The 133,753-nt window shown below is 56.3% G+C and overlaps 1 protein-coding gene and 1 long non-coding RNA gene across 3 annotated transcripts; both read left to right on the plus strand.

Annotated features, from left to right (window-relative positions):
- Positions 1-23,707: 23,707 nt before the first annotated feature.
- On the plus strand, positions 23,708-112,266 carry KIRREL1 (kirre like nephrin family adhesion molecule 1). Of its 2 annotated transcripts, XM_077840987.1 has the most exons (15): positions 23,708-23,799; positions 89,542-89,691; positions 91,486-91,635; positions 96,226-96,383; positions 97,788-97,938; positions 99,750-99,855; positions 100,192-100,340; positions 103,927-104,054; positions 104,154-104,280; positions 104,924-105,024; positions 108,801-108,999; positions 109,650-109,757; positions 110,382-110,521; positions 111,364-111,441; positions 111,788-112,266. In XM_077840987.1, exons 1-15 carry the CDS (start codon positions 23,739-23,741, stop codon positions 112,256-112,258), a joined length of 2,277 nt encoding a protein of 758 aa, XP_077697113.1. In that variant the 5' UTR covers positions 23,708-23,738; the 3' UTR covers positions 112,259-112,266. The 2 variants fall into 2 exon arrangements, with proteins under 2 accessions (XP_077697113.1, XP_077697114.1); XM_077840988.1 differs by lacking the exon at positions 91,486-91,635.
- Positions 112,267-129,046: 16,780 nt separating this feature from the next.
- LOC144279510 (uncharacterized) lies at positions 129,047-130,417 on the plus strand. Its single transcript, XR_013348678.1, has 2 exons — positions 129,047-129,851; positions 129,989-130,417. It is a non-coding gene; the product is annotated as an uncharacterized LOC144279510 (long non-coding RNA).
- Positions 130,418-133,753: the final 3,336 nt, after the last annotated feature.

The following is a 133,753-nucleotide window of genomic DNA, read 5'->3' on the forward strand; positions in this document are numbered from 1 at the left end:
GCTCTAATTTAGAGCAGGGACAAGATGAGGCCCAGAATACAGGAGTTGCAAAGGTGGCTTAATGCCCCCTGCATCAATGCCCCCCATGCACTCAGAATGAACAGGCCACGGGGGCCAATTTGTGCCACAGAACCCCTTGCACATACAGCTGTTCCAAGCAGAGCGGCATGCTGCTCGCCCCTTTTCAATGAATCTCTGTCTCCCTCTCTGTCCCTGGAGCAGAGCTGATTAAAATAATACATTCACCATGCCTCCAACGCGTGTAGCAGTATCATGCTGAAAAAGCACGTCCCTGCAATGAGACATGGACGGCGACAGAGGCAATTAAATCACTCCTGGAGGAGGGCAGGCTGGGAAAAGATCTAAACGAGACGATGGCTGCAGGTTTAACGGGAGGAGATCAGGGCGGCTTCGCCAACGTTAAAACAGAGACATCCTCGGCTCAGCTGGCGTGAGAAATGGCCAGGAGGGGTCCGAGCCGCTTGGCCACCCTGGGCAAAAAACGGATTCGGTGCCCACACGGCCGCCAACCAGCGCCGAGCTAACGTAGCTGGCCAATCAGAGCGGAGCCCCGAAAGGTCCCACCCACACAGTGGCGTGGCAGCACCTCCTGGATGCTGGTGCCCCAACCGGGCACCCTGCTCGCCTGCCCCTGGTACCGGCCCTGCTCCTGGCAGACACAGAAAGGCCTTTGCACCTGTGCTGGAGGGGATATCAGGCGGGCCGCCTTCCTGGGACCCCCTGGCTTGCAGCTACGCCTCTGTCACTTTTCACTCTCGAGCGTCCCTCGGGCGGGGACCCAGGGCTGCGGGCAGGGGCTGCGATCATCTGCCGAAAAATAACTGGCATTGTTGCCATCAGCTCTAGGGATAGGCTAGCATCAAATCAGTGCCCTTGAGAGCGGAACTGGGCCCTTCGGAGGTTTGCAGGCCATCGCTCAAGGTCTTTGTGCAGCCTGGCTATTGTGTTTCCCCTTGGGGCCCACAGCCGAGGTGCCGGAGGGAAGAGGTCGCGGGGTTCGATCTGTGACAGCTGCTGGGTTTAATCTCGTGTGCCCATGATACATGGGCCAGAATCAAGTTTTCTCTGCAGCACTGCCTGCTGGGTTGAAACAAAATGGGAACCCGAATCTCACGCAGCTGCTTTTCTCCAGCCTGGAAGACGGCAGCACATCCAGTTCCGGACAACAGCCACAGGCAGCAGATCTCCACCACCTGACTCCCTAACATCACTTCTTACAGCACCTCGGGGTGTGGCTGCAGGCCTCCCTGCCTCGCTCTGTGACGTCTGACGAGAGAACAACCCATGGTGGGAAAGCCTGGTGGACCTGCCCCACACGTTCCCTGGGAGAGACTCAGAATTAACAGATGTGGGGAGGGAGTTTCTTGCCGGATGAAGGACTTGACTTTCCCTGCTGCCTTGTCTTGGGGATGCTGCTCAGGCTGTTCTGTGAGGTGTGTCTGACTGGCCTGCAGACAGAAAGCTAACCGGCATGCTTAAAACACTTACTCGGGTCCTAAATGAAAATGATCTTTCCATCTCTTTCTCATTATCCTGTCATTGCTATTCAGTCTCTCCTAATCCAAGAACAAAGGGACTTCCAATTAATTGGAAAGGCAGCATATTTAAAACCAGTCCAAAGTAAAACTCCCCCGTCACCCGCAATGCATGGTTTAACCTGTGGAACTCATTGTCACATGATATCCCCAAGGGCGAGAGCTTAGCAGGGTTTATAAGAAAGGGACTGGACGTTGTGATGGGGGCCGTGCCCCTTTGTTAGTTATGTCCTAGGCAGCTCAAGTAGCAAACCTTCCTTGTCTAATGAGTCTCCTGCTGCATGCAAAGCAAAGGGCAGCAGGGTGGGGTGGATAATGACCCCTGGCAAACAGTTCCTGCTGCAGAAGAAGAAACTGCCTTCCCAGGTGGAGGACGAACCCCACAAGGCTGATGAACGTGGCCTCTAACAAACCACGGTCCAGCCACTCAGACACTAGCCCTAGGATCCTTTGGGACATTGCCTTTGATGGCTTAGCCCAGAACTCCTGGGAGGGACTGTTTTGGGGTGCGTGGCTGATTAGCTAGCAGGATCTCTCCAGAGACAATGACTTAATAGCTTCTCAGCTGGGGTAACCAGAGGTTTGTGCTACCTAATGGAGACCCAGACCCAAGCTCTTTTACCAGCTCGATCACATAAGAACTTAACACGTGGCCCATCGTTTCTGTAGCTAAAGAGGCAATGACCTGTCCCGGTTTACTGGTAGTACCGTGCAAAATCTAGACGAGATAGGAAAAGAACGAATTTTTAACATCTTTACCTCCCCCCAATTTCTGATTTCAAAGAAAACGTATTTTACGAAGAGATCTACTGCCTGGAAACTTTCTCCTCGCTCTCTCTTCTCTTAGGAGAAAAGCTGCAGGTCAAGTTGCACGCAGGGCGCTGCCAGGTAAAGAGGCCTGGGAACCTACCCTTGTCACTGTCTCATGGGCAGGAGGCAAGGGTCAGCTCCCCTAGACTGAAAGTTGTAGAACACGAACACAGGTAACTCACTAGGGGAGTTGTAGAGAGACAAAGGAGGGGTGAGAGGTATAGGTGATCCAGAGTTCAGACATTTTTGTCAATAACAGAATAGTAAGGGTTAAAAATAAACAGGTTCAGAAGCAAACACGGGTCACAAAAAGCCAAACCCCCTGGCTGGCAGCCTCAGCAAAGAGGCCAAAGACTGCATGGGTTACAAGAACAGAACATACCATTGTTTGGCGTCTCTCACATTGGCTTAGCTGTGTGTTGGGAGGTTTTCCTTGCTGCTGCTCACCTCCAAGAGGCAAGTAAACATTGCAGTGAACTGGCTTGTGAGAGTGAGTCACTACTGCCCTCTGTGGGATGGAATCACAACAGCCTAATTCTGTGTCATAGACCCTATACTGCCAGCAGGTAGTGGGGATTCTCCTTTAGCTCTGGGGATTGGGGCCTGTGCTGACAGAGCTCTGAATTCTACCCCTGCTACTGCCCAGAGGTTCTAAATAGCCACAGTGCAGCAGGGCGATACCCATGAAATTCCCAGCTCATCACATCTTCGATGCATGCAAAAAAAAACACGTAACAGTGTTTCCTGATTCCAAGAGGAAGTGCCAGAATGCAGCAAGCCCCGTTCACCCAAATCTTCCAGCTCAGCGATCCAGGCTAGAGAGGTGTTGGTGACATGGAGGTCCTGAACAAAGAGGAGACTTTGAACCCAAGGCCATGACCTCAGGATCCCCAAGGGCTGAGAGAAAGTCATGTAGCCGCTGGGAAAAAGAAACCCAGAAGTCCTCCTGCAGCTTCATCGCTGGAACAAGAGGATTAGACCAGTGTTTTGTTTAATAATTGAATGCAAGTTTGGGGACAATTATTTATTTAAAGAAAACAGCGTGTTAACATGAACACTATCTAATCCCACATGATGGCCCGTCTGCTATATTAGCACCTCTGTCCGAGATCTGAGCCCGCCAGGCAAACAAACAAACAAACACGCCAAATAAAAGCAGTGTTAGAAGATGAAAGCGCCTTCCAGAAGTTCGAGCATGAAAGCCAATAGCAGATCGTGCCTGAGCAAATGGCAGTAGCCCACGGGGCTGCAAGCATTTGTCATAGAATTGGAGTTCACTAGCAAAGCTGGGCATCACCCAAACACCCCTTCCTCTGCTCTACACAGAGGATAACAGCCTACTACTGCTGCCGATTAATAGAGCTACTCCTTCAACTCAAGTAGTAGAGGCCTGTATTTTAGTGTTGATATTTCCAAGTTCAAATCTCCCTGGCAGGGAGGGAGGTCAATCGATAAACTCAGTTCTTCCACCTCAGGGCAGACCTCTAAGTTTGCAAGCTAAGTAGGTTGAACCTGGTAACTACTAAGGAAGGGAGACCTCTCAGGGTATGGGACGGGGGGTGGTTCTGTAATTCCATAGGTGGCACTTTTCCCCCCGAACGCATCCTGCAGCAATGCCCTGGCACAACGCTGGAGGTGCCAGCTTCTGAGTAAAATATCCTGCCATTAGTGTCTGGACTCGTACCTCCATGCCAATCCGGCCTGGCTGTCTCTAGGGGCTAGATAATGAGTCTCTTCCTGCCTCGAAGCTCACAGAGCTGGTCTTGTAGCTGAGCTGGTAGGGGGTCAGGGTTTTTAGGCCCCAGAGCCAATCCCTGCTAAACAAACAGGTCTATTCCTGAAGACCCCCCAGATCTGTGGTATTTGTCTAGCCCCTCACCGTGGTATCAGGGTGCCACACAACTGTTAATGCATCTATCCTGACAACACCCCTGGAGGTAGAGCATTGCTATCATCCCCACTGTAGAGATAGGGAACTGAGGCACGCAGGATGTGTCTACACTGCACTGTAAACCTGGGCCTGTGGGCCCCTGGCTTGTGGATTTGGTGTTTCCAAGCCGGCGCTTAAGCATCCTCACTGCATGGTAAACCTGGGTTTCCAGCTGCTGGGCCCGAGTCTCACAGGTGGGCTAAGGTGTCCAAGTCCTGTCGTTTTGCAGGGTGGACGCAGCTCAAGCCACAAACCCGAGTCAGAATTTGGCGCAGGGCAGTGTGGATCTGTTAGCCCAGCCGTGAGACCTGGCTCCAGCAGTTGTAAACTCAGGTTTACATCGAGCCCACAAGCCCATGTCCCACAGACCTGGGCTTAGCGTGGAGACGTACCCATAGGGGGTAGGGGTTGCATTGCCTTTCATGATCTGGGCCTGCCCCAAGTCAGGCAGGGCACCTGCAGTTGATCCAGGAGTTGAACCCAGGTCTCCCAAACCTGAGCTTAGTGCCTGATCCATGAGATCACCCTCCCCCCTGCTCCGACGTGGCAGGCCACCCTACGGCTTTGGATCCCCCTAGACTCCGTCCTCACCCAAGAGGCTAAGAGCCAACTGAGCCCCTCCTCCGGAGGGGACCCAATGCTCCTTCACAGCAGGTTAGCCATTCTTCCTGCCGCTTTCCCGAATCCCAGAGCTCAATCCCCAGGTGCTGTCAATCTCCTTGGCCTTCCCTGGCGCTAATTAGGAGAAAATCAGGTAATGAGGGAAGAAGAAAAGTTCCCCCACTCGGAGGGAGCACCCGTCACCGGGGGATCTTCACTCCCCTCTCAAAGTGCAGCCCGACGGGCTCCGATCCAGCGCACCAGCCTCCCCACATGGTCACAGATCCCCGCTGCGGGAGGAGGGGATTACCCTCGGGCAGGTTGTTATGGAAATGGATTGGATTTTAGTTTATTTATTTATTAATTTATTTGCCATGCAAATGAGGAGCCAGCGCTTCTGAGGGGAGGCAGACGCCTTGACAGGAACACAGAGTGCCCGGGGCCTTTCCTTTCATGGTGGAACAATTCCGTGACAAGCCCTTTTGTGGGGGAAACTTTCATAATCCCCGTCACGGTGACGGATCGATCGGCTGACGACAGGCCCCGTTTCCCTGCACTGCTGAGTGTGGGGAGGAGGGACTGGGGGATTCAGGAGACTTCAGAGACCCATTAAAGGGACAGGCTTCGCAAGCAACACGGGATCGGCCATGAGAACAAGACACGGGCCCCCGACCATCCCCTTGCCAGGATAATTCAGGGACGACCCCCGTAGTGTAATGAGAGGAAGCCTGGCCCAGTGGTTAGAGCACTAGCCGGGACTCTAGAGATTGGGGTTCAGATCCTCACCCCATTGATTTCTAGGAGAGTTAGGAGCCTAAATACCTTTGAGGATACAGACCTTTGGCTCTCTCTGCCTGTACATGGAGGATCCTCGCCCCACCCGCCCTACTTCCCAGCAGTCTTGTGAGGATAAATGGGAGATTGTCAGGTGCCCAGAGACTCCGGTAATGAGGTCAGGTGCATACGATAGCGGGGTCAGTGGTACAGTAGCAGCTAGACTCCCCAGCGGAGATCCAAGCCCCATGGCGCTAGGTGCTGTACGAATACACCAGAGGACACAGTCCCTGCCCCCCAAGAGTTTACAAGACACAGGGGAAAAGTTTGGGCCCAATCCTACTCCCAGCAAAGCCCAGGGAAGTTTTGGTCACCTACCTCCAGGGGCCAAGGATCAGCCCCTTAGACAAAGGCGTAGTCCATATTACGGACATAGGGCCAGATCCTTAGGGGGTTTTAGGTGTGGGGTAGAGACTCTTGCCTCCTGGTGCCCCCTCGGCTCTGCTCACAGGGTGCCTGTTCCTGGCGCCCCTATGGGGCTCTCCCTGGTTGGCCCCCCACAGTCGCCTTTCTCAGCTGGGGTCTTCCCCCCAGGTCCCCCTCCGGAAAGTCTAAACCTGCCCCAGGGCAACACAAGCAAGTGCCTGGGAAAGTCCAAACAAGGCCTCCAAACTACGACTAGCCCTTCTACCCTTCCCAGCTCCCCCAGAGGTCCCCGCCTCGGGCTTCCCAGGCAGGACCCTAACCTACTCCTGGCAAGTTCTTCCTCAGTTGCTCCCTGCCTGAGTTTCTCTGCACCAAAGACCAACTCCCCTGCAACCTTCCAGCCAGCTGAGTTCCCACAGAGGAATGACACCACCTAGCTCCGCCTCCTCTGACCAGGGGCAATTAATTAATCAGCCCCAGGTGCAGAGCATGACTAACCGGGGTTCTTAACTTCTTCCCCTGGCCTTTGGGAGGATGGGGGTGGGTAGCTCCTATCACAAGGCACCAAACTGCCATTGAAATCAACTGGAGTTAGGTGCTTACATACTGGGTGGATAGGCAGTCAGGCCTGCTTCACATTTACACTGAAGCCCCTTTGCACCATTCTGGCAGCATCCGGGCTTCGGGTTCCAGGAGGGAGTTTGGGTGCAGGAGGGAACTCGGGGCAGGGGGTTGGGGTGTGTGGTTCCCGGGCAATGGGAGCTGCGGAGCCGGCAATAGGGGCGGGGCAGCGCATGGAGCCTCCCTGGCCGCCCATGCACCGAGGGGCCACAAGGACTTGGTGGCTGCTTCCAGGAGCCGTGCAGAGCTAGGGCAGGCAGGGAGCCTGCCTTAGCCTCGGGTCCCCACTGCGCCGCCGACCGGACTTTTAATGGCCCATTCGGCAGTGCCCCCAGGGTCCCTTTTCGACTGGGCGTTCCAGTCGAAAACCAGACCCCTGGCCACCCTAATCCAGGGATCTGCCAGTTGCTGAGTGCCCACCCGGTGCAGCCAGAGTGAGGTAAAGGGGCCTTGGCGTAACAGAGAATCTGGCTGTGAGGTTCCTTCCAGATCTTCCTTCTGTATCCAAAGGCATGCAGAGTTTGGGAGGGTTTGGCTCTGCTGTTCCAGGGCAGGACGAGTTTTGCCCCCTGTGCTTTAGCTACCCAAATGCCTGCTGGTCAATAGGCAAAAGGCCAGCGTGGAGGGTAGCCACAGAAGCTGGGGGATAAGGTCCTCGTGCTCCGAACAACGGCTCCCTCGAGGAAAGACAGGGCTGTTATTTTCCGACTCAGGAGAGGGACCGCGAGGCAGCAGGTAACAGGGACTGACACGCTGAGAAACACGCTTCAGGGGGCAGCCGCGATGCTAATGCGTCTCAGAGCGGGGCTCAGAGCCCAGCGTCACGTCCCTCTCGGACGCATTCATAGCTCGCCCCAGAGAACAGCCGTGGGCCTGGGGTCGCTCCCTCAGCGCAATCAACCGAGTCCTGGCCCCCGGGGCTGGAGCAGTGCAGGGGCAATCAGGCCCTTTTAGTGTCCTACGCGAATCTGACTATGGACGGGTCCGGGGAATCCATCCACAGCACTGAAATTCGGCCACCTCTGGGGGGGGAACGCAGCAGCCGCTTGCATGCCGCAAACCAGTTTAGGAGAGGAAGGGGTGGCGGATGCTGTGACTCCTTTCATTGAGGGACGTAGAATTGGGTCAGGGCCTCAGACTCCAGGACTGCCTCACTAGACGTGCCACGGGGTGCGGCCTGGCACGGGAACACTCTGAGCACTGACCCCATCTAACCCCACCGGAGATCCTCTGGGGGGTCAGCGCAGCCCTTGGCAGTCAGTGCTCTCAGGTGAACACCAGCCCCCTCCCCTGTGTCGCTCAAAGCCCCCCATGCTGAGCTGCGCGAGTGCACCCCCTGCTGGCTCCCCCACACCTCTCCCTGCAGCACACCCCAAGCTGGGGTCACTCCTGATTCTAGCAGAGCTCCCCCGGCTGAATCCCCCAGGCTCCATGCTGACTCACAGGGAGGGTGTCACTTTACTGAGTGACCCCCACTGCTTTCAGCAGCACTCAGAGGGTCTCCCACCCACACCCTGACCCAGCCCAGCTTAGGAGATCTGACACCCGCACTGGCCAAGGGAGGAGGGTTGCGAGTCACACAGGCTCTCCTTTCTCTCCTCCTGGAGAGCCCGCCAGCACTGGGCCGCAAGAACATCTCCCTTGGCTGCCTCTTTCCATCAGATGCACCCCAGGAGCTTCGGCTCTTGGAGAAATAAACCAAGCGGCTGGGCAGGGGTTCACCAGGCTCACAAAGACGCCAAAGCCCCCGCGGTGGGAGCTCCTGCCAGCTCCCGTCTGCAATGGCCACGGGCAATTGGCTAACGTCGCCCCCCTGCACTCAGTGGAGGCCTGTTCCCCTGCGCCCCAGGACGGGGAGGGTGGGAGGTTACAGGGTGGGAGGTTATCTTTCTGTGCATGCCCGTGGCTTCCAGGGCCCCACCCCTACCCCTTTCTGTTGCCTGGGATCCCCATGCAGGTTAGCCCCCAGGGGCCTGATTCTCCTGCCTGTAGCTTGGCATGGATCCCAAGCCCATGACATCAGTCCTGGCGGAAGAAAGGGGAAATTCCCTGGGCTGGGTTTGCCTCTGAGGACTGTCATGGTTGAGTCACGGCTGGGTGCGGTGCCGCTTGGCTCATGGGCCCCAGTGGCGTCTCACCGCTCCCCCATCTGTTTGGCTTCCATTTAGAAAACGCCTGCTTGAGCACCAGCTGGGTGCCAGGACTCAACGCTTTGCGAGCACTGGACCCTGCGGGTCTGGCCCAGCCTCAGCCCTGCTGCAAGGGAGCTGCTGAGTGTGTACAGCGCCAAGCACCGGGGAATCCTAGGCATGACTGCGATACAAGTCAATCATTGCTACTGTGTCTAGAAGACTGGATATTCGGGGAGTGGGGAATCAGGACTCCTGGGTTCTATTCCTGGCTCTGGGAAGAGGGAAGTCAGGATGCCTGGGTCCTCTTCCCAACTCAGCCACTGTGTGACCTTTGGTGAGTCAATTCCCCCTCTGCGCCTCAGTTTCCCCATGGGGGATAATGACCCTGACCACTCTTTGAGATCATCAGGTAAAATCCAGAGCAGCAAACGTTATAACTGCCGCTGCTAATAAATCCATTCCCCTCTGCCTGGCCTCAAATCGCTCATTGGTGGGCCCTCAATTAGTTCCCTTTGTCCATGGGTCTGAATCCATGGCCCAAAAAATTTCAGTGACTTGCAATTCTTAGCAAACTGCCCTCCGCAAAGCAGGCAGGGTCTGGGCCAGCAGTGCAGAGCGCCTCTCCTCCTGGCTCGCAGTTAATTACCAGAGACTAGAGGTCACTCTGGCAGGAGCGCAGGAATGGAGCGAAGAGGCTTCCCAGTAATTGCTTACCAAGAAATGTTAATAATCCAGAGCCCTGCTGTGGATCTGAAGTGCTGGGGTGGACCCCTCCAGCCCGCCCCTTTATTAATCAGGGAAGGAGGGCCCTGGCCAGGTATTTTTCATAAACTTTCAAGTTATTTTTCTGCTCCCTGGTGTTCCTTCACAGCAAGTGGAAAGTGAATTCCGTTCCCCTTTCCCCTGATCGCTTCCCACCAGCCGACTTGCTACAGCAGGGCTGCGTGAGTGGGGGGAACACATGCTGGGTGGTTATCAGAGGGCTCCCCGGGAACGGAAGGAGGCTAGGGCATGAGGTGAGTGTTTAAGAGACCTGCGTGCAAGCCTCCACTCTGCTACGAATCTGCAGTGGGCACCTGGGCGCGTCTACACTACCAGGGCAAACCTGGGGGTTGAGTCTCAGAGCTCTGATCAACGGAGTGGGGCTCAGGCTGTGGGGCTCACAGTAACTGTGTAGACGTTCGGGCTGGGACCCGGAGTCTCAAAACCCAGCAAGGGGGGGCGCGGGGCTTGGAGCCCAGGTGCGTCTATACGGCTAGTTTTAGCCCCACGAGCCCCAGTCAGTTGCCCGGGGCTCTGAGACTCAGCACCAGGGGTGGTCCTTGCAGTGTAGACGTGCTATCAGTCTCTGTGTAGCCCCCCCACATCTGTCTCAGGTACTTCTTCGCCCCAGGCACTGTTGTGTGACCAATGCCCGAGACAAACACCTTGCTGGTCTAGCGGTCCCAGCAGAACCCCCTAGTGCAGACAGCGTCTGTGACAGGAGGAGCTTTTCTGTCCCTTCCCCTCATGACACAGCTGCGGCCACGCCAGGGGCAGTGGGGGGGGGCGGGTTCTGGCAGAGCTACCTCACTGGGGGGTGGGTTTTTCACACCCCCGCCAACACAGCTAGGCTGTCAGAGCATTGGCACTCAGGGATTTGCCACGTCAACAGACTCTGAGCCCTCTCCCTCCCTAAGACAGAGACTCACTGGCCCGGGGGTTCCGAGATGAGAAACAAGCTCTGGTTTAGCGGAAGGGTGGGGGGGGATTTGCATTTGCAACCAGCTAAGTTCTGCTCAACTCACCGATTTTGTCCCGGCTTAGCTCTGCCGGTTAGGGCTGTGATTTTTCACCTGTAGACTTACACTGTACAGCCCCTAGCGCCGACGCAGTTTCACTAGGATAAAGATGCCTTCGAGCAGTATCACTTATTCCCAAACCCCTATCTCGGGGCTCCTCTCCACGCAACGGACCCATGCCGTGAAAAAGCCACACCCCTGCGTGACATAATTAAGCCGACCTAGCCCCTGGTGCAGACGGAGACATGGAGTAACTACGGCCCGGGCAGAACCCCTCCCGTCAGGACGGTCAGTACTGACGCTCTGCTGCCGTGTCGCTGGAGTGTTTGCAGTGTAGACGCCTTCACGCTAGACTTACGCCTCTTGAACGCGACCGGAAGAACTCAAGCGAAGCCGCTTTCTAGAACAGGCAAATCGCTTAGGCCCAGGTCCGAGCTAGACCCAAATGAGAGTCCACATCGGGGGGCCCATCGGTGCAAAGAACCTCATTTAAAGACACTTCCCCCGGAGCTCCGGTGCAGCCGTCGGGGCGCAGAGCAGGAGGATGTGAGCCCGGCCACGGCTGTGGTGCAGTTCCAAGAGACGACACAGGGCTGCAGGTTCGTTATGCGATTAATCAATTGCAATTTACGATACAATAACATGCCCCTTAAACGTATTTGGGCTCCACACGGCAATGATTGCTGCTGGATGAGTTATCGACCAGTGGGAATAACAAAATGTCTTATATCTATAGAGTGACTTGCAGCCCAAAGGGCTTTATAAACTTTACATGGTTTGGAATGGGTCCCCCTCTCCCCTGCATGGGAATCCCTTCTGGGCTTCCCCTGCCGCTGAAATGCGGCTTCCTCTGGGGTGTGGTGGAGCAACTGCTTAACAGCCACACAACCCAGTGGGCAGAGGTCCCACCACACTAACGCGCAGCTGTTTCTGTGGTGGAGCAGGGAGCTGCCCCAGAGTTTAGGGCAGGAAGTGAGGAAGAATCCAGTACTGAAGTAGACTTTAGGGGCGGAGAGGAGAGAACCCCTGGTGGAGCCTGCTCGAAGCACTGTGGCTCACTTCCTCACCGTGACCAAAAGAGTGGTGGGGATCTTCAGGAACCGACAGCCGGCGGGTTTGTACATCCCCTGGCCCCTCCGGCAGCACAGACACCTCTAGGCCACCCCACGGGAGGCAGCACAGAGGCAGAGGGGAGAACGCCCCCTCCTGAGCCACCCGCCCAGCTCCCTCCTAGATGGACCATCGGTCTGACCCAGTGGGGCCGTTCCTATGTTCACGGGCGCTCCTGGCTCTGTGCACACGTGCACCCACCCTGGGGCAGCGCACGGCTTATTCCACAGGGGAGACCACCTCGGCCCGAAGTGGCAGGACCCGCACGGCAGCCGGCTAACGAGCGGGTTCGTTAGCGGGTCCATGTCAGCAGCTGCGCGCCCGACGCTGCCTCTACATGGCTTCTGGGGGGCGCTCGCCAGCGTCGGGCTCTGTAGAAATATCATTGCGTTGGTTATTATTACTATCGGCACAGATGGGCTTTCCCAGAATGCCGTGCGCCGCAGGAGTCCCTCTTTCACCGGCGGTACTCGGGGAGTGGGAGAAAATGAACCGCTGACGCCAGCCCGGATTCAGCTCCGGAAAGGAGATGGGGCGAGGGTGGGGGGGAGGATTTGGTGGTTGCTTATTTTCCTCTTTCTTGCCAACACCTTCCCCTCTGATCCACAGCTTGCTGGGCTGGACAAGTCAGATACCACGGTGATGGGCAGCGGGGTGAGCTGCAGGGGGGCTGTCGTGCTTAAGACACTGCCTTGGGGACATAAAGGCTTGTGCTTTGAGGCATAACCACTGAAGGAGGGAGGTGGTGGATTCTCCGTCCCTTGACGGCTTCAGATCCTGGCTGCCTTTCTGCAGGCTAACCACAGCGACTGGGCACAAGGCAGGAGTAACTGGGTGACACAGGTGTACCCGAGGTCAGGCTGAATGATACAATAGTCTCTTCTGGCCTGAAAAACAGCTGTGAATCCCATGGCTGTGTCTCTTTGTACAGCACCTACCACCAGAGGGTCCTGCTCCATGGCTGGGGCACGTAGGCCCTAGTGAAAAATAATAATGATTAGGAACGCAGCCCAAAGGGCAGGTTTGTTCCCTGACTGTCCCGTGCAGCAGCAGCTGGTGCCGGCCTGGAGGCAGGATACCCGGTTAGATGGGTCCCTGGTCTGTTGCAGTCAGGGAATTCCCCATGCCCCTCTGTTATTGTAGGGTTGAAGCTCTGTCCCGTGTGCCTTGGTTTGTTATTGTGGGGCTGCTGATGGGCATGGGCATTTTGCGGGTCTGGTTGCAGTAGCTTTAGGCTGTTGTCATTTGTGGGTGTTGGGCTGTCCCGCTGCTGTGTTATCGTAGGAGCTCTCAGGGGCGAAGTGGCCCTGTGACTGGATGGCTTCTCGGAAGCATCCTGGATGCTCATGCTGCGTGGTTACTGCAGGGTCCCTCACCAGCGCCAGCCATCACAGCTGCCTGGGTTGTTCGTTTCACTGTGCCCCAGGCGGGCCGGAACTGCGATCTCCATCACTATTTCCCTTCCTCCCCCCATCAGGGCCTGCTCCCCTCACTCCTGTCTGGCCAGGCCAAGAACCGCCAGTGAATTCCTCTCCAGCACCTCCTCCCCGACCTCCTGCTCCCGTCCTTTGTGCTTGAAAAACACCTTCGTATTCATCTCTGCTCCCTCTGTAATCTCTGAGGGGATCCAGAGACAGCGGCTGGACTGACACCCCAGCAAGACCAAGAGATTTCCACAGATTCCCCAGATTGGGTGCAGCAAGTGCGTGGCTTCCCACCCACACACTGCCCTACAAGGGGGCATCCGGGAGGACCCCTCTCCACGGCAGGAAGGAGACGCAGTGTGGCCCAGTGGGCAGGGCACCAGCCTAGCAATCAGGAGACCTGGCATCTAGTCCCAACTCTGCTGCATGCCCATAGGCAAATCACTTCCCTTGTCTTTCTAGATTGTAGGTTTGTGCAGCGCCTAGCACACTGGGGTGCTGATCTCATTTGGGGCCTGGCCGCGCCCCGCAGATCAAGCGCCACCCGGCATGATCTCTAGACAGATCCTCAAGATGGTCTGGCTGCATGTTCAATCTCCATCCCTCAGTGGCGATCTGACTGCCGCACCAAAGCTCCTGGCGCCTGAGTGAGCACCAGCTGCGTTTGAGTGGGTTACACGGGTGTGTCTGTCACGGCCAGCCCCACATTGCTAATGGAGACTCACCACTGCACAGCACCGCCTCGGAAATTCCCAGCACCAGCGGGGCTGGACCTCAGAGCCAAACACCCAGGTCCCTCTCCCCTGTATTAAGGGAGCAGCCCCCTCTCTCCCAACAGCAATGGTAGGGCTGTTACCTGCAGGTAGCCACTCGAGGGTCTCTCCCACGCGCTGCCCTTGTGCTGTTATGTTACACAACCAGGACTGATCCACCCCCCGAGGAGAGACAACGTGATTGCTTTTAATAAAACAGACTTGATTTTCAGCTCTTTTTATTGCTATCGTTAGTCTTCTCTGCAGCGTATCCCAGTGCTTCCGTGACAGAGGCCCCCGCTGCTCCAACAGGCCTGTTTGCAGTCAAAGTCCCGGGTGGCTCATTTGGCGCTGAGCCAGGAGAGGACAACCTAGAACCGGCTCATGCTCCTGTAGACTGGACCAGAACTCAGGTTCCCAGGAGCCCCTGCAGTGGACTTAGCTACAGCCCTGTTACAACCGTGTCTGAGCAGCCCGTATGGGTCTCTAAGGACGCGGCTGTCTATGGAGATAGGCAGGTGCTGTGCGCGGAGTTCTGTGCAGACTGTTAGAAGAGATGCACCCTTTGCGCTCTCTTCGAGGCTTTACCTTCGCGCCTCTTCTCGCTCCAAGTTATTACTTGTATTGCCATGGCCTCTAGCAGCCTCAGTCGTGGACCAGGACCGCCGGTGCTTGGCGCTGTACAAACCCACCCCGGACAGACAGTCCCTGCCCCAAAGATCTAAAGCAAAGGGCCCTTCACACTGGGGATGCTGGTGCGCTATTGTGGATGGTGAGCACATGCTAAATGGTGTTGATGATGCTTCCCCAGGTCTGGCGATTTCACCCTGCAAGGGATCACCCCTCCCGCGGACAGCGGCTCTTCTAGGGAATTTCAGCCCCACCCAGGCCAGAAAGGGGAGGGGGAAAAGATTTGCTCCCCCGAGAACCTCCAGTAAGAAAAATGCTTTGGCTCGTGACTCTGGAGGCTGCCTCCTCCAACCCCCGTCCCTTCTCTGCTTCCCTCACACTACTCCTCCCATGAACTCCAGGGGCCTGACCAGCTCCCCACACCCCAGCTGGAGGATACAACCAGCCCTGCAGATTTCAGTGGCAATGACGCGGGATCCTGCATTGGAGTGGGAAACGGGTCCCAGGACTCCTCCGCCGCAATCAGAAACCGGTTTCCCCTCGAGCTTTCCACTGCCCCCAGCAGGCCATTTAGTGCAGCAGCCTCTCCACAAACCCGGCTGGAAAGTAGGCTGGTTACACCCTCCATACAGTGCCTTGCCTCCCCGTTCCTCCCCCTCCCACTCCATTCCCCCTATTCCCCGCCCCCGCCCCCCGCTGTGTCTTTCCCCAGCTGGGGTCAGCCGTACCCTGCCTTTCTAAGGCCAGGGCTTTATGGCCATTAGGGGCAGGGTCTCCTAGATGGTCCGTCATCCCTTGTGGCCTGAACATCTACCCTGACCTGGTGCAGGGCCCCTGGCCCAAAGAGACCCTCCCACCCAGGCTCTCACCAGCTGGGGGCGCTATGCCTCCGAGTTCCGCTTCTCACCTGGCACTGAGTCAAAGCCTTTGAGTGTCTCCTAATGCCTCCCTTGGAATGGCTGAGCAGATCACAGGACACCTGGGTCCTATCCCCAGCTCTGCCACCAGCTCACTGTGTGGCCCTTGTGCAAATTCCTTCCCCTCTCCAAAAAGGGGGATAATGCGGCTGAGCCAGCGTGGGGAATTTCCAGGTGGAAATCCAAAGCAAGGGGAGGTGCTCACAGTTGCTGCTTTCATGTTAGACAACAGAAGGAGCTGTTTGAGTACAGGGCTGGGAGCCAGGACTCCTGGCTTCGTTTCCTGTCTCTGCCACTCACTGATCCAGGTCGAGCGAACAAGATGCCACAGTTTCCCCATCCGTAGAATGGAGATAAGAAAGTTAGCCTCTCTTAGGGGTGTGGGGGGTGGTTGGGAGACATAGTTACTGTCTGTAAAGAGCATTGTAACAACACCTGCCCAAATGAATCATGATCTGGGTTTGAACCCAGAATCTGCCCGACAGGCATCTAGTACATGAGCTACAGTAGCAGTTCCATTAGCCGGCAGCAGTAACAGGCTGTTATCCTCTAGGGTGGATCAGTCACTAGAAGAAGCTGCAGCACACACTTCACAAGTGTGTTAGATTTGAACCTAGGGGGTTGTGAAGATAGATACTTTAAAGACTGTGCGGCACCCCGGCACTGTGGTGACGGGGGCCATTACAAAGCACCTTAGACAGAAGTCCATTATAACCCTCTCTGTGGGCTGGATCCATGCATCTCTTGGGAGTGCCTGGCGCGATTCTTTGACACCCGCAGATGGGGCCTAGCGAATTGCAGCATTAAAAGGCAGAAGGGAGAGGAGGAGAAGCCAAGAATCTGTCGGGGGCGGAGGGAGGTAGCCGGGAGGCGAAGGGACAGCTTGAGCGGCTGCATCCGTGTGGGGATGCAGGGATGTGATGTGGCACCAGCATTATGGAGCTGCTGCTCCAGGAGGGGAAAAAAATAAGACAAGCAAATGGGTTTGTTATTCGTCTTCTTTGGAAGAGCCAGCACCACCTGTCCCCTCCATCTGCCGCTCACGTGAGCAGCCAGGGCCTCTGTGGAGAGAGGGGATGGCCCCACCGCCACTGAGGTCTGTCGCACTGACATCTTTGCTTTGTAATCTACAGATCAGAGCATTCCCCCCGCAGCTGAGACCCATCCACCTCTGGATGGTGGCAACTAACAGCACATGACAATACCACCCGGGCAGCTCACTCAGCACTGGAGGGCAACTGCCTCTGGGACACAAGGTGGCAGCTGTTTACCTGGGTGTGCCAAGATTGGAATGCAGCCATTTCTGGGGTGGCACACAGCAGCTGTTTAACAGCCACCCTGCACAACAGTCGGGGCCAGGAAGCCAAGGAGACTCTCGTAACTTATTGGCACAGCAGGGTGGCATGCCGGAGGCAGACTGGAGTTACCCAGGTTAGAATTTGCACCCAACCCCAGTACTGACACCTCAGCATAGGCAAAAGGTGCAACGTGGCTTTTAATACCACAGCACCCCCTAACGCCCTGGTGTGCCAAAAAGGATTTCTCAAACATCTCTCCCCACACATCCCAGCAGCCCTACCTGCACCATGCAAAAAACCCACTGCTAGCAAGCTAGTAGGAGAGACCAATTGTTCTGTTTCTGTGGGCGGGGCTGGGCATTCTGGGCGGAGCTATATCTCATCACATTCTCCTATAAAAGGGAGACTCGAGGCCATGTCTACACGGCACACCAAGCCCGGGTTCTGACTCAGGTCTGAACCCCCAGCCCCCTTTCTGACCACACACAAATCAGTCTGACTCACATCAGCAAGCACTCAGGACCTGGGTCCTAGAACCCTGGCAGGGTAGGGGGGTGGCTCAGAGCCTGAGGGCCAAGCCCTGCGGTGTGGGCTCAGCTCAAGTCATAGACCTGGTCTGCGCCACGCAGTATGGACGTGTTAGCACAGTTGTGGGACCCGGGTTTCCAAGGCAGTGTGGATGCTCCAACACCGAGTGCACAAGCCTAGCTCCCATGCAGACCCAGGTTTGCAATGCAGCACAGGGCTAGGCCCAGACCTCCTAATAGGGGTTACCCAGCGTTCCCAAGCCCAGCAAATGGTAACAGCAGCTGTTCAAGCCGATGGACACAGTCCCCTGACACGTAGGAGGGAATACACCCTTCAGTGGCCTAATGGATCAGGCACTAGAGTGGACTCTGGAGAGCGAGGTTGTAAGTCTCGCTCTGTCACTGATCTGGTGTGTGAATCATTGAGCCTCTGTTTCCTCTCCCTCTTTGGACTGTAAGCTCTTTGGAACAGGGACTGTCTCTCTGTGCCCAACTGTGCCCTGATCTCAGCTGGGACATTGCTACAATGCAAACGATTGTAAGCCACCAGGTGCATACTGAGCTCCAGGAGACAAAGCATCCTCACAGATCACTGCAAGGGGGTGAGGTTTCACTGCAGTGCAAGGATACAATAGAAATAATCATACAAAGGTTGCATCACGCTTTCTCTTGCCATAATGCTCTGAGGACCCTGCTGTACCAACTGCAGGATGAACACAAGACTCCTGTCCTAGAGAGCTTTCTCCCACGTTGCAGTGGGAGTTCATGCACACAGAGTATAAATGCAGTGGGGGGTAGGTGGGGGTGTCTGTGGCCTTGCACTGAACGAGAGCTGTGTGGGGAAGAGTTTTCCTGTCCTCCAAGAATTTGAAATTTTCTCCATCCTGAATCAGATGGAAAAGTTGACATCGCAAAGTTTCAGGAGCTAAAAATGCAACTAGGTCAATCAAAATGTTTGGAGAGGGACGATGGGGAGCCAGCAGAGACCCCCCTGCCCCCACCAGCTCCCCACCCCTTAGCCCTTGAAGCAAAAAGTCATTTTGCCCTACAAAAATGCAACTTTTTTCAGTTCAAAACTATGTGAAATGGGACACTGACCATTTGGAAAGGTTCCCCTCCCCAAAAAATCCAAGTTTATGAAATGAGAAATTCATCAAAACTGACCCTTTCCTTCCAAACACTTTTGGCTTTGACGAATCGGTGTTTTCCTACAGAAAACCATTTCACCGAAGGATTCCTGCCCAGCTCTGTGCTGAGCCCTGCGCGGCTTCTCACGGCACAGTGCCACGTTTCTGACAGTGGAGGGCAGCAAGAAGCCACCCAAAATCCACACGCCAAGAGCTCCAGCTGGCTATAGTGAAATTGCGGCCATGCACTGGGGCTCAGGGCAGGCTGGATAGGATCCTGGAGATAGCTGCTCTGGGCCCCTTGCTCCGCCCCAGCCCCCAACGCTGGCTGTTGTAGAGGTTGTTTATTATGGGCATCAGACCCATCCCGCAAGCAATGTTTGGAGCAAGGAGCTCGTCCCAGTTCGGGTCTTTCCAAAGTGGGAGAGAGGCCGACACCCCCCCTTCCGCCCTGCTGCATAGCAATGGGCGGCAGGATTCAGAGGGGCGGGAGAGCAGGCTCCCCCCAAAACCAGAGGCAGTCACAGCCAGATGCACGGTGCGTACCACGCCATCAGCACTGAGCCCCCTCCAGCAGAAGTGACCTGGTGCATGGGGGCTGCCGAGCCACTCAGGTTTGGCCCCAAAACCCTGCCCTCCAAGTCCGCATGGTGCTGCAACCGCCCATGCGCCGGCTCACGAGGCCACTCAGGTTTGGCCCTGGACCCCCCTCTAGTCATGACAGCGGGGCCACGAGGCCAAACCTCCTGGCCTCTGCCATGGGGCCAACTCCTGCATCGGGGCTGCCCCCCTCCACTTCCAGCAGCCCTTGTCCCCTCTGCTCTGCCCACAGGCCTGGCTTAGCCACAGCCTCATGAGCTGCATGGGGGAGCTGGCCAGGACAGGGGCGGCGGGGAGCCCAGGGCAGCACCCTGTGAAAAATCTCTGGGGTCCTCCCTGGACCAAAGAGCCACAAACTTTGAGCCGTGCACCCCGATCAGACCTTTGGAGCTAGGCCTGAGGGGAGAGCGCCAGTCCCCAAAGCCCACAGCATTGGGATGGATCCAGACATTGCAGCCTGAGCCCATCTTAGCGGCTTCTCACCTCCTCCGGAGCTTCCCAGGCCTACTCCCCTCCTTCGCCCCCATGCCCATCCCCAGCTTTAGGCCAGGTTCTTGGGGGATCTGCTCAAGCCTGCCCCTAAAAGCTCCCTCCCGCTTCTATCGCGCACACACCCACCACTCAGCACTGGGACCCCCAAGTCCCATTGAGGCTCCAAACTCGCCATGTCCTGCCACTCTCCCTGATGGGCCCAGAGTTCTTGTGAGTTGGCAGCATGAAGGCAGTTGGAGATCGGTGAGGGTGGTGCACGCTGGAGGCTCCCAGGGAAGGGGACGGAGAGCGGAGCCCGTGAGGAGAAGGGTGAGAGGTGCAGAAAGGTGCTGCTAACCGCTGATGAGTCAGCCAGGTCCCAGAAAGCTTCTGAACCCAGAGGCCTCATCTGCCCTTCTGCAGCTGCTCCTGGGGTCAGCTCTTGATCACGTGGCCAGCTGCAGAGCATAGTTCATCTCTGCAGGAGATGCCGCAGCCTCAGCTCCCTCCCTGTCTAGGCACAGAGGTAGCTTGTGTTAGTCTGTCTAGAGACTGCTACTAGGGGGGACTTAGCTTCTCCTCCCTCCCTGCCTCTGCCTTGTATATTTAGCTTGCGAGTTCTTCAGAGAGCCGCTGTGCATACACGTAGTAAGAGACAGTCCCTGCCCCAAAGCCCTTACAATCTAAATAGCCAGAGAGAGGAAGGGGAAGCAAAGGCCCAGAAAAGGGGTGTGGGAATAGAACCCAGGCACCTGAGTCCCTATCCATTAGGCAACACTGCCTCCCAGAGTGCTGGTTTGATGGCTGAAAAGGGAATGATCCCAGTGTCACCGAGAAGGCTGCTGGGAAAAACGTTACTCAAACTTTGTTGTTTTAAGCCTTCTATTTTATTAGGCAAGTGAAAGACGATCCCCAGCAACATTCCCAATCATCTAAACCCACACCCGTCGCAGCATAAAAGAGAGAGGAACACAATCCAGCTTGTAGGTCACTGACAGCTTCAAAGCACCAGCAGGTGAGCACTGAGCTGGCCCACCTGAGTGGAATCACACAGGCTCCCAGTCTAAACAAATGGAAACCGCTGAGCAGCAGGCCTCTGTCGAACCCAAATGAGAGAAGGGCCCTGACGTGTCAGTTTCACGGCTCTATTACTGCAGCTTTAGGCCCCAGGTTAGCTCAGGAACCCCTTATGCCAGATACTCTACGCACATAATGAGAGTTTCCTCAGGCCTTGAAGAGCCCAGTCCATCTAAGTAGCCAAGACCAACCAAGGGAGTAACAGGATTCCCATTTTATAGATGGAGAAACTGAGGCACAGAAAGATACGACTTCCCCAAGGCCACCAGGAAAACCACAGCAGAGCCAAGAAAGGAGTCGAGAGCTGCATTCCAGTAACCACAAAAAGTCACTCCCCTTCTCTTGTAGACTCCCCACCCGCATGGCCCCTGGAGGGGCTTTGTGACATAGCAAAATGTCCTCATCTGGCACCCCACTGCTGGTAGATGCTCAGGCCCTGTGGGGCTTCACTTCTACTCAGCCCTCCGGCCAGGTCACTTACAGTCCCCCCTGCAACTCCCGGAGGTAACAGAGAGTCTGACAAACCAGAGTCCAGTGTCCTTACATCAGGTCTCCAGCCCTGGGTCGGGCCCTGTGGTTCTTACATCCTGTGGTCCTAGGGCTTTCAAGAGTCCTTAGATCCTTATGCTAGGGGGCTTTGCACCCCCTTTCCTGAGAGCTGGGAGGAGAAGCCAGACCCCTCCACTCCTCTGGGTTCCAGCCCAGGGAAATGGCAGCAAGCAGGCAAGGTGCAACCCAGTTCACTAACTGAGATCTCCAGCCTCCCCTCCCCCTCTCACACCCATCACACTCTCATAACAGCTGTGAAACTCACCAGAGTCTGGTCAATTTCCCTTGCCACAGGGGTGGGAAGCTGCCTGCCTTCAGACTCAGGCAGAGGGCACTCCACTGGCTCACATCTGGAAAGTTTTCTTTACAAACATAAGGGCTAGACGTGTAATTTTTTTTTAAAAAAAGATGAGATTCTGCCTAACTAGATGGGCCTCTCTGATCCCAATGGAAAACTTCCCACTCCCTGGGAGCTTACAGGCAAAAAGATTTTTCAAGCCCCTGATATTCAGAGCCTTTAGTTTGGGCTTCTATAGTTTCGGGGGGGAGGAGAGAAGAGGGTAAAAAAAATGCAAGAAGGAAAAGTGAACAGAACTGTCTGGATAATGAGAGAAGGCTGGGCTTGAGTTTGGGAAGGCCTGGGGGAGCTTTGAGTTTGATCAGGCTGGACGGCTCAGCAACAGGGGAAGAGCGTGTTTGTCCCCAGGCCGGATGGGAATGGCGGGTCCCATTAATGATATAGCCCCCAGCTGTGGGGGGCTTTTGCGGAAGTACCCAAGGACAGACAGGTTTCAGAGTAACAGCCGTGTTAGTCTGTATTCGCAAAAAGAAAAGGAGTACTTGTGGCACCTTAGAGACTAACGAATTTATTTGAGCATGAGCTTTCGTGAGCTACAGCTCACTTCATCAGATGCAGACACAGACTTTACTCCTGTCTCCATGTGTCTCTGCAGAGGTGTTAATGGGCCACTCTACCCTTATGCTAAACACCTTGCTGGGGGAGGGCACCTTTCCCAGCCCCGAAGAAGAGCTCTGTGTGGCTGCAAAGCTTCTCTCTCCCCCCACCAGAGGTTGGTCCAATAAAAGACAGTAGCTCCCTGCTCTCCTTGTCTGTGTGTGTCCTGGGCACTCACAGCCAAAATGAAATGAGGGCAAAGGGGCATCCTGTCCCTTTAAAAACACAGAGCAGGGGAGGGGCTGGCTGAGCTAAGATGAAAGTCTGACATCGCCCCCCCCATCTCCTCTTCTTCCCACCCCTCAGTGCAGAATTCCCTAACCCCCATGTCCAGGATTCCCCCCCCCCACACACACACACTTCCCCTCTGTTAAGAATCCCCCCAACACACATCCACGATCCCCTCCCCTACCCCATCAAAGACCCCCCCATCAAGGATCCCCCTTGCTGATTCAAAGATTCCCCCCATCCGTCCAGGATCCCCCACTTGCAGGATTAACCCCTCTTCTCAAAGATCCCACCTCTGCATCAGGGATCCCACTCCCTGCCCAAGTTCTGCCCACCCCATCCCATTTGCAGGATTCCCCCTCCCTTTAGGATCCCCCCCAATCCAGGATCTTCCCTCCCGCTGCAACATCTTCTGTCTCTGTCCAGACTCTGCCCCTTGTTCAAACAACTCCCCCCCCATGTCAAGAATTCCCTCCCCTGACCAGCATTCCCCCCAAAAAAACGTCAGTTATCCTCTGTCATCTGCCCCCCATGTCAAAAAATACCCCCCCCACACACACACACACTTCTGTGATCCCCTACCCCATGTCAAGAATTTCCTGCCCATATCCTGGATTCTCCCCCAAGTCAATCACCCTCTGACTCTGCCCAGAATCTCCCCCCAATGTCAAAAATAACCCCCACCTCTATGATCTCCTCCCCCATGTCAAAAACTCCCTCCCCATGTCCAGGACCCCCTCAAGTCAATCACCCTCTGCCTCTGCCCAGAATCTGCCCCCCATGGAAAAAATACCCCCACACCTATGATCCCCTCCCCCATGTCCAGGATCCCCCCACCCCAGTCCATTACCCTCTGTGCCTCTGCCCAGAATCTGCCCCCATGTAAAAAATACCCCCACACCTATGATCCCCTCCCCATGTCAAAAACTCCCTCCCCATGTCCAGGACCCCCCCCCCCAAGTCAATCACCCTCTTCCTCTGCCCCCCATGTCAAAAAATACCCCCACACTTCTATGATCCCCTCCCCCATGTCCAGGACCCCCCCACCCCAGTCCATCACCCTCTGCCTCCGTCCACAATCCCACCCCCAACTTGGCCCAAGTTGCTGGGTGGGTTGTTCTGAGAGCCCCCCACCCCCCGCCCCCCAGGCCCGGCCAGCTCCTCGGCCCCCTCCCCCGCTCGCTCCCAGTGGCTCCTTCCCCGTCTCGCTCCATCCCCTCGCTGCAGCCAGCCCCGCCGCTCCGGAGCGCCAGCCAGCGCGGGTGCGAGCGAGCCCGGAGCGAGCCAGCCGGAGGGGCCCCTTGCGCCGGAGCCGTGGAAATGGTTTGGCGGCGGCGCTGAAGCCGGGCAGGGCGCGGAGAAGGCGAGAGACCCCCCCACCCCGCCCGCCGGACCCCCCGATTCCCCCCCCTGCCCCCCAGCGCCCGGGCCAAAGGCAGGAGCATGCGGAATCTGCGGCTCTTTCTGCTCTGGGTTGTGATTCTGGCTGACACTCAGTGCCAAGGTAAGGGGGGGGCTCCGCGCCCCCCACCTCTTTTGTGTCCGCGCGGGGGGTTGGGGGGGGAGCGAGTTTGCAAGTTGTTCGTGGGAGGATGGGCGAGGGCAGAAGGAGCGGGGGCAGGGGGCGATAGGGAAAGATTCCCCCCAACCCCACTAACCCCCCCCACCCCACTAAACCCCCCCCCAATTCCTTCTGCAAACGCAGCTAGCGGGGCCTGATCCTGGTGTAACTTGAGTGGCTTCGCTGGAATGGCTCCTGATTGTTTCCCCCCCACACTCCCGGGGGGGGAGGTCGGTAGCTCCCCCCCCCCCCCGCCCCGCTTCTTTCATGGGAAATCGAGGGGGAATTGCATCTTGGATCCAAAGCTGGGGGGAAGGGGGAGCCGCTTCCAGTCCTGCCCCCCCCCGGTATAACCCTGGTGGGTAGCCTTGTTTTGCTGCTGCCCTATATTTATGTATTTGTGTTGCCCAGAGAAAAGTTTGTGGCAAAAAGAACGGGGGGGGGGGGGGCGCCCGGAAGGCTGAAGGGGGGAAAGTGAAGGAAGAAAGGGAGGAATGGCAGAAAGGAGAAGTCGCGCGGATGCCAAGGAAGGGGGAGGAGAGAGCGGGACAGGGGAATGTGGGGGGAAGGGCAGGGGAGAGGCTGCGATTTCAAGTTATAAAGGGGGTGGCGCGGGGGGGGGGGGTCCGAACCCTGTTTGTGCAAGTTCTGTGGGGTGCAGGGAGGGCGCTGCTTCCCCGGGAATCCCCCCCGCACACGCTGGGGAGCGGCGACCAGGCCGAACCGCTGGCTGGGGAACAGCTGGGGCTCTCCTGCTGGAAGGAGCATTCCAGGGAAGGGAGAGCTCGTGTCTGGGGAGTTGGCGTTAAATCCTGCTCTTTGCCCACTTGGGGGGAGCCAGCGGTGGTTTGCGGGGGGGTGGGGGGGGACTAGCTGGATTGGAGTCCCGCGTGCCCCCCTCCCCGATCCGGATGGGGACCCTTCCTGGGCTGCCTTGTGCTGATGTCGCAGCAAAGGGGAAAAGGGGGGAGTTGGTGTCTTGTCTGTGACTCCAAGCGAGATGCCAGCGGGATCTCTCCCCAGGAGCAGGGTTGTGTGTGGGGCAGAGGAGCTGGGGGGCGGGGGGGGGGGGTTGAGGTAGTGGCGGAAAGGGAAAGATTCCCTAGGCTAAAGAAGCAACTCCGCCTCCTTCTGCAGATGTCTCAGCTCCCCCAGGAATGCCTGAGCCTGGAGATTTCTGGCTGATAAGGCTGCTGGGGGTTGTTTATCTAGCTGGTCGCAGGGACCTGTAGAGCTAGAAGATTCAGGCCTGGTCCTTCCTTGCAGACAGTGGAGGGGCCCCGGGCTCCCACTGGAAAATAAGAAATCCAAGCCCTGCCAGGGTGGGTGGGGGGCGGCGGGCCCTGGACCATGTCCCCTGTTCTGATCTTGCCCAGGAGGCATTATTGCTGTTTGTCGAGTGCTCCCACCCAGCGGGCCGGTTGTGCCAGGCGCTGCTCAGAGCCAGGAGAGACGGTCCCTGCCCGAAGCGCTCACAGTCCGAATAGAGCAAGACCCTTAGGCCCATTTACAGAGGGAGCAAACTGAGGCCTAGAGAGACTTGCCCAAGGGCCAGAAGGCAGGCAGTGACTGGGCTCTGCTTTCCCCAAGTTCCAGGCGAGTCGCTTAAAGGCAAAGCTGGCCAGGCTGCCTCCTTCCCTGCTGCTGGCTGCTTGGCGGGCCCATGGGGCAAATGAGTTGGCTGGTTCTGGGGGTCTGTGTTGCGGGTACACCACCTCTTCTTGGGGTGAAATAGCCTTCACCGAAGGGGGCATGGGAGCCTGAACTCCAGTGCGGGGCTGGAGGAGTTCCCCCCACCAGGGGACGGAGTGCCTGGAGGGGCCAGTTTGCAAAGGACCCTTGCCCTGCCAGCATCCCTGTGCTCTGGATACTGAGGCCTCCAATGCTTGCAGGTCCCTACTGCTACAGCTTTCATTTAAAGGGGGGGGGTTTGTGGGGGAGCGTTGCTAAGACGCTGGGAAGAAAATGAGACAAACAGGGGTTTAAAGGGGGAAAAAAGCCTCTTACACTGAAAGATCGAGGGGGGGGGGAGGGGAGGGCAGGATAAATACATCTCATCCTCCACCCCTCCTTGCAAGACTCCGAGAACCGCCATGGGTCTTTACTTAAATTGAAGGAACAAAAGCTACAGTTCCCCCGCCCCCCAAACTGTGACATGTGGATTTAATTGGAGGGAAGGTGGTGTTGGGGTGGGGGCAGGTGTTTGCAGGAGAGAGAGAGAGTGAGCAGAAATATTTCCCTTTCTATAAATCTAACTCTTGGAAACCAGCGTGAGGGGGGCAAATGGGCTGAATCTGATTTACTCCTGCAGAGGATTTGATCCAGAGGGTGGCTTAAATCCCTGCTTGGGGAAGAATCCCCCTCCGGGAGGTGAACAGCTAAGCAGGGCTGGTGATTTAGGAAGCAGGATTCTGGGAAAGAGGAGGCTTGGGGATCTGTTTTGATTCCCTTTCGAATAAACACTCCTCTGCCCCCCCATTACCATTTTTCCCTTTGTTCCCCACTGCTCTGCATGACACCAGGGGAGCACCTGTGTTATTTTTCCAGGGTTTGTGGGGTGTGCATGGGGATTCTTGTAAGTTTCTTTCTCTTGCCCACTCCCTCCTCCTTCGGAAGCTGTTTGGATGGGTTGGTCTGGGGCAGGAGGGGTTTTCCTTCAGGGTTGTTATCAGGGAGAAACGGAGCAGGGATTGGGGGTTGAAGAGTGGTTGGGAAAACTGTGATCCCCCTCCCCGAAGGAGATATATATAAATGAGCTTGATAGATGGAGAAAGGGGGTGGGGGGAAACATGCTGGAGTATTGGGGCGGGAAGGAGGGGGGGATCTGTGCCATTCATGTGGTTTGAGCTCACACACACACACACAGACACACAAAGATGTTGAATGGGTTTCATCATTCTTCATTTCTCACTAAATAATTTTCTGTATCTTATCTAAATGAAACCCATTATTCTTCCCCCCATTTCAATCACTCGCTGTGATTGTGCCTCAAATTGAAATATTTATTCATTTTCCGGGTGATTCTTTATCCCTTTCTCTCTGTGTGGGATTTTTCCCCCCCTCTTTCCCTTCCTTTCAGGGAAGAGCAGCAAAATTGCAACAGCAAAAACTACAGCTAATCAAGAGAAGTGTGTGCTTCGGGAGGTGGGGGGTGTCAACCCGTGGGGGGTGGGAAGTGGCTAGGGTACTGTTTTGTAAGGAGCGGGTTTATGGGGAGGTAGAGGGTGGGAGTGTTCTTCATACTGCCTGGAAATATCGGGAGGGGGGGGGAATGTGCTTCCCAAATCCCTCCCCCTAACAGAAACACACACATAAAATGCTTTGATCCTGCACCTCAGAAGGCAGCTAGACAGAAGGAAGAGGGAGTCCTGACACCGGATGGCTCGCTCCATGCAACAGGGTGAGCTATAGTAAACTGGTCACAGATCCCTTGTCATGTGTCGCCACTCAGGCACTTCACATCTTGCAACCCAGTGTGCGGGGGGGGGAGTCAGGACGCCTGGGTTCTATCCCCAGCTCTGGGAAGGGAGTGGTCTAGTGGGTAGTGCAGGGTGGTCTAGGTGTCAGGACTCCTGGGTCCCTTTTCTGCTTTGCTATGTGTCTGTCTGGCCTGCTTTCCTTGCATTTGTCGGGCGGCCTCCCCCTGTTTCTGGGCCATCTGTGAAACGGTGATAAACCCACCTCGGTGATAAACCCACCTCAGAGCGGCTGTGAGGTCTTAGTCAAGGTTTGTGATCCCCTGCCAGAGACACCTGAGAAGGGAAAGGTTACAAAGAGGTCACACTCCCATTCAGCGTAGCGTTTGCCTTCTCCTCCAGCCCCAATGAACAGACATGTTCCTGTGCCTTTAATCCCCATCCCATCCTTCATGACCCCAGACCTGGCTTCCCATAGCGAGGACCAGGGAGCCATCACTGGCCTCAATTAGGACAGAATCGCTAGGACTGGAACATACCAGGATAGATCCTTGGCCACCGATAGTGAGTGAGTGAGTGAGTGAGAGAGAGAGAGAGAGAGAGAGAAAGAAAGAAAGAAAGAAAGAAAGAAAGAAAGAAAGAAAGAAAGAAAGAAAGAAAGAAAGAAAGAAAGAAAGGTGAATAAATTCTATTTATCTCGTTATTTATTCAGCTAACTCTTTTAATCAGCTAGTGAGTATATTACAGGTGAATAATATTTTCAATATTCAGTCCGTATAGATAGATAGATAGACAGACGGGGTGTATGGAGATAGAGGGGTGTATAGAGGAATAGATAGATAGGTAGATAGATAGATAGATAGATTAGATACACATGTGTGGGGGTGGATGGCTGGATGGTTAGAAGTGGGGTATCTATGGGGTAGGGTGTATTGCGATGGATGGAGGGGGATGGTTGACTGGCTGGCTGGATAAATGGAGGGGTGTTCCTAGGAATGGATAGTTAAAGGGGTATATATGGGGGTGGATCAGATATTACAGTGCTGAGGGCAATATAAGAATCTATATATGTTGGTAGATAGAGGGGCATTTATGGGGATGGATGGACAGAGGGCTGGGGGTGAGGATGGATGGATGGATGGATGGATGGATGGATGGATGGATGGATGGATGGATGGATGGATGGACAGGGGGTGGGGGTGCAGATGGATGGATGGATGGATGGACAGAGGGGTGTGGGTGCGTATGGAGGATGGATGGACATAGAGTGGGGGTGAGGCTGGACGGACAGACAGTGGGGCAGATGTGCGGATAGATCATCTCCCCCCGGGGAATCAGCTAAGGAGCTGGCAGGACTTGCTTTCCAGACCTGTGCAGACTCCATGCCTGCAGAGAGCTCGGGCAGGTCTCGGTCTCAGCCCCCCGTGTGCATGGCTGCTGCATTGCCGGCTCCCTTCCCCCCATGCCGGACGCCCCCGGCGAGCGGCAGGTAAATATTGTGAGCGATGCGCGGGCAGTAATAGTGGTTTGACTGCAGATTGATGAATGCTGTGTAAAAACTCGGCACCCAGCAGCCCCCCTCACTCACCCACGCATGCCGGCTGCTGCCTGCTCTGTGCCACTTCTCTGCCAGCCTCCCTGGCCCCCAGGGGCCTCACAAAGCCCGGCCTGCCGGCCCGACGGGGCAGCTGGGGGGAGCAGCCAGCATCGCAGCTCGGCCAAGGCATCGGGAGGTCAGGGGGGTTTATAGGGCAAACTCTGTGCTGGGGCAAGTGGCTTCCCTTATCCAGGGTGGGAGCCAGCACAGGGTTGAGGGGGGAGAGCCCCACCCCACCCCGACGGTCGAAGTCTTTAGGGACTGGAGGAATACAATGCGGCGGCGGGGTCGGGGGGGAATAGGTGGCTAACCATTGCTGTCACCTCACTAGGTCGCTGACTCCGTGCGTGTCTGTCTGTCTGCTCTCTCTCTCCATAGTCCCGTCGTCCCAGCCTGCTCTCAGCCTGCTGGCCGTGTGAGGGTTAAAGGGGCATCGTGTCATGCTCAGTGTGGATTTCCTGGTGCTGCGGGAAGAGCGATGCCCCACAGCCCAGCCCCTCTCCCTGGGGTGGCCCACTTATGGGGCACACGGGCTGCAAACGTTCCCATCTCTCCATCTCCTGGCGGCATGGCAGGGGCTGGCTGGGCTGTTCCCCGGCCCCCCTGCCACCAGGACATCGCTATTCAGCTCCACAACCCCGCATCACTCTGCCCAACGCAGCAGAAGAAGAGGGCGAAGGGTTTGATCCCCTTGTCTTGTCCTCTGTGCGGCAACAGGGCTGGTTTATAGCTTCCTGCTGTCCTGTCCAGCCCCAATAACCTGAACTGATCCACGGCAGGGGACTCCAGCTCTGTTCTGCTGGCTGGTCTGGAATTTAACCCCCGTGTCTCTGATTTCCACCCCGCAGCAGCCTCTTCTCCTCCCCCTCTGCGGCTGACCCTGTCTCCCCCCGCCCCGGTGCAAATGTGACATGCCACCCTGCTGGAACCACGGGCCCGTCTGCCTTTCCAGATCAATTCCATCAGCTGCAGGCATGCGGCTAGGCAGTCCTAGCCTCTGAGAGCAGCAGGAGGGAAACGGGGGGACTGCAGGAGGGCTGGGTTCCCTGGGGAGGATCTGCCGGCCCCGATTCACCAGGGTCTGTCTCCACAAGACGAGAGCCCTGTATTTACTGCGGCTATTCCCATGCAGCGCGGGCAGGCTGGTCCGATTTATACAGCTGCAGCACCCCCGCAAGTGAAACCGGGGTCGGGGGGGGGAGGGAGGGCTGTGTTACCAGCCCCTACCTGCCTTGAAGCACTTACAGCCCAGGGAGGGGAGGTGACTTGCCCCGGGTCACCCAGCAGATCAGTGGCATAGCTGGGAATAGACCCAGGTTTTCTGGGACCCAGATGAGCACCTGTCCACTAGGCTATGCTGCCTTGTGCAGAGGTGGCAAAGCCCAGATCCCCAGACCCTTGTGAGGGGGACGGTAGGGGCAGTCGGGGCGTGCGCGTTGGGGGGTCACATGGAAGTGGCTGGGAAAGGGGAAGTCCCTCCAGAAACCAGGCGCAAGCCGGACTCCAGGCAGGCCCCAGACAGGCCGGGCAGTGGCAGAGCAAAGCCGGGTTAGTGGAGCCTGGGGGAGATGAAAGGCAGGGCTGGCCAGACAAGCACTTCTGTGAGGATCCCTCTGCTTGGGGAAGTGAGCGATGGGACCTAGCTTCATCCGCCCTGCTCCGTTTCAGCAGCTCAGGCCCGTGTCTCACTACAAATACAAACTGTCCCTGGGTTCAATGGGCATTGGGCCCATCCATGATAATATCAGTGGGCAGTAGGAAAAGAGAGACCCTGCAATCTGGGTCCAAACCCTAGAGCTCTCTAGGCAAGTCTTAACGGGGTTCCCCCTTCTTGGATTCAGCTCCAAACTTCCCCAGAGCTGGAGGGCATCCTGATCCAGCTCTGGGACAGCCCCCTCCCAGGAGAGCAGCCCCCGCCGTCCGGGACTGGCTGTGCTCAGAGGTTTAAGGGCTGGGGTGCAAGGTGGAGCCAGCAAGATGTGCTGATGCATTGTGTGTGTGTGGGGGGGGGGGGGACGACAACAAGGGAGCTCAGCTGCGTTTCCCTATCACTAACGCGCCTTTGAACCAGCCACCCACTCACTGCCCCCCAGGGATCTACGCCGCCCCTTTCATTCCGCCGCCTGGCGAGAGGGTTATTTATTTTGATTGCACCTGACACCTGTCAGCACACAGCTCAGCACAGCTGGCTCCACGGCTCCCCCCACCCCCACCTTGAGGGGCTTTTCGTGCCGTAACCTCATCATCTGCGGCTGGGTGCAGGGAGAACCACGCAAAACTCCGGCGACCCATCACCCTGGGCGGCAGGGCACCAACGGTAGCTCTGCTGAGCCTGACGCTGGGCGCTGCCTGTCGCACACTCCACCGGGCTGCTCAATCCAGCTGGGCCCAGCACCCTGGTTGCAAGTGACTCTTGGGTAGGAAAGCCAGCAGTCGTTGGTAACAAAATCCACTTGCAACAGAGACAATTCTCCCGCACTCCCGGGAGGGCAGGCTTAGAGCCCTCAGCCTCAGACTCCAAAAACACAGGGCTTGCCCGTTTGAGTTAAGGATGCGCTCCCTCAGCTAGCAGTGGTAGCAGGCCTCTTATCCTCTCTGTGGGTAGCCACTAGAGGGCCACCTCCAAGCAGCCCCCACTGCCTGCTGCCACCCTCTCCCCACACTCCCTAGAGCTGTGCTCCGTTCGGTTCCCTTTGCGTTCCAACAAGCCGAGTGAAAAATCCCAGCCTCCCTCAAGCAAAACTGGGCTGAAAGGGGCAAGATTCCCCCTGCTCTGGGATTGAAGACACCCGACCATGGAACCTCCGAGGTCCACAGGGTTTCCACCCTGAAGCTGTTGCCTGCCCCCCTGCTGGCAACACCCCAGTCCCCAGCTCTCTCCCTATGGGCTGCTTCCCTCCCCCGCCACCCCAAGCTCCAGGGCTTCTATAGGGTTTGCAGATCCTGCTGCAGATCTTTGGTCAGGACTCCCTGGGGTCAGCCCTGCTCCTGCTGCAGAGCAGAGCAAGTACATGGTGTTAGCTCCCTGCCCAGTTCCTCAGGACAGTGGGGCCTTCAGCCCGACAGCTCTCGGCCAGCCCCAAACCTTGGGCTACCACACTGGCCCTCTGAACAAGCCAAGTCCAGTTAATGGGCTCTTTGGATTCCAACAAACACAGCCTAGCCTGATCCTCTTGCACAATCGTATGCAGCAGGGAAACGCTGCTCCCCCCAGCACACTAGGGTTTTGCACCATCTTTGCACTGGTGCAAATGAGCAATGTTGCACCATTCCAGCCAATGCAGATTATGCCATTGATTTCAATGGGAGCAGGGTTGAACCCTAAAACAGCTTAGTCTAGGTAGGAGACAGTGTGATTTAGTGGATAGGGCCCCTAAATTGGGAGTCTGGAGACCTGTTTGCAGCTCTGCCACTGACTTGCTGGGTGACCTTGGGCAAGTCACTTCCCCCCGCCCCGTGCCCAGTTTCCCCATCTGTAACCTGTCGTTCAGGGCACTTCGAACACGTAGCTGGAGGTTATAGCATACGGAAGGATCCTTCTTCAGCTAGGGGAGACTGGACCCATCAGGGCCTTTTCTTCTCTGATTGGACACACTGGTTCCCATGCCCCCTTACACCAGTATGGCAGGAAAGGGCCATTAAAGTGGGTGGAACTAATATATTTTAGCCTGCCAGAGCTGCATGAAGGGGCCTTAGTGTGACTGAGAATCAGGCCCTCAGGCAGTTCCAATAGCGAGGAGGCAATTAAAAGGGTCCTCCACCCTCATGTGTCAAGGCACAAGTTGATTGTTCACCCTCCACCATTCTTGCATGGCTGTGAAATCGCTGCTGCGCTCCACACCAGAGGTGGCTGCATTTCAATGGTGGGAGAGCGATCCACAAGCAGCATTGCTTCGTGCTTTTAAATAGCAGCTGTGCTCAACCCCAGAGGTGGCTGTCTTTCAGGCTGGGTGATTGATCCCTGGACAGCGTTGCTTTGTGCTGTTAAACAGCTGATGCATCTTACCAGAGAGGTGGCTGCCTTTCAGTGGTGGGGGAAGCGATCCCAGCATTCAGTGCATACTTTGCAAAGCACACTGTGGTCGTGAGATTGCCCTCACTCCAGGGCTTCCGCTGCCATAGGGCACAGGAGGCCGGACACCAGGTACAATGGCCCCCTTCTGCTGCAGCGAGCCTTTCGCTGGGGAACAGACTGGTGGCTCGGAAGTGGCAGGCGAAAACGGGGGGACTCGGAGCAGCAAGGATGGCTCCGTGCTGACCCTGTTCTGGAAGGGAGGATTAGCGCTAATGGACAGCGTGTCACCGTGGCTATGTGGGGGCTGACCCAGCAAATTCCTTGAGTCAGAGATTTCTTGCTCTCCTGCCCATTTTAATATCCCAGGGAGCCTCCCTTCCTACCCAGATCCCCAGCACTCAGCCCTCCCCAGCCCCTGCACTCAAAGCCATTGAGGAAATTGGGACCCTGAGTGAGACCCACAGGGCACACTGGGATTAAAGGGCTTCAATCCTGGGGTGGCGGGGGGGGGGGGGGGTTGGAGCCAGCCAGCTCTCCAGGGTGAGGCCACTGTAGTTCCTGGCAGCAAGGGTGAGTTCGGGGGCTCCAGCCTTCGCTCGCTCCCCTGGCCCAGTGCTCTTGCTCGCTCGCTTCCCTGGCAGGGTTCTGTCACTCGACCTCTTGTTCCCCCAGTCCTCCTCCCTTGCGCTCGCCTCCCTGGGCTGGGGCGTGTGTTTGCCTGGGCTTGCCCTCTAGCTTGCGCTCCTAGGCTATCGCTCCGGCCCATTGGCTTGCTTGGGGCATCCAGCGGGTGGCTTTGCAGCTTCTCCTGCAGGGCTATGGTCTCCTCCTACGATTCCTTTTGGCTGAGAGGGCTGGGAAAGAAACAAAGTCACCTTGGAGACTGAGTTTCATCAGTAGAAAGGGGACCAATTGTGATGAAGTGTGTGTTTGTGTGTGTTGTGCGTGCGCCACCCTCTGTGGGAAGGAATCAGAAATGTCCCCCTTTGTGTCATAAGCCCTATAGTGCTACCAGCTAGGGGAGAGTCCCCGCTAGCTCCGGTGCTAGACTTCTTATCAGCATAGACTTGCTGATACCATTACGGGGGAGTCCTGGCTAAGCAAAGGTGGGAATTGCTAGGACAGCCCGCCAGGCAAAGAGCTCCAACCTCCTAAGAGACCCAGAGTCCTTGCCCCGATTCTGCAGTGAACGCAGGGGGTGATTGGCATTATAGCAGGCCTGAGCCCTGGAGCCATTTGCGAGGGGAGCTCAGAACAAAGGCCGGCCCCTTAGGAGTTCCAGGGGCCTTGGCCCTGTGGAACGTCTCTCTCTGGAAGGGACAGGGCTGGGCTGTGTGGTGAATACAAAGGTGATGCTTTGCTGAGGCTGCTGGATGCAGACTGCCCCTGTGATCCTGTCTGGCTCTAGCTCCCAGCCTGCAGTGCCTGTTGTCACCTAAATCCTGCCCCAGCTGGATAATGGGTGTCAGCAGAGGAGCCCGGATTCCTGGGTTCTGGCGCATCTCCCTTGTTCTGGAGGCTGAATTCCAACGCGGAGGTGGGGGATGCAGCGAACAGAGAGCAGTGGAGTTAGCAGCTTTGGGGTCCCTTCCCTGTTCCCTCCAAATCAAGCCCCCTGTTGCTGCCCGGTTGTCCCAGCTTATTCCCTGGGTTGCACCCAGGGAGATCGAGATTGTCGTGCAGCAAAAAGTCACCGCCGGCTCAATGCACCATGCAGCCCGGCGGGGAAGCAGCTAGCAAGCCGGGGGCATCAGCAGGCCTGCCGTGCAAGGCACGGGGGCGGTGGGAAGCAGTGGTGGGGGAGTAGAAGCGCTGGGCCCAGAGGCCCCTGTCAGGTTGTGAGTGGCACTAGCAGGTTCCCCCCCGGGCCAAGGCCTGGGGAAACGTGACTTTCCCAGAGTAGAAATCCATGTAGCATCACATATCGTTATCCCCGGGCACATCAAGGGAGGAAGCGCGGGCGAACGATGAGGTCAGGGCAGAGCAACACGCGGCGTGGGCGTGGCCGATCAGCCGGGTGTGAGGAGGTGCCCTGGGAGCTAGCAGCTCTCAATCCACTTCACTTCCCCAGCTTGCGGTGAGATTCCCCAGGCTCCCCCTGCCCCCTTCCTACCCCCCGCACATACAGCTGTGCCACCCAGCGCAGGAACAGGCAGAAAGCCGGCGGGGTGGATGCCGTTAAATATTAATAATGCTTTGCCCTTCTCTGGCGCCTGCCAGCCGGGGAGATCAAAGCCCTTTGCAACCATTAGCGAATTTACCCAGAAGCTGGGTAAATATTTACAGATGGGGAAACTGAGGCACAGGGAGGGTGGAAGTGTCTTGCCCAAGGTCACCCAGTGACTCAGTGGCAGAGCCAATACTAGAACCTGGGAACCTTCCTCTGGCGCCCCGTGCTGTAACCACGAGCCCACATTCCCACCTGGAGCTGGTAGTAAAACCCAGGAGCAGAGCTGTCTGGGAAACGGTTTTCCATCACATAAAAATGCTGCAGTTTTTGAAGAATTTCCCAGGACCTTTTGGAATCGTTCATGAAAAGCCGGAGGGAGAAAAAGACCGACCATCGGGCAGCCAAGAGCCTGGCAGTTGGACACTCACATGAGATGGGTGGGACCGAGGTTCAAGTCCTGCTCTTCCTGATTCAGAGGATGGACTGGAACCCAGGTGTCCTGTGTCCCACATGGGTACACACATGCCCTCACAGGGGCCCTCATGGGACACGCCCACCTAAGGACACGCATGTGACTTTACAAACATAAAGGGACATGCCTGGGGGCTCTTCTACAGGCCATCCCCATTTGCACACTCGTTTGTGCCCCCTTGCACATGGATACACACCGCCCGGAGCCGTGGCTGCGTCCCCGTAGGAAGCGACATGTGGCCCCCCACTCCCCACTGCCTGGCGTTTGGTGCTGGTAACTCAGGGATTATAGCTAACTCTCCATAAAGATCCCCCTAATTGCTTGCCTTACCTCAGGTTTTATCATCAAAGCATCCGTTATTCCCTCTCTAGCCTCCTTTTCTTTTTATTATCTCTTAATTAATCACTCTGGCTTTCACACTTAGCAGATAATTACAGTCTCCTGGGCACACGGCTCATTTTCATAACCTCCTGCTCTGAGTGGAGAGTGGGCGGGAGAACAGTGGGAAGGCCAGAAGAAGGGATGGAGGAAAAGGAGGAGAGGAAAGTGGCTGGGGGGAAAGAGGTGAGGTGTAATAGATCCGCCTTCTCTGCTGTCATGTCTCCCTCTACAGGCTGCAGCTCACAGAAGATAAGGGATCTACTACTGCGGCTGCAGCTAACAGGGATCCACCCACACACTTGATCCAAACCCCCCCTGAAATCAGCAGATTGCTGTTAGTTTGAGGGGCTCTGGGCCAGGCCCTGCAGCCAGAGGCCCCTCAGGTTGCAGCCTGGGTGCGTGGAGGCTGGGATGGGGGGCATGGGGAGGGAGAGAAATGTGAGCCAAAGGAAGACATGGGAGCGATTGCTGGGCCAGCGCAGGGCAGGCAGAGTCTGTCACCTAGCTGCCTGGAAAAACGTGGGTGAGCGGGAAAGGAAAAGGGGGGGAGAGGCAGCCTTGAGAAAGCAGCCCCCCACCTCAGATTTGCCCCGCCACTGTTCCGAGGGTCCAGTCCTGCCCGCTTCCTGAGAAGGGCAGGCGACTGCCCAAGCAAGTTCTCGGCAAGGGCAGCATGGTCTAGTGAGTAGGGCGACCGGCACAATTGCATGATTTAAAAAGAAAAAACACAATTCAGTTAAAGCAGTTTAAGACCTGCTCCCGAAGCTGCATTTTCTGTCAGCGGCAGCATCCCAAACACCAGACCTGGTTGGGATTGATGGATGGATTGATGGATGGATTGGTTTGGCCAGAAAATGCAGATTTGTTGAAACCGAAACTTTTCACGGGAAAGGGGAGGTTTTTTACTCCACAAAGCTTGGAAGTTAGTGAAACACTGTCCACATGGAAAATCCGGGGTTTCCCCATTCGAAATGGTGGTCTGTTTTGAAATGTCAGTTCCTTCCCATATGGATTTTTTTAAATTTAAAGCAGAAAATGGTTGAAAAGCCCGAAACAAACGTTTCAAAATGATCCAAACAAAACGTTTGGATCAGCCCAAGCTGAATGTCTTTTCAGAGCATGAACAGTTTAACGATTTTGACTTTTCGTCCCAATTCAGGATGGGACCATTTTTGGCAGGTTGGGAAAACCATCCCCCTCTCCCCCAGCTCGGCCAACCATAACAATGCAGAACTGGGGTGCGTGGGTCAGACAGATACAACCTAGTTCTTTCAGCCTCAGCCACGGGATCTCTCCTAGTCCTAGGATGACCAGATAGCAAGTGTGAAAAATGAGGACAGGGGGTGGGGGGTAATAGGAGCCCATATAAAAAAAAGCCCCAAATATCAGGACTGTCCCTATATCTGGTCCCCCTACCTAGCCCTCCGGCTGGTTCTGTACTAGTTCTTGCAAAGCTCGCCTTTTGTCAGCACAGCGTGGTGTGGCGTGCAGCCGTGCTTCATTTTGTCTCCTATGAACATAACCCTCCACGTTTCCCAGCATAGGTAGCGTACGCTCCTTGCCCAGACAGTTCGGCCTGGGGTACAGCAGCAGTGTGGATCAGAAGAAGGAGCAGTTTGCCCTGACTGTACGCTGGTGTAAACAGCCGCTGGGCAAGGGAGAATCCAACCCAGAAACCCCGAGCCACGTTCTCGTTTGTGCTAAGTTCCCTTTTCCTGGCTCCGGCTGGGCAAAGAGGCCTTAAAGCGAGTGTGACTGTAATTTACACCCAATTTAAGCCCCCTTGACGCTGCCAGGGGCCTAGGTGTCAATTCGAATTCAGGTCACTGTGCTGCGCCGAATTCCATGTTATCGTCGCCACCGTCCCCCTCCAAAGCGAACCGCTTGAGTGAGAGCGGGCTGTTCTTTGTCTGTCGGCCGGCTGTCCGGCTGTCCGCCCTTCCCCGACACGCCAGGCCTGATTCTCATTGACCACGAGGCCCCGTGCAAGCGTGAAGGGGCCCCAAAGCGGGAAGGGGGTGGCTCTAATTCATGCCTGGCTGGTGGCAAAGAGGAGTGTAAATGGAAGGCAGCCCCTCCACGTGGATCTCGCTGGCTGCATTGGGGAAAACAAACCAACACTTTAAAAAGAAAAGGGGGGAGGGACCCCGTCCTTTTCTTCCACAGGCTGGAATGTAACAGGTTGCCAATGCTGCCATGGCAACAGGGGGTGGGGGGGGGTTATAATCCAAATGGAAATCAAAATAAGGGGGGAAACAGAGAGAGAGAGGGAGAGACAGACTGTAGTAAAGGGGAGGGGGGGAGAAAAAACTTTTATTTCAAATCAGAGAGCAGTTGTATGCCTTGGAGGGGTTTCCATAGAAACAGCACAGAAAAGGAGATAGGCAAAGTGTGTGAGTGTGTATGGCAGGCAGCAACCCAATCGGAGTAAATGTTTAAAGGCATGAGCAAACCCATTCAGAGATAATTAAGTAACAGACAGCAGGTTCTGTAGGCTCTGCCATTGTTAAGGGCTCCAGACGTTTTTCCTCCACCCTCCCCATCCACAGCCACCCTCCCCAAAGTAATAAAGTCCTTGAATGAGTGGAAGCTCTGTCCTCCCTCCTACCAGTCTGCCCCTTGCTCCCAGCCCCCCTGGGGTATGTCCGACAGGGGTGCTGAAGGAAGAGCATGTAGACTTGGGGAGAGGGGATTAGAATCCCTATTCTTCATCTCTGCGAAGACAGGCTCTGCCCACTTGAACTAAAGGAGGACTCCCCCAGCAAGCTGCAGATTGCAGTAGTAGGTCTTTTATCTTTTCCAGGGGCTGGACACTAGAGGATGATACAAAAGTCAGGGCCTAATTCATAGCTCATTGCAATCAATGGAAATATGCCACATGCCATTCCTCCGATCTCCGCCCCAAAGGGAGTTCAAAGCATCTGAACCGGCAGGGGCTAGTTTTCCTCCCTCTGGGAAGTCTGTGGCAGGGTGTTTTGGCAGCAGAACCTCCTGGGTCGGGGGGTCCCCAGGTTTGCAGACTCAATGGGGTTGGCTGCTTTGAGTTCCGTTGGGGTCCCACCGTGTCTCTGCAGGGAGATGAAATACCCTGTGGCTTATCAGATCCGGGGGCCCCGTGAAACTTCCAATGTCACAGTTAGTCAAAAGGTTCCCAAGAACAAAGCAGGGCTGGTTTCCATGCCCCAGGGGAATGCATTTTCCTAACTCCCTAGTGATGAGCAACTCTGAACTCTGAACTCCCCGGCTCTGATCCTCATTAACCCTTTGAGGTGGGAGAGCAGACTTCTCTCTGTTTTATTTACTTGCAAGTGAATTTAAATGAACAGTAAAAAAAGCTTCCAACAGCGGAAAGGGGATTTCCCAGGGGGGCTGGGTGAAATTTGCTGGTCTTCAATCTCATAAGCAGCTAAGCGTCCACAACACTTTACTGATGGGGGCAGCCCACAGACGTCGAAAAGCAAAGCGTACAGGTATCGCGCATCTGGGAGGCTCCTAGCTATTCTGTTGGTTCGGTCCCGCTCGTGCATTTCAGATCAGCTAGTCCCCTTATTAAATGCAAATCGAATTGATGCCATTTGGGCACGTCAGGTGCTGATCTCTGGTCGAAACCAACCCCGTGGGGATGGTCCCGTCCCGGGGTGCTCTGCTTTCTGCACAGCTGTTCCTGCTCTGGCCATGGATGCGGGACAGACCGTTTCTCCCTGGGAGAAGCCAGCATGGCTTTTCTGGCTGAGTACAGCCCGAGTGGCGTCAGGACTCCAGGGTTCTATTCTTTGCTCTGCCACCAAGCTGCTGCATGAGCCCGGGCAAGTCGTTGCATCTCTCTGTGCCTCGGGACTGGCCTACGCTTAAAGTTTAGGTCGATGCAGCTCCAGCGCTCGCACGTGGCCCTGCAAAATCCATAGCCCGGAGCACCAGAGCTCCGCCGACCAAATGCTTGGAAGGCTTGTGTCGAAACTTGCTCCCGTCACTGCGGGAGGCAGTTTTCCAAAACCCGTTCCGTCAGCATAGGCTGCGTCTACATTACATGATTGTGCCAGTGTAGCTCTGGCATCGGGGCTCTGCCACTCTAGCCTCTGTAGTGTGGACAAGCCCTCACTTTCTCTCCCCCTCGGTGCAATAAGGGTTATTCTGTGCAGGTGAGATCAGACAGTGAGTTCACGAATTGCCTGCCAGCCCCCCACACCGTCCCCGTGGGTTGTGGCAGCAGATCGCTCAGGGGCCCATTCACCACCACCATCTGCCAGTGTGCCCAGGAGCAGAAATGCCAGGTCCGCAGGTTGCCCTGGACATTCGGTGTTGCGAGCATTTGGGGAAGCAGGTTTGTTTCGGGTCCATCTCTTGATTATCTAGCTTGGGTGGGAATTCAAGAGGTGGCTTGGGGCCCATCTGTCTAGGAGACCCTGCGTCTGCCCTCACCTTGGGAGGGAGGAGAGAAAGTGCTGGTTCAGATCTTGCTCGCTCTCCTCTTTCTCTGTCAGGATCCCCAGCCCCCACTCTGACTCCCCAGGGTCTGTTTCTAACCTCTTCCTCCCCCCCACACCCAGATTTCTACCCCATTGCCCCCCAGACACCTCGCTCCTCTCCCTGTAAAGATAAAGTGCTCCTATGGATCAAGGAGAAGTTGGGGGGGCCCTAAACCCAGTTGGCGGGGGATGCAGCTTTGTCTAAGGGGCCTTTGGGGGCCGCTTGATCTCAGATACCGCAGATGGGAATGGAGAAGCAGGGGGCTTTGATTCCAACCTGGGAGATTACCGGGATCGGCAGAGTGCTGAGCTGTGGCAGCGAAGACTCCAGAGGAGATGGGGCGGGGGAGTGGGCTGGGAAGTCGCCTTTGATGTTGAGTCAAGGCTTGAAACAAAATGGGTCTGTGTGTTAGAGAGGAGCCGGGGGCGGGCCAGGAACCAGGATCAGGACCGCCGGCTGGGATGATGGAGGCAGAGCAGAGAGAGGGAGGAAGAGAGCTGGCCTGCCTGGAGCCAGATGCTCATCAGCATCCCCTGAATGGCTGGGAAACTTTAGAAGACCCTTCGCAGGGTGCTGTGACATTTCCATGAAAACAGGGCTGACAGGAAGCAGAGGAGAGACACGGGGACAAGGACAGACAGACGGGCTCATCAAGCCTGGGTCAAATGTGGCTATGCCCCCGGCTGGCACCCGCTTATGCTGGGAGACCTGGTGTTACAGGGGGTCTCCAAGCCGGGCTACAGACTTGAACAAGTCAGGGATGGAGGCAGGTCCTGGGGCAAAGCAAGTTCCCAGACAAGCTGTAAACAGGTTTCAATCTGCTCCTCCGAGGCCCTGGATTGGGGTGGGGGTGGTGGTGGGAGGGATAACTGGGTTTGAGTCACCTGGTTTATAAGCATCACCGGCTCGGCTCACCCCAGCCCCTGTGAGATGCTGGCCAGCCCAAGGATGCGACTGAACGCAGTCACCGTGTGTCATCGCTAATCAGCGAGGCAGCAGGCAGGGCTGTGAGTTCAGAATCCCACTTCTCCCACCATGGTTCGTTAGCGAGGCTAGGCAGGGAGAGCGGTGAGAAAGAGATCTTTACTGAGTGGGCAAAGAGGCCAGGGTGGTGTGTGCCAAGAGGTCTGCATTACTTCGGAAGCAGCCTGGCCACCGGCTTGCCCTCCTGAGCTGCAGATGTTGCACCAAACGACTTCCCTTCTGGAACCTCCCCCTCCAGTTCCACTCACTCTGCTACACGGGCGGCAAATAAAAAGGCACCAGCCCGTCTCCTTTTTAAAAATCTCCCGATTTTTAAGCTGATCTCCCGATTTTTAGAGCGCTTGGCCCTGGCAAGGCTGCGACATATCCCAGCGGAGAGGTGGCATCGTGGCAAAGTGTTAGGCGGAAAAGTTCAGTGTTGTTAGGGCCTGCGTCACGCGTCCCTCCCTCGAAGCAGTAACTAGTTTTGGGTGGCGCTGGCTCTTTTGTGGGTGCTTAGATGCTTCTGTGGCCTCTGTTACCATGGTATCTGAGCAGCTCACAAAGTTTAAGGTATTTATCCTCTCAGCATCCCTGCAAGGCAGGGCTGATACCCCGTGGTACAGACAGGGAAACTGAGGCATGGCGTGGTTTGACTGAGGTCTCCCAGGGAGTTTGCAGCAGAGCAAGAAAGTGAACCTAGTCTCCCAAGCCTCGGTCTAGCAGCCTAAACGGTCAGCGGAGACTAACACAGGCCACTGTGTCTTGTGCAGAAGGAGCGTCAGATACTGGGATGGTTACTAGTGTGGGTCTGTGTAACTATCATGTCGGGGAGGGGGAGGAGATTTTCCATCTCTCGGCACCCACGGTCAGCCCCAGATTTCCCAGAGCTCTGCTCCCGTTCAGACACCAAAATAAAGGCCCTTTATTCAAAGGGGCTCAGCACCCGGTGTGCTGGGAGCGCTTTGGAAAATAGGGCCCTGACTGTGGGTATCCTGCTCTGAGGGGGTTGAGCCTGAGTGCCTGGCGAAGCCAGCGGGAACCGGCCTGCCCTTTGCAGGGGCCAACTTGTAACAAACGGCTCTGCAGAAGCAGGCAACCCCTCCCCCAAGCCCAGCTTCCAACACCCCTAAAGTTTGAACTCCCCAGGGGATTGCCTGCCTCTCTCTTGTTTGGTGAGTCCGCTTGCGTTCCCCGAAGCCCCCCGCAGCAGAGCAGAGGCAGGAGTGGAAAGCCGAGGGTTAATTACTAGGTTTCCTTTCCCTCTCTAGTCTTCCAGAGAGCCTTGGCAGGAAATTTCTCAAATTCCAGGCTTGTAGGATCATCCCTGGGCTTTGACCGCAAGAGCAAGGGAGAGAGAGAGAGAGAATTGCTCCAGCTCCATATTTTCTCTGCAGGGTTTACAAAATCCAGAGGGGAAGGAGGGGTGACGGAGAGGGATTGTGCCAAGGGAAAGATTCCCTGAGCAAATTCGCAATGCTAAGGTCCTGCTGGGCGCAGAGGGGGGATGGACTGGGCTGGAGGAAAAGCTAGCTCGCCTCCAGAAAATGTCTTTCCAAACAGCGCCCTGAGCTCCTTTAGTGAACACATGGGGATCCAGAAAAGCTTCCATTCCTTGCCTCTGTGTGAGTGTGTGTGTGTGTGAGTGAGAGAGAGAGAGGGAGAGCGCGGCGAGAGCTGTCTTGTTCCCCAGCCATGACTGAGTCGGAGTCATGATGTAGTTAGTGGCTCTTTTTATTTGCATCTTCCTGTTTCCGTTCGCCCCGAGGGGCAGGCCGAGTCGCCCCCACAATGTCTCCCGCCCCTGAGAAACCCTGAATTTGCAAAATACCAGAGATAAGACGTGTGCTTTCGTCCCAGACCCAGGGAGCGTTTAATTGGAGGTCTCATTATTATTTATAATTTGCATTGTGGGTGCACCCCGAGGGTGCTAGGTGCTGTACAATCATGTATCTAGGAGATGGTGCCTGCCCCAAAGAGCTTACAGCCTATGTTGTCGTGAAAGGGGACTGCAGGGCAAGTAGCCCCCAGGCTACTGGGGCATAGCATCAACTTATGGGGCTGCAGACGTAGACTAGAGAGAGGCAGAGTTCAGCGGTCCGGGCACTGAATCTGGCTCCGTCCATCGTGTCTTTGTTAAATGAGAGCATCTGTCTGAGCCTCCGGAGCCTTCTGTGTCCTCGGCTCACAAAAGCCAGGGGCTAGGGAGAGAACGGAAAACTTGTGTCATTTGTGAGCGATGGCAGGACTGGTCTCCAGTGAGGAACAGCTGCTGTAACCTGCTTGCACTTTAGTGAAAGGGCTGGATGCTTTGGTGTCTGGCTGCAGGACGAGGTGGCTAACCCAGGTGGCTTAGCTGATGCAAAGTGTCTCCTAGAATAATGATGAACCCGGTGACCTGTCGGCCCAAGGTGCGGGGAAAAGGGAATCAGTCCGTGGGACCTGATTCGTTGTTGTCCTGTGCCTTGTGCAGTTGTTTATACCAGCGCCAAGCAGGTTTTAAAGTCACCAGGGTCAAAACAGTTGCATTTGGCACCTTCTTTGCAGGGCAGCAGGAAATCAGCTCCATCAGGTGCGATTGCCCACCACTAAGATGCGGCCACCTCTGCGGTGGAACACAGCGGCTGATTGCAAGCACACAGCAAACACCGCCGGAGAGTTTAAGACAGGAAGTGAAGAAGAATCCCACTTCCAATTAGGGGTCGGCAATTCCCTTTTTCTCCTGACTCTCCCCAAAGCTAAGTCCCCCCCATCCCCATACACACTCCCCAAGCAGCTGAACCGACTTCTCTTCCCTGGCTGGAGGGTTTGGGCTTTTGAGGGTTGTTCCTGCATCTGCTGCTGTGTCTGCCTTTCGAGCAGCGCCCGTCTCTGCGCTGCCAAGTTTCCTGCCCTGGTTGTTTTAACTAGTTGCGTGCTAATGCAGAACAGCCCTCGAGGTTCTGGGTCAGGGCTGCCGGGAGAGGGCCACCCCCGTGCTGCTGATTACTTTGCAGCCAGCCACGGTTAGGGAGGAATGTACTGAAATTCCTTTTCCTTCCCATATTTTCTTTTAGCGCAGCAGATTGGCAGGGAGGGCGCAGACAGGGCCCGAAGGGAGGAGGACAAAGGGAAAAGGAGAGAAGGGAGCAGTGAGGGAGGAAAGATGAAGCCAGGAGTCCTGCAAAGGAGGAGAACACGCCAGCCATGGCTAATTACCCCGTTGTCCTTGCAGGAGCGGCTGGTGGGAGGGCCGGGCTGGCAGGGATGAGCTGTGGGGAGGGAAGGGCATGGGGCACATGGGAAAGGAGATCCCCACCCTGGCCTCTCCCGGCCTGTTAGCGGGCGCCGGGGTGCTTTCTTGCTGATCCCTGCCAGTCAGAGAGCAGGGAGCTCCCCATCCGGTCCCCACACAGCCCCTGGGGGAGAGACGTGCATGAGGGCCAGCTCTCCCCCAGCACTGGCCACGTGGGCTGGTTTTTAATTGAATCCACTGGACTGGGTGCCTCCCGCGGCCCCATCACACAGGGAACATGCTCGGAGAGGACGCCAGGCCACAGTCTGACTCCATTGAGTCTGTGGGCCAGACTCTCAGCTGGTGTAAACCAGCCCAGCTCTGTGAGCTTCCAGGGAGCTAGGCCGATTTACACCAGTAGGGAATTGGGGCCAGTGGATTTACTCTGGGATGTTGGGGTGGGGGCAGGATCTGGGTCACTATTTGAGGGGGGAAGGGCAATGGAAGAGGGATGATCCCTGATAGTAGTTTCTCATATGGGCATTCACCTTTAGATATGGGGTATGTGTGTGTGGGGGGGGGGGGGACTGGGGAGCAGAGGGAGGGGAGAATAGGAACCAGGATGGAGACAGGAGAAGCTGGGGATCAGAGAGAGATGTGAATGGGGGAGCTGAGCATTGGGGTGCCTGGATTCAGAACTTCCCAGCCATGTGTCCTAGGCCCTATAGTGCTCACATGCAGTGGGGATTCTCCTTTAGCTCAGGTGTGAGGGGGCAAGTGCTTTAGGAGCAGGAGGCTCCGAGCTCTGTCCCTGGGCAGTCCTGGGAGCAGGCGGGGCAGCGTGCCCACAGCCATGACGTCCATAGGTGGCTCTGAATTTGGTCACTGGATTAGTTTCGCTTTGGAGTTCTCATGCCCTCGTTAAAAAGTTGGTCTCCCCCAGGCTGGCAGCTCCACTGTGTGGTATTTACGTTTTAAACAGGGGAGAAATCACAAGCCCTGGTTTTATGGATTTGCTTTCAAATGTCATTAAAAACCGTTTCTGTTCAGATTAGGTTTTATGAAAACCCAACTGTGGGGCTCTAAAGTACCTGGCAGTATCCCAGTCCCGAGGCGGGGGAGAGGGTGTATTTTAGTAATCCCGGCTGTGCGCTTTATCCGAGATACTGAATCAAATCAAATCTAGTTATTGGTGCCACACTTGGCCCCTGGCTCTTCGAGGTGCCATATTGGATTTATTACCCACAGTGATCAGGGCTTCTTGCGACATGTCAGCTTCACTCATGATCTTTACCTGCTGTACTGATTAGAGCTGGGCTGGAAATTATTTTCCTGCCCTGTGAATATTTTTGAGATTTCAATAATCAGTGGCTCAGGCATCCATCTTGGGCATGGGAGACTCAGGTACAAGCCCCTGGTTTGAATCTAGCGCTCCCGAGCCTTGAACTTGGGTCCCCTGTATCTCAGGTGGGTGCCCGCCCCACTGTGCAATTGGCTTCTCTGGGGCTGCTCATGCTTCCCAGAAATTCCACCCTGAATCTGAGAAACTTTTCCGAAGTAAGGTTTCATCAGCACCGATTCTGTCCCATAGAACTTTTCAGCTTTGATGAATCTGGGTTTTCTGACGACAAACCGCTTTGTTTGAAAATGCACATCTAGCTCTCTGTTGATACCATTAATGCGGGGCATGTCTCAGCAAACACACTGATTATTATTAGTGCACTTCGGGTTACAGGGGCACCCAGCTGAGATAGTCCCAGTCAGAACTGACCAGACACTGGAGAAACTGAGGCACGGGGCAGGGAAGTGGCTGTCCAAAGTCACCCATCAGATCAGTGGCAGAACTGGGAATACAACCCTCATCTCCTGAGGCCCAGCCCTATGCCCTACCCATTTGGTTAGGCTGACACCCCTCAGGGGGCCCATTTGGCACTCATAACAAATTTATGGCTCTGCAGACTCCATAGTCACCACCTAAGACACATGCCGGGATTATGGCATTAGAAGTCAGGGCTTCCGGCTCTGGAGCGATCTCTCTGTTTCATGCATATGCACATATAGCCGCTCAGTCTCCTTTCGTTTGTGGCCTATGACATACAGTTATGCAGATCTGATTAAATCCAGTAGAGGGCAATGGTCTTTATCTCTCTCATACACACAGACACACAAATGTATTTTATGTGTACACACATGCCCTATGCACACGCACATCCGCCAGTTCATTCTCATTTAGTTTGTTGCAGTATGTGGTCTATGACACACAATTGTGCAGTTCTGATTGCATCCAGTAGAGGGCAGTGTTCTCTCTCTCTCTCTCTCTCTCTCTCTCTCTCTCACACACACAGGAGTCAGCTCACTCCCCTTTTCATTGTAGCCCCGTAGGGCCTATGACACACAGATGTGCAGTTCCATTTCTATCCAGTAGAGGACAGTGCTACAGATGCTTCTGCTAAAAAATAAGAAAGGGAGGGGGGTAAATAAAACCCAGGCCAACCAGTTAATTAGCATTATTTTGGACGATAATAAATAGAAAGCCCTGATGAGAGAATCAATGTGGGGCGGTAGTATGCACTGACTCGTGCTTACATATGCTAAGCACAGAGGGCCATGGCGGAGATTTCAGCCTCACATCTGCTCGTCCCGATTCGATTTGAATGATAATCCCATTATTAAGAGATGCCTTCATTAAGACATCTGTAAGGAGAGCGCCTACCAGCCGCTTGGTGGAAGGATGCCAGCCCTACTTGAATATTTTTCCCTCCATTAATGATTACAGATTTTTTTTTAAACAAAAGTCTTAATTAGACATTGTTCCTAACAGGAATATTTCACAAATTAATTAAACTCAAGCCAGTAAACAGCGCTGCTCCGTGATTCTGACAGCCACAGACCTGACTGTTGCCTGTGAATGAAAAGCAAATAAGGAGGATGGGGGTGCTGACAGCTAGTTCTAAAATATATCCAGCTTATACGCTCTTTGTTTCTATGGGAAAGGGGTGGGGGGCAGTGAAGGCTAGTGGTTAGAGTGAGGAGGCTGGGAGTCAGGATTCCTGGGTTCTGTCCCTGGCACTAGGAGGGGAATGTGGGGTCTAGTGGTTAGAGCAGGAGGGCAATGGGAATCAAGACTCCTGGATTCTATTTCCTGCACTAGAAGGACTGGCCACTCTGAGAGGCAGAAGGTGTAGTGGGTTGAGCAGGTGTGAGTGGGAAATGGGACTCGTGGGTCCTTGTCGCAGCTCTAGGAGGCAGCATAGTCTAATGGTTAGAGCAGGATAGGTCTGCTGGGGGAGAGGTTCTTTTCCCAATTGCTGCCATTGGCAAATCTCTTCGCCTCTCTTCACCTTAGTTTCCTGACCTGTAAAGCGCAGCTGCTATTCACCTGCAGGGGCCTTGGGAATTAATGATTGCCTGGAAAGCGCGGGATGAAAGGGGCTCCAGAAGTGCAAAGCAGAGCTGGCCGCAGTTGCCTTGCTTCACATCTCCCGGAGCTTTGAAGTTTCGAATGCATAGATCCCAGCCTTCAGAGCTGCGGCCCCTTTGTTCTGCGCTGCCCGGCCTCGCCGCAGCCAGCTTCCCTCTGATATCCCCCCCGAAGCCAAGGCTTTGAAAAGCTCCGTTAAACATCCACCTTCAGTGCAGCTCTTTGCAAACCTTCCCGAGTCAGCCCTTGCCACCTCGGCTCGGGCAGAAGGTCAGGAATGTTCTCTCCCCATCACCAACCAGGGAGCGGTGACTTTCCACTGGGCCTCGGAACTCCAGTCACAGCTGCAGAGTCAGGAGGAGACACTGGAAGCCCCATTGTTATTAACTGGATTGTTACTATCTAAATGCCCTGTTATTATTATATCCCAGCAGCACTCAGAGGCCCCAGGGGAGATCAGGGCCCCATTGTGCCAGGCGCTGCAGAGAGCGAGACAGTCCTTGCCCCAAAGAGCTCACAGTCTCAGCAGACGAAGGACAAGAAGGGAAAGTGAGGCACAGAGGAAGCAACCTGCCCATGTCAGAGTTGGGAAGAGCTTTTAGGTTGTGATGTATTGAAAGATGTGTTCAAAGGATAGGATTTCACTTTAAATCCTCAGGGGATTCCTGGTCCTGCTTGCAGGCTAGGGGCTGTGTAGGGAAGCGTGGGATCTGGGGCTTGCACAGATAGTCTGCAAAGAGCCAGCCTAGAGTAAGATGGGGTGATTTGTGCCTCCATGGGGAGCAGCCTGCTTTGTCTCTCTCTGTTCTGGGTTCTTGTGTTTTAGGACTGGCGATTTTAGGAAGTGAAGCAGTGTTATTCTGCAACCTTCCTAAAGCACTATCAGATGTTTTTTCACTGATAGCTCTATTTGTATGCCAGGAACATAGGCCTCCCCATCCTAGTCCCCCACCCCTACCCACTAGGCCACCCCACCCCGAATGCAGAGCAGCCACTGCTAACCATCTCAGCTCAGGTATGTCCCAAACCAGCTGGTTGAGTTATGCACTGCCACCCCCTGATGGATGGACTCAGAATTGCTCAACCATGTCTCACAGACCCTAGACTGGGAGGCTGAAGAGGTGATTCTCCCTGAGCTCAGGCAGCAGCAGGCCTGTACTTTTGGAGCAGGAGGGTCTGGGTCCTAGCCCCATCACCACTGTCATTTGTAGCTCTCTAGGTTCTTCGCTCCCTCCTCACTTGTTACCAGAAAGGAGAGGGCTGAAGGATTCTTTCGCTGGCAAATTCCTCTTCCTCTCAGCAGCCTGGTGATTACTTTCCCTCTTCTCACCTTCCCAACCCAGCCTGTCACCGCTGGAAGCACAGAATCTCCTTTTGCCCTTTTGGCTCATCTCTTATAACTCTCAGGGCCAGCTAGATCCTCTCCTTGCGCAGGATGCTTTCCATCCTGCTGTCTCCGTGGAGGCCTTTATCCCGCTTGTCAGGATGCTGGTTCATTTGCAGTTTAGAGCCTCGGTTGAGACAAAGCCCCGGCCTGGCAGGGAGACAAAGCTTCGGTTCAGCTGGCTCTGCTGGGTTTAATTATGGGATTCAGACAAGCCCCGTCCTCCTCTCTCTGCCTTCGGACAGGGCTATTAGAGGGCTCGGCTGTCTGGACCGGAACAGCATGAAACTGATGCGATGGATTTGGTTCTCCCGCTTACCCTGGTGCAAAGCACGTGGCTCGCCATGGTAATCGGGTCGCATTAAGCCCTAGTGGAAACAGCTCCATGAGGGGTGGGAATCAGGCCTAAAGTTGGTTAGAAAACTGGTCTAAGGGGCAGAATTTTCATGTTGGAGTCAGTGGGGCCGGATCCCTGGCTGGTGTAAATCAGCTACAGCTTCACTGGAGTCAGTGGGGCTATATCCCTAGCTGGTGTAAATCAACCATACCTTTACTGGAGTCAGTGGGGCCGGATCCCTAGCTGGTGTAAATTGGTGCCGTTCCACTGACTTAGTGGAGCGATGCTGATTTGCACCAGCTGGAGATCTGGCCGACTGGAGTCACACGGGGGTGGAAGCTGGGGTAAGGGGGTGGTGAATCAGTCTGCGGCTGAGCGAAATATGTGTTACTTCGTCACACTTACGTGCCACAGGACAGCAAAGGGGCTGCGTGGATTCTCCTCTTGCTCACCCCAGTGTAAATCAGCAAGGCCAGCTCCTAAGATGGTGCCCTATGCTGACCTACACCAGCTGGTTCCACTGAGGTTACACCCGTGCGTGCTGGCAGGGGCGAGATCACAAGGAACGAGCCTCATCCCGCTCGGTTACTCCAGGTTTACTCGCTGGCGTAGCCCCACTGGAATTCCCACGGCCCCTTGCAATGGCATTGACCCCTGCACAGAGTGGAGTCAAACACGCCCAGGCGGGCGGCGTAGGCACTGGTGTCAGTGACTCCGGTTTGCGTGGAGTTACTCCAGATTTATTCCCCTTTGGGAATGAGAACAGGATCTGGGCTGCCCCCCAGAATTACCCCCCCCCCGCCCCGCTCACACCTCTGCCAGGCGTCTTCACTACCTGGGCCGCCTTGGCTTTCTGCTCGCTGCCCCTCTCAATCCCGCAGACTCTGCTGGCTGCGCTCTGGGGTCCAGCGCAGACTGCCCTGGGGGAGCTGCACATGCCGTGCTCTCTCCCTTCCACTGTGCTCTCTTGCTCTGAACTCAGGGTCATCCTGACTGGGGGGCTTGTTGGGGTGCAGAGAAAACCCAGCGGGATAGAAGTCCTACCTCGCTCCTCCTTCCCCATAGCCTTGTACCCCAGTCAGACCAGGGGGGGAAGGGAAGCCCCCTTCCTCCCACCCCTGCTCTCAGGAACAGCCCAAGGTGCAGAGCTGTCTCCCAGCAGCTCCCCACTGCTCCCCTGGGTGCCATCTGGGGTGTGGCCAGGGCAGAGCTATGCCCTGGTTATTCTGCCCCCACAAGGAACACCCCCAATGCTGCCTCCTCTCCGTCTGGCCTTGCCCTTCCCTTTGCGCCCGGCAGGTGAGGATCCTTCCCCTCCCATGGGCTGGGATTAGCCAGCGCCGAGCCTCAGGGCGCTGTGTCTCACCGGGCTGTGCCTCTGACTCGCTGGCTGGCGGCGCAGGGATTAAGCCATGATTCACCGCAGCAAATAGGCCTGACGGGTTCGTTACCCCTCTGGCCAGCCTAGCGCATCTGTGGCTGTTTGCTTTGTACTGTTCTGCCAGTCACCTGCCGCTTCGCAAAGCAAAGACCCATGGAAGGCTGGAGTCCGCAGATAGGAGAAAGTCACTGTGGAGGGAAGGATTGTCTAATGGTTAGAGCAGGACTCCTGGGTTCAGTCTGTGGCATGGGGAGGAGCGTAGGGTTTAGTTGGTTAGAGTAGGGTAGAGACTGCGAGCCAGGACTCCTGGGTTCTGTTGCTGCTTCCAGGAGGGTTGTGGGGTCTAGTGGGTTAGAGCGGGGAGGCTGGGAGCCAGGACTCCTGGGTTCTCTCCCTGCTCTGGAAGGGAGTGGGGTCCAGTGGTTAAAGCAAGAGGGTTTGGGAGCCAGGATTCCTGGGTTCCGTCCCTGGCTCTGGGAGGGAAGTGGTGATCTACTGATTAAAGCAAAGGGGGTGGAGAGGGTTGGAAGCAAGGACTCCTCAGTTCTCTTCCTAGCTCTGGGAGGGGAGTGGGTTCCAGTGGCTAAAGCCAGGGGGTGCTGAGAAGCAGGACTCCTGGGTTCTATTCCGGGCTCAGGGCTGTGATAGCAAGGAAGGTCCTGGCCTTGCCTCGGGGCCATTGGTCAGCTTGGGCTTTGCCTTGGCTGGAAAGGCCAGTGGGAACGAGTGTGTTAGGGTGGAATCACCCCTGCGTGGGGCCACGAGGGGACCCAGCTGTGAGGCTTACGGAGCATCACGCACTGGAGCGTGCAGGCGTCTGGGAGCATCGCCCTGTGCCTGGGCTTTGGGGCTAATCAGAATAGCCAGGGAATGAAACCACAGCGGGTGAAATCCTGGCCCTGCTGAAATCAAGGGGAGCTTTGCCACTCATGTAAATGGGGCCAGGATTCCAGAGTGGGACCTCTTCAGGGCCAGGGCTGGGCCACCCCCTGGACGTACAGCACCCAGCATAATGCGGCCGGATCACGGCCAGCATTACCGCAGTGCAAACGATACTCGGAGGCAGGGTCTGAGCTAGAAGCAGAAGCAGCTTTCTCTTTCCCCTCTTCCCCCCCACCCCAACTTTGCAATGGTGGGGAGATTTAAACCACCAGCCAGCAGAATATTTCTTTCCTCTGAAAGTTACAGCTCATCCCTCAGAAGCTTAAATTGAGCTTGTCAGTAACACCAGGAGGGCCAGCTCCGACGCTGCCTCCACCGTCAGATTGGATCCCGCTCACACACGAGGCCTGTCCCCTTTCAGAAAGTCAGCCCAGGTTCGGCTATCAGGCGGGGTATTCTTGCATTGCGAAAGGATGTGGTTCTGTTCACAAAGCCGGGGGATGACTGTATTTTGTCTGCTGTCAGGAAGATGCTCAGAAAGCACCGGGCTGCGTGGATCTGCAGGAGGAGCTAATCACTGGGAAATGTACTTCTCCTGTTGACACTGCAGCTTCTTTCTTTCTTTCTTTCTTTCTTTCTTTCTTTCTTTCTTTCTTTCTCATCCATCTATCCATCCATCCATCTTTCTTTCATTCTGTCTTATGCATCCATCTTTCTTTCTTTCTTTCTTTCTTTCTTTCTTTCTTTCTTTCTTTCTCATCCATCTATCCATCCATCCATCTTTCTTTCATTCTGTCTTATGCATCCTTCTTTCTTTCTTTCTTTCTTTCTTTCTTTCTTTCTTATCCATCCATCCATCCATCCATCCATCCATCCATCCATCTTTCTTTCTTTCTTTCTCATCCATCTATCCATCCATCCATTTTTCTTTCATTCTGTCTCATGCATCTTTCTTTCTTTCTTTCTTTCTTTCTTTCTTTCTTTCTTTCTCATCCATCCATCCATCCATCCATCCATCCATCTTTCTTTCTTTCTTTCTGTCTGTCTGTCTCATGCATCCATCCATCTTTTCTTTCTTTCTTTCTTTCTCATCCATCCATCCATCCATCCATCCATCTATCCATCCATCTTTCTTTCTTTCTTTCTTTCTTTCTTTCTTTCTTTCTTTCTTTCTGTCTCATGCATCCATCTTTCTTTCTTTCTTTCTTTCTTTCTTTCTTTCTTTCTTTCTTTCTTTCTCATCCATCCATCCATCCATCCATCTTTCTTTCTTTCTTTCTGTCTGTCTGTCTCATGCATCCATCCATCTTTTCTTTCTTTCTTTCTTTCTTTCTTTCTTTCTTTCTTTCTTTCTTTCTTTCTCATCCATCCATCCATCCATCCATCCATCCATCCATCTTTCTTTCTTTCATTCTGTCTCATGCATCCATCTTTCTTTCTTTCTTTCTTTCTTTCTTTCCCATCCACCCATCCATCCATCTTTCTTTCTTTCTCATCCATCCATCCATCCATCTTTCTTTCTTTGTGTTTCACTTTTTTGGCATGGAATTACTTGCAGGCAAATCCCCAGGCATGTGGGGTTCTGCGATTTATTTATTTGTTTTTTATCGCACCGCACTCCTGATGCTATAAACCCGAGCCAAACAATTAGAGCTGGGGTGTTGGACCGACCGGGGAGCTGGGATCATTCACAGAATGGGGCGGGGGGGGAGACGGTGCTTTGGGTTTGTTCCATGTTGGCCCCATTCCGGACCTGAGCGGACCAGCCGGGGCTCCTACGTGAGCTTCGTGACGCCGGTGCGAAGTGACTGGGTGCCCCGAGATGTTGTGGGGTGCAGATGAGGAGTTGAATTTTCCTGAAAGTGCTCAGCACCCCCATGGCTGGATTAAAGCAACCGGGGGGGGGCTCTGATCACACCCCCATATGTCTCAGGTTGCAGACGGAGCCATCTGGCATTCCAGTAGCTGCCAGGTGCCCCATTGAGCTCAGGGCCCGTAGTGTCAGGTGTTGCCCAGACAGTCCCTGCCCCCAAGAGTGGAGTTCTTATCAAGGGGGCACAACTGCTCAGGGAGACTCAGGGACTTGCCCTGATTGAACCCTGATCTCTGGATCACCATGGCCGCGAAGCTTTGCGTCCTCTGCCTGGTGCCCCTTTCAAACCCCACCTCTGTGCGGCTCTGAATGTTTGCAACCAGGCCTTTCTCTTGACCACTGGAGATCGAGCACATCTGCAGCATGACGGCACATCTGCAGGCCGAGGCTTTCATTGACAGCGGTGCAAAGGGCACCGCGTGGGGGAAACACAAATGCAGATCGTATTGTCACCCCCCTGTCACTCCCCTCCCCCCCCCACCCGCTGCCCTTCCTCATTCTTCAGATCCGCTGAGCGGGTCGGAGGTGGCTAATCCTCTTGTTCCCAATTTGAGATCCCTGGAGAACAAAGCCTGGAAGGTAGCCCAGCAAGTCCCCAACCGGCTGTGATGCCCCTGTGGACCATCAGGACAAGCCGTGGGGCTGAGACCCACCGCTGGTGGGGATGGAGGGCAGCTCGGGGATCTGCCCGGTTGGGTCTGTTCCCCGTCGCCTTGCACCTTGGCCCTGATTCTGATTTACACTCAGGGCCCTGGACATCCCCCCAGCAGGGAGAAGCGAGTGCGGCTGTGATTGACCCCCGTGGAGGGCTCTCCCCCCTCCACCCCCCAGCACGGCCCCAGCCCTGCCCAGGCCCTTGGCGGGAGTGAGACTCAGGCCTGGCAGGGATTTCGCTGGTCGCAACAGCCCAGCTCGCAGGTGGCTGGACGGGCCGTGTCCCGACTGCTGCAGCAGGTGCAGGAGTGAGAACCCGCCCAGGAATTCAGCTGTGTCGGCAGAGCCAGAGGGCCGAGGGTTGGCCTGCATGGCATCTTCCCCCATCTCCATGCCCGTGGACACACACACAGAGCCCCCCCACAGCCCGTGCACACACACAGAGCCCCCCCCAGCCAGTGCACACACACACAGAGACCCCCCAGCCAGTGCACACACACACAGAGCCCCCCCCAGCCAGTGCACACACACAGACCCCCCCCCACAGCCCGTGCACGCCCTCACACAGACACACCCCCAATGCGTGCACACTCGCAGAGCCCCCCCAGCCAGTACACACACACACAGAGCCCCCCCCCACAGCCCGTGCACACACACACAGAGCCCCCCCACAGCCCGTGCACGCCCTCACACAGACACACCCCCAATGCGTGCACACTCGCAGAGCCCCCCCCAGCCCGTGCACACACACACAGAGCCCCCCCCCAGCCAGTGCACACACACACAGAGCCCCCCCACAGCCCGTGCACACACACACAGAGCCCCCCCACAGCCCGTGCACACACACACAGACACACCCCCAATGCGTGCACACTCGCAGAGCCCCCCCCAGCCCGTGCACACACACACAGAGCCCCCCCCCAGCCAGTGCACACACACACAGAGCCCCCCCACAGCCCGTGCACGCCCTCACACAGACACACCCCCAATGCGTGCACACTCGCAGAGCCCCCCCCAGCCCGTGCACACACACACAGAGCCCCCCCACAGCCCGTGCACACACACACAGAGCCCCCCCACAGCCCGTGCACGCCCTCACACAGACACAGACACACACCCAATGCGTGCACACTCGCAGAGCCCCCCCCAGCCCGTGCACACACACACAGAGCCCCCCCCCAGCCAGTGCACACACACACAGAGCCCCCCCCCCAGCCAGTGCACGCCCTCACACAGACACAGACACACACCCAATGCGTGCACACTCGCAGAGCCCCCCCCAGCCCGTGCACACACACACAGAGCCCCCCCACAGCCCGTGCACACTCGCAGAGCCCCCCCCAGCCCGTGCACACACACACAGAGCCCCCCCCCACAGCCAGTGCACACACACACAGAGCCCCCCCCAGCCAGTGCACGCCCTCACACAGACACAGACACACCCCCAATGCGTGCACACTCGCAGAGCCCCCCCCAGCCCGTGCACACACACACAGAGCCCCCCCCCAGCCAGTGCACACACACACAGAGCCCCCCCACAGCCCGTGCACGCCCTCACACAGACACACACCCAATGCGTGCACACGCGCAGAGCCCCCCCCAGCCAGTACACACACACAGAGCTAGTGCGTGCACACATCCACACACAGCCAAGGCACACATAATCACATGCTCGCACACACACACAGCCAAGACGCACACAGAATTTCTCTCTGACACACGTCCATTCATACTCACAACCCCTCCACTTCCCCCTCTCCCCTTTTCCAACTCTCCAAACCCCCTTTTATCCCCCTCCAGTCTCCGGATCTCCCCGCCCAGCTAGCCGACTCTTTTGTCTTTCTGCCTGGCTGCTCCCTTTCACAGGGATTAAAGTGAAAAAGGAAAAGAAAAGTTGTTCAGAAACTCTAGCGTCCAACCGGGCCTTCCCCCAAAGCACTGGGGCAGGTGGAAGGGAGACAATGAAAGGCCCCAGCCGCCCTCCGAGAGAGCCCCCAGGACAAGGGCTCAGCGGGAACCAGCCCTGGCGTTGGTGGGGGGAATCACACACTGGGGGAATCCCATGTTTGGGGGGGGGCGGGATTGGGGGAGATAATTTGCTGGGTTAATAAATGAAGGCCGTGTCAGGAGGGGGTGAGGGGCATGGTATGAGATTTAGGGCTGGGAGCTGTTTGGTTTCTTCTGCCCTTGTATTGGGAGGGGAGATGGAAAGGGACCGAGTAAGTCGGTGTCGCAGGAGGAGGACGACTGCTGGGGGTCGGGGATTCCTGGGGCACACAGTCAGGAAGGGATTTTCCTAGCATTATCCTGGGAGTCAATGAGCGAGAATCCAGGAGTCCTTGCTCGCAGGCCTCTGTTCTGGCCACACAGCCTCAGTTACTCAGCGGCTATCTTCTCTCTGTGTCTGCTATTGAGGGTTTGGCTAAGGAAGGGAGGAGTGCATGGGTGTTAACCACTGTCTGGGAACCAGGTCTGATCTGCAGATAATACAGAAACCTGGGAATTGCCAGACTGGTTCAGAGCACGGGCCCATCTAACCTGGTATCCCGTCTCCCAAAGTGGCCAGCTCCAGCTGCTTCCAAGGAAAGTGCAAGGAATCCTACAAAAGACGGTTATGGAATTCCCTGTCCCCCAAGGGCTGTTCCCTCCTGACCCCATTAGTTAGAGCTTGACTCATGCCATGAAGCATGAGAGTTCCTATCCCTTGTTTAATTTCTAATATTTATTCTTCTAACTCTGGGTGTTCGCATTATAAATGCCTGGTCCTTTCGGGAGTCATATTATGCTCTTGGGCTCAGCGATAAGCTGTGGAACTCATTGCCACAGGGTAACTACTCACTTTGTGAAAAAGCATTTAATCCACTTTGAATCTGCTGCCTTTTAGTTTCACTCTCTGCTCCCTTGGTCTAATGCTGTGAGCAGATGTTCCAGCACACCCCCTCAATCCCATCCGTTACTGTGTAGGCTGGGGACAGGAAGTCAGATCGGATCTGACCCAAAAGGAGGCGTGCTCAAACTTTGCCTTGACCCAGACGTTCCTTCAAGCCTCACAGAATATGAGCCTTGCCCAAAAATGTGCTCTGCCTAAACAGCAGAAGTGGTGAAGTAGCGAAGGAGAGGGACTCTCCCAGCAAGATCTGCAAAGTGTCTGAAGTCGAAAGCTCCAGAGAGAGATTGCTGGCCTCAAATTCCCATCCCTCCAGAGTTCTTCCTGATCAAAGGGGCTCAGAGAAGCTTGGTACTGGTCAGCTCAACACCTGGATGCTTATTCCATAACAAAGCAATCCTTTGGCGTGTCTCATCTTAATGACAAAGTTGTCATGAACTGGGTAGCATGTGTGCACGTGAAACCGGCTCACCCACGCCTCACTGAGCCCTGCTCCTCAGTGTGTGTGCATCTGTCTATCTATCGCTATGTGTATGTATCTGAGCCTTGCTTGGGGTTCCTACGCGCTACCATAATGATAATAACATGTACCTTCACCACCGTCCTGCACTGGATGGAATCAGACCTGCTCAACTGTGTGTCACAAGCCCTACACTGCCTACAGCTCTGTGGGATTCTCCTTTAGCTTCGGTGCCAGGTCATTGGCCTTTTGGATCTGAACGCTTTCTTTGCTGCTGCCATGAAGCTCCAGACATTGTAGCAACAGCCATGTCGTCCTCAGTGGCCAGGAGTCCGTTACAGGGACAGTGCAGTCAATGAGCAAATCCACCTACCTCTGCTGCATCTGGGATGCTGCCATCAGCCCCGGTCACCGCATTATCAGCGAGATGCAGAGAGACGGGGGAGTTCAGAGAAGAGCAGCCCAACTGGCTCCGGGATTAATTTGAGCGGGGAGATTAAATGAGCTAAGTATGCAGAGCTGGACTGCAAGTGACAAGTGCAGGGGCTAAAGCCAGCGGCAAGGAGCAGCATGTCGGCACCCTTGGCCCCAGCTGGCAGCTTGAGATGCCTGCTGCTGTCTGCCCAAAGCCCCCAGCAGCAGGAACAGACTCTATGGGGCAGAAAGGGGTTGGGGGGGTAGAACTAGCAGGAAGGGGGCTGGAATTAACAAGAGGACGAAGCCCAAATTCTCCGCCATGCGCTAGGGCTGCCCCAGCAGAGCAAAGCGGTGTTCGAGTGGCTGGAAATGACCCCCTGCGAATCCCCCTGTCGCAGCATGACTGGCCCCTTTAGCCTGAGGAACACCTGGACCTCAGAGGGAGTCCAGGGAGCTGGTTGGGCGCCCGTGGGATGCAGGAGCTGTAGAAAGCCGGCAGGTCGCTGGGAAGGGAGCCAGCTAGGAAAAGCCAGGGAATCGGTGCTCTGCAACGGAGCAAGAGGGGCCTTGCAGGCAGCCCAGAAGGGGCTCAGAGCTGAGCCTGCCAGGACGGTCAAGGCCTTTCCTTTGTCTGGACTTCCCTTGTGCTGGAAGGGACCGAACTGCAAAGGCTGGAAGCAGGGGGCGCTGGAGCAGGAGAACCCCTGCAACGCCGTGCCCTGGCTTTCCAGTGGTAAGTCCCCCTCCCACACACACATTACACCCCCTCTGAGCAAAGAGGCCTCCTGGCCAGTGGGGAGCTGATGAAAGGGTCTGCACGCTCCCAGCCCCCTTGTGTAGGGGGCATGGCTAAAGTGCATCTTACAGCACCTATTCTCTGCTTCCCCAGCGCCCACGGGGTGGGGTGGGGTGGAGCAGAGCGTAAGTTAGAGCAGCCTGGAGGTGACTCTAACTTACACCAGGGCCCAGAAATAAGTTGGATGCCAATGGGGTTTAAAGCCATCTCCAATCCCGCCCCAGGCGCGGAACAGCAGGACTGCGAACTAGCCCCAAGGAGAAACGTTCTGGTCCCGAGATGCAGAACAGTCTCCGCAAGGGAAAGGGGAATGGGAACAGACTGCGAGGATTGCTCCCCTGTGGGCTGTCACTGGATGGGCACCAGGCACGGGCCCTTATGACCCTTTTCAAAATCTGACCTCCCTGCTCCCAGATGATCCCCAGTTGAAGCCAGAGTGGAGGAAGTAGCCCTGATGCCTGTCCAATAATGCCGGCTCCTGGGATGGAGAACTGGCCCTAAATTCCACCGAAAGAGAACTGTTAGCAGCCAAGTAACGTGTGGACAGAGAGGTACGGGGTGGGGGTGGGGATCAGGGCTGGCAGGGAGAGAGCCAGGGGGTGGGGAGTCCCAGCACAGCTTCCTTTAACACAAGGGGCTGGCAGTTGGAGTCCCAGGAATTGCTGGGTTCTAATTGTACTTCGTTATTACTGGCACTAGGGTAGCACCTGGAGGCTGCAGCCAAGCTCAGAGCTGCATGTGCCGGGAGCTGAGCAGTAGTCAGGCTCCCTGCTCTAAGGAGCTCATGGAGAGATGTGGGGATTGTTATCCCAATGGGACAACTGAGGCCTGGAGGATGAAGTGCTTTGCCCAAGGTCATGCAGGGCAGTCAGTGGCAGAGCCAGGGATTGAACTGCCTCTCCAGGATCCAGTCCAGGCCTGAATCACAAGACCTGGGAGTTTTGTTCCCAGCTCTGTCACTGACGTGCTATATGGCCTTGGGCCTCTCTCCATGCCTCAGTTTCCCCCTTGGTTCAATTGGCGTAGGCTGGATCCCACAGTCTGAGGCAAATGCTTTGACACTGACTCACTGTGCGGCCTTGTGCAACTTACCTCGCTCTGTGCCTCAGTTTCCCCATCACCCCAATTTGCTGGCGGAGGGGGGGCAGTTATGTGAATTAATTAGTCAATGCTTACAGGGCTTGACCCTCCCTTCCCCAGGTGCCAACCGCCTGCCACCGATAGACGGAGAATGAGCTTAAAGAATTTACTGGAGGGAGCTCGTGCCCAGGCTCGGCTCCCGGGAGAATTAACTGTCACTGAAGCAAAACAAATTGAGGCATTTCAGGGGTTTTGAGAGTTCAGGACTGAACTGCCCAAGTGGGGGGAGGAAGAGGGGCTGGGACTCAGGGAGGAGCTGAGTGTAGGGGGCACCTCTCCCACCCCCCAGCACAGCACTCTGTTCATTCCTCTTTCTTTTGTGTCTCTGTTCTTACTTTCCTCTTTTCATTTTTTCTATCCTTTTTTTCTTTCCTTCCTTCCTTGTTTCTTTCCCTTCTTTCTTTCTCTCCATCCCTCTTTTCTTTACCGTCTTTCCCTTTGAACAGCCCCAGTGCCCTCACTCCAGCCCAGCTCCCCTCACCCACCCGCTGTCCCAGCTGAAAGGGGTCTGGCTCAAGCCAGCCTCTGCCCCAGACACATTCCATGTGCCCAGCGCCGTGGGGCACAGGAGCCCAGGCTTTGAGCGAAGCCTGGCATGTTCCACCCTGGCAGCTCCCCCAGACGATGTCGCTGCTGCCTATCTTGGACACGTTTTCTCTTCTCCTTTTGTCCATTTGCCCCATTTTGCCTGGTTACGACCAGCTGTCCTTCCTGCGAAATCAGCCCTGGAAACTGGCACCTGGACCACAGCATCCATCAGCCAAGAGAGAGATGAAATCTGCTGCGGTGCAAAGATCTCCAAACACTCAGGAAGCCCAGGCCCCAGCACTCCGGGGCACTAGCGACATGCCAGGCCCGTCAACACAGAGGCACGCCACTCACCCGAGGTCACGCAGTGAGTCAGCACGAGAACCCATGAGTCCTGATTCCCAGTCCCCTGGGTCACCCTCCTTCCCAGTGTCAGGAATAGAACCAAGGAGATCTGGTTCCCAGCCCCCCACTTCCGCCACCGCTAGACCACGCTGCTTGTCCTGATTCCCAGGCCCCTCCTCTGCCCACTGGATCTCTCTCTGCTGCCAGGGGTTGTCGCAGACGTCAGCAGTCCTGTCAACCCCTTGGCAAGGGTGCGAGCTGAAAGTTCTCCCCGGCCTCGCACGTGTGCCGTTGGCTTGCTGTAGGCTCCCTCGTGATTCCATGATGCTCTGTTTGCTGCCAAAGGGCTGTTCAGAGGTGCTGGGCTGCCCACGCTGACTTGTTACCATAGGGTCACTTGTTGGTGCTAGGTGCCTGGACTGACTTGTTACTTGTGGGGCTTGGACTGGCCCCCTTGGGTTGCTATTGTGGGGTTGCTTCTGGGTGGTTATTGTAGGGTCACTGTCAGGCACTCTGCTGGGGAGTTTTTTGTCCTGAATCAAAGTGATGTAGTTGGGAATTGGCCCTGCTTTGAGCAGGGGGTTGGACTAGATGACCTCCTGAAGTCCCTTCTAACCCTGATATTCTAGGATTCGTTGACTTTGCAAACTCTTGACCTTTATAATCGCGCCCACTTCTGGTGCATGGCAAACGTTGCCTTCTCTGTACGTCCCAGCAGCTAGCCTCCCTTCGAATACCTCACCTGCGGCTTGCTCTCTACCAAAGGCCTCCGTAGTGATGCCAACTTGTACACGTGAAGCTGCAGAGCATTCTGGGAGCTCGTCCGCCGGTCTCTTTCCTCCTACAGCACTCTTGCGTGCAGCTTATTTGCCGGGCTGCAATAAAGCAATTCATTTGTTTTATTTTATTTTTCTCCCCGACCCTGGTTTATATTTTATTGGCATCTGTGCAGCATTGAAAGTAATGTAATTGCGGGGGGAATTTATCTGTTCTCCAAGGCTGGAGTTCCTTTGTTTTTATATATAATTATTATTAGATGGCGAATATTTAAGATGCTTCGGAAACGAAAAATGGAACCCAATTCCATTGTGTCATTTTGCTTTGTATTTATGCCTCTTCCGACGAGATTTTAATTGAAAATTGTTTTATATGTTCCCTGTGTAGTGCAGGGTTTTGCTTGGCATCTAATTATGCCTCCCTCTGTACGCACGCAAGCTGGATTCTCAGCTCAGGGTATCAGCGCATCGCTAAAGACGGCGACTTGAATGGAAAATTTCTGAATTGATTGCGAAGATGAATGTGGCGACGGTTTGACGGATGCCTCTTCTCCAGCAACCTCTTTAAATCAGACTTCCCCTGTAACTGGCAGATGATCAGATAAATAGTCAGTGTTAGAGGCTGAATTCTGTTTGGCAGCGCTTTGAAGACTATTATGAATCTGTTATGAGGGCCCGGCCAATCCAAATAGCGATCGGTTGGGAGCGCTGGATGGTTCAAGCGAGGGCCCATGTGAAAAGAAAACAAGTGTGTGAACCTTGCAGACCTTCCCCGGGATGAGAGTTTGAGAAATAGACACAATTAAAGCTCTTTGCATCTCTGTGAAATTTGCAAAGGACAAACGGTTCGTTATTCTTCATTGATTTGCATGTCGGCACCTGCTATCTCGCTTTGAAGACTGGCGAGTGCAGAACGATCATTTCTTTTCCACCTGCCACTGAAATGCAGCCAGCTCTGGGGTGGAGCACAGGGGCTGTTTAACAGAGCACAGAAATACAGTGCCTAGGGATAAGCTACTCAGCACCAAGATGCAGCCACCTCTGGGGTGGGGCATGGCAACTGTTTAACAGAGCACAGTAATGCCATACAGTTGCTTCGGTCAGGCAGTGAAGAAAGACTCTTCTACCCAGTTGGACATGCAGAGGGAATTCAGTGGTGCGGAGTGGAATTAATTTCCCGACTGATCCCTGATCAGCTGGCCAGAGCTTGTGTGAAAACGGTTACAGGAACTTCAGCGGCCGAAAGAATTCACACCTGGTTTGCTGTCCTGTCCCAAAGACAGCACCTCCTGCAGCACAGTGCCACCTAACCTGGCACTGGGGCATCAGGGCCAATACCCTCTCATAGGGGAGAGTGCCCCCTACTGAGCCCCCTGCCCCACCCTATGCCCTGCAGCGCAGTGCCCCCTAGTGCCATGGTGGAGCCTGAACACTGGTTAATCCTATAACTCACCCCCAGGGCTTAGTGCCTGTGATCGTGTCTCTTGGTACGTGTGTTTGAAGCAGTGTGGTCCCGTAGTCTGTGAGTCAGGACTCCTGGGTTGCTTCCCTGGCTTTGCCACTGACTTGCTGTGTGGTCTCATAAAAGTCACCCCTTTTCTGTGCCTCAGTTTCCCCATCTGTAAAATGGGGACAATTACACTTAACCCACCTGCTAGTGATCAGCTCTGTTGCGTAATTTCCTGTGAGCAGTGACGGCATTGTAAGGCTCAGTTCTGCCTAACCCTTTTAGCATCTGCTGTTGTCCAGTGGCTAGTACACTGCAGTGGGATCCGGGTTCTGTTCCTGACATCGACCTGCTGGGTGACCTTGGGCAAGTCCTTTCCCCTTTCTGTGTCTCAATTTCTCCTCCCACCTTCTGTCCCTTAAGGGCAGGGACTTGCTCACTGTGTGTGTACAGCTCCTAGCACCATCAGGCCTAGATCTAGGGTTGCCTCTAGCTGCCGCTGTAATAAATAATAATGACTCTAAATAGCAGGCTAACTAGAGACTCTAATAAGCCTGCTGCGTTTCTCTAGCCCACTTTAAAAGCATATATAATGGATGGAGCGGTAGTTCCGTGTGCTCTTTTTCCAGTTGAACACACACCCATTGTTGTTTCATCGCCTGACATAATGGCTCACTAGAAGTTATTAAAAGTTGCACGGTATTATTCAGAACCTGCAATTCCCTGAGCTCCCAACACTTCCAGTGAGCACAGCTGCTGTCGGAAGCAGCTTCCAGTCCTAAGGAACGGTGGGAGAGGAAGAGACGGAAGGAATCTCAGATTCAATGGGGGTAGGGGTCTCTTCGCGTCTGGTCCCAACCTGTTGTGCAGTGTGTCTTTTAGACAGCTGCTGCGTTCCACCCCAGAGGTGGCTGCATCTCAGTGCTGGGCGAGTGAGGCCGATGCTGTTGTTCACCAGCTGCCACGTTCCATCCCGGAAGTGACTGCATTTTCGGGCTGGAGGGGTGTGGGGCTATTATGTAGTCTGTGAGTCTACCAGGACTGACAAACACAAGAGCGGATGGATAGTTGGCAAAGCATTTGGGGGAGCTTTCAGGGGGAGCACTGGGGAGGACTAGTATGCCTACGGCACAGCATTTGCCTGGGTAGCCAAAATCAGAAGAGTTAAAATGAGGCTATTTGGAACCTCTGAGCTCACTCCCCTCTGTCTGTCTGGTGCTCCTGAGCCGTCCGTCTGTCCCTGGCTGGCAGCCCCCCCGGGGCGGACGACACAGCACGAATAGGGGCGCCGTATCCTTGCGCACGTCAGCGCGTCTCTGGGGATAGGTCACAGCGTCACTCCCCCGCCAGCTCTTCTCATCGGAGAAACGGCGTTCGACTGAACAGCTCCCGCCTCGGCATTGGCTCCGGCCCATCACGCCACCGCGCTGCCCGGGCTTGTGCTGATGTCACTGACCCAGGAACCCTGGCTCGTCAGGTGCTGGGAGGGAGAGCGGCTGGCAGGCTCAGCCCAGGCGCCGGGCGGGGTTGGTGACGAGGGCAGGCAGGGAGCTCAGGTGCGGATCCAAGCCTCAGGGACGTTCAGTTCCAGGCCGTGGGGCTTGCTAGCGGTAGAGATTGGCCATTTTGTCTATCACGGTAGCGCCTGAAGGGTCCCAACTGAGATCAGGACCCCGCTACTCCGGGCGCTGCCCAGGCCCACAGTGAGAAGCAGGCCCTGCCCCGAAGAGCTCCTAGCCTGTATAGACAAGGCAGGGTTATGATCCCCATTATAACAGGGAAACCGAGGCACAGAGCAATGATATGAATTGCCCAGTGTGTCGCTTGCAGTCTGCGGCAGAGCTGGGCCTATGAACCAGATCTCCTGAGTGCCAGCCCAGGGCCTTAACCACAAGATGAGGGGCCAGCTATGAAATTTGGAGCCAGATCCGAGCTTCGTTGGAAACTGAGGGTGCAGGCAAGACCCACGCAACTGGTTTAAGCTAAACCGCAATAAGGCACCAGAATAAGAAAGTCCACATGGGAGTTTGAACTGACTTAATTAAACCGATGCAAGTTTGTGTGTAGATGGGGTGTAATACAGCTCACCACAAGGAGGTGCTGTCTGACATTCAGGCAGCTGCATCACAGAGGGATCATTATAACCAGTCAGACCACGACCTCAGCATGACTGAGAGCAGCATCTCTCCCAAGGCCAGTATAAATGCACTGAGATGCCACTCGGGCCTGCACATGGACAAAACCAAGATCCTCATACTCTTGAAATCTCAAGCCCTGCCACCTGAGCGGAAGGAGAATCCCCACTAGGTTTTAGCACTATGGGGCTTATAACACATGGTTGTGCATTTCTATTGTGTCCAGTAGCGAGCAGTGCTCTCTCATAGACTAGCCAACTCATTAAAAAAAGAATGGGGCTAAATATTATACTCAGCCCTGCCGGCATCCTGTGTTGTGGCATTTGCTTCCACCATTAACCGGGGCTTGGGTGTAAATCAGCATGTTAATAATAATAATTTGTATTGGATTGTCTCTAGGAGCCCCCATCCTGGATCAGGAGCCCAAGATGCTAGGTGCAATACAAACGGAACAGAAAGTCCTGTCCTTCCCTAGCTTCATAGAAATCAATTGTTACACTGATTTATGGTGAGAATTTCTCCGGTTGTGTTTTTCTTCTGTGTAAAGGAGCAGGCAGGTCAGGTTTGGTCTGGTCCCTCATGTCTGCGGACTCTCTATTCCTCACCCTGACCCCAGCCACCCCCAATGTAACATCACTGCAGTTACATGCAGGATAAAATTTAGCTCCTCATTACTGGCTCCCTGATCACAGTTGAAATGGTGTCAACCCTCTATTGCCTGCACTGGAGTCACACCTAGTTCACACTGGTTTGGAATCTGGCCGCTGGTGCCATCAGTAGCCGGTGCCCTGCACCAGTCCAGAGCGGGCGTGAGACTCCACCGGACTGGAACAAGAGTGATGGGCGTTCACTTTGTCATGGCATAAATTAGCACACCAAGGGCCTGAGCCTTATTCACACTGCGGCCCCTTTGCACCACTCTGGCAAGGGCAAGGGGATATAAATGCAGCTGCGCCCACGGCAAGGGCCCTTTGCATAGCCAAAGTGGAGTAAAGGGTGTGGTAGGGTCATGAAAATCAGGTCCAAGGCACAGCAGTGTAGGTCCATTTGCCCATCCCCGGTCCAGGCATGCTTCCCCTCAACCCCCTTCTCTGCCCCCCCCCCCCACCCATCCACTTGATCGGGAAATGAAACTGATTGAGGCTGACGTCCAGTGGAGGTGTGTTCTGCTCGTTTGGATGCAAAACGCCCCATCTCTGTGGCCAGGAGATAATCGAGGTGGAATATTTGATCGGCCAGGAAATGAGGTGCTAAATTTGTTGTGAGATTGGTGTCACAACCAATCAAGGCGCCTCTCGCCTGTCGAGGATGGGCAGTTAAATGAGAAATCATTAGGTTATTTCAGAGCCCGAGCGGGAGGCCGGGAGGTTGGATGGGAAGTGGGGGCAGAGAGAATTGGAGAGGAGATGGAAGATAGAGAGCGGGAGCGAGGGAATGAAAGAAGGGAGGAGCAAAAGCCGACTGAGTCCCATTAACTGTTGGCAGCATGAGGGGCCTTAAAGCCAATGTCAATTACAGGCCCCTCGACAGCACAAAGGGGACTCCTTGCAAACTGAGAACCAGGTGCCGCTGGGGTCGCAGGACATAAGTGGCAATGTTAAATTCTGCCCATCTCAGCTCCACCAGCTCCCAGATATTCAGAAACCAGGAGGCAGGCCCCACACGAACCATGAGTTTGGTTTAAGAAACTGAGTTTGGTTTCAGAAACCATGAGGGGGTTTTTTTTAACCCAACATTGTGTGTTTTGTATTTTTTTCCCCACCTTCTAGATGTTGAGCCTTTCTGGGGAGGGACGGGGGCTGCCTTGTCCAGCTTTTCTTTGCAACCTGGAGGAGCTAGAGACTTGAGGGGGGTTAAAATAAAAGTGGAGAATCTCACCAAATCACAGGACTCCAGGAGCTGAGCGTTTGAAGTAAAATGTCAAGCTGGGGAGGCTCGCGATGCGGTCACAAGAGGTGGCAGGGCTGCCGTAGCATAGGATTATTTATTATTTGTATCGTGGCATCCGGGAGCCCCAGTTATGGGCCAGCACCCCGAGGTGTTAGGTGCTTTGTGGCCCGATCACGACCGCTTCCAATCTAACTAATGCTAAGAAAGCGAAGGGTTTCTCTCTCGGGGTCGCTCAATTTCCAGCTGTGGAGGGATCCTGGCTTTCCCATCCCAGCACAAAGATGGGGACACCAAAATGTTTGAAAAAAGAACAGGAGGACTTGTGGCATCTTAGAGACTAACCAATTTATTTGAGCATAAGCTTCCGTGAGCTACAGCTCACTTCATCAGATGCATGTTTGACTAGCTGAAAGCATTTAAACCGTGGCCAGAAGGGCAAAAGCCAGGTAAGATCGGAATCCCCGTAGGCCTGTCGAACATCACCTCTCCCATCTTGAGACACCAATCGCAATGCCGTTGATTATTTAATCATGATACCCATCCCGCCGCCCCTTTAACATTCACTGCCCTTGCCAGAGCGAGAATTCCCACCGTTTTGGGTTCACTCTGCCTCCCCGCCCCCAACTCCTCCAGGCCCCATTTCGCTGTCCCTGGGAAGATCAAGTCGGCTCCAAGTTCTCTCAAAATATATAAACAATGTAGAATTTCAAACAGACAGCAATTATTTTGGGGGAGGCAGAGGGGAGGAACCAAATGGCTTTATTTGGAAGCAGCTGTAGTTAATTGGGGAGAGGAGGTTTAACCCCATCTGAGTCTGAGCCCAGAATTCCAGATGGACTTGTTACAGTGTAACAAATTGGCTTGGCCTGTGTTTCTGTAAATGTGTGTCATTGCTGCCCTCTGCTGGATGGACTTGGACCTGCACGTGTGTGTGTCATAGACCCTAGAGTGCCACAAACAAAAGAAGATTGAGTTGGCTCATTTGTGTGTGAGAGAGGCCACTGTCTTCTGCTGGACGGACTCAGAGCTGTACAACTGTGTGTCGTAAGCCCTATACTGCTAGATGTGGATGAGGATTCTCCTTTAGCCCAGGTAGGAGTGGCCTGGGCTTTTGAAGCAGGAGAATCTGGGTTTCTCTGCCGTGAAATCCCGAGTGGCTTTGGAGTGCGGCGCAGGGATGACAGTGAGGTCCTAGGTAGCCACAGATTTGTTCCAGTCTGTTTTCCATCACTGACCCAAAAAGAGAACGAGGCCCAAGGAGGCAGAGAGGCTGGGCCGTGCGAGCGAGGGCAGCAGGGGAGAAGGCTCTCATTCCCATAGCAGCACAACTGTGTGCTGGGGCTGTTGTCTGCAGACCCTGAGCCAGATCCCCAGCTGACGTCAAACAAGCCAGACAAGACCGATCTGGGGATCTGGCCCCTTTCGTTTCCATAGGCAGTGTCCTCACTAAGCCGCCCATCCCTGCTGGGCAATGTAGTGCTGGCAGAGAGCGGCTGATTCCTCGGGGGCCACCGCAGTGGGTGACTCAAGTTGAAGTCAGTGGGAGCATCGCCATTGGGTTCAGTGCGGGGGGGGTGGGGGGGACTGGGGTCCCCAATTGTCGGTGTCATGGGCATGTTCGCTGGAGAATAGAAATTCCCCCCCCCCCCCGCCTTGCTATCTCCCTCTCATTTGTTTTTATAATTTTGCCTTTTAAAAAATGAAAACAACTGGAGCATCCTTCCCCTTGAGAGCTTTTCTATCTCTGACTTAAATACCAAAAAACCAGCCACCCACCATGTACTAAACAACCCCCCGACTAGTGAAAAACCAAGGGCAAAATTCCTCTTGCTGATTCAGCGCTCTGCTTGGTTATTACATGTATTACGGTAACAGGAGGCCCCAGCTGAGATCAGGGGGCCCCATGGCGCCAGGTGCTGCACGGACCCAGAGTGAGACAGGCCCTGCCCCAGAGAGCTCATAGTCTGAACGGGCGAGACGATAGGAAGGTCTGTTAACCCCGTTTTACAGATGGGGAAATTGAGGCACGGGGCAGTGAAATGACGTGCCAAAGCTTACCCAAAATTCCATTGGTAGAGCTGGGCATGGAATCCAGGTCTCCTGAAGCTTTGCCAGTGCTCTGACCGCTAGCCACCACTGCCTGATTAAGAGGGCTTCAGCCTGTGTGGAGTGGGAGCTGAGAAGGGGGAACAGGGAGAAGGAATGGGGATGGGTGCTTGCTGGGTAATGGGGAGCGATTTCAGTGCGTCTGTTCTGAAATACCCAACTTAAAATGACACCAGCCCCCAGAGGTAGCCACCGTAGCTCCCTCAGGATGGGCCAGCCAGGCAAGCAGTCTGGGGTGGCCGTTCCCCTCTTCCCGCACCCTGCCCCGGGGCTCGCGACAGTCCGAGGGGCGCGATTTAACCCCTCTTCCCTGGGAGGAGCTGGGAACAGCTGGAGAAGCAACACAGGACCCTTTGGTTCTGCCTTCCTGTTGGTGACGACCCCACCGCTCAGGCAGCCAGGCCCTGGGCTATTCCCCGCATCCATGTCTTCCATTGCCAGGGGTTTTTCTCCTTTCCTTTGGCCTAAGTGTTCAAGTCCTTAAAACGGGTCTGGGCATTAGCAATCCCCCCCCGCACCCTGTGCCAACCCTCTCCCCGCAGGTCCATCCTGGAGAGACAGATGCCTGCACTCACAGCCTGATTCCACTCGCCAGGCGCCCTCCCCAGCCTGCCTGGCTAATGTTCTCCTTGTGGGGAAATACCCCTGTGGGGCTGCAGGGAAACGGAAAAGGGGTGGGAGCCACGGGGCAGGTGCAAAGGGCCAGAGGCTGAATGAGAATCTGTCCCGATGGAGTTACTGGATTTGTGTGCATTGAGCCCCGTGAGATTCTTATCGTCTTGATCCAAAAACACATTCCCTGCTCCTTGTTCTTGCTCTCGTGCGTGGGATATTCCCAGGCCCTGCTCTCTTCCCGCCCCCTCTCCCGGCACCGGTCCGTGGTGCAGCAAACTTGACTAGCTGCTGCGATGTTCCCAATGCCCCAGACACGCCCGGCGCCTGTCGCACCTGTTACTTTGCCGCACGCTGCTGCTGGGACGGGCGAGAGCCAGTTCCCTTCCAAGCCGCAATCTCCAGCGTTACCAGCAGATATTTGCATCCCCTTGTCAGTCTGTGTTTGCCTCACCCTCCCTTTGTAGTTTGCTCTGCTTCTCGGACGGGTTTGGATTCTGGCACGTGGAAGACAGATGCTTTTGCAGGAAGGGAGGGAGGTGGAATTGAAGCAGTGGGTTTTTTTTCTTTTTTTGCACGTGCAGAGATATGTAAGAGCGTGCATCATGAGCACTGAGAGATGGGTTAGCTTCATATACAGTACACTGCCTAGTCACCGATACCCTCTGCTGGATGGAATCAGAAATATGCAGCTGTGTCATAGTCCCGGTACTGCTAAGAGCTTGTGGCAATTTTCCTTTGGCGCTAGTGTTTTATAGAACACGAGGAGCTGAGTTCTGTCCCTGTAGTCACTGTGACGTTCCCAGTAGCCACAAAGTGGCAACCGTGGAGAATATTTTGGCCACAGATTTGTTATAATCTGGCATTTCCATAGCATCTTCTCTGTCCAGTGCTTCACTGTGCATTTCAAACATTCACAAATTAAGGCTCAGAACAGTTCTTTCCTTTGGGAAAAGTCAGATGATGTATTCATGCCGTACATTGATGCTGAAATACTTTCTATTCCAACAGTAACTAAAGAGGAGGTTAAACAGCAGCTACGATAGTTAGACATTTTTAAATCAGCAGGTCCCAAGAATGTGCATTCAAGAGTTTTAAAAGAGCTGGCCAAGGATTCATGGACCATTGGGGACATTCCAGAGAACTGGGAGAAAGCTAATGTGCCAGTATTGAAAAAGGGTAAATGGAATGACCTGGGTAACTATAGGCCTGTCAGCCTGACATAGATCCTGGTCAAAACAATGGAATGGTTGATAAGGGACTTGATTAATAAGGAATTAAAGGAGGGTAATGTAATTAAAGTCAGTCAACATGGTTTTATGGAGAATAGGTCTTGTCAAACTAACATATTGTCTTTGTTTGATGAGCTTACGAGTTTGGTTGATAAAGGTAATCATGTTGATGGAATATACTTCGACTTCTGTAAGGCGCTTGACTTGATACTGCACGATGTTTTGAGTCAGAAACTAGAATGATACAAAATCAACATAGCACCCCTTAAATGGATTCAAAACCGCTTAAACGATAGGTCTCAAAATGTAACTGTGGAGGGGGGATTCTCAGCAGGCGGGTGTGTTTCTGGAGGGATCCATTCTTGGACCTACACTGGTTAACAAGTCTATCAGTGACCTGGAGGACAGCGTGATATCCTGACTGATGGAGTTTGCAGGAGACACAGGTTGGGGCAGTGCTAAAGAATGATGACTGCGAGTCTTTCCCGGTCTCTGCCCCTCTCTCTGGCCCAACAACTGGTTCAGTATTTATCTGCAGTGGAATAGCCTTTGGGCCAGTGAATGGGAATGACTATAGTCTAGGTGTTAGGGTGCCCATTTGCCAGGCGGCAGAAGCAGAAACTTAATTGCTGAAGGAACTTTTACCCTAAAAATTGAGGTGCCCTCACGGTCAGCAGGGATTTTGTGGATCGCAGCAGAGCCAGAATTGGGAGGCACCTGAACCCCGGATTTCGCCCGAAGGAACCGAGGCCCGGAGGGATGAAGTGACCCTCCCAAGGTCTCGTGGTTGGTGGAAGACCTGGGACTAGAACCCAGGAGTCCAGATTCCAAGTCACATGCATTAACCAGAAGACCCTCCTCCTTAAACCTGGGAAACCTGCCCCCTGCCAACACCCATCTTTCCAGACAGTTTTAGGGCTTGAGACCCACTAAGATTTGAGCTCCCTGCGGATTTGGTTTTGCAAAACCCACCACCTCCTGTGCCTGCCAGGGCTTATGCTGATCCCCCCAAAGTAATGGGTCGGTCACTGGCTGAAGAGGGAATCTCAGGAGCTCAGAGCTAAATTTTGAGGGCTCTGTGGGTTTTACGGTCTAAGCTGCGCTCTCAGCCAGACTGCTGTAATCCAGCATCGCTGGGCCCGATCCCCCACGTGCAATGCACCAGTGCAAAGTGACCCTTGTTGACCAGACAGACGCGGGGCTGCTCTTACCCTCTTCCCGCTATGGGGCCTGAGGAAGGCCAGGAGAGCTGCCGTCCCCCGATTCGCCCCCTTGGCTGGGAGCTGGATGGGTGCAGAATGCTTGCACCCGGCTGGGAAGGCCCCCAGCGCAGGGGAGATTTGCAGGGGCCCATTCGCACCCTCCCTCCTGGTTCTAAGTGCTTCTGCCGAGTGCCCTTGAGAATCAGGCCATGGGAGACCCCCGGTGTGAGCTTTGGGGCGGTTCTGCTCTTGCTCCAGACCCACCTCTGCAGCTTGGAGCTTTCGGGCACCTAACCCCACAGGAGCGACTGTCCCAGCTTCGTGTCTGCAAGCCCAGGGACAGGGACAGATTTGAAAGCACCTTGGCAGGAGGGTGCTGCCCCCACCCTTTGTTTATTCACCGAATCCTCTTTATTTCCCCTCCCACCTTTGTTCTGTAAGGCCCTGCCCTTTGGGTGGGATGGGCAGCCGCTGGGCCTGGCCCCAGACCCTGTGGATTTAAAGGCAGGTGAGCTAGAAGACCCGGATTAGGAACCTCTTTGTGACCCCACCGCTAGAGGGGGACAAAGAGCCATGTCGCAGTTCCACTTGTATCTGGCTAGTGCTGGCTGCTGATAATTATCAGGTGAAAAAAGCAACAGCCAGGTGCCTTGAAACGAACCAGCAGCGCCGGCGCCCCCCGCTGGCCGAACTCTCCCGTGCTATTCAGGTCGATGAGGGGGAATTCCTGTGTTCTGCCCAGCCCTGCCAAGCTGTCGCTGAGGCCTGTCTCTTTGCATCTGCCCTTCGTGAGCGTCGGACTCTTCTGCCGTTGGAAATATCTGTGCTCAGTCGAAAGGCCTGAATTGCTGCTCCGAAAATAGCCCCTGATCTCCTGCCTAATGTAAATGGGGGAGGGGGGAGGAATAAAGGGAAGTGCCACGTCCGATCGCGTCTCCGCGCCAGCAGCCCGGCTCCTACCAAACCCCACTGGCGCTCTGCTTAGTGCGATAGCCTGCCTTCTGCCAGAGAGGCGCCGGCCGGCAGCCGGTCGAGCTGGGCAACCCATCTCCTGCCGTAGCAGAACCAGCCCACTGGTCCCTGCCGCCCTGGATCAGGGCAGTGGGCCCAGCTGGTTGGGTGTCCAGCCATCCCTCGTCAAACTTTGGTCCATCTCGTCCTTTATCCACTGGGGAAAAAAATCAAATCTTTCCCCCGTGCTCACCCTGACCCTAGTTAGCTGGCGAGATCGCAGCCCGAGGTAGACAGGGAGGCTTCAGGAAGTGGCAGTGCAGTGCACTGGGTAGAGAGTTGAACCAGGACTCAGGAGACCTGGCTTCTATTCCTGGATCCTCTGTGTGACCGCAGGCAAATCCCCTCTCCCCTTGGGGCCTCAGTTTCCCCTTTGCCTATGGAGATCTTGGGCTGTTTGTCTTGCATCCAGTCAGCGCCCAGCACAATGGGGCGTAGATCTCGCCAGTTTGGCCCCCGCACGGGTGAGTTTGCTAATGCTTGTCCTGTTGCTGACGGCCCATGCGGTGGAAGTCTGAGGCCGAGCCGGCTGGCGAGAGGTTCCCCCTTTTTCCTCCACGCTGTTGGTTTGCGGCTCCTCGTGGGTTATTTCAGGGACCATGTTGAAGCTGTTTCGCTCCCGGGCTTTTAATTGAATCGTGCTCAGCAACAAATCACTCGCAGCTCCAGCTCTGAACTTTGGAGCTGCAGCCAGGCTGCCGTGCCTGTGACATGCCCAGTGATTGGGGGGGGTTGCGGGGGGTGGGGGGAGCTGTAGTCGGGAGGGGAGAAGTTCAAGCTGCTGCCTTGTGGAAGATGCAGTTAGAGCACAGGGGCTGGGAGGGGCTGGGACTCTGGACTCGTGGGTTCCACGGCCAGGGATTGAGAACTCTTGGTTTCTGCTCCCAGCTGGGGGAGAAGGTGTGCTCCACTGGTGTAGCCAGGACTCCTGGGTTCTATTTCCAGCTCTGACACAGACGTGCTGTGTAACCTTGGGCAAGTCACTGCCCCGCTCTGTGCCTCAGTTTCCCCTCCCACCTTTCTTTATCTGCTTAGATTCCAAGCTCTTCCCAGCGGGGCCTGTCTTTCACGAGGCATCCATGCAACATCCAGTGCAGTGGGGCCCTGGTTTCTTTTGGGGCTGCCAGGCTTTCCCACAAAGAAATGATTAATATTAGTACCCTTTGTATTACAGTCATCCTAGAGGAGAAAGGAAAAGAACTAGCATTATAGTGGGAGGATGGAGGGGAGTGGTGCAGCCAGGAGAGGAGAGATGGAGGGAATGGGGCAGGTTAGGGAGGAGGGACTGAGACAGGTAAGGGAGGAGGGAATGGAGGGAGTGGGGCAGGTAAGGGAGGAGGGACTGGGATGAGCCAGGAGAGATGATTTTGCCAGAACCTCAATAGATTGAGGAACAGGAGAGAGAAGTTGGGCTCCTGACCCCCAGTCACTTGGCTCCCATGCTTGGGGCAGGCATGTGGAGGCCATGGGGGTTAGACCCCACCCCATTCCCCCAGCATGGCCCTCGGTGTCACTTAGAGCAGCCTTAGGGCTGCTCTAACTCACTGCTCCCCATGGCCCTTGCAGAGCAGAGAATGGCTACAGGGCAGTGCATTCCGGCCACCCCACGCCCACAATCCGCCCCCTATGCTGGAGGTCCAGGTCCACACCAGCCAGGGAGGCCCCTGCACAAGGGGGATTCTCAGGGTCTTCCTCCTACCATCCTCTCCCTTGCTCCAGAGATTAAAGAGGGATCAGAGAGGAAGATGGACACCCCCTGCTGCAGGTGCAGCAGCCCTCCTGCCCATCGATGCAGCGACAGTTCCCCCTCCTGGCTCAGTCCAGCCACTGTTCTCTGAGTGGGACCCTGCCCCATCCAGTTTCTCCAGCCCCCCTCCTCCTCCCCAATCTCTCCCTAGCCCCCCTCTCCTGCTCCAATCCCTCCTTCCCCATCCAGTGTGCAAATCTCTCCCTTTCCGCTCTGCCAAGCACGGCCAGGAGAATCCAAATCCTCTTTTCTCTCCAGGAGAATAAAACCACCCGTGGGGGGGGTGGGGGGGATTTTTTTCCCCTCTGTATTTTGTTTTATTATTTTATTTTAATATAAATAGAAGTGAAAAACTCTGGGGGGGGGGGGGTGAAAAAGGCTTAAATTTAAAAGCATCGAGAAGGGGAAGAAGGTGGGGGTCTGGAGGGATAAAATACATAGGGAAAAAAAGTCTAGCGCGGAGAGATTTAGTTCCATCTGAAAGCTGTCGGCGCGAATAAAAAGCTTTTCTTTGAACCCTGAGTTTAATAGCAAGAGGAGAGAGAGGGAGATTGGAGCGCCAGCCCCAGGGTTTAATCAGTCCTTCCTTTGATAAATAGAGGGAGACAGGGCTTGGAGTGTGCATTCCCCCCCCCCCGCCCCCCAGCCTCATGTCTCCTCCGCAGCACTGCTCGCTCGCTCGCTTCTTTCCCCGCTCGCCACGCTCGTGTCTCCTTTTCACCTCTCTCCGCTCCTCGCTTCGGTTCTCTCCTCGGCCCGCGGCCCGGCCGACCTGCCGGTTGTCCCTCGCGCACAGACGGAGAGACGTGCGTGCAAAGAGATGCACGGACACATAAACACGCATGCAAATAGAGAGACGTGTGCCCAAAGAGAAACACACGCAGACAGGCAGAAAAGTGCACACACGGAGCCGCAGACCCACAACGTGAAGGACACACACACACACGCACACGCAGGACCAACACAAACAGGCGGGTGTGCACACACATACATGCATGGAAATAGACACACGGTTGTGCAAATGTACACTCAGGTGGACACACATGCACTAGTGCTCCTGGACATACACACACAACACGTTGATCTCTGTGTGTATATAAAGTCTGCTGCCGTTTCCACGGTGTGCGTCCGATGAAGTGAGCTGTAGCTCACGAAAGCTCAGGCTCAAATAAATGGGTTAGTCTCTAAGGTGCCACACGTCCTCCTGTTCTTTTTACACACAACACGGCAGATGCAGGAAGGGTGAGAGGAGGGGGATGAGAAGAGGGGTAGAAAAGTCCAGCCCAGAAGGTGTGAATAATTTATCTCCTGTGAAGGCCGAGGTGAGGCCAAACACGGCATGCCTTTTAAGCAGCAAACCTTTTGGAAGACAACTGTCTCCTTAGCATAATGGCCAGGCCCAGCGACAAGAAAAGACTTTCAGCTCGCACTGCCGTGGCAAACAGCCAAACTGTTGTTGTCTCCGGGATCCCTCTTTCCCGTTCGACTGTCTTACCCCCCCAGCAACCGCGCTGAACTCAGGATCCCTCCTTCCCAGCCATCCGCGACCCAGAGCGGGGAGATAAAGACCCCGTGGCAAAGGGCTGGTGCCCTGCCCCAGCACCGCAGCGTATTCTGAAAGCCCTGCACCGAGCCCAGTCCCCCGGGTCAGACTAAAGCATTTCAGTCCTCACGAGCCTGGACTATCGTGTGCTGCCGGCAGGGGGGCTGGAGAGGCTGAGGGGCCCTGCGATGCCCGAGGCCAGTGCAGTGCAGGGACTTGGCTTGACTGATCCGAGCCGGAGGGGAAGACGAAAACCCCACGGGGTTGCCCTTTGCTGTGGAGGGCACAGTGGGATGAGGACAAAGCGAGCGGGGCTGCCAGTCACCTGCCCTGGTCCATGCTCCCTCCATCCTGGCAGGCTCTCAGGCCCAGGAAAGCAGGAGGGGGGACTGACCGGACGGTGAAATACACGGGAGCTGGAAACGCCCCACCAGTCTCCTCTCCCCGCCATAGGATCCTCCCCGGGGCTCGGTTCTGCCAGGTCTGCGGTGCTGGGGGCCAGAGTGTGCTCATCCAACTGTAATGTTGCCTCCCAGCAGCCCACTCTGACAATGACCCCGGAGCAGAGGGGCTGTATCTGCATATCATTTACAAATGCAGATCAGGCCGGGTTATCAAATAGCAGCATCGCTGGTTTGGATCCCGGGGGGAGGGTTGAAGGCTGGGTTGGGGGCACTTTTAAATTCATGTTCTTCTCTGCCTAACCCCGGCTGTCTGAGGGCCGTCCCAAGAGTCACTCATAACCCGTCAGCCTCGGCTGCAGCAGACCCCGGGACCGGATGTTTGCCACTTCATGGTGGACTGGAGTTATTCTCCCAGCTCAGATCTGATGCGATTCCCCAGCCAGAGCTGGCTTCCCTCCTGGCTTGATCTACAATCTCAGACGCTCAGGTGCTCAGACGCCACAGCTCAGCGTGACGAGGCAGAGCCGCTCGGCTTGGTGCCACCGGAAGATTCACCTGCGTCGTTTCTGCCCATTATTCCGAGTGGTGTTTAGTGGGCTGAGACCATGGCTGGCAGCCAGGACACCTGCATACTTGTCCCAGCTCTGGCAGGTAGTGTGAGCTAATGGTTAGAGCAGAGGACTGGGTGCCAGGACTCCTGGGCTCAATTCCCTGCTTGTGAGCTAGTAATTAGTGCAGGTAATTGTTAGTCAGGATTCCTGACTCCACCCTGCTCTGTAGCTTTACGCGAGTCATTTCCCTTCGCCGTGCCTCGATTTCCCCATCTCTAGGGCGAGCTCTCCCTTCCCACAGAGGATGCAATGTTAGAGCTGGCTGGGACGTTTTTCCACCCGCCCCTTGTGTCATTCTGCAGCTCCCAGCAGGCCTTGAAGAGTCACCTCTCCTGGTCTGTTTGTTGCGGTCAGACCCTGGTGGGTTCCTGCTGTGTCAGCCTGACCCATGGTTTGTGACGTGCCACGAAGTGACCAGCAAGCTCAGTTCGGTGCTGACTCGGCTCAGATTTGAAGCCGGGCTGAGCAACCTCAAACCAACCCCCAGCTTGCAAGCTTGAGTCTAACCAATGTCCTCCTCGCGCTGGCTGGATCCAGACCGTGGAAATGTAGAATAATCATTAATTGTCTTACAGCCGTCCCTAGAGGCCCTGAAAGCCCATTGTGCTAGGTGCTGTATGGACACATAGAGACGCTCCCCAGCTCAGAATCCAGACCCACAGCAAAGAAAACAAGCCTGAGGCCCAGAGCTGACCCATGGACAGCCCCTTCCAAGGTTTCCAAATTCCTTTCCATTCCACGTGGGCAGGGAACCAAAACCCCTCGGAACGAACGTTTTCAGGGCAGCGGTGTAAGCCGGTGGCTGGGGGGACGAGTCTGGCGTGTGGGCAACACAGACGCGAGGCGCTGCCCGGCCTTGTTTGGGGTGAGGGCGGATGACAGTTCTGCTCAGAACCAGGCAGCGCAGGGCCTTGAAGCTGGGGTCTCACATCCCCAGCCGCCCACTTACAGAGCGTCTCTCAAAACGCCTCCCAATTCCAGGAAACTCCCTGCACCGGGCTTGGCAGGAGGCTGGGAGGGCTCGGAGCAGCCTGCGAGCCGAGCCGCGGGGGCTATAAAGCCAGTGGCAGCAGGCTGACTCTCGGCAATGCACAGGGAAAGTCCCTCCTTGCTCTGGTTTCCAGCCTGAAGGCACCTGTCACTGTTCCACACTTGTTGGCCCAATAAAAAGATCTCCTGTGATCTACCTCAGCCATCAGTTTCCCTCCAGGATCAATACAGCTGCAGGGGTTTCTGTTATTCTAGCCTGCCTGGCTGAGAGACCTTAATAAATAACCGTCCTCTCCTTGCGCTGCTGGAGTGCATTGTGGCTGGAAGCGTCCCAGAGCACACGTAGTGGGATTCCTAATCAGCACCGAAATGCAGCCACCTCTGGGAGCCCCACCGCAGCTCAGAGGAGGGGAGCTGAAGGACAAGCTGTTTGGGGCGGGAGGGGCGTCTGGATTTGTACAGCATGGTGCACCCAGGAGTGGGGCTGCTAGAAGGTACTGCAATGCAGACGATAGCCAATGGTAGCTGCCCCGTTTGACCCTGCTGGAGCGACCAAAGGCAGGGTAAGGGCTCAACCCAGATCTGCCCATCACCTCTGCTCTAGGAAGGAGCGAGCTACGGCTACTGCTCTGTCTCTTGCCGAGAGCCCTGGGGCACCAGCTGGGTGGTGGGGGTGGGCCTGCCCCAGGGCATCGATTCCCCGCCGGTGCTCAGAGGAGCAGAGCTGAGTCACCAGCAGCCACCGGCCAGACCACCCTGCCAGCCCGGAGCCTCTTCAGCTCCTGAGATGTGGGGGGGAGCCCCACGTGCTGTGACATCCCCTCCTTGGCTTGACCGGCCCACCCCTCCCTGTCCTGCCCCTTCAGTGCCGCGGGGGCCTAGACAGGCCGAGGTTAGCAGGATGCCAAGACTGGGCAAGAACAACCAGGAGGGTAAATGGGCATCGTGCCGTAGAAACCAGTGGGGCAACAGACCTGCTTCCCAGCCGCTCTAGCTCTGGCCCAGCGGGCACCTCTCTGCGGGCCCTGGCCGTGCCCTGACGAGGACAAGGGGAAGCGGGAACAGAACCCAGACTCCTCCCTGTTGGTGTTTCTCCGAGGGGCCGGGGCTGCATTTGACCAGCAGAGCCAGAGCGAAAGAGACCAGCGCCTTGCTCAGCTTCAGGGGCCGGGGGGGCTGGCGCATTTCACTGCGGCTCCTGGGGTGGGTCCCGTTTTTCTATGATGGTGATTTGCTGGCGGGGGGAAGGAGGCAGCTTTTAGGTGGCATAGGGAAGGGATGGTGTGTCTAACCCAGTCTCCTCCCACCGCCCAGGCAGGGATGTGCGTAGCCAGCCTCTGGGCCATGCACCTGCTCAACTCAGCTGTGAAGAGATGCCGGGGGGCTGCTCTGGGTCTCGCTGCTCCCTCCCGCTCCTCGTGCTTCCTCGCTCTCTGATCCCACTCGCTTCTCCTCCCACCTGCCTCCCTCCCCTTCTCTCACTCTGATCTCTCTTCCTCTTTGATCTCTCCTCCTCACCCCCAGCCAGTCCTCTCCTCCCTTCTCTTTCTTTCCTTCCTTCTCTCCAGAATCTCGTTCCTTCTCTCCCCCCTTCCTTTTTTCTCTGCCTCTCATCCCCCTTCCCCCCTCCAGAAATCCCCGTGCCGGGGTCTGTCGAAGATCAAAGCACCCCCTGTGCGCTGCACTCCGTGAAATCCCGTTGTGTTGACTGCAAGGTCCCAGATCTCCGTCCGGCCTCTTGACGCAGGGCAGAATGGCTGGGGCCTGGCCAAACCCTTCTCGCTCCACATTAAAGAGTGGAGGGGGAGCGGAGAGGGCCCTGGGGAGCCCTGATGGGTCACCCCACTGCCCCAGGGATGTGGGAGAGGGCCCGATATATCTCCCTGGTCTCATCTCCATCCTGCTTGCCCTAGCGCTGTCTCGCGTGAACACTGTAGTCTCAAATGCACCCATTCCAGCCACCCCGGCACAGAGCCGTTAGCACTCCCCTCCCAGACAGGTGCAGCTGAGCCCCGTGGGTGGCTGGGAGACCTCTCCAGAGCTCACCAGGGCTGGTGAGATGGTTTGAGGGGTGCTTCTGAGCTCGTTCCAGTACCAATCCCTCGTTCCAGTACAAATCTTATCATCCGTAGAGCTCAGAGCGCTTTACGAAGGAGGTCAGTCTTATTGTACAGATGGGGAAATTGAGGCTCAGAAGGGCAGCTGAGTCTCCAATGACCTGGGCTCATTACATGGTTACTAGCCTTATGGAAGCACCTAAAAGGCCATGGTCAGGGCCCCATGGTGCTTGGAACTGTGTGTGCATGTAGTGAGAGACAACCCCCTGCCTCAAAGAGCTTGCAATGGAAATAGAGAAGACAAAAAGGGCAGGGATGGGGAAACTGAGGCACAGAGCCAGGACGTGACTTACCCAAAGGCTCTGGGACGAGAACAGATTTCATTTGCTTTCAGTTATCCCCTCCCCTTCCATTCCTAACCCAACCTTTCACCGGCAGCAAGCCCCCACCCTGGGTCACAAGACAGACTAGAACCCTGTCCCCTCTGTGCTCCATAGACCAAGACCAAGCGCTTGGCTGCTTGCAGAAGTAGGCTGTTATCCTCTACGTACACCAGCCACTAGAGGGCACAGCCATGGGGCACACAGGGCTCACCTTTATTAGCAAGTCAGAGAACACCCTGGAAGGGTCGTGGGAACTAACAGGACTTAGAAATCAGTATAGCACAAGTACATCTATACATGTGCCAGTCACACCTCCGATTGCAGTGTAGACACACCCTTAGTCCCAGACGAGTTTAACCACAATCATCTGACCACATTAAATGCCACAATCTCCGCACCAAAGCTCCAGTTTTCAAAGCTGCCCAAAGGATTGAGCCACGTGTTTCTCTGCGAAATTAACAGGCATCAGGTGTCCAAAGCCCCTAGCCTGCGTTGAGACCCTCACTGTACCAGCTTCACATTGCATTGATTATCCATGACCCCTCAAGGTCACCTTCTGCTACAACCTGGGTTTGTGGCCGAGATCAGCCTTTCGTTGGTCCTTTCCACATGCCCAGCCTACCTTAGGTACTTGTACGGGCCCCGTTACCCCAGTATCTGAGCACCTCCCAATCTTCAATGCTTTTACTAGGAACCAGACTGAGACCCGCCAAACTCATTTTACCAAGGCTATTGTGCCGCCATCAGGGGGTGAAGCGGGCTCAGGACAGGAGTTAGCTGCTTTCAATTCTCTGTCTCGTGCTACTCAGGAGGTCAGACTTGATGATCCAAATGGTCTTTTCCGGCCTTGAAATCTACAAACGAAAGGCTTTTGGTCACTGCTGACCTAGACTGAGATTTTAACTGGCAGCCTAGAAGGCGAAAGGCTCTGGATCCTGTCCCCACAGGCGGGCAGCCGCCTTTTAAGCATTCACCTCCTGGCGCTTATTGCATTGCTAGCGATTGCCATGATATGGCAAAGTGGGGGGGGGGGGGTGAAGGGAGGGATTGTTCTGACCTTTGGGAACCGATCCGGTCTAAATACTACTGCTGGACAGCGGGACTCTCTGGCACTGGAAGTGGCTGAGGCCAAGAATTTTTTCAAGGTGCAAAAAAAAGGCAGATGGGCATTTGTATGGCCAACAAGAATATTCAGAGTCATAACTGTGAACTCTGAGAGATGTTTTGGCAGGGATATCGAGCCTCTTGCTTAACGAATCCCTGACTATTAGGGATTAGGAGGAGACCCAGTGCGGAGGGGCGGATTATCCCATATCTGCTACCGCAGAGTTTCTTCCACCTTCCTCTGCAGCAGCTGGAAGCCGCCGGTGTCACAGACAGGCTCCTGGGCTCCATGGACCTCAGGCCTGGTCCTGTCCGGCTGCTCCGTCAGTGAGTAGCAGCAAAAATCCTGTCTCTGGACACATCTTCCTTGCACTGAAGGAGGAGAGGCAGCTTGTCCTGTTGGTAAATACGTCTCCCTCCAAGGCTCAGGGGGAATTGACGGCTGGAGGGAATTCAGGATGCATCAGATATATTTTTACTTATACAGTGTAATTTAGGCTTTGTTTGGAAATGGCCCTGGGGAGTGACACGCTGGTCCCCAGCTCGCAGCAGACGCGAGTTCGTCTGCGTCGGGTCACGGGATGAGGGACAACTCGGTGCTCAGCATCACCCCGGCGAGATCCTCATCTCTGACGCGCACACACAAATCCACTGCCAAACCCGAACTGAGCAGGGGGGATCACTGTGGCGGGGAGAGAGTCGAGATCTGACACGAGACCCTTGTAGAAGGCGATGGAGGGGCAGCGGGAAAGACTGGGGGGGCTGGAATGCAGAGGGGCTGCAGGTCAGGATGGAGGGGCAATGGCAGAGATTGGGGGGAGCCCAAGACTGGATCCACGGGAGATGCAGCGGGCCAGGCTTGTGGTGGGCTGGCCGAGCTATTCAGGGGGGATTCGAGGTCTGTAGTAGAGAGGGGCTCGGGGTCAGGCCCAAGACGCTGGCAGAGCTGGGCAGGGTCTATGGGTGTGCGTCCGCCCTGGAGAATTAAGTTGACCTACGTAGGGTGGACGTACAGCCACCGCAGTAATGCAATCGCTTGTGTGTGTCCTTGTGTCGGCGGTGCATGTCCTCACCGGGAGCACTTGTGGGACGGCTTCTGAAAGGCAGCAGCAGGCGACGGAATCCCTGACTGCATCCGCCTCAGCCCCGCGCCTCTCGCGGAGCAGGAGTCACTGGGTTGCCCTAGCAGGCGAGTCACGTCGTCAGCAGCAGCATTGTAGTGTAGACGCTTTCTGAGATGGGTCGACGGAAGCGGCTTTGCCTCAGTCGAGCTCTGTAGCGTAAACCAGGGCTACGAGTTGGCGCAGTTACAGGACAGCTCAGGCTCGGTTTGAGGGGCTCTGACGGAGCTGGGGGTGGGGAGCCCAGGGCTGGGCTAGCCGGGGGTGGGAGTGAGAGAGACTGTGGATTGGGATTGAGGGGCATTGGCAGAGCTGGGGAGGGAGTGGAGGAGCTGTGGATGGGATTGAGGGGCATTGGCAGAGCTGGGGAGGGAGTGTGGGAGCTGTGGATGGGATTGAGGGTCATTGGCAGAGCTGGGGAGGGAGTGGAGGAGCTGTGGATGGGATTGAGGGTCATTGGCAGAGCTGGGGAGGGAGTGGGGGAGCTGTGGACGGGATTAAGGGGCATTGGCAGAGCTGGGGAGGGAGTGGGGGAGCTGTGGATGGGATTGAGGGGCATTGGCAGAGCTGGGGAGGGAGTGGGAGAGCTGTGGACGGGATTGAGGGGCATTGGCAGAGCTGGGGAGGGAGTGGGGGAGCTGTGGATGCGATTGAGGGTCATTGGCAGAGCTGGGGAGAGAGTGGGGGAGCTGTGGATGCGATTGAGGGTCATTGGCAGAGCTGGGGAGGGAGTGGGGGAGCTGTGGATGGGATTTAGGGGCATTGGCAGATCTGGGGAGGGAGTGGGGGAGCTGTGGATGGGATTGAGGGGCATTGGCAGAGCTGGGGAGGGAGTGGGGAAGCTGTGGACGGGATTGAGGGGCATTGGCAGAGCTGGGGAGGGAGTGGGGGAGCTGTGGATGGGATTTAGGGGCATTGGCAGATCTGGGGAGGGAGTGGGGGAGCTGTGGATGCGATTGAGGGTCATTGGCAGAGCTGGGGAGGGAGTGGAGGAGCTGTGGATGGGATTGAGGGGCATTGAGAGAGCTGGGGAGGGAGTGTGGGAGCTGTGGATGGGATGGAGGGGCATTGGCAGATCTGGGGAGGGAGTGGGGGAGCTGTGGATGCGATTGAGGGTCATTGGCAGAGCTGGGGAGGGAGTGGGGGAGCTGTGGATGGGACTGAGGGGCATTGGCAGAGCTGGGGAGGGAGTGGGGGAGCTGTGGATGGGATTGAGGGGCATTGGCAGAGCTGGGGAGGGAGTGGGGGAGCTGTGGATGGGATTGAGGGGCATTGGCAGAGCTGGGGAGGGAGTGGGGGAGCTGTGGATGGGATTGAGGGGCATTGAGAGAGCTGGGGAGGGAGTGGGGGAGCTGTGGATGGGATTGAGGGGCATTGGCAGAGCTGGGGAGGGAGTGGGGGAGCTGTGGATGGGATTGAGGGGCATTGGCAGAGCTGGGGAGGGAGTGGGGGAGCTGTGGATGGGATTGAGGGGCATTGAGAGAGCTGGGGGGGGAGTGGGGGAGCTGTGGATAGGATTGAGGGTCATTGGCAGAGCTGGGGAGGGAGTGGGGGAGCTGTGGATGGGATTGAGGGTCATTGGCAGAGCTGGGGAGAGAGTGGGGGAGCTGTGGATGGGATTGAGGGGCATTGGCAGAGCTGGGGAGGGAGTGGGGGAGCTGTGGATGGGATTGAGGGGCATTGGCAGAGCTGGGGAGGGAGTGGGGGAGCTGTGGATGGGATGGAGGGGCATTGGCAGATCTGGGGAGGGAGTGGGGGAGCTGTGGATGCGATTGAGGGTCATTGGCAGAGCTGGGGAGGGAGTGGGGGAGCTGTGGATGGGATTGAGGGTCATTGGCAGAGCTGGGGAGAGAGTGGGGGAGCTGTGGATGCGATTGAGGGGCATTGGCAGAGCTGGGGAGGGAGTGGGGGAGCTGTGGATGGGATTGAGCGGCATTGGCAGAGCTGGGGAGGGAGTGGGGGAGCTGTGGATGGGATGGAGGGGCATTGGCAGATCTGGGGAGGGAGTGGGGGAGCTGTGGATGCGATTGAGGGTCATTGGCAGAGCTGGGGAGGGAGTGGGGGAGCTGTGGATGGGATTGAGGGTCATTGGCAGAGCTGGGGAGGGAGTGGGGGAGCTGTGGATGGGATTGAGGGGCATTGGCAGAGCTGGGGAGGGAGTGGGGGAGCTGTGGATGGGATTGAGGGTCATTGGCAGAGCTGGGGAGGGAGTGGGGGAGCTGTGGATGGGATGGAGGGTCATTGGCAGAGCTGGGGAGGGAGTGGGGGAGCTGTGGATGGGATTGAGGGTCATTGGCAGAGCTGGGGAGGGAGTGGGGGAGCTGTGGATGGGATTGAGGGGCATTGAGAGAGCTGGGGAGGGAGTGTGGGAGCTGTGGATGGGATGGAGGGGCATTGGCAGAGCTGGGGAGGGAGTGGGGGAGCTGTGGATGGGATTGAGGGGCATTGGCAGAGCTGTGGAGGGAGTGGGGGAGCTGTGGATGGGATTGAGGGGCATTGAGAGAGCTGGGGAGGGAGTGGGGGAGCTGTGGATGGGATTGAGGGGCATTGGCAGAGCTGGGGAGGGAGTGGGGGAGCTGTGGATGGGATTGAGGGGCATTGGCAGAGCTGGGGAGGGAGTGGGGGAGCTGTGGATGGGATTGAGGGGCATTGGCAGAGCTGGGGAGGGAGTGGGGGAGCTGTGGATGGGATTGAGGGGCATTGGCAGAGCTGTGGAGGGAGTGGGGGAGCTGTGGATGGGATTGAGGGGCATTGAGAGAGCTGGGGAGGGAGTGGGGGAGCTGTGGATGGGATTGAGGGGCATTGGCAGAGCTGGGGAGGGAGTGGGGGAGCTGTGGATGGGATTGAGGGGCATTGGCAGAGCTGGGGAGGGAGTGGGGGAGCTGTGGATGGGATTGAGGGGCATTGGCAGAGCTGGGGAGGGAGTGGGGGAGCTGTGGATGGGATTGAGGGGCATTGGCAGAGCTGGGGAGAGAGTGGGGGAGCTGTGGATGGGATTGAGGGGCATTGAGAGAGCTGTTGTGGGGGGACTCAGGGCTGGAATAGCGGGTGGGGGTCTGCGGGTCGGGACTGAGGGGCATCAGCTCCTTCCCTCTCTGGTGCTCGCTACTGGCCTGACCCAAGGCTGGCAGGCCCCAGTTTCCTCCCGGGCTCTCACTGTCCTGGACGCTGAACGCTGCCCTTTTCGCTGCCTCCCCACCTGGTGCCCAAGGGCTGGAGTGTCTGCAAAGCTTTCAGAGCCCACCCTCCCATGGGTGCTTTGTGGGGGAGGGAGGGCTTTGCCTAGGAACTACTCCCTAGAGACCCCCCCCTCCCCACCCCCGTCACTGTGCAGTGCCTTGGATCAGCCCTTCTGCCAGGGAAAGGCAGCAGCAGGGACTTGGCTTCACCTTCATCTGCAACTTCTCTCCCCCCTCGCCAAAGCTGGCGTGGGCAGCTCTAACCACTAGACCCCAGGGCAGGCCGCTCTCTGGGCAGGGACCCGCTCCTCCTTCTGTGTTTGTACAGCTCCGAGCGCCCACGACAGCAGCTCCTGGGCCCTGCAGTAGTAATAATTAAGATATGAGCAGAGAACCCAGCCAGCTGCCAGGACTCTGCCGGGGTAAAGACTCGCTTGTAAAGGCAAGTGTGTGTTCGTACAGCACGAGCGCCGGGAGTCCTGCTCCGTGCCTGGGGCCCGCCACGTCCTAGGATGCCACAGACAATAATCAGAGAGAAGCAGCAAAGAAACTGCTACCTCCTTCATCCGTGCCCCCCACCCAGCTCCACAGCACCCGCTCCCGGCACGGCCCCTTGCTGCCTTTCAGAACCGCAGCTGTCTCCAGCCAGGCTGCCAAGCTGCCGGAGCCCTGCCAGCTCCTCTTCCTCTGGCGCGGGGCTCGGCTTGCTGGCTGGTGCCAGCTTGATTCACTTCCACGTGCCGCTTTCCCCCAGCCCAGCCCTGCCTGGAGGCCGGGAAACGTTGAGACTCCCCCACCCTGAGCCTCCCTGTCCCACTATCGATGCCCGGCAGCCCCCGGGCTGGCTGTGAATTCGCTGCCACGTGACCGGCTGCTGTTGTGGAAAGATGCGGCTATCGATCTCCCAGGCTGGGCAGCGGGACGCCAGGGGGGGCTGGGAACCTGGTGCCCCAGCTGTGTTTAGGGCCCACAAGGTGGCTGTGGACAGGGGCGGCTGGGCCCAGCTGGGGGAGGAGAGGGAAGGGGCTGGGTTGTGGATGGTGAACGCCAGCCCCAGGCAGAGCTTGAGCAAACCGCACGCTCGGCAGCTCCTTCCGGCCCTCCCACCCCGGTGCTGACCTCAGTGCTCCAGGGCGGCGCTAGGGGGCGCTGTGCTGCAGGGAGCAGTGGGGTGGGGGCTCAGGAGGGGGCGCTCTCCCCTCTGGCTCTGTGCTGACCCCAGGGCAGTGCTAGGGGGCTCTGTGCTGCAGGGAGCAGTGGGGTGGGGGCTCAGTGCGGGGCGCTCTCCCCTCTGGCTCTGTGCTGACCCCAGGGCGGTGCTAGGGGGCGCTGTGCTGCAGGGAGCAGTGGGGTGTGGGCTCGGGGGAGGGCGCGCTCCCCTCTGGCTCTGTGCTGACCCCAGGGCGGCGCTAGGGGGCGCTGTGCTGCAGGGAGCAGTGGGGTGGGGGCTCAGTGGGGGGCGCTCTCCCCTCTGGCTCTGTGCTGACCCCAGGGCGGTGCTAGGGGACGCTGTGCTGCAGGGAGCAGTGGGGGAGGGGCTCAGTGGGGGGCGCGCTCCCCTCTGGCTCTGTGCTGACCCCAGGGCGGTGGTAGGGGGCGCTGTGCTGCAGGGAGCAGTGGGGTGTGGGCTCAGTGGGGTGCGCTCCCCTCTGGTTCTGTGCTGACCCCAAGGCGGTGCTAGGGGGTGCTGTGCTGCAGGGAGCAGTGGGGTGGGGGCTCAGTGGGGGGCGCGCTCCCCTCTGGCTCTGTGCTGACCCCAGGGCGGTGCTTGGGGGCGCTGTGCTGCAGGGAGCAGTGGGGTGTGGGCTCAGTGGGGTGCGCTCCCCTCTGGTTCTGTGCTGACCCCAAGGCGGTGCTAGGGGGTGCTGTGCTGCAGGGAGCAGTGGGGTGGGGGCTCAGTGGGGGGCGCGCTCCCCTCTGGCTCTGTGCTGACCCCAAGGCGGTGCTAGGGGGTGCTGTGCTGCAGGGAGCAGTGGGGTGGGGGCTCGGGGGGGGGCGCTCTCCCCTCTGGCTCTGTGCTGACCCCAGGGCGGTGCTAAGGGGCTCTGTGCTGCAGGGAGCAGTGGGGTGTGGGCTCAGGGGGGGGCGCGCTCCCCTCTGGCTCTGTGCTGACCCCAGGGCGGTGCTAGGGGGCGCTGTGCTGCAGGGAGCAGTGGGGTGTGGGTTCAGTGGGGGGCGCTCTCCCCTCTGGCTCTGTGCTGACCCCAGGGCGGCGCTAGGAGGCTCTGTGCTGCAGGGAGCAGTGGGGTGGGGGCTCAGGAGGGGGCGCTCTCCCCTCTGGCTCTGTGCTGACCCCAGGGCGGTGCTAAGGGGCTCTGTGCTGCAGGGAGCAGTGGGGTGGGGGCTCAGTGGGGGGCGCTCTCCCCTCTGGCTCTGTGCTGACCCCAGGGCGGTGCTAGGGGGCGCTGTGCTGCAGGGAGCAGTGGGGTGTGGGTTCAGTGGGGGGCGCTCTCCCCTCTGGCTCTGTGCTGACCCCAGGGCAGCGCTAGGAGGCTCTGTGCTGCAGGGAGCAGTGGGGTGTGGGCTCAGGAGGGGGCGCGCTCCCCTCTGGCTCTGTGCTGACCCCAGGGCGGCGCTAGGGGGCGCTGTGCTGCAGGGAGCAGTGGGGTGGGGGCTCAGTGGGGGGCGCGCTCCCCTCTGGCTCTGTGCTGACCCCAGCGCGGCGCTAGGGGGTGCTGTGCTGCAGGGAGCAGTGGGGTGGGGGCTCAGTAGGGGGCGCTCTCCCCTCTGGCTCTGTGCTGACCCCAGGGCAGTGCTAGGGGGTGCTGTGCTGCAGGGAGCAGTGGGGTGTGGGCTCAGTAGGGGGCGCTCTCCCCTCTGATTCCCCAGTCCCCACCCCAACATTACTGGTGGGAGAAACTGATCCCTGTGCTCAGTGCCGTGTGGGGTCCCTCCCCCCCCGGGGCGCTAACGCTCATCCTCTCTCCCTTCCCAGTTGTCCAGACCCGCTTCAGCGAGGAGCCAGAGGACCAGACTGTGGTGGCCGGGCAGAGGCTTGTCCTGTCCTGCGTGGTGCTGAACTACTCCGGGATCGTGCAATGGACCAAAGACGGCCTGGCGCTGGGCATGGGGCAGGGGCTGAAAGGTACTGACACTCCGGCCGGGGCAGGGAGGGGAGGCGCCCAACCTGCGGGTCAAGGAGTCGGGGTGATCCATCGCTTCCCTGTCCCTTCCCTGTCGTAGTCTTCTCGGTGGCGATGGGGCTGGAGTCACAAGGCACGAGCAGCAACGTGACTGATCTACCCACTGCCCTTCTCCCTGGGCAGACCCGATTGCTGGCTCTCCTGGCGTTAATGTCAATGGACTAAATGGGCCCTGAGAGTCCAAGGTGTTAACAGGGCCCTGTCACTGTCCGGGGAACACCCAGGGCCGCTCCAACAGATTCAGATGCCAGCTCTGGTGATTCCCAAGCCCGCTGGCGTCCTGTCTCCCAGTGCCAATCGGGGTGGGGGGGAGCGTGTGTCTCTTGCTGGCAGCCCACTCCTTTCCCCTCTGTGCTTATCCAGGTTTCGTTCATTCGCTGCCCCACGTCTCCACCGTCTCGCGCTCATCCCTCCCGCCTGCCCTGCCCTTCGCTCAGTCTTTCTTTCATGCCCCCGCCCGCCATGCACACGCTGGGGGGAGCAGAGCGCCGTTAGCTGGGACGACATTGCTGAATGAGATGGAGAGAGGGGAAGAGGCTGGCTGGCATCTAACCCGTGGAAAGCAGGGCAGAATGAAATCATAACTCCGTTGATTCCCATAGAGTAACACCCGGGATTCATTTGGCCCATTCTCTTCCTACACTCTGAATTCTCTTCTGCGCTCCAGGGTTTTTATTAGGTCTAGAGGAGCCGCCTCTTTTTAATCACAGGACAGACTTAGCCGGTGGAACTGACTGCCACAAGATACTAATGGGTGGTAGAGCTTAGCATGGTTCGGGGTTTATGCAGATAATAAGACAAGCTGTCCAGAAGCCACTGGCTACCTGGTATTAGGAACGAATTAACCTGTCCTGGGGCAGGTTATTCCAGAATTAATAACAGTCCCTAGCTCTTATTAGTTGTAGATCTCAACGCACTTTACAAAGGAGCCTAGAGTTATTCTCCCCATTGTACAGAGGGGGAAACTGAGGCATAGAGCGGGGAAGTGACTTGTCCAAGGTTACACAGCAGACCGATGGCAGAACTGGGACTGGAACACAGATCTCTTGAGTCCCCATCCAGTGTTCTAGCCATGAAGCCACACTGCCTCCCGTTATGGGGGTTCTTACACTTTCCTCTGAAGCAGCAGTTGGAAACAAGATACCGGGCTAGATGGGCCCCTGGTCTGACCCAGCATTTCTTATGCTCCTGTGTCTTTCTGATGAGATGGAAAACTGCGGTCTCAACCACTCATGCTCATTTAAGATCCCATAGCACTTTTTCTATGAATCATAACCTTGTCCTCCTGGCCCCATTCCACCTCTGGCAGTGACGTTCTAGATCCCACTGTGGTTTCAGTTCCTCCCTTGCTGTCCTATATTGTTGTGCAGTGTTGCTGTTAAGCAACTGCCATGCCCCACCGCAGATGCAGTTGCATTTCAGTGCTTGGTGAATGAGTCCCATGAAGCATTGCTATGTGGCTGTTAAACAGCTGCCATGCACCACCCCAGAGGTGGCCGCATTTCAGCACTGGGTGAGCAATCCCTGTGCAGTGTTGCTGAGTGGCTGTTAAACAGCCGCCATGCACCACCCCAGAGGTGGCTGCAGCTATTCCTGACGGAGCTTGTATGTCATCGTTCACATCTGCAAAGGGGTTTGGGATCCCAGGGAATCGTCCCTTAACCTGTCTCTAGTGCCTCCTACCGGTGCCATGTCCCTTCCTGTCACCTCCCTGTCTGTCCTGTCTCTTTCTGCAGCCTGGCCACGCTACCGGATCATCGGCACGGCAGACTCCGGACAATACAACCTGGAGATCACCGACGCCGAGCTCTCGGATGACGCCTTGTACGAGTGCCAGGCCACAGAAGCCGCGCTGCGCTCCCGGCGGGCCAAGCTCACCGTCCTGAGTAAGGGGCCGCCTGCTCCCCCGGCCCTTCTTCTGCAGGGCTCCCCCAGCCCCCCAGCCCCTCTCCCTGTGTCAGGGCTGTGCCCGGCATTGGACTAGGTGCTCTGCTCTGTCTCTTGTTGGGTTGGTGCAAAGCGGCTCGCCAGGGTGAATCTGAGTTGGTTCTGCGATTGGAGACCTGCAGGGAGCAGCGAGGGTGACCCAGAGCTGGGGGCGCTCTCCCCTTTGAGTCCATGCTGAGGCACGTGTCCCCGAGTGAACCATCCACCCTGCTCCCCGCAGCACAGCGCCCCCTAGTGCCAGGCTGGGACACTGGGGTCAGCACTGCTCTAGAGGGGAGAGTGCCCCCTACTGAGTCCCCACCCCATCCCTGCAGCACAGCGCCCCCTAGTGCCAGGCTGGGACACTGGGGTCAGCACTGACGCAGAGAGGAGTGCGCCATCTAACCCTCCTCCTGTCCACTGGGGACACCCACCCAACAGACCCAACCCATGGCCGCTTCTCTAGAGGAGACCTGGGCCTGACACTAGCATGTCTGCCAGCAGCTGTTCCCTCTTGGGTACCCCAACTGTGGGAGGGGATCCCGTTTTCCAGCCTGCCCCAGAGCCTGGGCGGGGCATGGCCTCTGCCGGGTGGCCCTGATCTCCCTGAGCGCTTTCGCCGCCTTCGAAACCCCTTCGCTCAAAAATGAAGTGCAGAGAACTTGGTGGCGGCCGCCGGCTCGGCGGGCCGTCGGGAATGCCGCTCCCGCAGCCGCCTCCCCCCGCCCTCGCGGGTCCTGGATGTGCCGCTCCCTTTAATGCCTTCATCTATATGCACGCCGTGACTGAGTTACTGCAGCTGTGGGTGCCGTAACTTTGATTTCCCTGACTTTTGTGCCTTGTAAAAAGCCGCAATCGAAATATTGCATGAATGGGATTTGGGGCCGATGGATTTTTTCCTCCCCTTCTCTTGCATTGAAATTCTTATTCTAACGCCGGGAGATAAAATTAAAGGGAAGGCGCGAGGGGGATGCTGCTGGATTACTGAACGGGTAGCTGAAACCGCAGATTTCCGCCTGGTCACTCGGGTTCTGGGGCGGGTGGGCTGGGGCCTGGAAGCAGTTAGAAAGGCTCGTGTGATGGGGTCTTAGGGGGTTAAAAGAGGGGGAGGGATGGTTTGGGCAGGGTCTGAAGGATTCGGGGCTGTTTGGAGCTTTGCGCGCTACCCCACACATGCATCTTCCTAGCGCCATGCGCCGGGTGCTGCAGGAGATGGCCGCGCTCCCTTCCATGTCGCTGTTAATGCAGGTGAGGGTTTCGGGGGACCGCGCAGGGGTGAGGCCAGGCCGCGCAGGGAGCTGGGGAGCCAGAGGGAATCGTAGGGTTTGCCGGTGTCCAGCAGCCTGCATTAGAGTCAGCCCAGCCCATCTCTTCTCTGCCACTGGGGCACTTCGCCAGTGGGGCGTCAGGCTAGCAGCCAGCTCTCGGCACCACCGAAGCCCGGCTCCGAGAGGGACCGAGTGGGGATGCTGCGCGAGGGGGCCGGGCAGAACTGACAGTGGTGGGGGCATGCTCGGGGCCCACGGCTGGGGCAGGCTGGGAGAATGGGACACGGGCTGAGATCAGCAGGTGCTGGCGGGGGGATCCTCCCTCCCCTTGCCTGCCCCATGGGAGGGCTCTGAAGCCCTGTGGGTTGGATGCCTGTACAGTCAGCGGCACGGGGGGCTGGAGTTGGATACACTGGGGTTCTGGAGAGACAACAAGCGACCTCGGCCCTTCAGCAATGCTGCCAGGGAATCTCCTCTCTGCCAACTCTAGAGGCTGAGGGAGCTTGAGATAAACCCGCTAAGGCCCTGCTTGTGCCCCCTACCTGGGCAGGGCTAGGTGACAGGATGACCGTCCAGACTGGGGCTGTCACCGCCAGGGCAAAAGCAGCCTGTAAGCAAAAGCACAGGAGCCAGGGGCCAGGGTCTCAAACCAGGGTCCCGAGCGAGTTGGCTGGGGACAGGGATGCCCTGGGTCTATGCGAGGAGCAGAAGCAGAAACTGCGCAAGCTTGTTCCATCCTTTTCCGCTCTTCCCTTCCTCCCCGGCAGGCCCTGCGCGCCCTCCTCTAGACCCCCATTATGCATTCGCATAACTGCAGAGAACCCCCCTGGGGCAATTTGAAACCAATGGGGCCTTTCCAACACATCCATCTGGGCTCCCTCTCTGCGGGCGTGTCAGAAAAATCCCATCCTACCTGCAAACAGCCAACCCCCCCGCCCTGCCAGCCGCAGGTCCTGGAACTTTTATAGCGCACTCCGGGGACGGCACCTGCAGGCAAACAGAGAAGAAAGCCATAAGCTGTCACTGTCGCGACTGACGGCTCGCATCCACCCCACCCGCAATCCTGCCTGCTTCGTGGGTAACGGCGGAAGATTGGGAGCAAAGATCTTTTTTTGGTGGCCCAGTTTCCTTCTCTTAAGGTTTTGTTCTTAACTCCAAACAAGGCCTGCTTCTTCTTTTATTTTTATTTTTAAATTAAGCCCTAATAAATCAGTAATGGGGCTTTAGAAATCAATTACAAAGTGGCTTTGTACAAAGAAAAGCAACTTCCCCAGCTCAGTTTCCCGGCTGACAATCAGCTGTCAAAGCCTGACTTCACTTACACAGAGCCCGCAAACAGGCCTGTGTCTTTTTTCGTGCTGCTAATCAGTTTCTCTTTATTAGAGCATCATCAATTTTTCAGTGTCATGCGGCCTGGATTCATTAAGACGTGCGGTGGTTGAAAGAGCCACCAAAAACCTCCGCTCGCTGTGGAGTACAACTTGGTAGGGCTTTTTTTAAAGCCCCTTTCCCTGCTGTAAGAGCTGCAGGTCCAAGACAGAGCTCCTGAGCAGATTACATAAAGCTCTCATTAAAACACAGATCTCTCTGCATATTTCATCTAACGGAATAGCACATGTAACCACCTTTAGATAGCATCTCTGGCTGGGCTTCCTGTCGTGTCTCTGTGTCTGTCACAGAGGGCTGAAAACAGGGGCGAGTGCTGATCAGGGATTTTTCGGCAAAACGTTTTTTTGCTGGCTTCAGCAAGACTGAAATGGCTGGCGGGGAAGGTCTGGTTTCAACAAATGTCCCGACTTGAAAAGCCGTTTAGGAATTGTCATCATTTTTCACAGGCAAAGTTTTGATGTCTCAGTTCAGCACGACTTTCTGGTTCAAAATGTCCCTTCATTTGTACCAAGGAGAAAAGAAGCAAAGGGTTGAAACTGAAATGAAATATGAGGCGTCGTGATTGACCCAAAACAATTTATTTTTTCGGTTCACAAAAAATTTTAAGATTTTACCTTTGATCCCCAATTTGAGCATGGAAAAACGTTTTAAATCTTGAAAATACACATGGGATTGGCAGTTCTCTGTCCCCTCCCCGCCTTAATATCGGGGTGTGACCTACACTGCCCCATCCGAATGGAGAGTGGTTCATTTCCTGGGGTCAAACGCCCGAGTTGGAGCTTTCTCTAATGGGGCCAGAACGATTGAGGCCAGTTTGTGCGGGTTTTCAGGTTATATTAAAAGGATGGTCGGAGTTCGGGATGGAGGGTGTGAGCTGGTCACCGTAACAGGGGTTGAATGAATCCCTCCCCCAGCATTATCTGCCCAGTCAGCCAGGTGCATTATGGGAGCGTTCAGAAGCACCAGCTGTTGACCAGGGCTGAAGTCAGAGTACTGGGCTGATGGACTAGTGGTCTGGTCTGGTGCAGATGCTGGGGTGGATGGACCAATGGTCTAGTCCAGTGCTGATGCTGGACTGGATGGACCAATGGTCTGGTCCGGGGCAGCAGGAAGGGGAGACGCTGGGGTGGATGGCTCAATGGTCTGATCTGGGGCAGCAGCAAGGGGAGATGCTGGGGTGGATGGCTCAGTGGTCTGGTCCGGGGCAGCAGTAAGTGGGATGCTGGGGTGGATGGACCAATGGTCTGGTCCGGGGCAGCAGCAAGGGGAGATGCTGGGGTGGATGGCTCAGTGGTCTGGTCCGGGGCAGCAGTAAGTGGGATGCTGGGGTGGATGGCTCAATGGTCTGGTCCAGGGCAGCAGGAAGGGGAGATGCTGGGGTGGATGGCTCAGTGGTCTGGTCCGGGGCAGCAGTAAGTGGGATGCTGGGGTGGATGGCTCAATGGTCTGATCCGGGGCAGCAGCAAGGGGAGATGCTGGGGTGGATGGCTCAGTGGTCTGGTCCGGGGCAGCAGGAAGGGGAGGTGCTGGGGTGGATGGACCATGGCTTCGCTCAGATATGGCATGAATGGTGTAGACTGCACCCAGGGGCTCAATGCTCTGCCACAACATGTTGACTCCTGTGTTCCCTGCACGCTGACCCCTGTGTTCCCCATGTTCCTGATGGTGCTTGGCGAGTTTCTTCCCCCACTTCGTCTGGTCCGCGATTTCTCCCCCCGTTGCCTCGCCATACCCACTACCCTGGGGGCCCTGGTGTGTGTAGCGGGGCCGGGAATATATTGTGGGCGGCAGGGGGTGAGGGGTCAGCCAGCGCCGGGGTGCACCGAAGCCCCAGCCGCGTGCCGGATCTGAGCCAACCCGGCACTCACCTGCCTCTCTCTCCGCTGCTGCCAGTTCCCCCTGAAGACCCGGTGATCGACGGCGCCCCCGAGATCCTGCTGCGGGCTGGCACCCCGTACAACCTGACGTGCCGGGCTCACAGCGCCAAGCCTGCCGCCACCATCGTCTGGTTCCGGGACGGGCTGCAGCAGGACGACACCAGCATCAGCACGGTACAGAGCCCGGCCCGCCCGGCCTTTGCCGTTCCCCACGAGCTAGAAGATGCCGAGGGTGGGGAGAGAAGGCAGGTGGATCCCTCCTCCCCTGGGGAGGCGCAGCGGGGTGGCTGGCTCCGTTTGAAACCCCTGCAGGAAGGACACAGGAGAGCAGCCCCCCCAGGGCACAGCCCTCTAACCCGCCTGCGCCACTCAGAATCCTGGGCCCCTTTTCTCCTGCATTCATGTAACGAGTTAGAGAGGTCTCAGTCCAGCCCAGGGGAGCGAACAATGACTGCCCGTCCCCGTCAGCCCTCATTAGCAGTTGGCCCTCGTTAGCACGTGGCCTGAGGACGGAATGGGCCACGGAGGCTCAGCTCCCCTTCCACCCCGGAGGCGGACGTCCTGCTGGGGATAGTGGGGCAGCTCATCCCTCCCACAGCACCTGTTCTGGGTGCGTGGGGACATCTCGTGCCCCAGGGCTGTCACCGGATCCTTGTTAATTGCTGGAAGAAAATGCTGTCCCCTCCCACTCCCACTGCCTCTTTAATTGGTTTGACTAGTTTTCCTTTCCCCTGACAGAGCTGGTTGCACTTTCCAAGAGCACTTGAAAGCCAAATGTCCCGCTCATTAATCCCCACACAGTTTATGGTGCGAGAACATTAATCCTGATGAACTTGTGGGGCATTTTATGGGCATGTCACAGGCGAGTGGGGGAGCGCCATTCCAGACGAATTCGGAAACCATTCACTGCAGCGTTAGCACTTGCCGGCCTGGCTCCGACCCCCCCGGGAAGTCCTGCCCACCGAGATTCTCCCCAGCAGTGGCATCATCAGAGAGTTTGGGGTTGTTTATTTTCAGTGACAGAGTACAGTCTAGTGGTTACAGCAGGACACCTGAGTCCTCTCCCCAGCCTTGAGAGAGGAGTGGGGTCTAGTGGTTAGAGCGGGTGGGGACTAGGCGCCTGGATTCCTCGGTTCTGTTCTCAGATCTGGAAGACGAGTGGGGTCTAGCGGTTAGAGTTGGGGGGCACTTGGCATAGGATTTCTGTGTTCTTCCACCAACTGTAGAAGGAAGTGCTGTCTAGTGGTTAGAGCAGTGAACTTTAAGTCAGGACTCCTGGGTTCTCTTCCCAGCTCTGGCTGGGAATGGGGTCTAGTGGTTAGAGCAGCAAAATAGAAATTAGGGCTCCTGGTTCTTCTCCCAGGCCTGGGCTGGAGCCTAAGTCTGGTGGTCAGAGCAGGGGGAAGGGAATCTGGGCTTGTGGACACTGTGCCTGACTCTGCCACTGACATGCTGTGTGGTCTTGTGCATGTCCCTTGCCCTCTCAGTTTCTCCACGTGGGCAATAGGAAGGAATAGCACCAAGTGCCCCCCTTCTGCCAGCCCTATGGTTTGATCGTCTCCTCTTCCCTGTGGACAGGAAGTGTTAGCAGATGGCAAGAGGGAAACCACGGTCAGCCAGCTCCTCATCAACCCCACAGACGCGGACATCGGGCGGGTCTTCGTCTGCCGGAGCACCAACGACGCCGTCCCGGCCGGCAAGGAGACCTCCATCAAGCTGAACGTACACCGTGAGTCCAGCCCCCGCCCTGCTGCTGGGCTCCAGGGCCCCGCTGGACGGCAAGTGCAGGAGCAGTGGGAATGGGGCCTGGTTCCCCACCTCCCTTCCCCTCATCAGTTACACCAGCGTGCAGTGGGTGCAGAACACTGCCATTTACACCCACTGGGGTAAACGACCAGGTGAGGGGCAGGGGGCAGCCCACAGGAGGCTGTGTCTGCATTGGGGAAAGAAGCCACCCCAGGGCACTGATCACATCCAGTGCTTGGTTCATGGATAGAGGGGTGTGTAGGAGGGTAGATAGATAGATAGATAGATAGAGGGGGTGTCTGGGATGGATGGATGGACAGATGGGGTATCTGGGGATGGATGGACAGAGATGGGGTGTCTGGGGATAGAGGGATGGTTAGAGAGGGGGTGTCTGGGGATGGATGGACAGGCAGACTGACAGAGTGGGGGTGTCTGGAGATGGATAGATAGAGAGGGGGTGTCTGGGGATGGATGGACAGGCGGACAGACAGAGTGGGGGTGTCTGGAGATGGATAGATAGAGAGGGGGTGTCTGGGGATGGATGGATGGACAGACAGGGTGTCTGGGGATGGAGGATGGATAGATGGATAGAGGGGGGTGTCTGGGATGGATGGACAGACGGACAGACAGGGTGGGGGTGTCTGGGATGGGTGGACAGACAGACAGACAGGGTGGGGGTGCCTGGGGATGAATGGACAGGGTGGGTGTCTGGGGATGGATGGACAGATGGACAGACAGAGTGGGAGTGTCTGGGGATGGATAGAGGGATAGAGGGGGTGTCTGGGGATGGATGGACAGACGGACAGACAGAGTGGGGGTGTCTGGAGATAGATAGATAACTGCCCTGCCAGGCTCTTAGGGTTATGTGCATTGGTGTCACCCTAATTTCCACACTTTGGAACCCCAATCTACCTTCTGGTGACAGAATGCCCCGTCTCCAGCCGGTCCCAGCTGGGCAGCCCCATGGCACAGGGTGGGGCGGGACGCTCATGCTGGCGCTGCCTAGCCACACCTGGCCCCGGGGCGGTTGGAGGAGCTCCGATCGTCCTAGGTTTAGAATCACTGTGAGATGCGGGGCTGGGAGGCCCTCCGCTGGCTGCCCCGGACAGCTCTGCATGTCAGGCCCCCCGCCCAGCCCCCCGGCGCGCTGTGACAGCACCCGGCCCCACGGGCGTGGCTGGGCAGCTGCAGGCCACCGGGGTACCGGGGCGCGGGGCCACCCTGCCTGAGAGGCACAAACAGCCTGCAGGACGCACGGGGGCCAGGGCGTGGGGGCCAGTGGACGGAGCACAGGACCGGGACTCAGGAGCTGGGGGTCTCCAGGTCTGCCGCTGATCTGCTCGGGCAAGTCTCTGCCGGCCGCCCGCGGAGCGGGGCCGGGGGATGGCGCTGGCCTGCCGTGCGGGGCTGCAGCGTTGGCCGCTCAGGATTTCCCCGCTGTGTCTGCGGCCCAGCTCTGACCCCCAGTGGCTGCTGTGGGGAATCGCAGCTCTCACGGGACCCGAGAGGCAGCTGGGGCGCGGCGTTCCCCCTGCCATGTGGCACGGACCGGAGGAGGCTGATCCACAAACTGTCCACCCCTTGGTTTTCCATTGAGCTTCTCCTGGAGCTCCCCGCAGCGTTGATTTAAAGACCCCCGCCCCAGCCAGGGAAAATCCGCCCCGTGGCTCACTGGGCTGGCAGAACAAGCAGCTCCCTGCACCAGGCTCCACCCTGGGGGCCTTTTTTGTCCCTGCCTCAGTTTCCTTCCCGTGCGTCGTGCCAGTGACGGCTGTCTCCGTCTCTCCCTGGCAGATCCCCCCACGGTCACCCTCTCCATCCAGCCCCAGACGGTGCAGGAAGGCGAGCGGGTCGTCTTCACCTGCGTGGCCACAGCCAACCCGGAGATCAGAGGCTACAGGTGAGGGGCGCGGGTGGAACCAGCGGGGATACAATTAAATGGGAGTCCCCGGGCCAACCAGCTCCTGAATCCAGATTCCCGCTAGCATCACAGCACTCAGCTTCGGCCCCTGATGCCTCCCCCACACCCCAGTGGATTCGAACCGTTCACTGACGGGTTACACAGCTCCGTAGCCCATCATCAACCCGCTGAGCCGGCTCCCTCCTTGGGAGGAGGAGCCTCTCTCTGTGTCTGCCCTCCCCTTCCCCCCAGGGGGAGGAGCCTCTAGCTGTGTCTGGCCTCCCCTTCCCCCCAGGGGGAGGAGCCTATCATCATGTCTGCTCTCCCCCCCCACAGGTGGGCCAAGGGTGGTGTGATCATCGAAGAAGCCAAGGACAGCAAGTACGAGGCGCAGGTGGATTATTCCTTCTTCACGGAGCCCGTCTCGTGCGAGGTGCACAATGACGTGGGAAGCACCAACGTCAGCACGCTGGTGGACGTGCACTGTGAGTGCCGCAGGGGGGCGATGCGCCCCACCGCTCGGCCTGGGCGGAGACGAGTCGGGGCTGGAAAAGGGGGGGTTCTGCAGGGAGGCGCCTGGACACAGGCAGAGCCCAGGGTGCTCGCTGGCTCCCCGGGTACCAGCCAGCCTAGTGGTGTGTCACCTGAATGCCAAGCCCGGCCCTGAGCACACAGAAAACACGGCCAGCGGCGGGACTCGAACGCAGGCTTGTTAGTGCCAAGGGCACAGACCGCCCCACTTCCTGAGCCCCTCGAGCTGTGCCTCAGTGGGCAGGGGCTGGAGGCTAGTGGGAGCCATGAGCACACAGGGACACACGCGGCATGCTCACACACGAGCCTTGAGCACACGGGACACACGGGGCATGCTCACACATGAGCCTTGAGCACATGGGGACACACGGGGCATGCTCACGCACGAGCCTTGAGCACACGGGGACACACGGGGCATGCTCACACGTGAGCCTTGAGCACATGGGGACACACGGGGCATGCTCACACATGAGCCTTGAGCACACGGGACACACGGGGCATGCTCACACATGAGCCTTGAGCACACGGGGACACACGCGGCATGCTCACACACGAGCCTTGAGCACACGGGGACACACGGGGCATGCTCACACACGAGCCTTGAGCACACGGGGACACACGGGGCATGCTCACACATGAGCCTTGAGCACACGGGACACACGGGGCATGCTCACACATGAGCCTTGAGCACACGGGGACACACGCGGCATGCTCACACACGAGCCTTGAGCACACGGGGACACACGCGGCATGCTCACACACGAGCCTTGAGCACACGGGACACACGGGGCATGCTCACGCACGAGCCTTGAGCACATGGGGACACACGGGGCATGCTCACACGTGAGCCTTGAGCACATGGGGACACACGGGGCATGCTCACGCACGAGCCTTGAGCACACGGGGACACACGGGACATGCTCACGCACGAGCCTTGAGCACACGGGGACACACGGGGTATGCTCACACACGGGGACACACGGGGCATGTTCACACACGAGCCTTGAGCACACAGGACACACGGGGCATGCTCACACACGGGGACACACGGGGCATGCTCACGCACGAGCCTTGAGCACACGGGACACACGGGGCATGCTCACGCACGAGCCTTGAGCACACGGGACACATGGGGCATGCTCACGCACGAGCCTTGAGCACACGGGGACACACGGGGCATGCTCACACGTGAGCCTTGAGCACATGGGGACACACGGGGCATGCTCACACACGAGCCTTGAGCACACGGGACACACGGGGCATGCTCACACACGAGCCTTGAGCACACAAGACACACGGGGCATGCTCACGCACGAGCCTTGAGCACACGGGACACACGGGGCATGCTCACGCACAAGCCTTGAGCACACGGGGACACACGGGGCATGCTCACGCACGAGCCTTGAGCACACGGGACACACGGGGCATGCTCACGCACGAGCCTTGAGCACACGGGACACACGGGGCATGCTCACACACGAGCCTTGAGCACACGGGGACACACGGAGCATGCTCACGCACGAGCCTTGAGCACACGGGGCACACGGGGCATGCTCACGCACGAGCCTTGAGCACACGGGGACACACGGGGCATGCTCACGCACGAGCCTTGAGCACATGGGGACACACGGGGCATGCTCATGCACGAGCCTTGAGCACATGGGGACACACGGGGCATGCTCACGCACGAGCCTTGAGCACACGGGGACACACGGGGCATGCTCACACACGAGCCTTGAGCACATGGGGACACACGGGGCATGCTCACGCACGAGCCTTGAGCACATGGGGACACACAGGGCATGCTCACGCACGAGCCTTGAGCACACGGGACACACGGGGCATGCTCACACACGAGCCTTGAGCACACGGGGACACACGGGGCATGCTCACGCACGAGCCTTGAGCACACGGGGACACACGGGGCATGCTCACGCACGAGCCTTGAGCACACGGGGACACACGGGGCATGCTCACGCACGAGCCTTGAGCACACGGGGACACACGGGGCATGCTCACGCACGAGCCTTGAGCACACAAGACACACGGGGCATGCTCACGCACGAGCCTTGAGCACACGGGGACACATGCGGCATGCTCACACACGAGCCTTGAGCACACGGGGACACACGGGGCATGCTCACGCACGGGGACACACGGGGCATGCTCACACATGAGCCTTGAGCACACGGGGACACACGGGGCATGCTCACGCACGGGGACACACGGGGCATGCTCACACATGAGCCTTGAGCACACGGGACACACGGGGCATGCTCACGCACAAGCCTTGAGCACACGGGACACACGGGGCATGCTCACGCACGAGCCTTGAGCACACGGGACACACGGGGCATGCTCACGCACGAGCCTTGAGCACACGGGACACACGGGGCATGCTCACGCACGAGCCTTGAGCACACGGGACACACGGGGCATGCTCACGCACGAGCCTTGAGCACACGGGGACACACGGGGCATGCTCACGCACGAGCCTTGAGCACACGGGACACACGGGGCATGCTCACGCACGAGCCTTGAGCACACGGGACACACGGGGCATGCTCACACACGGGGACACACGGGGCATGCTCACACGTGAGCCTTGAGCACACGGGACACACGGGGCATGCTCACACACGGGGACACACGGGGCATGCTCACACGTGAGCCTTGAGCACACGGGACACACGGGGCATGCTCACACACGGGGACACACGGGGCATGCTCACGCACGAGCCTTGAGCACATGGGGACACACGGGGCATGCTCACACGTGAGCCTTGAGCACATGGGACACACGGGGCATGCTCACGCACGGGGACACACGGGGCATGCTCACGCACGGGGACACACGGGGCATGCTCACACACGGGGACACACGGGGCATGCTCACACGTGAGCCTTGAGCACACGGGACACACGGGGCATGCTCACACACGGGGACACACGGGGCATGCTCACGCACGAGCCTTGAGCACATGGGGACACACGGGGCATGCTCACACGTGAGCCTTGAGCACATGGGACACACGGGGCATGCTCACGCACGGGGACACACGGGGCATGCTCACGCACGGGGACACACGGGGCATGCTCACGCACGAGCCTTGAGCACACGGGGACACACGGGGGGACATGCACAAGCAAGCCATGAGCACACGCCCTCACACACACGAGAACACACACACACACACACGCCATGAGCACATGCACGCGTGCACACACAGACACACACACGCACACGCACACGAGCCAGGAGCACACATGCGCACACACACCCATGTGGACGCAGAGGTAAGCTATGAGCACACACCCGGGGATGGACACACGGATGAACCACAAGCAGGGGGGTGAACACACATGGCGACACATGGACACACAAGCCAGGAGCACACAGACGTGTGGGGACACGCACACACACATGAGCCATGAGCCCACCGGGACACACCCACGGCAACGGGGAACAAAGCCACGTCCACCCGTGGGAGCCAGGAACACAGCTGCGCACCCAGGGCCGCTGACGTCTCTCTCTTGCAGTTGCCCCTCGGATCGTGGTGGACCCCAAGCCCACGACCACCGACATCGGCTCGGATGTGACGCTGACATGCGTGTGGGCCGGCAACCCCCCGCTGACCCTCACCTGGACGAAAAAAGAATCCAACATGGTAATTCCTCTCCCAGCGCCCCATAGCCCAGGGGCTCGCACGGCCTGTCCCCCGCCGCACACGCCCCCCTCTCACGCTCCGCCCTGTGTTTGTGCCCAGGTGCTGAGCAACAGCAACCAGCTCTACCTGAAGTCGGTGACGCAGGCCGACGCTGGGCAGTACATCTGCAAAGCCATCGTGCCCAGGATCGGCGTGGGCGAGCGGGAGGTCACCCTCTTTGTCAATGGTGAGGCCCTCTGCCCAGGGTATTGGGGAGCAGGCTGTACCCCGGTGTTCATACCCACAGTACCCGGGTATTCAGACCCTCAGCTTGGTACCCTGGGCACGATGCCCCAGTATTTGGACCAACTTGGTACCCTGGGCACAGTACCCCAGTATTCAAACCCACAACTTGGTACCGAGGGACAGTATGCCAGTATTCATGACCATGACTGGTACCCTGGCATAGTACCCCAGTATTCAAACCCACGACTTGGTACCCTGGACATGATGCCCCAGTATTCGTACCCACGACTTGGTACCTTGAGTACAATGCCCCAGTATTCATGCCCATTGGTACCCCTGGCACAGTACCCCATTATTCATACCCATTGGTACCCTAGCACAGTACCCCAGTATTCATGCCCATGACTGGTACCCCTGGCACAGTGCCCCGTGCATGGGACTCCTTATCTCTCAGAACACTGCAGCATGGCATCCCATCTCCTACTCCCTCCAGGGATGCTCTCCCCGGCCTGCTGTAGCTCCCCATTCTTGTTAACTAATGAGCCTGGTGCGATGCTCCACAGCCGTGGAGTGCCCACTCTGCCCCAGGCAGTCTCTGGCTTACGGTGCCCATTTTAAGCAGCTGTTTCTCCCCCCCCCCACAGGCCCCCCTATCATCTCGAGCGAGGCCGTTCAGTACGCTGTGCGTGGCGACCGCGGGAAAGTGGAGTGTTTCATCGGGAGCACGCCACCCCCCGACCGCATTGTGAGTGCTCTCCTGGGGGGGCGCTCTCCACAGGGGGCGGGACGGGGGGCAACCCGGCCTGGGCTAGGGACCCTCTAGCTAACACACCAGGGCAGCAGCAGCTTCCTTCCTAACCAGGACCTCGTCATCACGGTCTCTGTGCTTCTCAACGCCCCCTGGGCTGAGGAGCTGTGCCTGAAGCCAGTTTATGCACCAACAGCTCCGCCAGTCCACACTCGCCAGGGTTAGGGACTGCAACAGGGAGCTATCCCACGGTCCCTGGCTCTGCTGCCGGAAGAAGGCATGCTGGGAGATTTGTGAAGGACGGTGGTGGGTGGGCCGAGTGGAACCTTTCCAGCTCGTCTGTATCCACTTTGGCTCTAAGCACGGTCAGCCTGGAGTGGCCCTTAGCACAGATGCAAGCTGCCTGGTGCATGCGGACGTAAGATGAGCCACAGTCCTTGAGGCTGGTCAGTTTAGCATGGTCAGTTTCTCCAATATGGACTAGCCTAAATTTAAGGCACTCATGTTGTCCTTGGAGTTTATGCTGTGACATCCCCGTGGGTACATCTGACGCCAAAGTCTCTGGATTCATCAGCATGAGTTACCGCGGGTTGAGATACTGGACCAGGTGGGACCCATCCATGGGCTCATAAACCTCTCTATACCCTCCAGCCACTAGAGGGAGACAGAGAGTCGCGTTGGCATCAATAACGTGGGAGCTGGTTGGAAAATTGAATTTTTGTTCCCTGGGAAATTCGGAAATTCCCCAAATTAATTTTTGTTCTGAATTGTAACAAAAAAAATCAACATTTTGAAATGTGGCACAGAACAAAAAATTCCCCCAAATTTCTCTCCGAAACCATTGAGATGTTTCAGTTTGAGAAGGCAAAAGCATTTGGTTCCAATAATGCTGATTCTTTTCAACGTGGATATTGTATTAAAATAATAAATATAACATACATTATCTACAGTACTAAATACAATACAGTAGAGCTCCTGTTTAGCGAACTAATGGGGGATTGAGGAATTCATAATGTCGAAAAGCTCATAAAATTGAACATCTCAAAGTTGAGGGTGATACGGTGCACATGTTAATTTATTAATTGTTCAGTGATTGTGTACATAATGAGTGGTAACAGATGGGTTAAGGGTGCCGGATTTTCCTTTATTTGAGAAAACTGCAGCTCTTCTTCGTGGCTGCTAAATCTCTCAGACTTTTCAAGCCTCTACAGTCACTTGAACGTTAGCTGATGGATTGTAGCAGAAAGATGGTTCTTGTAAGCGATCATTCATAAGGTCGATGTTCCTAAAACTGGGGTCCTGCTGTTCATAAATATAATATACTATTAACATTAACATTTCACTATAAAATACAAGTTGAACCAAAATGAATCGGAGCAATGAATTCGAAATGGAACCTTTTGATGTCCTGGAAATGAGAGCATTGAAATGATTCGTCAACACTGTTGAAATCGACAGGTTCCCGTGAAATATTTCAATTTTGCCCAAACTGCGTTTCTGTTCCGTCTAAAATTTTCAGACCCGTTCTAGTTGCACTTGGATACGGCCGCGTTGGCTGTGGTGGAGAAGGAAGGGGAGGCTGGGAGAAAAAGGAGGGTTGAATGAGGCCGGAACAGAGGGGTAGTGAGAAGCAGACAGAGTCGGACATTTGGAGTCAGAATGTGCAGGTCCCCGAACCCCACCCCTGCTGAATGCTCCCAGCAAATAGTCGTTTTCCCTTCACAGCTGCGATTATTGTTTCCTAGCACTCTTAGGCCAGCTGCATCTCTTCCCTCTCCCCCTCAGCTGTAAATAGTTAATTGCAAGAGCAATCATTGGGTGAGACGAGCACTCCTGGCTTTGCCTTGGGATGGGTCACTGACCAACCTACAGCCAGATCCTGCGGGGAGGGAAGGGGATGTGATGGCTTTACTCGGATCAGGTCAGAGCGGCTTCTTTGGAATGGAGGGAGAAGGAATGACGTGATTCAGGAAACAAAGAAACTGCAGTTTACACAGAGGAGCAAAACCGCTAGCAACCAGCAGCCTGAAGCGAGGTCCTGTTCTGGTGTGGCACGAGCACTCCCCCTTGTGGGGACACCGGGACTTGACTTGTCGTGCGACTGCAGTGTAACCTAAAGGAGAAGCCCTGGCTGGCAGCGTCTCTTTAAAAATACCCAGCCTCGTTACTGCCCCATTAAAGCAGCTCGATTGAAGAATAAACACAGTGGCGGGGAAGGCTTACATGCAGTCTCCTCAGGTGACCGTGGCTGTACGGCGAGCCCAGGGCACGCGCTGGTCCTGCTTGTGCTGGGAGAGTTACAATGGCCCGTGGTATGAAATGTTTATTACACCCTGGCCCCGTGGTGAGCAATGGGGCTGCAATAACCACCCGGAGGGGCCTGCATTGTGCTATTTCCTGAGCTGAATTTGTCTCGGAGCTCAGCAGTATTAACATTGCTCACATGTCGCTGTTTGCTTTGTCTGCATCGCTCTGTCAATCTCACGCTCCCTGTCTCTGCCATTCTTTCACATCCCTTTGTCTCTGCTCCTGTCTCATCTGCCTGTCTTCTATCTGTCTATCCCCATAGGCACCCATCTACCTGCCTGTCTTCTGTCTGTCTATCCCCATACACACCCATCTATCTGCCTGTCTTCTGTCTATCTATCCCCATACGCACCCATCTACCTGCCTGTCTTCTGTCTGTCTATCCCCATACGCACCCATCTACCTGCCTGTCTTCTGTCTATCTATCCCCATACGCACCTATCTACCCGCCTGTCTTCTGTCTGTCTATCCCCATACGCATTCATCTACCCACGTGTCTATCCCCATATGCACCCATCTACCTGCCTGTCTTCTCTCTATCTATCCCGATACGCACCTATCTACCCGTCTGTCTTCTGTCTATCCCCATACGCATTCATCTACCCACGTGTCTATCCCCATATGCACCCATCTACCTGCCTGTCTTCTATCTATCCCCATATGCACCCATCTACCCACCTGTCTTCCGTCTGTCTATCCCCATACGCATTCATCTACCCACCTGTTTATCCCCATACGCACCCATCTACCTGCCTGTCTTCTGTCTGTCTGTCCCCATACACACCCATCTACCTGCCTGTCTTCTGTCTATCTATCCCCATATGCACCTATCTACCCGCCTGTCTTCTATCTGTCTATCCCCATACGCACCCATCTACCTGCCTGTCTTCTGTCTATCTATCCCCATATGCACCTATCTACCCACCTGTCTTCTATCTGTCTATCCCCATACGCACCCATCTACCTGCCTGTCTTCTGTCTGTCTATCCCCATACACACTCATCTATCTGCCTGTCTTCTATCCCCATGCACACCTGGCTACCTACCTGTCTATCCCTATACACATCTATTTATCTTTCTGTCTATCCCCATACACACCCATATATCTATCTGTCTGTCTGTCTGTCTATCCCTATACACACCCATCTAGCTATCCCTGTCTACCCACCTACCTGTTGACACAGCCCTGGTGCCGCCTCCTGTGTCCTCAAGTTGCAGATGGTGGCTGAATGGAGGAATCCCACCATGATCCTCCCACATCCCCATTCAGTTTGGGACAGGAAGTGAACGGGACGATCGTATCCTACTGGAACCGCGGGGGGCTGGTGGGCTGTAGATACCCAGCTGGGATTTGGCCCGGATGCTAGGGTTCTCCCGGGCTTAGCGGAGGTGTGATGGGGCAGGAGATCTCAGCCCCGGGAGCTGACCAGGCCTTTCTCCCTTTTGCATGCCCCACCCGGCGATAGGCCTGGGCCTGGAAGGAGAACATCCTGGAAGCTGGCACACTGGAGCGCTACACGGTGGAGAGAACCAACACGGGCAGCGGGGTCCTCTCCACCCTGACCATCAACAACGTGATGGAGGCCGATTTCCAGACACGCTACAACTGCACGGCCTGGAACAGCTTTGGGCCAGGGACGGCCATCATCCAGCTGGAGGAGAAAGGTAGCAGGGCGGGGAGGGAGTCAGGACTCCTGGGTTCTATCCCCAGCTCTGGGAGGGGAGTGCGATCTAGTGGTTAGAGCACAGAGGGCAGGACGCCTGGGTTCTATCCCCAACTCTCAAAGAGGAGTGGGATCTAGTGGTTAGAGTACAGGGGGCAGGACGCCTGGGTTCTATCCCCAGCTCTCGAAGGGGAGTGGGATCTAGTGGTTAGAGCACAGAGGGCCGGACGCCTGGGTTCTATGCCCAGCTCTGGGAGGGGAGTGGGATCTAGTGGTTAGAGCAGGAGCCAGGTTCTAGTCCCAGCTCTAGGAGGGGAGCCTGAACCAGGGTTTACAGCAGGTTGGGAATGGGGAGCCCTGTGTTCCATTCCCAGTTCTGGGGGACAGTGTTGTCTGATGGTTAGAGCAGGAGGCTGGGTGGATTCCTTGGTTCTCTGCCGCTGACTGTGTGAGGCCTTGGGCAGCTCCCTTCCCCTCTCTGTGCCTCAGTTTCCCCATCTGGGGAGCAGGGCTAGCAATGCAACCTTGGAGGGGATCCTGCTCCATCTCAAGGCAGTCGGGGGCTAAGGGGTGAGAGTGGGCTAGGGAGGAACCGGCAGGAAGGGGGCAGCGTGGCTCCCCCAGCTAAAGCACCCCCCGTTCCCTCTGCAGAAGTCCTGCCCGTGGGCATCATCGCCGGAGCCACCATCGGGGCCAGCATCCTCCTCATCTTCTTCCTCGTCGCCTTGGTCTGCTTCCTCTACAGGCGCCGCAAAGGAAGTGAGTGAGGGGTGGGGGATTCCCGGGAACCCCCTTCAACTCAGCCCAGGGGCGAGGAGGGAGGGGAACGGCTCCAGACTGCCCCAGCCACTCAAGGGACAGGCCGGGATGGTACCAAGAAGCCATGTGGTCCATAGGGGCCACGGCTGGATGCGTCTCCCCCCACACTGTGTCAGTCTGGGGGCCGATGCCCCCGTCACCCCAGGATGGAGCACGTGGCCCACAAGCAGCCTCGTCCACCGGGGGCGCCCCTTGGAAAGCCCACAACACCTGCAGGCGACGGGAACGGCCATGGCTCCTTTGCGCCAGGTGCTGGGCGTAGGCAGGTGCCCACGGGGCCAGGTGGTGGGGCCAGGAGCAGCTGGAAGCGGGGAAGCCCTGCTACGGGGGTGCGCTTTCTCTTGGCCCATGAGGTCCCTGGCCAAGGCCCCGTCCTAGCAGGGGGGACTGGCGGCTGCGGGGGCTTTCCAGGAAGGAGGCCAGTTTCTCCAGGCCAGGGGGAAGGGTGAGTCCAGGGCCCCCGACAGCCAGGGCTCTGGGCTGGGGTCTCCAGCTAGGAGAAGCCCGGGGTGCAGCTGGCAGAGCCTCCCTGTCCATCCGTCCATCAGTCTGTGTGTCTCACAGGCCGCAAGGACGTGACCCTCCGCAAGCTGGACATCAAGGTGGAGACGGTGAACCGGGAGCCCCTGACGCTGCATGCGGACCGCGAGGAGGACACGGCCAGCGTCTCCACAGCAACCCGCGTCATGAAGGCCATCTACTCGGTGAGGGCCCCCCCCCCCCCGATCTCCCCCCGGGGCCCCGGAACGAGCCCAGCAGCACGACAGAGCGAGACAGTTCACCACTGCTCAGAGCAGGACTCCTGGGTTCTGTGCACATCTGTGGGACAGAGAGCGTGTGTTAGTGGTTAGAGCGGTGGGGAAGGTGGCTGGGAGCCAGGACTCCTGGGTTCCCTTCCTGGGACCAGGAGTATGGCCTGGTGATTAGAACAGGGAGGCAGGACTCTTGGGTTCTGGGGCCTCCTGGCCGCACACGTCGCAAGAGGGAGGTGGGCAGGAGGCCAGCCTGGCACCCATCAAACAGCCCAGCGGGCTAAGTCTGGTGCCACAGTTCCAGCCATGCCCCACGGAGCCACCCATGTCTAGCCACCCTGGGCTGTAGCTGCTGGGAGCGCCCCCCGAGGGGCAGGGCGGGCGGTGTAACTCAGTGGTGCTTTGTCTCTGTGATCAATAGGTGTTGATGAGTCTGTTGCAGGCTCTGTCCTTTAGCTCAAGCCGTAGCAACTCAGGCTTTTCGTTTCAAAGGTCCCAGGTTCAATCCCTGGTGCTGCCAACCCAGGGTACGGGACTTGGACTCCTGGGTTCTTTACGGATCTGCGAGGGGAGTGTGGGCTAGTAATTAGAATAGGGAGCCCAGATTCCTGAGTCCCATTCTTGGCTGGTTACATCAGTGCCCCCAGAGTGTGGGGAGGAGCCACAGCCTGCTTGGTCCTGCGTTCAGGTCGGGGGGGGGGATGACTTGGGGGCTGGGGAGCCGAGCGGCCGGTGGGCTAAGGCAGAACCTGGGCGGGGAAGCTGACGGGTCCCTTTCCCATCTCCCTCGACAGTCGTTCAAGGACGACGTGGACCTGAAGCAGGATATGCGGTGCGACACCATCGACACGCGGGAGGAGTACGAACTCAAGGTCCGGCACCGCCCCCGGGGGGGCCCCGTCCACTGAGCCTGCACCGGCGCGTGTGTGCGTGGGCAGGGAAGGGCGGCCTGGAGCATGCGGGGGAGTGATTGTGCCTTGGCGCCCATGTGCCTGAGCACACCAGCGCGTGTGCTTGTGTGCGAGGGGGTGTGTGATGGTATGTGCCTGTCAGCAGCTCTGGGTGCAGAAGGGATTACGCTGGGGGTGGGGGCCAGGACTCCTGGGTTCTTTGCCCAGCTCTGCCCCCGGAATAGTCCACAGGCACCCACAGCCTTGCCCCGCCCCCTGTGCGCCCCCTGGCGCTGCCTGAACCTGCCCCTCTCCTTTCCCCTTCCAGGACCCAACCAATGGCTACTACAACGTTCGCGCCCACGAGGACCGCCCGCCCTCCCGCACCGTGCTCTACGCCGACTACCGCACCCCGGGCCCCGCCCGCTACGACATGCGCCCCTCCTCCCGCCTCTCCCACTCCAGCGGCTACGCCCAGCTGAGCACCTACAGCCGGGGCCCCGCGTCGGAGTACGGGGCCGAGCCGGCCCCGGGGCCCCCGCCGGGCACCGCCTCGGGCGAGACGGCCAGCCAGCTCTCCTACGAGAACTACGGCGGCCACGCCGCCTTCCCGCCCAGCGCCGGCTACGCCACCTACCGCCTGGGCTACAGCCAGCCCCCTCCGCCCAGCTTGGACCGCGCCCCCTACGACGCCTACGACCCCATGGGCAAGTACACCAGCACCACCCGCTTCTCCTACACCTCCCAGCACTCGGACTACGGGCAGCGGTTCCAGCAGCGGATGCAGACTCACGTCTGAAGGGCCCGGGGGCTGGGGGCGGGGACGATCCTCCCTGGAGACAAAAGGGGGGGGGGTCATAGGTACTTTGTGACTGTCCTCTGATATTCAGGGGCTTTTCCAGAACACCCCCCCCTCCCCCCACGCCCACCCCTAACCCCCACCCGGCGGCAGGACTCTCAGCCTGCCCGGCAACTGCCCCCCTCACCGCCTGTATTCCAGGGACCCTGGCGTCCGGCTGACTCCGGGGCCCCTCTTCCCCTATATCTGAGCTTCCAGCCAGCCACCCGTCACGTTGTCTTCGTTCGTTCTTTTCAGCCCATGTCTCGAGGGGCCGGCGCCCTCCCCGACTGGAAGGAAAACAGATTTTGGGGGGGGCTGGGGAGCCTCACCCCCACCCCTGCCCCGGCCTTGCTCACGCGTGGCACAGCTCTCCTCCCAGCGGGCTGGAGGCCGGATAAAGCGTGCTGGTAGCTGCAGGGGGGGAGATTCCCTCCCATGGCCTGCATCCCACCCCGCCCCATCCTGCTCCAAGCAAGACTCTGGAAACTTGCCCCCGGCCACGCTGGGGAGACCCCATTTCTTTGCCAGGCGTCGTCGGATCTTTGCGGGGAGATGGGCCGAGAGCTGAACTCCAGGCTGGGGGTGAAAGGTTGTGACAACAAGGGGTGGGGGGGATTGTGGGGCAGCGGAGGACCAAGTGGCATTGTGGGGGTGGCTGAAGGCAGGCTAGCTTGTGCATTCCCCTGGGGGCCGTGGGATCCCTGGGGTCTGCAGCTGGCTCCCGCACCTCTCGGCCGCTAGGCGGCAGAGAGTCATGCCATCACCGGCTCCCAGGGCACAATGGGACCCGCCGGGCTCCCGGGGTGCCGCAGAGGGCACAGGGGACACTGCGCTCTAGATGTGAACGCGCCCGGACGGGGGGTGCGGGTGCCTGTCGGCCGGCAGGCCGGCTAACCCTGCAGCCAGCCTCTGAATGGCCCAAGGACTCTGATCCTGCCTCAACGCCCATCGCTCAGCGCCTGGCAGGATCGGGCCCTAATGTGGAAAACCAACCTGGAGCTGCAGCTTTTGATCTAGTCCACACCCGGGACCCCCATCCAATACCAGGACCCCCTATTCCAGACCAGGGACCCATGTCCAATACTGGGACCCCCTATTCCAGACCAGGGACCCCCTATCCTATAGTGGGGCCCCCTGTTCCATACCAGGGTCCCATGTGCAATACTGGGACCCCCTATCCAATTCCTCCCTCTTCCATACTGGGACCCGCCTATACAATACAGGTACTCCCTATCCTATACCAGCACCCCTTTCCCATACTGGGATCCCTCCTGCCCCACTTAGCAATATGGGAAGGGTGAAGTGCTCGCAACCCCTACGTTGTGAATCCCTGACCTCGAGGGCACTGCTGGCCCTAGGGAGAAAGGTCAGCCCCACCCCCGAGTGCTTCCATTCACAACAGCACCCCTTGCCGCTCACACCCCAAATTGGATCCCTCCCCTGTGTGGCATTCCTCTTCAGGAAGAAAGCAGGGGGCCCCAATCTCTCCCCCAGTACCCCATCCGTCCAGGGCCGAGTTGACTCCGTCCCCCGTCCCTAGCACTTTGAATACGTTTGTTTGGGTTTATGTTGGATTTTTTTATATATATATTTTATACGGGGGCGGGAGGGGGGTGGTTGGTTGGTTGGTTTTTTCCTCCGAAAGGACCGATTGGAATCCTGCCTCTTCCACCACTTCCTGTGCCTTGAACTTCAGCTTTATTTGACCCGTCGGCATTTGCTTGCGCGGTGGAACCAAGCCAAGGGGGTGGGGGCATCGGCGGGGCTAAATGTTTTCGGGGCTGGTGGCACCCCGGGGCGGGGAAGCTGAAGGCTCATCTCTCCCCCTAGTGCCTGGCACCAGCCACTACAGCAGCCTGTCCCCGGGGCCAGGAGAGGAGCTGCCCCTTTAGCTTGAGGCATCAAGAGCTGTGTTTTTAGGGCTGAAAGTTGTGGATGCAGCCTCCACTGACGATATGGGCTTTCCAGGGCTGCCCATTGAGAAATGATGGGTGCCCCTGGATTTCCCAGGGTTGCTATTTTGGTGGGGGTGAAGGGTATCTTTCAAGGTTCCCAAGTATCCCAGCAAAGCTGCACCCCACTCCTGGAAGGGATGGGGGGCGTGGGCTCTGTTTTCGAAGCCTGGCAGTGCCATTCCCCAGCCGGGCAGAGGGGGTGCTGCTGAGCGACACTGGGTCCCGCCCTGCAGCGTGAGCAATGCAAATCCTAAGTGGCGCTGAGCAGGACCCCGGCCCCCCCCTTTACTGCCCTTTCCACCATCGCTCTGTTAGGGAGCAGGACTCGAACCCAGGCCCTACTTCTCCACAGTCGCAGCCCGGCCCAGGAGTCGAACTCTGATCTCCTGCGTGGCTGGGCAGAGGGCAAAGCCACCAGCCCTGTCTTGACTGTTCCCTCCTAGTACCTGCCGGCCGCTCCAGCCCTGGACTGCAGCAGTTCTGGATCTTTTCCTGTGACCCTTCTGACCCTGCAGCATCGGTTTCGTTTGCACAGTTCGGGGCCTTGATTTTAAGTACAGATACCGCCCCGCCCCCCTCTACATTATGGAGCCATTCAGATATTGTACAGCCGTGAGCTGTGTGGGTTATCGGCATCAGCAGCAGGGGTTAGCAATGGTTATAGCGGCCGGTTGGCTGGCTGGAGCCTATAACACCCGGGGACGGAGGGGTCACCATTTATTAAAACATCACCTGACCCTTTATTTAGCCTGTTCGGAAGCAGCCGGATTTGATCATGTGTCGTGATGTGGCTTGTTTTTCTTTTCCTGCCCTATTTATGGGACTTATACAACGGCCATTACCCTGGCCCCCGAGAACCTCACAATCATTACTGCGCTTTTCCTCATGACCCCCTGTGAGGCAGGGCAGGGCTGGTCTCTGAAGCATCTGGCACTGGCCTATGTCGGAAGACAGGATACTGGGCTACATGGACCACTGGTCTGACCTAGGAGGGCCGTTCTCAGGTTCTTAGCCCCATGGTACACATGGGAACTGGAGCCTGGAGACCCAGATTTTTAAAGGCGTTTTGGCCTAGCTGCACTCAGTATCTCAACGCCTAACTGATTTAGGAACCCAGATCGTTTTCCGAAGGGGTTTAGGCACTCCAGAACCTGACTCTCATGGACAGCTGATGGGATTTTTGCTCCAAAGTGCCTAAATCCTTTTGGAAACTGAGTTTTAGCTCCCAATGAGTTAGACATTGCAACTCTGGGTGTAACACTGCCCAATATCTGGCTCAGTCGTGCCCCGGGTCAGATGGGAGAATAGAGTTGACCCTGGGTCTGCCTGGTCTCAGGCTTACAACCTGATCCAGGGACCAGCTCTTAACGCGCCACTTTCAGAAGTCATGTTATTTTGAACTTCAGCTTTTTCCCCCCCTTAGTAATACATTTCTAGCTCTCATGGTTTTAAAGAAAAGAATCCAGGCTCTAACCACTAGACATCACGCTCCTCCCCACACCTGCGAACGTGACCCTGGAACGTTCAGAAGCCTGCAGGAGAATCAAAAGAACCCAATTTTTGTCCCAGCTCATGATTTGTGGGAGGTCTGATTCACGATTTGTGAGCAGTTGGGACTGCTAGCAAAGGCAGTGGGAGCTGAATATAAAGTGTGAGCCAAATCTGGCGTCATGGTCCATGACTGGGGCCAGGGGCCGCTGCAATACGAATAATAATGGTTAATAGTCATCGTAAGTAACAAACCGGTGCTGGCTAATTTGCTGGCATGAGTCGGACACGTGAGAAGGGGTTTTGGGTTTTTTTATATGAATGTATCTAAATATATATTTTATATAAATATCCTGCCAAGCAAATTCTTGAAAGCTGGAAGCACGTGTTCTTAATGCTCAGCAGTATATAATTATAGATCAACGCCCCCCAAAACTTCCACTTTGAGGCGGACAGCTGGCATGGGAAATTTCAGACCAAAGGGTTAACGTCTGCAATGTTCCAACCAACTGAAAGCAGGGTCTCGGAATGGAATGTGTTGGGCAACCTTGACTCCAGGGGGGCGCTCCGTGCACCCTGCAGAGATCACGGGGCTTGGCTTGGCGTGTGTAGAGGGCCGTGGAAAACGAGGGCAAAGCAATAATTCCTCGAGGGAGGGGGTTGTGCCTGTGAGGGGGAGCTGGGAAAAAGCCGCAAGGCGTAGCTGGTCCTAGGGTTTAAATCCTGAGATTTGTTTTTCTCACTTGATCTCAGTCTGGCTTCGGGGTTTGAATGGCCCCTGGACGGCTGCCCTGCGCTTTCCTCTTTTGAGCATTTGTGCTCTGTGGTGTAAACCTGCTTGTGGCCAATTCCTGCTCACTGGGGCTGGATCCCAGTGCGTCCCAGGGGTGAGGCCAGGACACCTGGATTCTATTCCCAGCTCTGGAAGGGGCGGGAGGTCTAGTGGTCAGATCAGAGGACTGGGAGTCAGGATTCCTGGGTCCTATTCCTAGCTCTGGGAGGGGAGTATAGTGGTTAGATATGGGGACTGGGAGTCTGGACTCCTAGGAAAGGAGTCTCGTGGCTTACAGCAGCCAGGGCTGGGAGTCAGGACTCCTGGGTTCGACCTGGTTTGTGTCCATCAAACTGGTGTCACCCAAGTGGGGCATTCTGTCTCCCCCTAGCGGCGGCTTGGCCGCACAGCTAGAGATTGGGGCGCCTGCCACAGCTTGGCTACCAGATGAGCTCAGGGCTAGCCGAGGCTCAGGCACCGAGATTCAGAGGTTCCCAGGCACAATTCCTGCGGTCGACAGCCCACGTCCTTGCGTTTGCAGGCTCAAGCAGGGGATTTTGCATGAGTAACTTTAGACCATTTTTTGAGTCAAACCGGTGCAAGTGCTGTGTGTGGAGCAGCCCGAAGGGCCCCGTGGAATTTCCCTGGGAGCTGGGTGCCGAGTGGCCTTCGATCGCTTTGCGTCCCCCCAACAAAATGCCCCTTGGGCAGCTGGATGATGGGAGCAGTTCGGACACGACGGCGCTTCGCTAGCCCAGAAAGGAGCCGGGTTAGCTCAGTGCCAGAAGCCAGTGCCGGATCCAGCCGGGTGCGGGCTGGTTCCTCTCCACGCGGGACCTCGGCGATGGCTCGGGCCTACCTCTCTGCCTGCCTTGCCCCAGAGCTCGTCAGCTGAACCCAGCACCTGGTCGGTCTTTCCTTTGCATCAGGGGGCTGGGGGGCTGTGGAGAGGGAGAGGATGGATCCCCCCCTGCCCCTGCAGTCAGGAACAACCCACCCCTTGGTTCGACTCACTCCCTCCTCTGGTGCTAACTCACAAGCTTTCACCCTTGTTAGACCCCCACCCCCACCCCCATGGCTGAGTGCAAGGAGTTAACCTTGACCCCCTCCCCCACGAAGGTACCTTTAAAACAGGCCCGATCCCGCAAGGCCCTGAGCCCGAGCCCAGGAACCGCGCTCATGGCCTGCAGCTGTGGTCTATGCTTCCTTCCCCACCCTATCCCTGGTGACCCCCATTCTCCCTCGCCCCGGTCTAAGCGGAGGCAGGGGAAGCGGCGGGACTGGCCTTCGCCCCAATGGTGCCGGGATCCTCTTTAGCAATAGAAACCCTCACTGCCATGACACAGAACCGTGCAAAGCCTGGAGTCGAGTCGCCATGGATCAAAGCTGTGTCTTTACGTGACACTCACTGTATCGGGATTGTCTCCAAGGTTATGCACCACTCACCTCCCCGTACACCCACACACCTTCCAGCTCATTCCTGAATGCCCAGGCTCATTGGATCCCCCATGGGAATGTGGGTGGGGGGAAATGGGGGTATTTTTCTTAGCACAGCCCCTTTAGATTTCTAGAGACGTGTATCTGTGATTCCCCTGCACCCCTTGCCCGGCCCAACCTTGGATTATTTTTTTTTTCATTTTCCTTTTTTTTTTTAAATATTATGTACTATATTTTTAGTCTTAAACACGATATATTATATATATTTAATTTTTTATATATATAAAAATATAAATGTTACCAAAAAAAAAGAGACCGTGTATCGCCTTTGTTGTGTGAAAGCGATGCCCGAGGGGAAGGAGGGGAATGTGTATGGATGGGGGGGTGTTATGCGTTTGGGACCTGTAAAATGCTGTTGGGAGCAGGGGATAATTGGTGCATTGAACAGGGCCCTGAAGAAGGGCAGGTTTGTCTCTAGTGCTGTTCATCGCCAGCACTCGAGATGCTTCGCAAAGGAGCTGGGTAGCGATCTCCCCGCTGGGCAGGGAGGGGAAACTGAGGCATTGGGAGAGGGGAAGGTTAGGAGCCTAAAGACCGTCGAGGGGCTGGGCAGAAGCGATTTACTCAAGGCCACCGCCCCACCTGTGCCAAGCTGCTTACCTCCCCAGGTGAGAGCCTGAGGTCGGTCATGTGACAGGAAGATCATGTGACTAAGGCCAAGGGATATAAGGGAACATGCTCAAGCCCAGCACCCTTCCTGCCAGGTGGGAGGTGGAGGGCCAGGCTGGGAAGCTGCAGGTGGGTGCGGTAATGTCTGCCCCACACAGTTAGCACTCAGGGCTTGCTCGATGGGAGGGATAGCTCAGTGGTTTGAACATTGGCCCGCTAAACTTAGCGTTGTGAGTTCAATCCTTGAGGGGGCCATTTAGGGATCTGGAGCAAAAATTGGGGATTGGTCCTGCTTCAAGCAGGGGGTTGGACTAGATGACCTCCTGAGGTCCCTTCCAACCCTGATATTCTATTATATGATTTTAGCCTGACTCCCATCCACTCACAGCAATCCCTGGTCTGGTGGGGCAGTCGCTGAGCTGGAGCTAGTGAATGAGTCAATGAGGGTTTGCTGCCAGGGAGCAGGAACACAAGGCTCGGGGGGACTCTTTAGTTTGTGTTTGAAAGACTTTGCTTCCTCTGTAGGGGCCACAAAAGGGGCCAGCCAGCCTGAAGCTAAGCCCAGCCCCTGGAGGGAAGTATCTCCTGACCGGGGGGAAGGGTGAGGGCTGATAGAAATGGTGTAAAAAATTTAATTAACTAGCCCCCCCCTCCACGGGGGTTTTGAAGACTCTCGAGAGAAGGGGAAAGGGAGGCAGGGTGCTGCAGCACCTCCCCAAGCCACGAGGGCCCCCTGGGAGGCATCTGGGCTGTTTACAATCACCCAGTGGCAATGCCAGGTTTCCTGAGTCTCAGGCCAGTGCTCTGCCCACTAAGCTGCTCTGCCCACTAGGCCACTCTGCCTTCCCTTAAGTAGCCTGGCCCCAGGTCTTTGAAGGCCTTGAAGAGAAGACCCCAAGGCCTTGGACTGGACGGGAGTGACCAGCATCTCCTGTGTGTGAAAGGCACCAGACTTTCCATTCACACCTGTGAGATGTGGGGGTTGCCCCTCTGAAGGGCAGGGAGATGGGACCTGGCCTTAGAAGCTTGAGGGGCACTGGCAGACCTGAGGAGTGGTGTGGACGGTGCCCAAGGCTGGACTTAGCCGGGGTGGGGGGGCTTGGCAGAGCTGGGGGCTGGGAGCAATAGCAGGGGGCTGCAGATGGGGATGGGGGGGGCCTTGGCAGAGGTCGGGGTGTTTGTGGGGAGCCCAAATGTGAGTGCTACGGCTCAGGGTTCAGGCACTCACGTGTGGTGCTGGATTTACCCTCTTCTTGCACCGCAGCATTTCGGGCCGTTTACAAGCGGGTTTTGCTTGGGTCGGTTCCTCGCCCTTCGTCCCTGCTTAATTAGCAATGTTTTAGCTGCTTCTCTCCAGCAGCCCTGCCCTGCCCCCCCCACGTCCAATGTAGGGGCTCGGATTTCTCCTGGGGGGGGCGCTTGGCACTCCACATAGCCCAGAGAATCAGGCCGCAAACGGCTCCTGCCCACGGCTGCTGAACGGCGGCCCCCGCCGCTGACGGGTCTGGGCTGGATCCTGGGCCAAAGAATGGGGGAGGCCGGGGGCGGGGGTTTGGCTGTTCTGGCCCCAGATCCTCTCCTGCACGACACACCCCTTCATGTCTGATCTCGCCCCCTTTTCCTAGCAATGGGTGTTCGCTCTCCCTCAAAGGCCAATGAAGCCTCTCTGACAGTGTAAGCTCCTTGGGGCAGGGACTCTGCATCCGCGCTGCTCCCGGCCCAATGGGGCCCTGATCTCAACCGGCCCCTCCAGGCGTCAGCGTAATCCCCAGGGCTGGCAAATCCCCACAACCGTGCCCCCCCCCCGTGCACAGGCTGACCTATTTCACAGAAGCTTTTAGCGGGAGCACCGTTGTGAATGACATGGAGCCGAGGCATGGGGTGGGTGGTGGTGATGGTGGGTTTGGTTTTGTTTTGTTTTCCAGGCAACCCTGCAAATGGGCTGGCTTAATGATTTTGTTTCTCGACAAATGTAGCCTATTACTTCGCGTGTTTCCACGCCTGGTTTATTATGCATGAGCCAGGCACTTTGCCTGCTGCTCCCGGGACCCATCGGAAAAGCAAAAAGGTGCTTCGTCAATCTTAATGGCTTTTGCTGGAGCAAGGGATGAGCGATAGCGAGATGGATAAATACATGTGGGGGGGGGGATGGGGATGGGTGGCAGGAGAGCTCGAAAGGAAGAACTGTGGAAAGCAGGATGAATGGATGGCTGGACAAGATAGATGCTGGCTTCTTCTGCCTGGAGCCCTGTTCCCCTCTTGTTGTTAGAATTAAACTCTACTGCAGACCCCAGATCTCCCCTTCCAGTGCAACCGCCTCTCCCTTCTAGCGGCACTAGGTGACCTAGGAAGCTTTAAAGTTGCGCCAGCCCGGAGTCTAGATCATCTCTGAAATTCACACTCTGGAGGCTTCTCTCCATAGCACCGTTTCCCCTGGAAATCAATCTCACCAGCCGGCTAATTTATGCCAGGCGCCCGAGATTTATTCTAATTTATTCTACCGGCTGAAATGCACCTCGGCTCCTCTCAGCTGTACAGAAATCTCGCTCCTTGGTCTCCCCTCTCCTTCCCCTTCCCCTTCCTTGCAGACGCCACAAGGCTGCAGCCTTCAGAAGCGCCGACAAGGGGAATTTTTCTCTTCCACGCTCTTCCTTTCGCTGCAGTTCCAGCGCGTTTGTTCTCCCCTCGATGCGACGTGCCCCGGCTGAGCGCATCCGATGAAGGGGAAGCGTCTGCTCCAACGTTCAGAGGCGGCAGAAGAAAGACCTGGAACAAGCCGAGGAACGAGCAGCCTCAGTAAAAAGCACAGCTGTGGGGATAAACCACTGGGCTGGGACCATGGAGATCCAGGTTTGGTTCCTGGCTCTCCCATGGGTTCCCTGGGAGAGCCTGGCCAAGTCCTTGAAGAGCTTGGTTTTTCAGAGGGGTTGTTCACCCGTCCTCAGCCGCTCTGGAAATCAGACCTAGATTCTCCTTGCGCCTCTGCCTAGGCACTGAAATGGCCCCTTGTAACCAAAGTATCCACACACCTCTGTCTCTGTCCTATTTAGCCTCGCGGGGAAGGCAGGTGGTTGCCCAGATGGGGAACTGAGGTACAGAGGCTTGGCCATGGTCACTCTGGCCATCTGTGGCAGAACAGTGGGTTGAACCTAGGTCTCTTGAACACTGCTTCGGGCAGCTGGAAGATGGCAGGAGCCACTGTGGGGACATCTACACTGCAAAGAAAACCCCATGGTGCCGTGTATCAGTGCCTCGGTCAGTCCACTTGAGCTGCGGAGCTAAAACTAGCAATGTAGACATCTGGGCTGGGCGAAGGAGGAATGTCTACACTGCTCTGCAGCCCAAACCCAGCAAGACTGAATCAGTTGGCCTGCGCTCGGGGATTCGGTGCCGTGGGTTTCTCTTTGCCGTGAAGACCTAGCCTGCTCCCTGGCCACCCCCACTACACCCCTTCCTGGGCAGCACTGCCCATGGTTTGCTGGGTGCTGTTCCCCAAGGGGCCCAAATTCAACCTCCTGTCCACACAGGATAACACAAGTGGAAAGGTTTCAGAGTAGCAGCCCTGTTAGTCTGTATCCGCAAAAAGAAAAGAAGGACGTGTGGCACCTTAGAGACTAACCAATTTCTTTGAGCGTAAGCTTTCATGAACTCTCGGGTGGAGCAAGCCGGGCTCAGTAGATCAGGGACTTGGGATGAAAGATGGGCCATATTTTTCAGCTGAAATTATTATTCAGCTGCTCGGCAGGTTGAGCAACACAATTCACGAATTCAGGTTGATTTCACTGAATCGTTGCGGTTGGCTGGGGGGACAGGACCTCTGACGCTTTTGAAACAGAAGTTTTGACTTTTTGGTTCAAAATTACTTTTTATTTTGAAACTGACTTCAGTGTTCCTTCTGAGAATGTTTAAAAAAAAATTTGATTTCTAACCAAACATTTCATTCAACCTGGAACTTTTTTTAAAAAAACTTTTCAGTTCACTGGAAAATTTTCACTGTGGGTTAACCTGAAATGATCCCCCCCCCCCCCCCCGCTGTTCCAAATTTTTGCAGCACTGCCAACAAAACAAAAAATCCATGATTCACCCAGCTTGAGCCAGGGGACCTGGATTTGAGGCCTGACTCTGTCTGTTGCCTGCTGGGTGACCGTTTCCCTCCCTGTGCATTGCTTGTGAGGCACTTGGAGATCGATAGATGAAAAGGGCTCCATAAGCCCTGGATTACATTCTTACTATTATTAAGGCAGAGACAGTGAGCGGCAGATGAGAGCAAATTCTTTAGCTGATTACTGTTGTCAGTTACAGTCCTGCCCCCTCCAGCACAGATAGGGGCCCAGGAAATTACAGGTCTGTCCTCCCGCCTTGAAATCCTGACATGAACACACTCCGCTGATGAGCTAGCAAAAGCTTTTTGTCTTTCCCCAATATTCTTGCCTGCATGATACCCGTGAGAGAAATGTAACTTTGCATCCCTCTGCCTTCTTGGAAAAGGACTTGCAGCAAGGTGCGAGCAGGCTGTGATTTAGCTCCACACCATCCCTGGCAGTTACATCAGGTTTAAACAAATAAATAAAGATCCGCCCCCCAAGAAAACCACCATTTGTCGCTCAGCACCTGATAATAACGTGCTGCAACCAGAGAGATGATTCCTGCTTCTGTCAGGCTGGAATGGAAGCTTTCAGCCCCACGCTAGCTGGGCTGGGGAGAAGTATAACTTGATTTCTCCCTTCTCCCAGCAGGCACCCCAGTAACATTTGCTCATCCTATGAGAGGAGACTCATTAAACAGCCCTAAGGGAAGAGGGAGGGGAGGATAAAACATCCATGGCGGTGATATGTGTTAGGGGTTAGGGAGATGGCATGTAGCTTGGGACACCTGGGTTCTTTCCCCAGATCTGGGAGATAGTGTGACCCACTGGCTAGAGTCAGGACTCCTGGGCACTGTTCCCAAGCAAGTGAGTGGTGTGTTGTGTTGTGCTTGGAACAGCGCTGGAGAGCCAGGACTCCTGGGTTTCATTGCCAGCTCTGGGAAGGACTTCTGTCTAGTGGTTAGAGCAGGGGAGCGGTGATCAGGACTCCTGGGTTCTACTTCCACCTCAGCCACTGCCCTGCTGTGTGGCCGTGAGCAAGCTGCAATTTAGCCTTTCTGTGCCTTAGTTTCCTCATCTGTAAAATGGGGGTAAAACCAAATTCCTACTGCACAGATGATTGGGGGCGGGGGCTGAATTAGAGTTTGCAAAGCTCTCCAGGCCGCCCCTATGGAAGATGCTGCGTGTAAAGTGCTAAGTATTGTTGTCGTCGTCCTGGCCTCAAAAGGGAATATTTTATAAAAGTGATTCTCGATCGCTATGTTAGTGATAAATTATAAAACACGGCGCTTCTCTCCTGCCTGCATTCTCTCCCTCTCTCCGCTCCCCACGGTGGCTGATTCTGTTGCAAGCTGGTAGGAATGGCCTATTTCACAACATGGGCTTTTACGATGGGGGGCGCGGGGGAGACACAGGGTTGAAACACATTTCGTAATTTACAGCAGTGATGCACCAGCCCTTTGTACTTTAACAGGGCAGCGTCTTTCATCTGAGGAGCTCAAAGCATTTCACAAACCCTAAGGAATGACACCTCAACCCACGTCTGCAGTGTTTTAAGCCCCTAGTTCCATCCAGGGGAGAGAGGAAATTGGGTAAGTGCCTCTAAATATTTGGGACCTGAGCCTGCAGCCACCCCCTCGAAGGGCTTACATGGCTCCTGTCACCAGGGTATCTGGCACCCGATGCCCATTAGTGAATTCAATAATCCCATTTCACAGGTAGGGAACTCAGGCACAGGGAGATGAACTGATTTGCCCCAAATCACAGGGGGAGTTTCTGGCCAAGCCAGAAATTGACCGCAGGCTTTCCCAAACCCTACTCCAGTGTCTTAACCCCAAGCCCAGTTCTTTCTCTCAACACCCCTGGCGAGGAAATGGAGAATCTGCTGCTTTCTAGAATCAAATTCAGACCAACCCTTCAGCAGGGCTAAAATATTGGGCTAATTTTTCCTCCCTGTTTCATATTTTCTGCTGCTCCTCCTTTGCTTTCTCCAGTGGATGGTGGTTTTCCTTGTGGGATCTCTGAGATGCATTTTGGCCCAGCAGCAGTTTAAAATTAAACACTTCCAAAATTGCCTTTTACCAAAGACAACCCTCCAAAAAAAACCCAACCCAGACAGACTCTGGCAAATGCCCAAAGAGAGAGGGGCCTGTCAGCTGTTTTATCTTAGGTCCTTACCTGGTCACTGTTGCTGTGATTTCCAAGCATGTCACAAGCTTTACCATATTTATCCTCACAGCACCCTTGTGAAGCAGGGCAGCGCTAGTCTCTCCATTGTACAGATGGGGGAAACTGAGGCACAGAGACTTACCCAAGGTGACAAGGAGGCTGTGGCAGAGCAAGGAACTGACCCCACATCTCCTAACCACTACACTATCCTTCCTACCACATTTTCTTCAGGAGCAGGAGACACAGGCTGTGGTGGTGCAGACAGGGGAGCGAATTCCTGATTCTACAGTCTGCCACTCGCCTGGGCTGCTGTGATGGGTAACGGGGAGAGCGGCAGGTCTCTGGGACAGCCAGGCCCATATAGGGGGCTTTAAAGGCCAAAGCTAACAGCTGGCTGTGAAGAGGAAGCCAGTGCAGCTGTTGCAGAATGGAGGTGATGCAACCTCTTTGGCTAACAGGTGGGCAGTTGTGTTCTGCCCCACCCTGCACCTGGGACCTAAGAAGGAACAGTCACTAATGCTGCCCCTGAGAAAATCCAGTGCCAGCTGGGAGTCAGGATGCAGGAATCCCAGGGAAGCCCCTCACATTGTGAACTAAGGGGAGGGCAGGCAGGCACCCTCCCTAACAGGCATGGAGAACAAACCCTGCACTGCTCTCAAAATCCTTCCCTCAACCTGCCTGCACCAGTCGTGTCCTGGCCGGGTTGAGCTTTTCCAGATGCCTTGTTGAAAGAGGAATAAATGGCTCTGACTGTCAGCGAACTGACAAACTGTCAGCCAGCAGGAAGAGCTCTGAGCCCCGTGCAGCTCCAGGAGGGCAAGTGGAGTCCAGCAGAGTAGGGGCTGCTGCCACTCCACTGAGTATCGATTCCTCGCTGTAGTGAAACGATTGACAAAGCTCCCTGATCCCCAACATCCCCTTTAGGGTACAGCATTGCAGGCAGTGAAAAGGCGACAGTACTAAGGAGCAATCATCATTAAAGCATGCTAAAAGCCAGCCACATGCAGTCTTGGCTGGGCCAGGGGTCACCACTAGACATAGAGAAAAGTGGTAGAAATACCATAAGCTGTCCCCCATCCTTAGCTCTTGATAACAGGACACCTCAAAGCACATTGCAAAGGAAGCCCGGTATCAGTATCCCCCAGTAAAGATGCAGAAACTGAGGCACATAGAGGGAAAGTGACTTACTCCATGTCACGCAGCATGTTAATGGCAGAGCTGGGAACAGAAATCAGCAACCCTGACCCCTGTCTTTCTCCCCCAACACACTTAAATTCTCTATCCACTAGACCATACTACCTCAGTGTATAGAAAATATGTTCCTAAGGCTGGGCAGTGAGCGAGGGGTTTATGGTCTAAATAACCCTATTTTTTTCCTCCTCTCTCATGGCATGGTGGGATGGTTCTTGTGATCTTATTTGAATCCAACCAAGCCCTAGGACTCAACATCATGTAGCCATGAATTTCACAAACTAATCGTGTCACATACTGTGACGAAGCAGGACTGTTCTTAATGTTTTCTCTGAATAGTGTGGGGGTGCCTCAGTTTCCCCTATGCAGTTCTTAAGTATCTAGGTGCTGGGATAAGGGTGTATGATCGTTGCAGAGCCCTAGAGGGCAGGTGTGTGCAGGGGTCTGGTCACAGAGGATGACCAACACCCTATTTCCTGGCAATTGATGGCCTGGGCCCTTCCCCCCTGCAAGGTGAGAGCTAAAGGGTTGGAGAACAAAGGAATCAGGTGACCTCCTGGCCCGGGAAAGGGACAAAGCCCAGAGGAGGAGGGGCTGGAGGGGGAGGCAGTTTGGGGCTGGCTGGGGACATGGAGTGAAGTGCAGACGTGGTTGTCAGGCTCACTGCCCCCCCAAAATGGACCCAGCTGAGGGGTCCTGTTCTCTATACCTACAAGCTCTGTTTTAGACCATATTCCTGTCATCTAATAAACCTTTCCTTTTACTGGCTGGCTGAGAGTCACGTCTGACTGTGGAGTTGGGGTGCAGGACCCTCTGGCTTCCCCAGTACCTCGCCTGGGCGGACTCACTGGGGGAAGCGCATGGAGGAGCAGAGGATGCTGAATGCTCCGAGGTCAGACACAGGAAGGCGGAAGCTGTGTGAGCTTTTTGCCCTGCAGACAGTCTGCTCCCAGCGAGGAGAGTTCCCCAGAGTCCTGACTGGCTTCGTAGGGAGCAGTTCCAGAGCATCGCCCAGGGACTCCGTGACACATACATGAAAGAAACAGCCAACACAGCAGCATTGTTACACAGGAAGATTTGGTGACACAAGGGCCTGGTAACAGGCTCTGGTATCTTTCACATCGGGGATACAATCCTTGAGCCAGGATCTTTCTCTCTGCTCCACACAGAGCTGTTTACGCTGATTGTGCTATGTAATAGTGACCAAAATGTATCATCCGATGGCTGTTTGGTGGAATGCGTAAAAGGAGTCAGTGTTTGTGCTTTAGGTCCTAGTGGGTCTGGTGTCCATATTCCACAGCAAGCTGTGTCTGTGGAAACCCTGTCGATAGGCCCAGGATTGAGGAGTCAGCGTCATAAACCCCCTGCTGAGAACGCATGGGTTATGCAGACTGGATTCCCTTCAGGGCAGGAGGGAGATGCACAGGTGCAGGGGTAAACAGGGGAGGTCTGCTGTGCTGAACCTGTTCAGAGCCTGTCAAATGCTTGAGTTGGTACCTTTCCCCTGCACTGATATCACCTAAAACGCTGCAGGGCAACAAGAAACGGAGCAGCACTAAAGGTGGAATGAGAGATGCGCTGGTATTAGGAGACCCTTGGGACGGGGATGGGGATTCTGCCAGTTCCTACATCAATGGGCTGTGTCCTAAAGGGGCAACACAACTGTTAGCAACATGAATGGCATTCCCCGCCCCCAGCCCAGAACAGCCTCCTGCCCTCCCACCTCATGGAAACCTCACTGACCACCCTATGTCCCTTGAGGTCCAGCCCCCGCCCCCAACACCTCATAGGGAAATCCCATCCTGTCCTTCCCACCTCATGGGGAACCCCACTCACCCTGCCTTGGGGAAATTCTCTGCTTCTCACATCATGGAGACCCCCCTTGGACTCCAGTCCCTGCCCCCTATCCCCACCCCCCTATGGGGGAATCCCAACACCCCCTGCCCTACTCAGAGCCTAGCCTAGCCCTCCCCCACTCCAACTCCCTGTGGGAGGCCCGCACAGCCCCTGCCTCCCCCTATGGAACACCCCCACCCCCATCTCCCAGCCTATTAGGACCCTCCCTTGAAGAACAGCCTCTCCCCCAGCCTATGGGGACTCCCCTTGGAGCACAGCCGATGGGCCCCCCCCCATGGAGCACAGCCCTCCCCACAGCCTATGCCCCCCCCATGGAGCATAGCTCCCCCCACAGCCTATGCAGACTCCCCTTGGAGCACAGCCCTCCCCACAGCCTATGGGCCCCCCCCATGGAGCACAGCCCCTCCCCACAGCCTATGGGTCCCCCCATGGAGCACAGCCCCTCCCCACAGCCTATGGGTCCCCCCATGGAGCACAGCCCCTCCCCACAGCCTATGGGTCCCCCCATGGAGCACAGCCCCTCCCCACAGCCTATAGCCCCCCCTCATGGAGCACAGCCCCTCCCCACAGCCTATGCCCCCCCCATAGAGCACAGCCCCTCCCTACAGACTTCCCCCTCAGGAAGGACCCAGCCCAGCTCCCCATAGGCTAGTGGCCCACGACACCCTGCCAAGAAAACAAATCACCGGCCCCCCCGCCCCACTTTGACATCCCGCGAGATTTGGAGGCTACTTCCCAGGCAGTCCTCGCGAGATCAGCCTCGAGAGGGGCGGGAGGGGCGTCTTGACTAGAGTGACAGGGCGGGGCCCCGGCTAGGTCCCGCCCCTTCGTGGCCTGGGCGGGGACTCAGCCCCGCCCATAACGTCATCGGTGGGTGCCCAGGGGAGCGAAGCCCCGCGCAGGGCCTCCCTGGGCGCGTCGCGCGTTGTTCGTAGGCGGCTTCACCGAGCGCCTGCGCAGCGCGTCACCGGCGGGGACCTTCGGGCTTCCCTGCAGCCCCGGGGACAGGCCCGTGGGAGCCTCCCCCCGGCTCGGGGTTCGCCCCGCTCAGTCTCGCCCCGGGGCCTCGGACCCGCCCCCACCTCCCCCCCCCATGCGGCCTCACCCCCCCCCCTCAGCTGCTCCCCCTGGGGCCTCGGACCTGCCCCCAGACTCCCACTTTCTCCCCCTGTGGGACCTTTGGACACCTCTCCTACTCCCCTCCCCTCCCCCCAATGGGGACGTGGACCCACCCCTGTCCCCACACAAGGGGCTGGATGTCTTTCCCCTGCCACCACTCAAAGGCCTTAAGGAAATCCCTTGAACCTGAATGACGCGGAGGGCGGGCTCTGCCCAGCAGCGGGGAGGTTGGAGGCAGGCATCAGCCAGGGGCAGAGTTAAGGGTATTTGGGAGCCTTCGCTGTAGCGTTGTCAACCCCAAGTGTTCAGAACTTGGGGAAACCCACCAAAATTATGAAACGGGCTTAAACATCAGGAGATTTTAATCATAACGGATGCTGGGTTCTTTTGATTTGCCTGCTGGCTTCTGAGGCTTTAGGCTGCACTCGGGTCATGGTTTCAAGCTTTTCTGTGTAACCGTGAGGGCTAGAAACTTTAATTTAAAAAATCTAAATAAAAGCTGAGACTCTTGCGTGACTCCTGGAGTTGGGGCTGTAAGAAAAGCATGAAATATTGTGAGACAAGACTTGAGATAAAATTGCAAGTGGTTGCAACTTTTGGCTGTGTTCTGGGGCATAGCAGGAGCCAGCCTAGTTTCCTGGCTAAGGCTGCTCTGCTTCCTATGGCCCCTATTGGGTCTGGGAAGTAGAGCCTAGCCACAGTGCATAGCACTACAGCCACACCCCTGATTTCCGCCGACATTGGGGGCTGGGAGTACAGCTGTTGTGGAGTCCTTGTGGCAACTCTGTACTGGCTTGTGCGGTCCCCTGGGTAGGGCATATTCCCCAGGGTCATTTTTCTCTGCTTATTGTGTGAGCCCTGGTGTGCAGTTTTCACACTCATCTGCATTTGCGTGCACAGATGTGAGGTTTGGTGCATGTCATCCAGTGTTCTTGTTAATTTTACAGGTGCTGTTCAGCAGACCCTTGGAAAACTGGCACCTAAGGTGCTGGGAACCCGCCAGGCACAGATCCCTCTGAGTGCCCATTGGGAGCTGAAGTCACTCAGCGTCTCACAAGATCAAGCATGATGCAGTAACGCAGCCTAGAAGACATTGCCCTCCGTATGGGAAGAGCCGTCGTTGGACGATCCCACAGGCCACTTTATGAAATCCATCCCGGTCAGCCAATCTAGTCTCTTTTTCTTTCTGCTGTGGTGATGGAAGCGAAGGGGTGAGAGAGATTAATCAGGGCTTGTAAAGTGCTCTGGGACCCTCCCAAGGAAGATGCTGCTTGTAAAGTGCTAAGTATTGTTTTTGTCAGCCCAGCCTCAGAAGGGAATATTTTATAAAAGTGAATCTTGATCACTATCTGTTAGTAATAAATTATAAAACACTGCGTTTCTCTCCTGCATGCATTCTCTCTCTCTCTAAGCTCCCCACAGCAGGCTGATCCTGTTGCATGCTGGTAGGAGCGGCCTATTTCTCAACATGTGCCTTTGTGAAGGGGGGGAAGGGGAAGCTTTTTTTTTTTTTTTTGGTCTTTGCCAGAATGATGCACAATAACAGCTCTTTGTACTTTAACGCTGTAGCATCTTTTATCTGAGAAGCTCAAAGCGTCTTACAAACAGTAATGAATTAAGCCCCCTGTGGAGCATTTTCATCCCCTGAAAAACAGGAAATTGTAGCATTACCTGGAAATGTAATTTGAAGTGTCTAATATTTGGGAGCCTGTGCACCAGGGCTTGACTCTCCATTGCTTTGCACCTTGTGTGATCATTCAAAGCAGTGCAAAGTGCTTGTAGAAGGCTACCAAATCTGAGATGGGTTTTACATCTACCTTGCAATGGTGTAAACGACTACATAAGATATAGAGTACCAGGGGATCTGGCCCAGTGTAGTCCCCTGGCCCCCATTGTTGTAGGATTTGAGTGCCTGACAAACACTAATGGATTCATCCTCACAGCGGTGATGCAGAGAAGTAGGGTTATTATTCCCCTTTGAACAGATGGGAAATTGAGATCCAGAGGAATTAGGGCCTTAGCCCTGGAAACACTGAAGCTCCTGGGTGTAGGACCTGGTGGGGAGTGAGACAGGAAGTGGGGGTGCCAGAAAGGAGGAATGTGACGCTCATTGTATTACCTCTTGCAGCCAAAAGCAACACCCTGAGGCAAAGAGGAAGCCAGAGCAGCTGTTGAAGAACTGGGGTGATTTTAACCTAATGCAGACTACTAACCAGCAGGCATGTTCAGCACCCACTGTAGCTTTGTACAGTGCTATGCAGTGATCCACTCTGATGAGGTCTGGATCCAAAGGAAACTGTCACCAGTGCTTCCTTGGATGTCATGGAAAAATCTGATGCCACCTTGGATTCTAGATTTGGGAATCCCAGGGGAAGCCCTCACATTGAGAACCAACAGACGGGCAGATTAGAACCAGAGACCAAACCCTGTACTGCCCTTAAGATCCCTCCCCCAACCCGCCAGCACCACCTTTGTCCTGTCCATGTTGAGCTTTTGCTGTTGTCTTCTTTAAGGGGGAATAAACAAGGCCTAGTGTGCCTGAACTCACTGAAACTGCAAACTGTCAACCAGGGGGAAGAGCAGTGAGTGGCCTGCAGCTCGGGGAGGGTGAACGGAGTGCACTGCTCACAGCAGAGCAGGGGCCGGTGCTACTTCAGTGAGTATCGATTCCTCTCTGCTCTCCACCATCCATGTGAGAAATACGGCTCCGGTTAGGCTGGATGTGTATGGTAAAGATCTGATTTACAAAGCTCTGCTGGCCCTTAGCTGAGAGTCTCAGGGTGCAGGCAGTTAAAGAGCAATCCCAGTTATAAGTGCAAATCGTTAAGCATCATCAAATGCAGAAGAGGATAGGGAATTGCCACAGTGGCCTAGTTCCAACTGCTTTTACGGTGTAGTGGTTACTGTGTTTGCATTATGTACAGTAGGTCCTGGGTTCAAGTCCCAGTGAATCTAGCACAGTCACCTTAGAAGGCAGTGTGGCTTAGAGTATGTGACTAACAGGAGTGCTGTGTTCCGTTCCTGGTCTTGTGACTTCGGGCTAGTCACATTTCCTCTGTTAGCTGCCTACTGAGGCAGGATAGTCTAGTGGTTAGGGTGTGCCCCTGGGCTATGGGAGACCTGGGTTTAATACCCTGCTCTGCCACAAACTTCCTGTGTGACCTTGGGAAGTCACTTAGCCTCCCTGTGCCTCAGTTTCCCTTCTGTACAATGAAGATAATAGCAATACCTTGCATCCAAGGCATGCTGAGCGGCCATATATTGTGAGGTGCTCAAATGCTGCTGAGGTAGGAGTTAGATAAGTACCATGGCTAGATACTGTGGGGTTTTGTGCGCCTTCTTCTGAGGCTTCTGGCCCACAATGGGGCATGGGTCTAACCTGATCCAATGTTCTCATCCCTGAGCCATTACATCAAATACAGGATTTAAAATTAATCATTTTAAAATGAGCACGGTGCCAACACTAGATTACAGTAGGTGGTACAGCTCAGAAGCTTTGGTGTTTCATACCTTAGGGCCTGGGCCTGCTGTGAGTTGGTGTCTCCCGCCATCAACTTCAAGGAGAGCTCTTAGTACCACTCAGCACTGTTCAGCAGTGTCTGAAGTCAATGGATTGGGGTAAAGCGGGAAACCCCATAATGAGCTCACATGGTGCGGGAAGGGATTCGTCCTCATGCTTCAGGGCATGAAGTGATCACCCCTGGAGGGATCAGGAAGGAACGACTCCTCTGTAGGCAGCATTGTACAAGTGACCAGGTGCATTATAGGTGGAATTTCCCCCCACTCACAGGGCTATTACAAGAAGCAAGACTTAACTGATGTATGTACCTTTGTTGTGGCCCTCTCCCCAGCAGCTGAATTTCACCCCACGAGCAACATTTGCACCTTCAGAGGCATCGTTCTAGACTGTAGGCAGGATTCCAGGCTCCAGTCAATGCAGCCGTTGCCTGAGCTAGAGTGGTAAATCTTTGCAAAGCGACTCCTTTTGTGTCACAAACAGATGATAAATGGCCACGACTCTCACTTTGATACCTTTCTGCGATGAAGGAAGCCAGTCTGTGTTTCATACAGATGAGACAGCTCTTTTCCTGGGGACACACTTCCCTCTGGTGGCTGACAAAGATGCAGCCGTGTTAGTCTGTATTCGACTAGAAAAAGAAAAGGAAGACTTGTGGCACCTTAGAGACTAACATTTATTTGAGCCTAAGCTTTCGTGAGCTACAGCTCACTTCATCGGATGCATGTGAAGTGAGCTGTAGCTCACGAAAACTTAGGCTCAAATAAATTGGTTAGTCTCTAAGGTGCCACAAGTCCTCCTTTTCTTTTTGCTAATAAAGATGGTTTCTTTGAGGCTCATTCCCTCCTGTTAGAGTCACCTAAGCGGAGGGAGTCACAGAATGGGGGTGGGGAACAGGGGGAGTATTTTTCAGTTCTCAGATTTTAACACGAGAAAGAGACGACCATGATAAAAATGTAATAAGGTGACGTGATTATGGTGCATAAATGCAGAGCAAGAACCAGTGACTCGAAGTTAAAGCCAGACAAATTCCAATTAGAAACAAGGCCCACATTTTTAACAATGAGGGTGATTAACCACTGGAACAAACTGCCAAGGGAAGTGGTGGATTCTTCATCTCTGGGGTTTTTAGATCAAGACTGGAGGCCTTTCTGCAAGGTCTGTCTTAGCCCAAGCCAAGGTTTGGGGCTCAATA

This window comes from Eretmochelys imbricata, chromosome 24 (assembly GCF_965152235.1).
Source record: "Eretmochelys imbricata isolate rEreImb1 chromosome 24, rEreImb1.hap1, whole genome shotgun sequence".
NCBI lineage: Eukaryota > Metazoa > Chordata > Testudines > Cheloniidae > Eretmochelys > Eretmochelys imbricata.

Excerpts from the sequence above, each read along its gene's own strand:
- KIRREL1 (XM_077840987.1), top strand. The coding sequence starts at position 23,739 with ATGCGGAATCTGCGGCTCTTTCTGCTCTGGGTTGTGATTCTGGCTGAC. Across the intron at positions 89,692-91,485 it reads CATGGGGCAGGGGCTGAAAG|CCTGGCCACGCTACCGGATC; the intron begins GTACTGACACTC and ends CTCTTTCTGCAG. Across the intron at positions 91,636-96,225 it reads GGCCAAGCTCACCGTCCTGA|TTCCCCCTGAAGACCCGGTG; the intron begins GTAAGGGGCCGC and ends CGCTGCTGCCAG.